This window comes from Xenopus laevis, chromosome 6S, assembly GCF_017654675.1.
Source record: "Xenopus laevis strain J_2021 chromosome 6S, Xenopus_laevis_v10.1, whole genome shotgun sequence".
In the NCBI taxonomy this organism is placed as follows: Eukaryota; Metazoa; Chordata; class Amphibia; order Anura; family Pipidae; genus Xenopus; species Xenopus laevis.
Genome location: NC_054382.1, coordinates 135598323 through 135742501, shown reverse-complemented (window position 1 = coordinate 135742501; position 144179 = coordinate 135598323). Strand labels below are relative to the sequence as shown.

Sequence of the window (144179 nt, the reverse complement as noted above, 5' to 3'; positions counted from 1 at the left end):
ATTGGGACAAGTTTATTAGAAAGGATCCAGTTGTTGCAGAGAGAGTTTCCTATAGAGACTTCCATTACCCCCTCCCCCAACAATAGCACCTGCCCTAATTATACCATTAACCCCAGCAGATTAACCCTTTCAATTCTAGACTTCCCCACCAGCTCAGTCGGACATTCTGAAAGTAAAATCACAGTGTAAGTAGGTACAGGGGATCCTTATTAAACTCAGTTGCATGAGATCCCCCCCCCCCCCCCCACTGGATATAAAGTGTTTTCCACTTAAATCCCAAGATAAGAAATGAACAGTTAAAGGAGAGGCTACACATTTAGTGGAGGATCATGGGTAGTGTAGTCCAACAGGCAAAGAGCTGCAGGTGGAGTGATCCAGTGTAGAACAAGGAATCACCTGAGTTGAACAGAACAGCAGGGGCCCAAATACAACTAGAGACATTTAAAGGTACAGAGTCACAATTATCCCCAGGCACAGACTTGCCATTACACACAATGTTAGGCCCTTTTGTTTAGAGGCAGTTAATAAAAGCGGACGAGTTCCACGGCAGCAAGGGGTAGTTTCCCTTTAATCACTTGGCATTAATCAGATCTGATTTTGTGCAACTGGGACCCCCCTATTAGTCAGTTCAGAGACCCCTCACTTCATTGACTCCTGTGCTTTACATTTGCCTACAGTGGCCCCATGGCTAGTACAGTGCAGAGTGGAAGGGTCAGTGACAGACATGAGCGGTTGCCTGGGGAAAGTTAACCCGGATACCGTACACATTGGGTATTTAGTAGAGCTGCACCCACGGGACAACAGAAACACCACAATTATTATTTCTGATCTGATTTGCCACAAGGATTATTGAATCCCAACACCTTCCCATCAGCCCCCGAACCAACCCAGAGATCAGTATTGAGTACCTTCCCATCCCCCAGCAAGAACACGAGAGAGACTTGTGCTCCTTCGATCAGTTCTGGGCTCCATAAATCAGCCCCCCACTAATCCCTGCACAGCCCCAAAGCCAAGAGCAGATCTCAGACTTTACTAACCACAAACACTACAGCCTTAATTCCGCCCTGGGCCTTTAATTCCGCCCTGGGCCTTTAATTGCACCGCATCAGTTACAGGACATAGTGCCCACGGCCCCATTTAAATCAATTCAACAGGTTTTTCCATTCAAACAGCCCCCCCCCTCCTACTTTGTTTCCAAAAAGTAAATTTCTCATTTCCACTTTCCCAACACATTTCTGTTCTCCCATCCCCCCACAGCTTTTATCCCCCGAAAAGCTTTTTCTTTTTTTCCCCCAACAGCAGAATTCTCTCCCCCGGTGCAACCTGCCCCCCATTACAAAGCTAAAGCTGCAGCCCCTGTGGGAGGGATTTTATAGGCAACGAGCCCAGAGCTGAGGGAAAGACTCCCCGTCCCACATCACTGCTCCCCCTAGTGCCCTGGAAGCCACACAAAAGCCTTGGACTCTGCAATGGAGAACTACAAGTCCCAGAATGCATCTTTGGGTGGACAAGCTGGATGGGATTTTGGGAGTTGTAGTTCTTGTGATTTATCAGTTTGTTTCTATAGAGAGACTGATGGGTCTTTATGTGGCACTAAAGCAGTTTCCTCTGAATGTGAAAGAAATAGAAATAAACGATTCACTGGAACCTCAGTCCATACCTCCCAACATTTTGGAAGTAAAAAGAGGGACAAAAAATTTTTTCCTGCACGTAGCGCAGCAATTTTTTTGACCACACCCCTTTCTATAGCCACACCCCCTAATTACCATGTTTGTTTTACAAAATCTGGCAGGTTATGAAAGTTTGAAAATATTTCTCCTTATCTAAACTGTTTTTTTTGTGTCTCAAAATTGTTACAAAGTATCTTAATTGCACCTGTTAGCTGTTCTGGGCTCTCTGCTAAAAGTAGAACAAAAGCTGGCTCTCGCACACCCAGTGTAAAATGCGAAGTCTGGTGCTCAGTGGTAGAGGTTCAATTGAATCAATAGAGAAGAAATCCACGGCACACAGGCTGCTGCAAGCAAGGAACCCCTTGCACGTTTAATGCGGAAGTGAGCAACGTTTCGGGGTCACGCCCCTTGACAAAACGTTGCTCACTTCCGCATTAAACGTGCAAGGGGTTCCTTGCTTGCAGCAGCCTGTGTGCCGTGGATTTCTTCTCTCTGCTAAAAGCCAATTAAGTGAGAAACTTTGTTTCTTTTTCTGGCTGTTCAGTGCAGAGAAAAGAGGGACTTTCCAGTACAAATGAGGGACTGCGGTTTGAGCTGTCAAAAGAGGGACTGTCCCTCCGAAAAAGGGACAGTTGGGAGGTATGTCAGTCTATTCTGTGACTTGGGGGGTCCCATTCCCTGTCCCTTGTGTGGGTCACATGACCAGACTGGTCTGTAATTGGCCTGGGTAATGGGAGGGGCAAGGCCTCAGTGTCTCTCTGTGATAGTGCAGCTGCACCTTGATGTTGGTAGTAGTAACTGACAGTGCAGGTACAGATTAAATGGATTTCCCCAATTGAGCGGCAGTTTTATATTTGTAATGTTTTAATCAACTCACACCCTGAGTGACACGGAGTATCTCCCTCCATCCCACACTCACAGCCGCACACTCATTAATAGTGAGTATAGTCTCACACTCACAGCCGCACACTCAGTAATAGTGAGTACAGTCCCACACTCACAGCCGCACACTCAGTAATAGTGAGTATAGTCCCACACTCACAGCCGCTCACTCAGTAATAGTGAGTATAGTCCCACACTCACAGCCGCACACTCAGTAATAGTGAGTATAGTCTCACACTCACAGCCGCACACTCAGTAATAGTGAGTATAGTCTCACACTCACAGCCGCACACTCAGTAATAGTGAGTATAGTCTCACACTCACAGCCGCTCACTCAGTAATAGTGAGTATAGTCCCACACTCACAGCCGCACACTCAGTAATAGTGAGTATAGTCTCACACTCACAGCCGCACACTCAGTAATAGTGAGTATAGTCTCACACTCACAGCCGCACACTCAGTAATAGTGAGTATAGTCCCACACTCACAGCCGCACACTCAGTAATAGTGAGTATAGTCTCACACCCACAGGCACAGATTGAAAAGGAACAGTTTTTTGGGTGCTGGGTGGCACTGGAGTAATGATCCAACTCCAAACATGTTTGTCTTATCATCTTTACAAAAAAAATACCTGTAAAAATAGATTCATTTTCTAAAAAACCATCCAATACCCTTTGAATAGAAAACATCAACATAAACTGGTCCACTCTGATTAACCATACACTAAATATACCCTTCCAATAAATCACTCATCCCCCTCTCTTGGTAAGAAATCCCATAACCTGACTGTCCTTACAGTAAAGAACCCCTTCCTATGCTGATGGTGAGATCTCCTTTCCTCCCCACCAATGAATCACTCATTCCCCCTCTCTTGGTAGGGAATCCCATAACCTGACTGCCCTTACAGTAAAGAACCCCTTCCTATACTGATGGTGAGATCTCCTTTCCTCCCCACCAATGAATCACTCATTCCCCCTCTCTTGGTAGGGAATCCCATAACCCGACTGCCCTTACAGTAAAGAACCCCTTCCTATACTGATGGTGAGATCTCCTTTCCTCCCCACCAATGAATCACTCATTCCCCCTCTCTTGGTAGAGAATCCCATAACCTGACTGCCCTTACAGTAAAGAACCCCTTCCTATACTGATGGTGAGATCTCCTTTCCTCTCCACCAATGAATCACTCATTCCCCCTCTCTTGGGAGGGAATCCCATAACCTGACTGTCCTTACAGTAAAGAACCCCTTCCTATGCTGATGGTCAGATCTCCTTTCCTCCCCACCAATGAATCACTCATTCCCCCTCTCTTGGGAGGGAATCCCATAACCTGACTGTCCTTACAGTAAAGAACCCCTTCCTATGCTGATGGTCAGATCTCCTTTCCTCCCCACCAATGAATCACTCATTCCCCCTCTCTTGGGAGGGAATCCCATAACCTGACTGTCCTTACAGTAAAGAACCCCTTCCTATACTGATGGTGAAATCTCCTTTCCTCCCCACCAATGAATCACTCATTCCCCCTCTCTTGGGAGGGAATCCCATAACCTGACTGTCCTTACAGTAAAGAACCCCTTCCTATGCTGATGGTCAGATCTCCTTTCCTCCCCACCAATGAATCACTCATTCCCCCTCTCTTGGGAGGGAATCCCATAACCTGACTGTCCTTACAGTAAAGAACCCCTTCCTATACTGATGGTGAAATCTCCTTTCCTCCCCACCAATGAATCACTCATTCCCCCTCTCTTGGGAGGGAATCCCATAACCTGACTGTCCTTACAGTAAAGAACCCCTTCCTATGCTGATGGTGAGATCTCCTTTCCTCCCCACCAATGAATCACTCATTCCCCTCTCTTGGTAGGGAATCCCATAACCTGACTGTCCTTACAGTAAAGAACCCCCTTTCTATGCTGATGATGAGATCTCCTTTCCTCCCCACCAATGAATCACTCATTCCCCTCTCTTGGTAGGGAATCCCATAACCTGACTGTCCTTACAGTAAAGAACCCCTTCCTATGCTGATGGTGAGATCTCCTTTCCTCCCCACCAATGAATCACTCATTCCCCTCTCTTGGTAGGGAATCCCATAACCTGACTGTCCTTACAGTAAAGAACCCCTTCCTATGCTGATGGTGAGATCTCCTTTCCTCCCCACCAATGAATCACTCATTCCCCTCTCTTGGTAGGGAATCCCATAACCTGACTGTCCTTACAGTAAAGAACCCCTTCCTATGCTGATGGTGAGATCTCCTTTCCTCCCCACCAATGAATCACTCATTCCCCCTCTCTTGGGAGGGAATCCCATAACCTGACTGTCCTTTCAAGTTTAGCTCATAGTTTCTGTGAAAATCATACATTTGACAGTAAATAGTTGTATCTTTTGAAAACAAAGGTCACAGACAGAGATCTCTTCATTCATCCTCATTCTGTTGCTTTGTGTTCTGAAGACAATATAAAGCTTTGTACACAAACAAAACTAAAGGTATGGACAGCAGCCAGTCTTCCAATAAAAACAATATCTTTTTTTGCTCAGCTTTAAAACACCAGGTGCCGCCACCCTTAATTGTCATGTCATTTTAAGACACAGGACACCTAAAGGTTCACTTTTTGTTCAAAGAGGCTGTAGGTTGTGTAAATAATGTTCATATTTGTAGGATTAAGCCATTGCCAAGCAAATGTGTCTGAATGTTCTTCCCCACCACTTCTTCCCCAATAGATCATAAAGGAAAGAATAAAAAGGGCAATGAAAAAGAAAAATGTAGAGTCAAGAAAAGGGCAAAAAAAGGGAAAACGTTAAAAGGAAGGAAAGAAAAAAGATGGGGAGATAAGAAAAAAGTGAACCCCCCAAAAAAACCCAACTAAGTATACTTAATAATAACAATATAACAAAAATCTTTGTTCAGTCCTACATTTAGGGACAGATTTATTAAGGTTCAAATGATTCATTTACATTTTCTAATGTTTTTTGGTCAAAACTTACAAATTAGAATTTTAATTCACCAACTTGAATTTAAACTTGAATTTGATATTTATTACAGCTTGACCTTGGAAACAGTTCTAATTAGAATATTCACCACCTAAAACCTGCCAAGTTCATGTACGAGTCAATGGCAGAGGTTAACGGCTTTCCTGACATTCATGGTTTTTTTCGGAGGAAAACTCGATTCAAATTCAATTTGAATTTGATTAGAATTTTCGGGTCGTTCTTAATCAATCGAATATGTTCGATTTTTTTCATGAATAACCTCCCATTAAAGTTTTGTGTACATTCAAATTTATTAGAGTTAAAACAAACGCCTTTACCTTCAAAATTTGACTTTTAATAAATCTGCCCTTAAGTTGTTTTTTGTTGTTGTTGATTTTGTTGTTTTAATTTTTTCAGTTTTGTTTTGTCAGGCTCCTGCTTACTAATTACTGGGTCTTCAGTGTGATTTTAGGGAAAAACCTAGTCTCATATCGTTTCAATAGTTTGGTCTGTTAAGGAAAATATTTTAAGAAACATCCAGAATAGATATATTTTTACATTTTACCAAGTGTGCCCATGGAAAATAATTTCTTTACTCTAACTCAGAATGGGAAACAAATATAAAAATTATGAACAACAAAATCAAGGGTAAAAAACATCCAGAGAGTCGGGTTGCTCATCCATCCAATATACAAAAAATTCCTGCTTTAACGTCAGCCTCGGATGATGAATATTCATTAGTAGCTTTAGTAGATACATTTGCAGAACATATGACGTATGCAGAGTTCATAACAAGAAAATACAGGATTTGGAGTCATCCATGACTATAGTGAGTTATGATTCTATCTCTAGGATTGATGTTCTAGAGCAGGGGTCCCCAACCTTCTTTACCCACGAGCAACATTTAGATGTAAAAAGAGTTGAGGAGCAACATAAGCGTGAAAATTTTACTGGGGGTGCCAAATAAGGGTTGTGATTGGCCATTTGGTAGCCCATATATCGACGATCAACCCACAGGTGGCTCAGTACACTTTTTGCAACCAAAAAAAGCCTCTGAGGAATTCAAAAATAAGCACCTTTGAATCCACTGGGAGCAACATCCAAAGGGGTTAGTGAGCAGCAAGTTGCTCCCGAGCCACTGGTTGGAGATCACTGTTAATGCTTTAAAAAATCTATATATATATATATATATGGGTATATCTAGTTTATGTGAGTGTATGGAGGGGTCAGTGTATGTGTGGGTGCTGGGTTTCATTTGGGGTTTAACTTGATTTCAAAGCAACGTAACTATGTAACTACAAGTCAAAAATTGATGATCTGGAAAAACATATCTAGAAGGAAAAACTTTATTGGGGATTTTAAACATGACTCTCTTTAAACATGAATCAAATTTTTCGAGATTTATTAAACTCTGATGGTGTTAAAAGTCCGAATAAAAAAGTACTCCAACGCAGACCTGTCGAGTTCATTTAGATTCCAAGCTATACAAAGGGAAGAAGCACATCAATTCACACGGGCTTAAGCCTTCATCTTGTTTATTGCAGACATTGTGGCACAAGCTTTCAGGGACCAACCCCTTCCTCGGATGAAGAAAAAAAAAGGTTGTTCTTTAATGTGTGAATCATACTGAGTAATCAACAACTTATGACAAAGTGTAGGACCTGAAACATTGTTAATTGGATTGCTCAGTTTCATGAAAATGGTCAATACACACTGGGGTTGAAAGTCACATCATTTTCCCACACTACTTAATTTATTGATTGTATCAACTTCTTAATGGTTTATTAGCAATAAAACTAATGGTGGGTATAGGAATAATTGCTTTTTGAGCTGTTTGCTCTCAGGAAACAAAACCAAATTACGGCTACAAAGTCAGGAAATTGAAGCAGTGCTTTTTTAGGTTCATTTTTAACATCTTTCATTTACTCTTTAGTTTCAGGGCTATTGAGATGTTGAAACAACATTTCCAAAAAAGTTGCAGGACCAATGAATATACTGAATTCCATTTTGAGATCAACTGGTAAAGGTCCAAAAAATGGAATCAATGAAAAATGAGGGAAAGTGATGAGCAAAATTTTATTCCAAGTTTCTCTGCAAAAATGATGCCCATAGACTCTAATGGGTGGAAAATTGCGTTGCGCATCAAAAATTTGTTGCGCAATTTGCTGTGCATCAAAAAAAAATTGGTGCCCATCCACTTTAATGAATTTCAGTGAATTTTTCACCGTTTTGCTAATTTTCCGTGAAGCCGACGACTAATGAAGATCAGCAAGTTGAACTAATGTTCCCAGACAGAGAACACTGACCAAAGGTTTTCAGAAGATAATGGAACCCATGGAAGAGCCAGTGGTTCCTAAACTTGTGAGTTTTTCTATGTCTGAATGTTTGAGCTCGAGGCTCTGTATTGTTGTTTATATATTGGTACACAAATAGAGAATAGTTAGGTTTGATTGTTTAAATCAATGAATATGTTTTACATAACTTGGATCTTGTGGGTGGAACTCAATATGGGTTAAATATTATCCATCCCAGTAGAGACCATAAATCTTGGGCTCTCCGCTAGCCTCTATGCCTTTGAGTCAGATATATGGTAAATATTCCTGGGACAGTGCCTGTTTTATTTAAATGAATAAATGTAGCCAATTAAGATGTGAGATGATAGAACACAAGAATAATACTTTTAATAATAATTAGGGATGAGCGAAATTTATTTGCCAGGTTTCGGCGTGAAAAAGACTCCAATAGACTCCAATTGTTGCTCACCAATAAAAATTTGTCATCCATAGACTTCAATGCATTTGGCAAATTTTATCGCCTTTTCGCAAATTTTTCAGGGAAGTGAAAATAATAATAATTTCATAATAATTTCATTTCAGGAATCAATGATTTAAAGAGCCAAGAAAGCCTTGGCCAAGTGCTTTTACTGTAATGCCTGAAGTGCCTCAAGAACGTGCTAAGTGGGTTTGCTAATCTGAAACGAAGCTTTTGGCCTTTAATTAACTGTACATTATAAACAAAAAGCAACAGACCCCAAACTTCTTCTGAATTCAAAAGTATCATCAAATATTATGAGCTTATTAATAATGGAGTCATCACAGTTCTCTTTCATCTCTCAAGCAAGTTTAATTTAATTTAGACATAATTTAAACAAAATCTAAGACTATTATACTTAAATAATCTAGGGCTTCAAGTGGTGACATTTTAAGTAACTTTCCTGCATTTTCCGACTGATTGTGAACATATGTAATGTGTAAATGTGCTTCGACACATCTAGGGAATGCTATAGGCTCTTCTTAGCAAAAGATGAAGTTCCATGAAGGGCCAGCAATGCTCATGAAACCCAACAAATCTTGAATTTCTATATCATTATAATTATAACTGTTGGACATTTTATATAGTGAAAGGAAGATTTATATTGGAAGTAGTGAATAATATCTCTACATGTATTGCCTGAACATATCAATGAGTGAGTCACTTGTATTTGTCAAACATAACTTTCGTACAATTGCTGTCACGGCCAGAACATCGTCTTGTTCTTTTACTACATTATTTCATCTGGATGGTTAATGGCAGGTCAGAAGACTGGGACGTCCAATCGTTCGTTGGATACAAAGCAAGAATCTGCACTGCTATGGCCAGTTTTACTGGTGTTAAAGGGGACCTATCACCCAGACATAAAAACCCATGTAACAAAAGTCCTTCAAATTAAACAAAAAACCCAAAAATGTTTTTAAAATAATATCCATACCTGTTATAAAGGTATTTAAAAATCTTAGCTGTCAATCATATATTGCCTGCCTCACCTCCATGCCTGAGTCATAGAGGCGGGGCAGAAAATTACTTTCACTTTCTATTCTGGATTTCCTAGATGTCACTGTCCTCCTTACATTCCCATTCCCTCCTCACTGTCTAATTGTGTAGCCACTGACAGGGCATGTGAATCAGGTCTCCCATTCTGGCGCATAAACAAGATTCTGGCATAACGCATAGCTCGCCTTTTTTTGTCCACAAAATGGCTGCTGCCTGCTTGGTGTGATTTTAAGACTAAAGGAAACAAGATTTAAATAATTGACAGTAAGGTTTATTTTGCTTGACTAATCTAATAAAAAAGAATTTGGAATCATGTCTTAGACCAGTGATCCCCAACCAGTAGCTCGTGAGTAACATGTTGCTCCCCAACCCCTTGGATGTTGCGCTCAGTGTCCTCAAAGCAGGTGATTATTTTTGAATTCCAGGCTTGGAAGCACATTTTAATTGCATAAAAACTAAGTATAGTGCAAAGTAGAGCCTCTTGTACGCTACTAGTCCACATAGGGGCTACCATACAGCCAATCACAGCCCTTATTTGGCACCCTAACGGACATGCTTGTGTTGCTTCCCAACACTTTTACATTTGAATGTGGCTCACAAGTAAAAAAAGGTTGGGGACCCCTGTCTTAGAATGACAGGTCCCCTTTAAGAATGGGATAAATGGTATCCATGCAAGTCTGATGGGAACCTGTAAGGACCCCTCCACTTCAAATCCAAAATGATGTCGCCCATGGCCACCGTATGAAGTAAAACTCCATTGCAGCCCAGAGATCCATTTGGGCAACATGAGCATGGCATCAACTTAATTATTTTTTTTTAAATAGTGGAAAAACAAAATCTCAAATAGTAAAAGAAGATCTTCTGCCCCATAGTATTTGGTAGTAAGTTGTTGGCCAAAGTTATCACAGCTACTCTGTACAGTTCCTCTTTAGAGACTGAGGTTTAAAAGCCCAAGTAGAATAAACCTGTACCTGTTGGAATCACTGCACTTGGGCAATACACATCTTGTTCCATTTACCTATGGGGTAGAGTCAGCAGCTTGTTGAACTTCTTCATTGCCAGAAGGAGTCACTAACAGGGCATTCATTTTTGTGATCATAGATTTCAAGATTTCTGCTGGCATCCAAAGTGTGCCAGGGAATTTCTCAGTCACAAGATTAAGTTTTGGAAATATACAAGTATAATTTTCATCTTATGTCTAAGGATGACGATATCTCGCTAGAGCAAGATACAAAACCTTTTCTTCTCGTAGACGTAATTGCCGGGTGGAAAGTAAGTATCTAGGAAAATTAAGCTGAACCAAGATAAATGGTCTCCAAATTCAGATCCAATGGTGGCAACCTGGGTTTGATTTATGACTTACCAGTTACAGGAATATGGCCACCAATGGTCAGTGAGCCCCAGTCATAGCTTTCCCGTCAAAGTCTGAGATTTAAATGACTTTTGCAGGAACTCTAATATAGTTGCTTCTCATGGAGAAGAAACATATTTGTTGCATCTTTGAACCACAAATAATCATCCCCAGATTTTGTATTTTGTTGTGGTGGAATGCCTTTTATCCATTCTCTCTCAGTTCCACTCTGTTACGTTCATACACACAACCACTTTGAAATCTGAACATGGTGAGAACTCAAGATATTACATTTGTGATTCTTCTGGGTGAAGTGGACATACTAAAAGGAAGGGCTGTGTAATGGATATGGTGATATACCGTAACACTGAACTCAAGAATATCCAATGACCAGTGAAGATGGATACATGCAGATAGGCAACTGTAGGAAATATTTTTTGTACTTTACTAAATTAAACTGCAGGGTTTCTGCATGAAGTGCATTATGGGTTAGTACCAAGATGATATTGGCACCTTCAGTACTACCAGAACATATAAAGAACAAGGATGCCCACCTTGCTTAACATGCTTTCTGACTGTGTTGGTTGATCGGCGTAAGACCAGTGCCAGCCCATAGTATTATGGGACAGAATACAGAGATTTGTGGGAAAACATTAAGGCAAAAGTAGGAAGGAAACAAAAACCACTGTTCATTGGGGGGACAGTGATATGAGAGTCAGATCATGTAGACACCAAGCACACAGACATTTGGATAATACTTTGCTACTGTTTATTGAGTTCCACCTATTAAATTTATTCTGATTGCGAAATGTCGATATAGAATTCTGATTTAATTCTGAAAATATTTTATTCTTTAACACACAATCAGAGAGAGTTTTATTTTCCATGGTTTCATCACCTTTCTATCAAGTATTGACCTTGTTTGACCGAGAATACATTGCTTTTAAATTGTGGAATTCTTATTTCTAGACAGAAGGATTGTAATTATACATCTATGACTACCTATCCATTGGTTTTTTTTACGGCCCATGGTTTTTCATTAGGTTGGACACTTCTCTTCACCCAAGGCATACACTTCCCTTATTATGTCACTCAATGCTCCATCAACAATATCATTGATCTTCTGTACAATTACAGACAAAAGTTGATCATTGAAACAGAGAGAATGTTCTTGTAATGGCTGACATGGTTCTGCAACATCTTGGGCATTTTGTTGTTGCTGGTTCAAGAATGGTTCACTTGTGCTTGTGTTAACTAGAAGGGAGGAATTTACCTCCGCACTCATATTACTGACTGGTGTAAACTCTAGGATTGACTTCTCTGCTTCTGTGAAGCTTTCATTTGCAAATACTATATTCACCTCTTCAGTGATGGGCAATGTAGGACTTGTAATTTCTTCTACTCTACTTTCTTCGATTGGTGGAATTATGGAGGATGGTGTGTTAGAAGTTATGGTGGTAGCTGGAGTCTGGTTTTTACGATGTTTACGATTTGGATTTTTGGGGTGCAATAGTTTATTAATTACAAAATGTTCTTCACTACTCGACTTCTTTCCAGCAGAAAAGCGCCTCCTAAAAGCTGCCTTCTCCTTGCCTAAAGGTTCTGCATTCAACCACACATTATTTCCCTCACGGACTATATTTGCATCCTTGTTTTCTTCACTGGACTTGCGTCTGTTTCCTTTTCCTCGTTCTCCTGTTCTCAGCATGTCTTCCAGTTTCTTTAAACCATAAGGTGAGTCAATGTTTTTGACTTCTGGTTCTGGAGTAGCAGCTGCGGAAGGGAACCGTGAAGTGACTCCCAGCGCCTCCTTTATAACATCAACTCCAAACACTTTCTCTAACAATTTTTGGCAATATGGTACCTGCTCAGCTAAGTCATGGTTCTGTGTAGTGAAAGGGTCCGGCTGCTCATTTATTCCCAGAGCTGTAGGATTGATAGTGGCAGACTCTGTACAAAAATATATAGATGATATATAATATATAGATTATTAATAATATATACATGATACATAGATATATGTTAGATGAGTAAATGTTGATACCCAAACTGTTTGTCGCACGCTAAGGATCTGGTTTCATGGAATACAATATAGTTGAGGCAAAGGAGACACTCAATCTGCAGTTTTCTGCTTTTATATCAATGATTTACCAAATTGTATGTTTCAGACCCACATTTGAGGTACAATATTTGATTGCAATAAATAAAAAATTTGGTGAAGACTGCGCTGTTAACACGAAGTTCCTATGGGGAGAGCAGCACCAAAAGTAGTGGATCCACACTTCCACTTTCAGTAAAAATGATCAGCAGAAAGGTGCGCTAATATTCTTATTGCGCCTTATACATACACCTGAAAGGAAAAAAAAACTATATATGGAGTAGTACGTTCAGCACTTGTTAGAAATATCTCAGATGTTAGAACTACTCACAATATAGATCATCAAGCAGAAGCGTGTAAAGTGCTTTCTTGTAGCAGGATATATACGATGTAAAGCTGTGCGGTAGTTCTAGAAGGAAGAAAGGCTACAGATAGTGAAGAATCGTCGGGAATCCAACACAGACCCTGCGGGTCCTAAAAACTTTGCCAAACGGCAGCAGAGTGAAGCGTTGAAAGGACCGCAAAGGAGCCGCTCGATGTTAGCGTGTTCTCTTAGGCGCTGTTGAACGCCGGTCTTTAAGTGAAGGGCCATGTATATTACTGAAATAAAAGTTTGATATAGAATTACTCTCCCCTTGAATTACTTATCTAAACTTTATACTGCACCGGAGGCGACCTGACTAACTGTGAGAGAAAGAAAGGGATACGGTACCGATCGAGGACGTGGATCAGATCAGCGAGGCTGCCTTCACTTAAAGACCGGCGTTCAACAGCGCCTAAGAGAACACGCTAACATCGAGCGGCTCCTTTGCGGTCCTTTCAACGCTTCACTCTGCTGCCGTTTGGTAAGTTTTTAGGACCCGCAGGGTCTGTGTTGGATTCCCGACGATTCTTCACTATCTGTAGCCTTTCTTCCTTCTAGAACTACTGCACAGCTTTACATCGTATATATCCTGCTACAAGAAAGCACTTTACACGCTTCTGCTTGATGATCTATATTGTGAGTAGTTCTAACATCTGAGATATTTCTAACAAGTGCTGAACGTACTACTCCATATATAGTTTTTTTTTCCTTTCAGGTGTATGTATAAGGCGCAATAAGAATATTAGCGCACCTTTCTGCTGATCAATATTTGATTGCAATCTCTTTTTTTATAATTGGGTTAAAGCTATGGTATAAACCATTCGACCATAGTTCCAATAATTAACGAGTGATACTCAGAGTTCCCTGTATAACTCAGCCTGCAGCCTTGTGCCTTTATATGGTCACAGAACAACCCCTCAGTGACTTATAATATCCTTATCATTTACAGTAGGGGGTACATTATCCCTTATAATACATGAGTGATACTCAGAGTTCCCTGTATAACTCAGCCTGCAGCCTTGTGTCTTTATATGGTCACAGAACAACCCCTCAGTGACTTCTAATATCCTTATCATTTACAGTAGGGGGTACATTATCCCTTATAATACATGAGTGATACTCAGAGTTCCCTGTATAACTCAGCCTGCAGCCTTGTGCCTTTATATGGTCACAGAACAACCCCTCAGTGACTTCTAATATCCTTATCATTTATAGTAGGGGGTACATTATCCCTTATAATACATGAGTGATACTCAGAGTTCCCTGTATAACTCAGCCTGCAGCCTTGTGCCTTTATATGGTCACAGAACAACCCCTCAGTGACTTCTAATATCCTTATCATTTACAGTAGGGGGTACATTATCCCTTATACAAGAGTGATACTCAGAGTTCCCTGTATAACTCAGCCTGCAGCCTTGTGCCTTTATATGGTCACAGAACAACCCCTCAGTGATATATAGTGATCATATCCCCTTATATATTTATATATAGTGATCATGTCCCCCTTATATATTTATATATAGTGATGATATCCCCCTTATGTATTTATATATAGTGATCATATCCCCTTATATATTTATATATAGTGATCATATCCCCCTTATATATATTTATATATAGTGATCATATCCCCTTATATATTTATATATAGTGATCACATCCCCTTATATATTTATATAAAGTGATCATATCCCCCTTATATATTTATATATAGTGATCATATCCCCCTTATATATTTATATATAGTGATCATATCCCCCTTATATATTTATATATAGTGATCATATCCCCCTTATATATTTATATATAGTGATCATATCCCCCCTATATATTTATATATAGTGATCATATCCCCCTTATATATTTATATATATAGTGATCATATCCCCTTATATATTTATATATAGTGATCATGTCCCCCTTATATATTTATATATAGTGATCATGTCCCCCTTATGTATTTATATATAGTGATCATATCCCCCTTATATATTTATATATATAGTGATCATATCCCCCTTATGTATTTATATATAGTGATCATATCCCCCTTATATATTTATATATATAGTGATCATATCCCCTTATATATTTATATATAGTGATCATGTCCCCCTTATATATTTATATATAGTGATCATATCCCCTTATATATTTATATATAGTGATCATATCCCCCTTATATATATTTATATATAGTGATCATATCCCCTTATATATTTATATATAGTGATCACATCCCCTTATATATTTATATAAAGTGATCATATCCCCCTTATATATTTATATATAGTGATCATATCCCCCTTATATATTTATATATAGTGATCATATCCCCCTTATATATTTATATATAGTGATCATATCCCCCTTATATATTTATATATAGTGATCATATCCCCCTTATATATTTATATATAGTGATCATATCCCCCTTATATATTTATATATAGTGATCATATCCCCTTATATATTTATATATAGTGATCATATCCCCTTATATATTTATATATAGTGATCACATCCCCTTAAATATTTATATAAAGTGATCATATCCCCCTTATATATTTATATATAGTGATCATATCCCCCTTATATATTATATATAGTGATCATATCCCCTTATATATTTATATATAGTGATCATATCCCCCTTATATATTTATATATAGTGATCATATCCCCTTATATTTTTATATATAGTGATCATATCCCCTTATATATTTATATATAGTGATTATATCCCCTTATATATTTATATATAGTGATCATATCCCCTTATATATTTATATATAGTGATCATATCCCCTTAACTGTCTCTTCTCCAGTGTAACCAATCACAACTTGCCTTTGCCCATAACTGATCCCTAACTATTTGAGAGAAAGGAATGAGAGAGACGTGGGAAACAGGAGAAATCACCTTCTACCAAAGAGTAAAATGGACTTTAGCTGTTTCAGAATAGAATTGATTTGATGCTATTTGTTCTTTAAAAGCAACTTACCCATTGGAGAGAATATGAAGAGCAGGAAGAATGGGAGACCCAGGGATTGTAGAACTGGACCCATTATAAGGAAGAGAGAAGCCAAAGCTGCTGTTTGTATATTGGCCCCTTGGCTGTGACTGAGCGTTGCTGCTCAATGACAATGGGAGGCAGTTCTTTAGCTTCATATTGTTTCTCCTTCTCCTCCTCTTTCACCTGTTCTGCGCTGTTATGTCTCTGGCAATGAAATTATGTATTTTTATAGCAAAACTTTGATTAATATTCATTTTTATGATTTATGATTTATTGTTTATAGAGTTGCAAAGGAGGTTTCTGCTTTCCTTGTGCTCAATGATTTGCACAATCTTTTATTTTCCATTAGTGCAGAAATTACAAATAATTCCCTGAATATTGATTAATCTCAGGAACAATTTAAAAGATTGTTCTTTCTAACTCCATGCAAAGAAATCCTTGGAGAGACTGCTTATTTGTACCCTGGGTACCCCTGGAACTATAGCAGGGTGACTGTTACCCCAATGTTTCTATATATCTGTAACCTTGTTATGAGCTAAGGGGGCCCAGTCTGAAGGTCAGTTAGGGGGAGATTTGGGGTGAGTGTTTATTTGTGTCCTGGGTACCCCTGAAACTATAGCAGGGTGACACCCCAATGTTTCTATATATCTGTAACCTTGTTATGAGCTAAGGGGGCCCAGTCTGAAGGTCAGTTAGGGGGAGATTTGGGGTGAGTGCTTATTTGTACCCTGGGTACCCCTGGAACTATAGCAGGGTGACACCCCAATGTTTCTATATATCTGTAACCTTGTTATGAGCTAAGGGGGCCCAGTCTGAAGGTCAGTTAGGGGGAGATTTGGGGTGAGTGTTTATTTGTGTCCTGGGTACCCCTGAAACTATAGCAGGGTGACACCCCAATGTTTCTATATATCTGTAACCTTGTTATGAGCTAAGGGGGCCCAGTCTGAAGGTCAGTTAGGGGGAGATTTGGGGTGAGTGCTTATTTGTACCCTGGGTACCCCTGGAACTATAGCAGGGTGACACCCCAATGTTTCTATATATCTGTAACCTTGTTATGAGCTAAGGGGGCCCAGTCTGAAGGTCAGTTAGGGGGAGATTTGGGGTGAGTGCTTATTTGTACCCTGGGTACCCCTGGAACTATAGCAGGGTGACACCCCAATGTTTCTATATATCTGTAACCTTGTTATGAGCTAAGGGGGCCCAGTCTGAAGGTCAGTTAGGGGGAGATTTGGGGTGAGTGCTTATTTGTACCCTGGGTACCCCTGGAACTATAGCAGGGTGACACCCCAATGTTTCTATATATCTGTAACCTTGTTATGAGCTAAGGGGGCCCAGTCTGAAGGTCAGTTAGGGGGAGATTTGGGGTGAGTGATTATTTGTACCCTGGGTACCCCTGAAACTATAGCAGGGTGACACCCCAATGTTTCTATATATCTGTAACCTTGTTATGAGCTAAGGGGGCCCAGTCTGAAGGTCAGTTAGGGGGAGATTTGGGGTGAGTGTTTATTTGTGTCCTGGGTACCCCTGAAACTATAGCAGGGTGACACCCCAATGTTTCTATATATCTGTAACCTTGTTATGAGCTAAGGGGGCCCAGTCTGAAGGTCAGTTAGGGGGAGATTTGGGGTGAGTGCTTATTTGTACCCTGGGTACCCCTGGAACTATAGCAGGGTGACACCCCAATGTTTCTATATATCTGTAACCTTGTTATGAGCTAAGGGGGCCCAGTCTGAAGGTCAGTTAGGGGGAGATTTGGGGTGAGTGCTTATTTGTACCCTGGGTACCCCTGGAACTATAGCAGGGTGACACCCAATGTTTCTATATATCTGTAACCTTGTTATGAGCTAAGGGGGCCCAGTCTGGAGGTCAGTTAGGGGGAGATTTGGGGTGAGTGTTTATTTGTGTCCTGGGTACCCCTGAAACTATAGCAGGGTGACACCCCAATGTTTCTATATATCTGTAACCTTGTTATGAGCTAAGGGAGCCCAGTCTGAAGGTCAGTTAGGGGGAGATTTGGGGTGAGTGTTTATTTGTGTCCTGGGTACCCCTGAAACTATAGCAGGGTGACACCCCAATGTTTCTATATATCTGTAACCTTGTTATGAGCTAAGGGGGCCCAGTCTGAAGGTCAGTTAGGGGGAGATTTGGGGTGAGTGATTATTTGTACCCTGGGTACCCCTGAAACTATAACAGGGTGACTGTTACCCCAATGTTTCTATATATCTGTAACCTTGTTATGAGCTAAGGGGGGCCCAGTCTGTCCACCATGCAAATGTTCTGCCATAGCAACAAGCCTGGACTGCCATCCTAAAAGTCCCATTCAAATTATGATTGAACTCTGATCAATGACACATCAATGAGCTGTGACATATATTGTGACATATATACCTATACATTGACAATAAGGAGTTTTCCCATTGCCAATGGAAAAGGAGGTTGAGTTTTTAAGAGTAAATGAAGCCTAAGATGCAAAGCAAATCTGATATCTGGAATTCTTGGGACTGGGGGTTTTCATACTCTGTGTAGCACCATATCCTAAAACTAATACAAACCAATTAAACTTTAAAAAAGACAACAAGATTGTTTTGTTACCAACATGGATTTATATTTATATTTATATTTATATTTAGCTATCACAGGGTAGTTGTTTATTACTAGAAGAAGATGCTAATCATTAAAACATTTAAAATTGTTTGCTAAGACTCCATCTGTGCAACTGCAACACATTGCGATTATTTCTCCTTTTATTTATATTTGTATAACACAAAAGCCTTGAATATCCTGGAAATGATATCCTTATAAATGACTCCTAATAATGTTATCAGTTATATTTTTGTCACATGACTCACTAAAACTTGTGTATTATAATAAATAAAAATAACAAATAAAAAAAACAAACAAATACAAAAAGTAGTGTAGAAGTGATACCTGTATTGGCTAACAATAAAAAAAATAGATTGCAAGCTTTCGGAGCACCAAGGCAAAATACAAATAAAAGGTAGAAAGGCACAGCATATATTCTGTTAGATCAGTGACAGGTATTCATGGGTAATAAATCAGGAAGTTGCAGATAGATATGATATATAGACAATGAATTAGGGTGGGTGTAAATAGTCCAGGAGTCTGGATTTAGTCAGGTCACATAGTGAAACCTGACCCTAAATTAAGGCCCTGTCTTATTGTGTCAAATGACTCCAGACATTTGAATTCATAAATATTCCTTTCCCATTCAGTTTTAAAGTTCCCTTTTAGAATTAAGAGCTGCCTGAAGACTGGGATTTTGACTGCAGAAATGTTGCCCCACTGGTGTTTCACATGATTTGCTGTTGATTTCATGTCTGTGATGGTTCATCCTTGTGCCCAATTGTAGTCCTGTTTCACCAATGTATCTGCCTCCTGTAGAGCCCCCAGTACATGTAATCATATAGACCACATTGGATGAAGCACACGAATAGTGGTCCAGAATGTGTAGACTTTTTGTGTACTCAGAATTGCTACTTGATTAGGTTAGATTAGGTGGTTGTCTATACGACAAGAGAGGTAGTTCTGGGAATATTTCTTTTAGTCGGGTATCTGTATGGAGCATGGGTTGCAGGTCTCTGGCTATTTTTTTAATAATGTTCAGTTGTGGGTTGTACGTAAGTACAATAGGTGCCCTGTTGTTTTCTGTCTTTTCTTTGTAATCCAAGAGTGTGTCTCTGTGTATTTGAGTTGTTCTGTGGATTTGATCATCAATAACCTGCTGTGGATGGGATCCCAAAAGTTTTCTGTAAGGGATGGAGATGTTTATGTCTGTCATCAAGGTTTGAGCAAATCCGGTTGTATCTCAGAGCCTGGCTAAACACAATTGATTTTTTTATGGGATGAGGATGAAAACTGTCCCACATAGGCCTTGGTTCTCCGAAAGCTTGCAATCTATTTTTATTGTTAGCCAATATAGGTATCACTTCTACTATACTTTTTGTATTTGTTTGTTTTTTTATTGGTTATTTTTGCTAATGGCTAACATAGTACCACAGTTTTTGTTTTGTGCATAATAAATAAAATAACATCAAGGCCAAAAGAAGGACGGAACTCGGATCAAACAAAGAGCAGGTTTATTGCATTCACCTGCAGGGATCTTACGCCTTATGCATTTCAGGATTCATGTGGTGCCTATGACTAAGGGATTGAATCCCGAAACGCGTAAGATCCCTGCAGGCGAATGCAATAAACCTGCTCTTTGTTTGATCCGAGTGCCGTCCTTCTTTTGGCCTTGATGTTATTTTATTTATTATGCACAAAACAAAAACTGTGGTACCTTCCTTTTTTTGGCCTTGATGTGTGTTTGAGCAGTGGGGAGTTGGGGACGCTGCAGACTGAGCACCCGGGAAGAAGTAAAGGAACAGTTAATGGGAAGGTGAGCTTGGAGCCGTCCCTTCGGTTTGGTTAATAAATAAAGTAACCCTTGTTGGAAAATATGCGGATTCACAAAGCCAGTCACGGAACTCCTCGATAACTTATAGTATCCTTATATTTTACAATAGGGGGCACTTTATTCACTATATAATTATAATACATACAATCCATGAACAATTCGTTGATGATATCAATATACATTGTGCCTACTTAGAACCGCTCGCGTCATTTACGTCACATGACTTTTTGAATCAGGTTCTCGTTAAGGTTGCCGTACAAGTTTTTGAAATTTTGCCCTAATTCAAAATGTTTTTGTTCGAATTGTATTTTCAAAAACTCAAATGTTTGGTGTTTATAAAGCAAAAAAATTTAAATGTAAAATGTGCGTGTTCATGTTGAAGTCAATGAGAGTTGTCCTTGGCAGAAATTGAAGCCATTTTTTTTAAATTTGAAATTTTCAAGTTTTTCAAGTTTGTAAACTCACAAATTCAAGATATTTGAGTTTTTGCCACAATTGTATTCAATCGAGTGTTTATATATTCCGATTTTTTAATAAATGAGTTGTTTTTTTTCTGTGCAATTTGATTTTATTAAGTATCCTTTCACAGCAATAGTTTAAAGGGATCCTGTCATCGGAAAACATGTTTTTTTCAAAACACATCAGTTAATAGTGCTGCTCCAGCAGAATTCTGCACTGAAATCCATTTCTCAAAAGAGCAAACAGATTTTTTTATATTCAATTTTGAAATCTGACATGGGGCTAAACATATTGTCAGTTTCCCAGCTGCCCCTGGTCATGTGACTTGTGCCTGTACTTTAGGAGAGAAATGCTTTCTGGCAGGCTGCTGTTTTGCCTTCTCAATGTAACTGAATGTGTCTCAGTGGGACCTGGATTTTACTATTGAGTGTTGTTCTTAGATCTACCAGGCAGCTGTTATCTTGTGTTAGGGAGCTACTATCTGGTTACCTTCCCATTGTTCTGTTGTTTGGCTGCTGGGGGGAAAAGGGAGGGGCGTGATATCAGTCCAACTTGCAGTACAGCAGTAAAGAGTGACTGAAGTTTATCAGAGCAAAAGTCACATGACTGGGGGCAGCTGGGAAATTGACAATATGTCTAGCCCCATGTTAGATTTCAAAATTGAATATAAAAAAATCTGTTTGCTCTTTTGAGAAATGGATTTCAGTGCAGAATTCTGCTGGAGCAGCACTATTAACTGATTCATTTTGGAAAAAAAATGTTTTCCTATGACAGTATCCCTTTAACATTTTGACTTTTATATCATGTAGCACCCTAAAGGTCTCCTACGCAGAGGGGAGCACTTAACATATAGTCATGAATGCTGTATATATATGTATATGTAAATAATACAATCTGTAAATAATAACTGTACTAACAAATAAAATTGAACAATAAAGATTACATAATAAACCTTAATGGCCTTCTCCTCCGTGTCTTGATTTCTGATGGTTTTGTATCATCTCCTTAAATCAAAGTTTGTTTATTTTTTTAAATAGTGAGTTTATTCAAAGTAGAAAAAGCCTCTAAAACTCAATTTGTGATAAATAAGCCCATAAGTGTACATGTTCCCTGATACATGTTGATATAAGGAATGAAATATTCAAAACCAGGTTCACTGAACATCAATGACATATCAGGACTACCATTGAGAGACACAATGAAGGAAAACTCTTGCATTACATTGTTTCCTTCAGATAATAGTTAGTGGTGAAACACTTGTGTTACAATTGGAGGGCTCTTGGATAAATCCCTTGTAACTGATGTAATTTGGCTTTGAGAAAGGTACACAACGTTCATTTCCCAAAAGCTTCATTCCCTTCCATGAATTGTATTCTTTTACTGCAGTGTAACCAGTACTTCAGATTTGCTGTTTAGTGTTACCTGCTTAAAGGAGAAGGAAAGGTTAAAACTAAGTAAGCTTTATCAGAAAGGTCCATCTAAATATACCAGTAAACCCTCAAAGTAATGCTGCTCTGAGTCCCCTGTCAAAAGAAACACTGCATTTCTTTCCTTCTATTGTGTACTCATGGGCTTCTGTATCAGACTAACTGTTTTCAGCTTAAACCTCATTGCCCTGGGCAAGAGCATGCTCAGTTTGTTCCTCTTCCCCCGCCCTCCCTTCTCTACTGTAATCTGAGCCCAGAACAGGGAGAGACTCAGGCAGGAAGTGATGTCACACCAAGCTAATATGGCAGCTGCTATCCTAAACAAACAGAGAGTTTCTAGAGCTTTTTACTCAGGTATGGTAAAACATTCTACAGAATAAATATAGCATTCTAGCTTGCACTATTGTAGCTAATCTATTGGCAATAAAATGCTTCCGTAGCTTTCCTTCTCCTTTAAGTTTACCCCTTTGCCCCTCTAAGTTTTACCCCTTTACCCCCCAATAACTTTTTCATGTTATTTTGATTATTTTATTTAATTTCTAGCAATTTCATCACATATTTAGATCTTCATTACCATCAATTGCTTTTTTTTTTGGCCAATAAAATTATATATTATTTTGGATTGGATTTTTGTTACTTTTGCTACATTTTGCATTGTTCTGTATTACTTGATTTTGTCCATAGAGGCTTTGTGTGTGCTGTTTTAATTTTGGGGTCTGTATATGCAACATGGTTGTGTGATCCTATGCATATTGGGCACCAAACTGTTCACAAGACTTCTGGCGTTCATGTTTATGATGTGTTATGTTTGTGCCTATGGATGTTTCGGGGATAAGATGCTATAAAGTTCAAGCTTTGCAGTAATATTCAAAAATTTGATAAAAACCAATAGCAAAGATTTGTAGTTTGGTAGTATGGAGCAAAAAGACATATGTGCCCATTTTATATTTGCCAGAATGTGCACTTTCCAAAAATATGGTTTTCTGGGGTCAATATACTGTTAGGGGCATGTTGGCTTTGCATTCTACAGCTGCAGCAATGCCTTGAGAATTTGATATTGTATTGCTGGGGAGGGGGTTATCTGTTATGGTCAGAAATCTCCATAAATGTTACATCTTTGTTATTGGCGCACTCAGGAGACACAGGGCTTTTGAAATGTGTTGTATTTTCATGCGTGCAATAAATATGTTTCTACTTTATGTCGAAATATTATGAGAAATGTGTTCTTATTTAGAGTCATTTTTCTTGTTGAAAAAATGACTCTAATGGAGCAGAAAATAGTGCTTGGAAGAAATATGAAAACAAATCTGTGATTCTATTTTCATTTTAATGATAGACTTGTTCTTACTCAGATACTGTACATGAAGTTCCTTCTACTTTCTCCAGATTGAGATATTCTTGGATAAAGATCTGGCACAATATAAAAGTGCAGCTGGGGCAGAACCCATGATTTTCTTTTGTTTTCCCTTCGGTTTATGTTTCTGAAGATTGATGGGCCCCTGTTGGACTAAGAGAAATGTGAACAAACACTTGGCCATTGTTTTATATTGGGAGGCACCCAAGCTACTGTGAGTGAATATTTACATCCAAGCCATTTGTTTTAAGCATTGACATTACAGGGAATGGGTGCTAAGCACATACAATGCCATAATAATTAGATCATACATCAATTTGTAGGGACTGGATACATTGCAAATATTATTTTTTATTGTAATTAAAATTAATTTATAAGAATTTCATGCAACCAGACTATGCGGCATTTTGTGATTTGATGGGATTTAATAGGAAACTTTTTGAAACATAATTTCTGCAGATTTACACAGGCCGCCATATTTAATATCCTTGTTATAATCACAAGGAAATAGTAACACTCTGCATGTTACCTGAATCTGTAAACTAAACTGATATAGAAAACAAAAAGGCTTTTGAGCCTGTACATTAAATGTCCATCTAGTGTTACCAATCCCTATTTCTGTAGGGAAATGAGAGAGAGCAGACAGTAACCCTTCCAACACTTTCCTCTTGTCTCTATATATTAGGTACCTATCTAGTGTTACCAATCCCTATTTCTGTAGGGAAATGAGAGAGAGCAGACAGTAACCCTTCCAACACTTTCCTTTTGTCTCTATATATTAGGTACCTATCTAGTGTTACCAATCCCTATTTCTGTAGGGAAATGAGAGAGAGCAGACAGTAACCCTTCCAACACTTTCCTCTTGTCTCTATATATTAGGTACCTATCTAGTGCTACCAATCCCTATTTCTGTAGGGAAATGAGAGAGAGCAGACAGTAACCCTTCCAACACTTTCCTCTTGTCTCTATATATTAGGTACCTATCTAGTGTTACCAATCCCTATTTCTGTAGGGAAATGAGAGAGAGCAGACAGTAACCCTTCCAACACTTTCCTCTTGTCTCTATATATTAGGTACCTATCTAGTGCTACCAATCCCTATTTCTGTAGGGAAATGAGAGAGAGCAGACAGTAACCCTTCCAACACTTTCCTCTTGTCTCTATATATTAGGTACCTATCTAGTGTTACCAATCCCTATTTCTGTAGGGAAATGAGAGAGAGCAGACAGTAACCCTTCCAACACTTTCCTCTTGTCTCTCTATATATTAGGTACCTATCTAGTGCTACCAATCCCTATTTCTATAGGGAAATGAAAGAGAGCAGACAGTAACCCTTCCAACACTTTCCTCTTGTCTCTATATATTAGGTACCTATCTAGTGCTACCAATCCCTATTTCTGTAGGGAAATGAGAGAGAGCAGACAGTAACCCTTCCAACACTTTCCTCTTGTCTCTATATATTAGGTACCTATCTAGTGCTACCAATCCCTATTTCTGTAGGGAAATGAGAGAGAGCAGACAGTAACCCTTCCAACATGTTCCTCTTGTCTCTATATATTTGTCAAGCCTGGGTTAGCGAGTCCAGATGTGAGGAGGCAAGGAATGGCCAAAACAGTCCCAGATGAAGCCAGAAGCGGGGTACCAAGGAGTAAGCAGAAGAATCGTCGGAGCAGGCCAAGGTCGGGGCAGGCAGAGTTCGTGCGTAACCAAAAACAAGCCGGGTCGGGGGCAGGCAGATAGCAAGCGAAGTCCAGTAACAGGCAAGGGGTCAAGCAGGTAGAAGTCAATCAGAAGTCCGAGGAAACAAGCCGAAGGTCAAACCGAAATCAGGAATCAAGTCACATCCAAGAGCTAGGATTATAACCAAGCAAGGATCCTTTTCCAGAGCGTCCTTTTAAAGGCAGTGTCTTGGCGCCAAACGTAAAGACGCCAGCGTCATCAGCGTCATCACGCCGCACGCCGTTGCGTCAGCGGACGTTTCGTCGCCCGCGTCCACTTCGGCGCGCGACAGTTTCCGACGCGCTCGCGTCCGCGTCCATGTTGACGCTCGTGCGCGAATAGACCTTACATTGCCCCCCCCTGAGGGGTGGCCTCCGGACACCTCTGGATGGTTTCTCAGGATGACTCTTGTGGAAAGCTTTGATGAGCCTCGGAGCATGGATGTTTCCTACCGGTTCCCAGGAATTCTCTTCAACAGAAAACCCCTTCCACTTGACCAAATACTGCAACTTCCCCCAACGAAGCCGAGAATCCAAAATTTGTTCCACTTCGAACTCAATCCCTTCTTGACAAACGACAGGGGGAACAGGAACAGGATGCTGGCAGGAGAAAGGACTAGAATAACATTTCTTCAATAAGGAAGCATGGAAAACTGGATGGATCTTCATGGACCCCGGAAGTTCTAATTCAAAGGTAACTGAATTAATACACCTTTTAATTGAAAAAGGCCCAACAAATCTCGGGGCAAACTTCTTTGACGGATGAGGAAGGCGAAGATTGGTAGAAGCTAACCAGACCTTGTCTCCGACTTGAAAGTTTGGGTCTGCTCCTCGTCTTCGATCCGCAAAAACTTTAAATTGGAGTTGAGCCTTGCGAATCATGTGTTGGAGCATCTCAACATTCTCCCTCAGAAATGTAAGTCTATCCTGGACCGAAGGAAGAGAAACTTCTGGAAAAAGGCCAGGAAACATGGTAGGGTGAAATGCAAAATTAGAAAAGAAAGGCGTCTGTTTCGTGGATGAATGAATGGTGTTGTTGTAAGAAAATTCAGCCAGAGGAAGAATTGAAACCCAATTATCCTGCAAATAGGAAGAGAAAGATCGAATGTATTGTTCTAAAGTCTGATTCGTTCTTTCTGTTTGTCCATTAGTCTGAGGATGGTATGCAGAGGATTTAATTAACACTATTCCCAGAGCTTTACAGAGAGCAGACCAGAATTTGGATGTAAATTGCGTGCCTCGATCCGAAATGATTTCTCGAGGCAATCCATGAAGCCGAACAATCTCTTTGATGAAAACATCCGCAGTCTCAGAAGCCGAAGGAAGATGAGGGAGAGGAATGAAATGAGCCATCTTTGTGAGACGATCCACCACCACAAAAATGGTATTATGTTTATTGGAAAGAGGAAGTTCCACAATAAAATCCATGGAAATGGAACTCCAAGGTGCCTCTGGAGGTGGTAGTGGTTTCAAAAGACCCATTGGTTTAGAGTGAGAAATCTTAGACCTGGCACAACTCTCACATGAACGAACGTAAGAAATACAGTCTTTCACTACAGATGGCCACCAGAAGAACCGCCTCACCAAATCTAACGTCTTCCTTATTCCAGAATGACCTGCTAAAGGATGATCGTGCATAAAACTCAATGCTCCCGCTCGAAGTGAAGGAGGAACCACGATTCGTTGGTTAAACAAAAGGACACCATCCTTTACATGTAATGACTTAGAATCAGGATAATCTTCAACAGATTGCTGGGTCTCCTCCACCTTCTTGAGAAAAGAAGTTTGAAGTAGCAGAAAGTTCTTTGAATGAAGAATGGTAGCTGGAGGAGTCGTTGATTCAACTTCAGAAAATTGACGGGACAGCGCGTCAGCCTTCACATTCTTGGAACTTGGTTTATAAGTAATGTGAAATTGAAACCTCGAGAAAAACAGGGCCCACGCCTGGGGTTGTCCTTGTAGAAGGGTGATCATGGTTCCCACACGAGCCTGCTGAGTAGCATATGTTCTAGGCTTCAAAGAGAACAAGAGTTTGCACCCATTAATAAAAGTCCTGTATGTGCTTCTATCCCCCGAAAACTTGTCAGGTAGAGCCACTTTGGGTTCAGAGAAGGATCCAGAGCCGGCCCCAGAATCCTCAGGAGACAAGAAGGAAGGACCCGAAGCAGAACGCGGATGAGTCACTGGTTCTTGCAGAGCCTGTAGCTGATCTTGCATAACTTGATAGCCGCCTTGTAACTCATGGACAGCTTGAGCTAGACCAGCGATCTGCTGAGAAATAATCTTCAAAACCGACCTCTCCTCTTTGGACTCCATTGGCTTGGTTATACTGTCAAGCCTGGGTTAGCGAGTCCAGATGTGAGGAGGAAGGAATGGCCAAAACAGTCCCAGATGAAGCCAGAAGCGGGGTACCAAGGAGTAAGCAGAAGAATCGTCGGAGCAGGCCAAGGTCGGGGCAGGCAGAGTTCGTGCGTAACCAAAAACAAGCCGGGTCGGGGGCAGGCAGATAGCAAGCGAAGTCCAGTAACAGGCAAGGGGTCAAGCAGGTAGAAGTCAATCAGAAGTCCGAGGAAACAAGCCGAAGGTCAAACCGAAATCAGGAATCAAGTCACATCCAAGAGCTAGGATTATAACCAAGCAAGGATCCTTTTCCAGAGCGTCCTTTTAAAGGCAGTGTCTTGGCGCCAAACGTAAAGACGCCAGCGTCATCAGCGTCATCACGCCGCACGCCGTTGCGTCAGCGGACGTTTCGTCGCCCGCGTCCACTTCGGCGCGCGACAGTTTCCGACGCGCTCGCGTCCGCGTCCATGTTGACGCTCGTGCGCGAATAGACCTTACAATATTAGGTACCTATCTAGTGTTACCAATCCCTATTTCTGTAGGGAAATGAGAGAGAGCAGACAGTAACCCTTCCAACACTTTCCTCTTGTTTCTATATATTAGGTACCTATCTAGTGTTACCAATCCCTATTTCTGTAGGGAAATGAGAGAGAGCAGACAGTAACCCTTCCAACACTTTCCTCTTGTCTCTATATATTAGGTACCTATCTAGTGCTACCAATCCCTATTTCTGTAGGGAAATGAGAGAGAGCAAACAGTAACCCTTCCAACACTTTCCTCTTGTCTCTATATATTAGGTACCTATCTAGTGCTACCAATCCCTATTTCTGTAGGGAAATGAGAGAGAGCAGACAGTAACCCTTCCAACATGTTCCTCTTGTCTCTATATATTAGGTACCTATCTAGTGTTACCAATCCCTATTTCTGTAGGGAAATGAGAGAGAGCAGACAGTAACCCTTCCAACACGTTCCTCTTGTCTCTATATATTAGGTACCTATCTAGTGTTACCAATCCCTATTTCTGTAGGGAAATGAGAGAGAGCAGACAGTAACCCTTCCAACACTTTCCTCTTGTCTCTATATATTAGGTACCTATCTAGTGTTACCAATCCCTATTTCTGTAGGGAAATGAGAGAGAGCAGACAGTAACCCTTCCAACACTTTCCTCTTGTCTCTATATATTAGGTACCTATCTAGTGCTACCAATCCCTATTTCTGTAGGAAATGAGAGAGAGCAGACAGTAACCCTTCCAACACTTTCCTCTTGTCTCTCTATATATTAGGTACCTATCTAGTGCTACCAATCCCTATTTCTGTAGGAAATGAGAGAGAGCAGACAGTAACCCTTCCAACACTTTCCTCTTGTCTCTATATATTAGGTACCTATCTAGTGTTACCAATCCCTATTTCTGTAGGGAAATGAGAGAGAGAGCAGACAGTAACCCTTCCAACACTTTCCTCTTGTCTCTCTATATATTAGGTACCTATCTAGTGCTACCAATCCCTATTTCTGTAGGGAAATGAGAGAGAGCAGACAGTAACCCTTCCATCACTTTCCTCTTGTCTCTATATATTAGGTACCTATCTAGTGTTACCAATCCCTATTTCTGTAGGGAAATGAGAGAGAGCAGACAGTAACCCTTCCAACATGTTCCTCTTGTCTCTATATATTAGGTACCTATCTAGTGTTACCAATCCCTATTTCTGTAGGGAAATGAGAGAGAGCAGACAGTAACCAACATTTGATTGGTTCTGTATGAGTATAATGTTATTGTAATGTTAGTCTAAATCATGTTCATATTCTGTTGTAAAGTTTTCAATGAAAAAACATAAAAACCCTATATATTAGGCACATATCTTGACTCCCATAAGAACGGTCTTTTTTTAAATTCATAAACAGTGGTGGAAAATTGACTTTTTGGATACCCCTCAACTGTTTCCATCAGTGGTTCTCAAGCTGCATGGCTGGTTTTCTTACTGGGGCTTCACGCAAGAGGGACATAGACTAAGACCTTTTGGGCTGAGTGATTATTTGTTCTTCTGGATGAGGGTTTGAAAGGATGGGGAATGGGACGGGGGGGTCAATTTGAATCTAAAAAAGATATGGTTTCAGCTCTCAATGTTTCATATCCTGTAAGTGTCTATAAGAATCACTCAGAGAACAGTTACCGGGTTACAAATAAATGATTCCTCTCTGGGTTGGAAACCCTCCAAGACTGAGGAAGAGATAGATCAGGTCAGACTTCTCCAATGCAAATACTGTTCTGTCTCCAGTGGCTGCTCAGAGACAATACATGATATCTCATTGTTACTTGTGATTTCTGACCCAAAGCACAGAGCACTGGAGAGACGGCACCAACAATGTTCTTCCAATTAATGTCCACGAGGATAGAGTTTGTTTCTACAGGAGACACGTGAACTGCTGTTTGATGTTCTTTATCATAAAACAATAGTAGGAACATATATTAACACAAGGCATATTGATTCAGCTTATGTTGGACGTAGGGATTGTTTCCTTCTAAACACAAACTTTACATTCATGTATCAGGAACAAACATTATTCCAACTTGTTTCCAAACAGACTAGTAAATGATGGTGCCATCATCGACCCCATTGAGGAACCTTAGCTTTGACAAAGGCATTGCTCCCCTAATGTTACTCTGATAAGAAATACATTAGCCTTAGGGAGTGTCTGTCTCTAGCAGAATATTCTCTATACATCCAATTACCTCTGTTTGTGGGATGGAGTATCCAGACTCTGAATGTCTATGCCGCATAGGTGGCACTTCATTAAGCCCACTACTACATAATAGTTCTGTTGTGTCCTTTAAACAAGAGGTTATTTGTTGTTCCAGTGGTTGGAGGAACAAATCCGCAAACAGAGGTTCCAGTACTGAACCAAAACCCAACACAACTGGACAGCCTGGATGGTCCTGCAATCTCTTATGGATGAACTCTGTTATCAAAACCATAACCATATAATCAATCTATTTTTATTTGAAAATTAAGCCTTTTCCTATATTTTGATAATAATCGTATAAGGAGAGCTGCCTTTCTTTTCCTTAGTTAAGCTTGTCCATAACTACAATCGCCACACTTTTGTCAGCTTTTGTAGAACAATATCAATGTTGTGTTATACGGTTTGTAATGCTGAGCTTTCTTTATAGGTGGGGTTATTCTTAGTAGGGCCAACGAAATCCTTCGCTACAATTCTTTAATTAAGACAAGTCAGTCAGTTAAGACAATATTATCAAAGGCAACATTATCCATATCCAGTCTATGGCTGGTGGGTAAATATCTCCTGCTTGAGGTCTTATCTTAAAAGCACATTTTGTGTTTATTTGATGTTCCTAATGAAGTTAAGAAAGTGAATTTTCTAAGGAACCCAGTTGCTGACAAAGCCCAGCCAGTTTCGGGACCACGACTTCTGCTGGAGTTATTCCATAAGATGATAACTAAATAATGTCCCCTTTGCTTCCAGCTTTTGTAAGGATACTGCTCCTTATGAAGGGATGCTCTTGGGTTTTTCTTTTTGGTGGTTCTGCTTCTTGTAGTTTGTGATTGAGACTTCGCTGGTGTAACTTGTTTGAAGTGCTTTCACTTGGCTGATTTCCAGTACCACTGCAGAAAGAGCTCTAGGGACTTCTTTGGGAGTCACACAGAGGAACTTGCAGTAGAACCACTTTGCTTCCTCAGCTTTGGGGAAAATAGTACTGTGCTTGCTCCTCCTTCCATATGTAAACATGATTCAGTTGATAATCCTGCTCATTTCTCTCAAAATGTGTTGGTTTCCTGGCTTAGATCTTCTTGTAATACTTCCTCAGCATCTCCTCTTGTCCATCCAAGATGGACACATCTCTTCCTTGCTCATTCTATTGTAAGGACCGGGCTACAAGTGGCTTCCCAGTGTTGTATCCTTGAAGGATCCCTGCTCAGAAGTTAGGTCTAATGTTAAAGGGGTTGTTCACCTTTGTAACAAATTCACAAATCTAACAGTTCACATGAATAGAACAAACTTTTCCATAGAAATAGTTAACAGAAAACAGTTCAAGAGATATTCACCTCAGAAGTGTCCCTGTACTAATCCTTCAGTTCCACACAGACCCTGTGCTGGGAGGGGGTCACTGACCCCCAAAAACACTACAGTGTTCACTTCCTCTTCCTTATATGACATCACACATTGTACTGGCAGCTAACTTAACTCCTATTGGCTATGTCTGCTGTCAATCTGCCACTGCTTCCTGTGCTGGGCTGTGCTGGGGAATTTGAGCAGCATTCAGGTACTGAAGAGAAACTGTTACAAGTTTGTGAGAGGGAGGGGGAGTGTGGGCTTGTGCTGCAGAGACTTCAACTGTGCAGATGGGGGGATCGAGGTGCTTGGGACCTGGAGTTTTACGGATAATGGGTCTTTCCATAATTTGGATCTTCATACCTTAAGTCTACTAGAAAATCATATAAACATGAAATAAAGCCAATAGGCTGGTTTTGCTTCCAATAAGGATTCATTATATCTTAGTTGGGATCAAGTACAAGGTACAGGTATGGCATCTGTTATACAGAATGCTTGCGACCTGGGGTCTTCCGGATAGCAGATCTTTCTGTAATTTGGATCTTAATACTAGAAAATGGTGTAAACACTAAATAAACCCAATAGGCTGGTTTTGCTTCCAATAAGGATTAATTATATCTTAGTTGGGATCAAGTACAAGCGACTGTTTTATTATTACACAGGAAAAATAAATCATTTTTAAAAATTTGAATTATTGGATTATAATGGCTACTATGGGAGATGACACTTGTACTTTCCAGAAATATATTATTATTTTTTTTTTGGGGGGGGTCCATGTATTATTTTGTGTATTTACCTCATAAAAAAGGTAAAATATTTTTCTGGTAGAGATCCCTATATCATGAAAAATATAACTTTTTAATTTTTTGGTATTTAGAGCTCTAAATCTTGTTCCAGAAGTGGTGGAACACTTAAAAAAGGTATTGTTTTCCTAGGTAAATTACCACCCCCCCTGGGAGAGCGCACAAAATGTTCAAAAAATGTACCTGCCCTCATCACTGCTCTGCCTGTCACTTAGGGCTGCCACCTCACCCTTTAAAACCAAACACATATGAAATCTACAGCCTGCATGGCTAATTAGCAATTCATTTAGATGCATGATACATGGCTGCACAGAAATCAGTTCAGTCTGCAGCATCTAAATGAGTTGATAATTAGCCATGCAGCCTGTGGATTTCATATGTGTTTGGTTTTAAAAGGATGAGGTGGCAGCCCTACTGTCCCTGCTAGATGTGTAAGTTACATACGTTTCTCAGCAAGTCAGTGCTGGTTTTGTTGCAATTTTGTAAATAACTGACATTATGCTTAATGCAAAGGTTGCCAAACAATGTTGCTCCTTCCTTTTCTGCAGTATTTGTCTGCACAGCTGTGTGATTGTTTGTTGCAAGGCAGGTTTGTTTATATGCTGCGTCTGTTAACTTCTGCCATTACAATTGAGTAATCAACCAATGACCATTCAAATTATGTGACTGGTTACAGTTCACAAGCACCCAATAAATTACTAGGAGGAGGGCAGTATCAACATCCAATAGGAAACAAGTAAGGGCAAAGCCTGGGCATGATGATGTCATCATATAGGAAGTTCTTGGTGTGTCAGGTTCAAAATAGGCCACTCCCATCACTTCAGAAAACTGGTCAGAGAGACAGGAGAAGGACTGAGTTAATAGGTAAAAAATTAGCTTTTACATTGGCATTTTTACTTTTTGTTATGGAAAATGGTTTTTCTAACACATTGAGAGCATTGTTAGTGGTTTCATAAGATTTGTACATTGAAGGTGAACAACCCCTTTAAGTCTTTGACTTTGCTGAAGGTTTAATAGTTCCAGATGCTGCTCATCTGATTTACTCAGGAAGTTTAGAATTCCTAATTGGCCCACCCACGGCCCACCTCCTAACTGCCCCAAAGTCCTCTCCCTGCTCCCCTAAACCCTGCCTACTCACCTAATCCTAGGCGCAGCAGTCCTTTCTTGCCCAAGCCAGCCCCCGGAACATCAGGACTCTGCCCCCCCATTTTATATACACAGAAATGGTTCAACTTGGTGGATGTGTTATTTTCTCAGCGAAACACGAATCTAATGTGTTTGTAAAGTTCATAGCACCATTGGGGAAAAGTTATTATAAACAAGATATTTTTTATAAACGAGATTTTTTTCTCCTCAAGTAGTTTATTCACTCTGTTTGTAGCCACCTGCACCTGGTTTTAACTATTTATTCAACATGCTCTGTGTCTGTTATTCATTTGTCCAAAGGAAATGATCTAACCCTTGTCAGCCATAAAGCAGCCACTGGGACACTGCAGAAAGCAGGGCAGCCCCTATCTCTGATTTTCTCCGATTCACTTTCATCTGGTATGGTGCCTATGGATTGGAGAAAAACTGATGTTATTCCAGTATTTAAAAAGGGATTATGATCTCAGCCTGGCAATTATAGGCCAGTAAGTCTGACATCTGTGGTGGGCAAATTATTTGAAGGCTTGTTAAGGGATCACATTCAAAATTGTATCCTAGTGAATGTCATTAAAAGCAGCAATCAGCATGGCTTTATGAAGGATAGGTCATGTCAGACTAATCTGATTGCTTTTTATGATGAGGTAAGTAAGATGCTGGACAGTGGGGGGGGGCAGTAGATCTATTTGGATTTTGCCAAAGCGTTTGATACTGTGCCCCACAAACGACTGCTTTCTAAACTAAGGTCTGTTGGGCTTAATGAAGTCGTTTGCACATGGATAGGAAACTGGCTACAGGATCGGGTACAGAGGGGGGTTGTTAATGGGACATTCTCTACTTGGAGTAAGGTTCTTAGTGGGGTCCCTCAGGGCTCAGTATTGGGGCCACTTTTATTTAACTTGTTCATTAATGACTTAGGGGAGGGTGTTGTAAGTAATGTATCAGTGTTTGCAGATGACACAAAACTATCAGCCCAATTAATTCCATCCAGGATGTGGCACTTGCAACAGGATCTTGACTAACTGGCAATCTGGGCAGCTAAGTGGCAAATGAGATTCAATGTTGATAAATGTAAAGTCCTGCACCTGGGATGTAACAATATCCACTTATACCCTTAATGGGACTGCACTAGGCAAATCCATAATGGAGACGGAGCTTGGAGTCCTTGTAGATAATAAACTTGTCTGTAGCAAGTAATGCCAGTCAGCAGCATCAAGGGCAAATAAGGTCTTGACTTGTATTAAATGGGGCAGAGAGTCACGGGAGGAGGGGGTCCCACTGTATAGAGCACTGGTAAGGCCCCATCTAGAATATGCCCTACAGTTTTGGTCTCCATCACTCAAACAGGACATTATTGTATTAGAGAGGGGACAGAGAAGGGCAACTAAGCTGGTAAAGGGAAAATCTTAGCTATGAGGAAAGACTGGCCAAATTGGGGATGTTCACTCTGGAGAAGAGGCGCTTAAGGGGTGATATGATAACTATGTATAAATATATAAGGGGATCATATAATAATCTCTCTAATGATTTATTTACCAGTAGGTCTTTCCAGCTGACACAAGGTCACCCATTCCGATTAGAAGAAAAGAGGTTCCAGCTAAATATTGGGAAGGGGTTTGTTACAGTGAGAGCTGTGAAGATGTGGAATTGTCTCCCTGAATCAGTTGTACAGGCTGATACATTAGATAGGTACAAGGAAGGGTCGGATGCTTTATTCACCAGTAGCTCCTCCCAGCAGACAGGAGGGAGCCAATGAGATTAGAGGAGGGAAAGGGGTGTTACAGGGAGAGCTGGGAAGTGAATCAGGGGTACAGACTGATACATTAGATAGGTATAAGGAAGGGTTGGATGCTTTATTCACCAGTAGCTCCTCCCAGCAGACAGGAGGGAGCCAATGAGATTAGAGGAGGGAAAGGGGTGTTACAGGGAGAGCTGGGAAGTGAATCAGGGGTACAGGCTGATACATTAGATAGGTACAAGGAAGGGTCGGATGCTTTATTCACCAGTAGCTCCTCCCAGCAGACAGGAGGGAGCCAATGAGATTAGAGGAGGGAAAAGGGTGTTACAGGGAGAGCTGGGAAGTGAATCAGGGGTACAGGCTGATACATTAGATAGGTATAAGAAGGGGTTGGATGGTGTTTAGCAAGTGAGGGAATACAGGGATATGGGAGAGAGCTCATAGTACAAGTTGATCCAGGGACTGGTCCCATTGCCATTTTGGAGTCAGAAAGGAATTTTTCCCCCTCTGAGGCAAATTGGAGAGGCTTAAGATGGGTATTGCATTAAAGGATTCAACTTGATGGACATGTGTCTTTTTTTAAACCTAATTACTATGTTACTATGAGACACAACATGTGCCAGTGCCCTGCTGGATGGACAGGACCAGGCTGCCAGGCAGGTAATATGCCCCTATGTTTCCATCAGTCCGTGTATATATATATAGTGAATAAAGTACCCCCTTTTGTAAAATATAAGGATATTATAAGTTACTGAGGAGTTTCATGACCATATAAAAATACGAGGCCGAAGGCCGAGTTATACAGGTCATGGAACTCCGAGGTAACTTCTAATATCCTCATATTTTGCAACTGGGGGTACTTTATTTATTATAATACACAAGTTTGAGTGAGTCATGTAACAGAAATGACATCAGAACTCACCGTTTATAACTGATGACATCAGAACTCACCGTTTATAAGGATATAATTTACAAGATATTCATGGCTTTTGTGTATTATATATATATATGCGAGTGTGTGTCTGGAACCCCCTGCTGTGACCCCTTTTCACTGCTCCTAATGGCACCTCTGGTTTCTGCTCCTCTATGATCTTACGGGTAACGTCCAACAGGGATATTTTTTGTTTGTAATGCATGACTTCGGTCAACAAATTTCCCCAAAACTGCTTCCCCACTGTCAATAATTGAAATTGCCGTAGGTAAAATCAATGTGTTGCTTCATTGCCTTGTGAGGAAACTTCGGCTGACTATGGGACACGTACGTTTTAGGTCCTAGAGTTGATTCATAATCACCATCAACTTCTATGACATACAATCCTCACTTTGTGCTTGAAGATTTCCCCGACCCCGAAGCTTAGCTTCTCAGCAGCCCACTGAGCATGTGCAGTGCCACCGACACACAAAAGATGCCTAACATGATCCAAGATGGGGAACTGCTGGGGGAACCTTGAAGGCCTGAGTCATTAATGTTATAGAGATGTTGAACCTTTAGGCTGGTGCAGTAAGTTCTGTATATCCAGCACATTATCTCCAGCCATTTTTATATTAGGATTTAGTTCTCCTATACACTGGGCCACAAACCTTTCATTTTTAGCAATGCATTTTATTTGTGGGGAGGCGTATTATATGCAGTATATGTAGCAAGGAATAATAAGCATTCTAGTATCTATTATTCTATCAACGTGTGCGGGTATTTCTAAAGCACCAACATATTCCGCAGAGCTCTACAATGGGGTTTCAAACCAATTACTGTATCTTTCATTTAATGTAAATTTATATATTTAATGTATATTTATGGGTGAAGTTGGTTAAAAACATAGGGGCAGGGGGGCGTGGCTAACCACGATGGAGAGTGCACGCTAAATCCAGGAGCTCCGTGAGGAAAATTAGCAAATCCCCCAGAATTTCAGCTATCAGGAGCATATAATTCTCCCTGGGTGGTAATCGTTTGCGGAACGTCTCTGGAAGCCTAGGATGGGTAAAAAGAAGCTCAAGGATCAGCGTGCAACCATGTCGCCATACCTGCGCAAGACGGCTACTGCCTGTGGCGCGAGAGACCAAGATGGCGGACCGCTGCCGGAAGACTCTGCGGATCCGAACGTATCTGCATCTTCGCCTGACTCTGTCCGGAGTGGGCAGTAGGCCCTGTCGCAATCGCAATCAGATAAATTGGCCCCCATTGCGTCTACATCCACTGTCCCAGACTTGTCGGATAAGGCTCCGGTGACGCTGCAAACATTGACGTCGCAACTGGCGCAGTTACAACAAGACCTCACCAGAACTTTGTCTAAAACTGTCTCTGACGCAGTTGCTGCTGCGATTAGAGAGGTGACACTGAACTGCGAGAGTTTGGGGACCGTACTGACAAACTGGAGTATATAACTGATGACCTGACACAGAGGTTTGTTAACTACGAGGAGGAGGTAGGCCTGGATCTTTGGAAATTTGACCGAGCTCATCGCTCTCTAGGCCCCAAACGCCCATTGCACAAGCCCCCCAGAGACATTATCGTTTGTTTTCATCATTTTGCACAGAGGGAGGCCATTCTGACCCACACCCGGTCGCTACCTACTCTGGACTATCGGAATCATAAAATTCAGATATTCGCTGATCTTTCTCCTATTACTTTGGCCAAGCGACGGGAATTGCGACCAACTACTCAGGCACTTCGGGCTCACAAACTGCCCTATCGCTGGGGATACCCCTTCAAGCTTGTGGTCCAACATAAGGGTCAAACTTTTATTCTTCACAATTTGGATAAGCAGCAAGAGTTCCTGAGAGCTCTGGGGATACAATCTACTGACCAACAAACCCCATCGCGGGCATCACCACCAAGATCCCCCCTGCAACCACAATGGCAACAAGCACGGGGCTCCTCTTCAGGACAGCGACTTGCCTTGACCTCGTCATCGGCTTCAGGATCCCCTGCTTGAGTTTGAACCACCGATTTGGGACTCACTTCTTGCCCTCTATTTGTATTTGAATATGGTTTAGAGGCTACCTGATGTTCTACAAACAACTGAGAACTCCTCCGACTCCGTCTTTCCTGGATGTTCAAGTTCTACTACCTGTTGAAACTACATCTTGTGACAGGTATTAGGTTTTCCTTCCCCCCACTGGAAGCTAGGTGAGCTTCCGCTTAGTTTGGTTACTGACTCACTGAACTTGACTTTGATTTCTCCTATACTAATTGGGTGCAATTAACCTGATTTTTCATACCTATAGGCATATATTGTCTTTTCTCTGTTCTTCGCTTTGATAGTTTATGTTTTTTCTACTCACTATGTTGTTGTTGAAAACATTTTTGATGGTTAGACTCACTTTATTGCTGAATGAGGTTAGGACTATGACATGTATTGCTGCTACTGTTTATCTCTCACGTGGAGGACATCTCAGTGTGAGAGGGATTGCTACATATGCTGGGCTAAATTTAGATCTAACATGGTACTTTTTAGTAAGGGCTTAAATTCCATTAAAAAGCGTTTCTTGGCTTTAAAAGAAATGAAGACCCAGAATGCTGATATAGCGATGCTGCAGGAGACCCATTTCTCTAGACTTAAACCTCATAAACTCTACTCTAAGTTTTATCCCACTGCATATTATGCTTCCTCTACTACTAAGAAAGCAGGAGTAGCAATTCTTATTCACAAGAACTGTCCGCTACAAGTTTTACGAACTGTCAGTGATCCTCATGGGCGCTATTTAATCTTAGAGGGTACACTGGGAGTAAACTCCTTGTTGCTTGTGAACATATATGCCCCCAATAAGGGACAGGTTAAATTTTTTCGGAAAATCTGTAATAAACTTGCCTCTTTTCAGACTAGTTATATAGTGATTGGGGGAGACTTTAATGTTCCTTTAATACAGACGGAGGATAGGTCGTATCCCTCCCCTGATGTCCAGGCTCGTTCACTCTCTAAGGAACTCAAAAAGGTAGTTAATCAACTCCCACTATATGATATTTGGCGGATAGAACATCCTGCTGCTGTCTCAGTCCTGTTTGAGGATTCCGTATAAATCGGATATCCTTCCGATAACCTGGTCAGACCACGCACCCATTCAACTTACTTTAGATTTCACAGCAGCCCCTAAGAGAGAACCTCATTGGCGGCTTAATGAGACTTTGCTTCATGATAAAACATCCTTTGAAGCTATACATGAGGCTTTGCATGAGTTTTTTCGGTTTAATACGGGATCGGTCCAAAATCATTCTACACTATGGGAAGCTCATAAAGCCTCCATAAGGGGTTGTATTATTGCTATAACTGCAGCTAAGAAAAAAGCTTCTAGGCAACATCTTCAAACACTTCTGGCCAGGTTGCAGCTTTATGAAAGGGAATATAATCAGACCAATTCTACTTCTATGTTAGATAATATTCTCTTGGTGAGAAAAGATCTCTGTGAGCTGAAACACAAAGAGGCAGAAAAGGCACTAATATGGACCAGACAGTTATTTTACGAGAAGGGCAATAAGCAACATACCTTGCTGGCTAGACGGTTAAAAGAGCAAAAGGCACAAATGACGATCAAAGCCATTAGAAATAGATTGGACCAACTTGTTTATAGCCCAGATGAAATTGCGGAGCAGTTCCACTCATACTATACTAATTTGTATAATATAGGGCGGGACGCGTCATCTTCTCCTCTGCCATTTGACGCCTTTTTTCAGAAAGCACACTTGCCGAAGTTTCAGGAGGATGACCTCCAATTCTTGAATGCTGACATCACCTTAGCTGAAGTTCTTAGCACGCTTAAAAATCTTCCAAATGGTAAGGCTCCAGGCCCTGATGGCTACCCTTATCAGTATTATAAATTGTATTCTGGTATTTTGGCCCCTCATTTAGTTGATCTTATTAATCGGTTTATGCGAGGTTTACCCATACCCTCTTCTATGTTAACCTCTTATCTCTCCCTGATTCCAAAAGAGGGTAAGGATCCTACATTTTGCTCGAATTATAGGCCTATAGCATTGCTGAATTCGGACCTTAAATTATATTCTAAAATTTTAGCGAATTGGCTAGCTCCGATTTTACCTGGGCTCATTGATAAGGATCAGGTGGGCTTTATTCAGGGTCGACAAGCCGGTGATAATACGCGGAGACTTATCAATATTATTGATTTAATGGGTAAAAAGGGTCAAGGGATGCTGGTACTGAGCTTAGATGCAGAGAAAGCTTTTGACCGTCTAGACTGGTCTTATTTATTTGCCTTGCTCTCGCACCTTAATCTTTCTGGTCCATATTTAGCGGCTTTGAAAGCACTTTACACTACTCCCAGTACTTGTTTGAAGTTGCCCGCACAGATGCGATCCCCGATAAAGATTCGGAATGGGACGAGACAGGGCTGCCCTCTTTCTCCCCTGCTCTATGCCTTAAGCATAGAACCCTTAGCTGCAAATATTAGATCCGATCCGCATATACATGGAGTTTCTGTAGGAACCACACAATTTAAGGTAGCACTCTATGCTGATGATGTGATATTGACCCTAACGTCCCCTCAGACTTCTCTTCCAGCATTACAGGAGCTGCTAGAGCTTTATGGGAGGTTGTCGGGCTACAAACTAAACGTCTCCAAAACAGAGGCTCTTCCAATAGGACTTCCTACTCGTTTACTACCGGGTATGCGCTCACGCTATAACTATAATTGGAAAACGGATTATATCTCCTATTTGGGGACTAAAATTACCCCTACTTATGACGGTTTATTTCGGCAAAATTTTGTTCAACTAGCACAAAAAGTAAAGTCCACTTTGCTTAAATGGAATACTTACTGGCTAGGTAAAATTGCTTCTGTTATATATCAGTTTGAATACTTTCAGCTTCGTCACTTTCTCTATCCATACCTAACTGCTGCAAAGTCAAGTGTTTGTACAGCCTTTGAAACCCTTGCTAAATTGGGACTTCTGCGAAAAGGGCTTATTTCTCAGATATATAAGCTTCTCACTGAACCTTTGGAAGTAGGCTTATCACAGCATGCCTATATGCGTAAATGGAATAATGTAACCCACGATAGTCTATCTGCGACTGACTGGTCGGCAATTGGGAAGAACGCCCGGCGAATGGTTACATGTGTGAGACAGAAGGAAAACATTTATAGAATATTGATGTTTTGGTATTATACCCCTGATAGATTACATAAATTATTTCCTGACCATTCGCCCCTTTGCTGGAGACATTGTGGGGAACTAGGCACGCTTCCTCACATTTTCTGGGATTGCCCAATTATTCGACCAGTGTGGCGAGAGGTCAAGAAAATATTGGATCAGGTGCTAATAACCCCAGTCCCCTTGGAAATTTCTACCTTTCTCATGGGCAGACCATTTATTGGTATACCTACTGCTGGCCAGAAGTTGGCCAATCATATTCTGACGGCGGCACGGGTGGCAGTAGCGGCTAAATGGAAGACTCTTACTTGTCCAAGCACTCAGGAAATAGTCAATAGAGTAAATGCTAACAGAGCCTTTGAAGCAAATATTGCCTATCTGCAAAATACCACCCTCCAACATTTAAATATTTGGTCTATCTGGGAGCTACGGGGCTTTGTTTCGCATAATGTCTCCAGCACTGATGGTAGGGCTTTGCAACCCCAAATTATGCCTCAGACCGGAACTTTGACTATATAGGCGTACCGCTTAGTATATCTGTCTGTGTGATGGAAGTTCTTTTTATGTCTTTGTTTGACCGGAGGCAAGCCATGTGTTAATTGATGCATACGAATATGCTATGAACCTGGTCAGTGGTGTTGGCCTGAAACATATTGAATATGTACTCTACGTATCCCTTTTGTTCTTAGGGCATGTGGGAATTCCCTATTTTCTTTCTTTCTGCTCAGTGACCGATCTTTTTTTTTTTTTTTTTTTCTTTTCTTTTACTTCTTTTCCTTCTTTATAATTTATTATTTGTTTTCTTTTTGCTGTATATGTTGTATTTTTATTTTTTTTGCAATAACTTTCAATAAAAATATAAGTTACAAAAAAAAATTGCTTCTGTTAAAATGAATATCCTGCCCAAATTTTTATATTTATTTGAAACGTTACCGATTCCTATACCACAGAAATTTTTTAAAGAACTGCAAATGACAATCCATACTTTTATTTGGGGTAGGAAGAAACATAGAATTAATAAACAGACATTAAATACATCAGTTGCTCAAGGTGGGCTAGGGGTTCCTCTATTGCACCAGTATTATGAGGCAGCCCAACTTCGGCAGTTGTTAGCTTGGTCTACGCGGGTCCCTGGTTCCCATTGGACGCATATTGAGAACTCACGGTTTTACCCTTATCATCCTAATGCATGGTTTTGGCCTACGGCAGGAATTACGCTACCTAAGGTTTCGATGCTAAATTCTACTGTTTTGACGTTGGGTCTGTGGAAAAGATTGAAAGTTAAATATAAATTGTTTTCAACCTACTCCTCAGTAACTGCAATAGCGGGTAATCCCTCGTTTCTACCGGGTGTCACATTTTGGAGTGGTCAATTGTCGGAGTCTAACATGCTATTTAAAATTTCCGATTGGGTAAATGCCTCTTTAATGACCACTCTCACTCTGGATCAATTGCAGGCCAAAGTCCCAGACATTGTTATACCCTGGTACTTATATTTCCAGGTCAGGCATTACTTGGATCCGTTTCTTAGATCTTTCAAGGAGGGGGCCCCCACTCAGTTTGAAATTGTGGCATTGCGAGGCTTACCTCAAAAGGGCCTGATATCTAAGATTTACAAATTAATAAATGATCCCACGACTGTGCAGGGCTTTAAACACAACTAAATGAGGAAATGGGAGGCTATGCTTGGGTATGACATCTCTTCAGATGATTGGTCGGCAATCTGGCGTAATGCTAAAGGTAGTGTTACTTGTGTCAAACAAAAGGAAAATATTTATAAAATATTAATGTGTTGGTACCTAACTCCCTGTAGATTGCACAAAATTTTTCCCGCAGTTTCACCATTATGCTGGAGAGGTTGCCAGCTTACCGGCACACATTACCACATTTTTTGGGATTGCCCCTATATTCAACCATTCTGGAGGGAGGTTAAGAAATTGTTGGACTGTTTGACACGTGATAATATACCTTTGGATATTACGACCTTCTTACTGGGGAAGCCCTTTGAGACGCTATCTAAGCCAATTCAAAAGTTACTCAACCATGTACTAACGGTTGTACGCATATCCATAGCTTCTAAATGGAAATCTCATGTTCTTCCCTCCTGGTCCAAAATAGATCAAAGGATTGAAAGTAATAGAAGGTTTGAACACAATATTGCATTATTGCAAAATAGAATTCCTCAGTTTTTGAAGATATGGGCGCCTTGGGACCTTCACCTACTTTAACTCCAGAAAGTGGGATTGTAGTTAACACTAGTGGTGATGTGGGGGACATCAGTATCAGTCTTAGTACTTACACCTTATATTTTACTCTGCTATCCATCAATACATGTCATTACAAAGGGTCTAACCTTAGTTTAAATGATTTTTGTTTTTCTTTTTTTGTCTTTTATTATTATTTTCTGTGTTATGAAGCTATTCTCTCTATTTGTGTCTATGCATTTACTGATATCTGTGATTGCAGAATACTCTATGTTAAGACATTATGTGAGATATGTCGGTAAGATGTTTGAATGTGGAGCTTTACTGCTGTTTTTGATGTAACCTTTGCACTTCATCTTGCTTGTAAATGCAACTTTAATTTTATTTTCTGAAAATAAAAATCTAAGTTACTAAAAAAACATAGGGGCAGATTCAATTCAATGAGAAAAAGTTAGAAACAATTAGAAACCTTTCTCACATCTTTCCTAAGCAGAAGAACATCAGCCTCTTTCTTTCTCCTGACAACTTCCTTGACTACTTGCTGGTCAGACTGGTGGGAAACTGACCAGCAGGTGGCGCTGTTGTAACAAAATTCATTCATATTAACAGTACATGTATCCCTTAATATCTCGGAATAAAAACAAAATAAACAATGAAAGTACATTACAAAAGTGCTTAGAATAGCCCCCTCATCCATTTTACATTTACTTATTTTAAAGGTTTACTTATCCTTTAAATATGCAGCACAGGCTCAGAATAAGTCATTATTAGTAAAAGCAAGTCTATATTATTTGCAGGGAAAAAAATGACACACAAATATATCTAAAAAAGATCCAAGCAGTTGAATGAGAGGGGTGAAACAGATATATTTTAGTATCTTTTCAAAGGTTTCTCCTCTGTACATATTGCACCGATTGCTTTGATCTGTTATGTCTGTGACATTAGTCTCAAAGGTCTCACAAATGATAATGTGGTCCTTTTATCATGGATTCTGGTCCAACATGTAGACTCAGGTTTGATTTGGACTGTGGCCAGCCTGTGTCATCGGTAGCACTCACCACGGTCATAGTTCTAGAGAATTTTAGATATGAATAAACCCAACAATATACCTGGACAGTAAAGGTTCCACAGGCCAGGGGGTCCAAACCTGCTGCCTACTTACTTGCTCCTTTCTTCCTGTCAGGGACTCTATACCTTCTTACAGACTTTCAGCAGAGGGATAAGCCTTGCATAGGAAACACTAGATCCTGTGTTCCCTAGTCTCTCTTCCACTGCATCCCTAACTGGCGAGGTACCGCCAAGACATTCTGCAAAAGGGCGAGCCTTGCTTTCCAAGCACTAAGTCCTGTCTCCCTTAGTTTTCTTCCTAACTGGGCAAGGTACCACCAGGACACTGGTCCCTCTCTCTCCTAATTGGAGCCTAAACTGCTTGACTACCTAGCCTGTCACTCATCACGTGGTGGAGAACTCCAACAAATCTATCCCACTACTTCCTTCCCTATTGAATTTTGCTGGATACTTCTACGAGGTGGCCTACTTTAGTTTCTCTGCCGTCATGCACTATACCCTTCTCATGAGCCAAAGAAAGAGTAGTACCCAGACTCCCCCTTATATAACCTCCACTGCTTTATGGTGCCACCTGGTGACCACATTAATAAATAACAATTTTGAAGCAACAACATTTATCATGTATCTTACACTTGAATGTAACCAATATTTTTCTGCCCATTGATGCTCCTTTTTCATTTACTGGAGACTCCGTGGCACAGAAAACTGTCTTGTTCTCTCCTTGCCTGGCTCGTCCAGCAAGCCCATAAAATGTGTTAAGGCAGAGGAACCAAAGAATCAATCATGTGAATCACAAATAATCGTTTGATGATATAGTTCAGCGAAGGAAAGATATTCAATTAAAATGCCAAGTGAGCAGGTAAATGTATTTCTATTTGCAGGAAATAATTCCAGGGTGTGAGATACTATGAGTGTTCCTTCAAATAAACCATTAATTTGCGCTTTATAAACTGCAGGTTTATATCTGTGGCCAGTGATGCCCCCAGAGCAAGAGTGACACCCAATTGGGACATCATTGCAACAAAATTGGGATCAACACAGTCATGTAATTGCCTTTGTTCAGCAAAACTGGCCAAAGAGCTTTGTAACCCAAAATAAGGGACACAATCTGCTGCCTCCCTCACACCCTCACCACATAATTAATAATAATAATAATAATGAAGAACAATAAGTCAGAATAATAATAATGAAAATACATTTGCAGGCTGTTATGTCTCATTTTGGCATCATCACGGCACCAACATTAACAAAGAAAACTTTGGTGGCCTCAGTGTTATTAACAGAAGGTGCAGGCAAATGTTTGGATTGGATTTGGACAATAAAACGGCTCAATTTTCTGGAATTGCACCCCTTGACTGTAAGCTGAGCACGTGTCTCTCCTATGTGCCCTGAGTTCCAACAGAGCTCCTGCCCATCTAAGCAGATTTCATTCAGTTCTTCCCCTCTACTCACTGTGATGTGTCAGCCCAACCCTTCTACACAGTCTTGTTTGGGCTGTATATGATCACTGTTTCTTTAACATGTGCTTTCCATGTATTCTTTTTGCTTTCCTTGTTTATAAGAACCTGAATAAGGTTTTCAGTAGGTTCTATTAACTCTTCTTCCCTCTCCCACTACTTAGTTCCAAACTATCAATGTTACTCATGGGCCAGTGTCTTGGAGCACAGAATGTAGAGGAAGAAAGTCCTTCTACCAAATCCCTGCCATTGTACAGATGAAGCAAAATATAGAGCTGGAGCCGAGATGGGACCTTGCAGAACATCTCTGATGCTCACTTGGAATATGCCCAGTTTAGTTTCTGTAATGCATCAATATGGTGCCAGAGAAGGGGCTTTGCTTGAGTAAAATTCCTGCATGGGATATCTAATAATTCCACAAGTAACTACCTTTATAATAGAAAGTCTCTTTCTTTGTTGGTGCTTAAATCCCCTTCCCTCCACTGAAATGGGATGGGCCAGTGCTCTGTGCATCTTTAGATGAATAAAGTGAGATAACCATACTGACCTTATTACACAGCAGTCATTAATCTTCTGCAAGGTCCTTAAGGTTCCATGTTTAACAAGTGCCTCAATAAATGGTTTTGTGTTAAAGGGTAACTGGGAGTTTTCCTGGTATCCCAGTGGCCCAGTCCAACACTGCAGGTCCCGTACCTGTATTTATTAGTCAGATTTTAATCAATAAAAAAAATGAAGTTTTGGTCCAAGTTTAAAATGACTTAGTCCCTTTAAAGAATCAGTCAGGTTTATGTTCAGGATTATGTGGTCGGCTACAAAACTGAGTGTCCCAGCAAACACAGGCAGTAAAGAAAAGCTGAAGCATCTTTCAACATGTTCTCCAAGAAACAAACAGTGAATCTGTTGAACAACTTCCTTTGGTTCTAATATAAACACAGGCCTTAACAACACTCATACAATGTCTGGGGCCCCTGGGGCCCTGGGAATCATTTATATCAGTTCCTTCATATTTGCACCTATTTACAATGATTTCTCAATAAACCAACCTGTAAATAATGTATCTTTGCTAAAGATGGGATTGGAATGAGGGTTTTACAGAGGTTGGTATCTTGATTCCTACAGAATTACCCCAATATTACAGAATTGCTTCGTTCCCTGGTGCCATCCGTATGTGGAAACAGTTCTCATTGCTGGCAGAAACTGGTACTTAGTATAGCGTGGTGCCCCCTCCTCACTAGTGTCTTAAACGAGAACTTAACCCCCGTTAATCAAAAAAAAACATCCCATTCCCTCCATGGTCCCCTTTCCTCCATTGGTCCCATTCAGTCCATTGGTCCCCTTCCCTCCATTGGTCCCCTTCCCTCCATTGGTCCCTTCACTCCATTGCTCCCCTTCTCTCCATTGGCTCCTTCCCTCCATTGGTCCCCTTCCCTCCATTGGTCCCCTTCCCTCAATTAGCCAAATTCTCTACATTGGTTCCCTTGCCTCCATAGACCCCCTTCCCTCCATTGGTCCCTTTCTGTCCATTGGTCCCCTTCCCTCCATTGGCCCCTTCCCTCCATTGGTCCCTTCCCTCCATTGGTCCCTTCCCTCTATTGGCCCCCTTCCCTCAATTGGCCCCCTTCCCTCCATTGGTCTCCTTCCCTCCATTGGCCCCCTTCCCTCCATTGGTCTCCTTCCCTCCATTGGCCTCCTTTCCCCATTGGCCCCCTTCCCTCCATTGGTCCCTTTCTCTCCATTAGTCCCCTTCCCTCCATTGGCCCTTTCTCGTCATTCGTCCCCTTCCCTGCTTTCTCCCTCCATAGTACCCTACTTGAGAAAGTGTCCCTGGCATTAACGTTGGCATACTCATGCAGAGTAGCACAGTGGAGCTCTTGGGTGCCATCTTCAGTATCTTCAGATCCTTTTCTTTTCCTTCTGCAATATTCAGAGCTTTCTGGCACATGTACAGTAGGCAAGACTACCAGACTGGCCCCAACTGTACATGTGCGAAAAACTCGGTGTTGGCGCTCACTTCCACGAGGAATCCGAAAATATTAAATATGGTTCCCAAGAGTTCTGCTGTGCTACTCTGCAACATTAATGCCAGGGACACTTTTTCAGGTAAGTTACTATGGAGGGAGAAAGCAGGAAGGGAGGGCAGGGGATGGGGATTTTTGATTAATGGGGGGTTAGTTCTCCTTTAAAGGCAATATCCCTCTACAGTATATAGCCCAGTGTTTCTTTTTTTTTCTTATGTTTTTATTTAGTTTTCATAACAATGTAAAATAAAAGATAGACATAAAAATGTACATTCCATACTTACTTTCTTAGCGGTTACTAGAAATAATCCAAACCACAATTTCAGATTGATTATCACATGAGAGGACTACTTTGCAGGACAATAATTATCCATAGTTTATGAATACTTAATACCAATTGATTTGGTGACTCCTGGGGGTTGGTCGTGAATTCTGCTCCTGTGGACGACTTAAGTTTTGAATATATTCATCTGTTTCTTGTAATTTGTTGTTGTTGAGTAATAATTCCGTGTCATACCATGTTGTGTGTCTGGATGTGTAAATTGTGAGATATCTAGTAAATGTAGGGCGTGACGCTATATAACTTTTCTGTATTTAGTTCTTTACTTGTGAGTTTTTGTTTAACTAATGATAGTGGAGGGGAAGATACAGAGAGCCAGTGGTGTAAAATAGTTTTCCTGGACACTAATCTGCCCATTAATCTTTCTGCTGATTGTCTCTCAGAGCGTGTTAGAGTTTGGGGTGGGGCTGGGATTCCAAAAATTGTCCATGTTAAAGTAAAGGAATTTTGTGTTGTGTTTTTGACAGTGTATGAGGTCGGCCTGAGGTTGATGACATCTCAAACACTTGTTTGAACTAATAGTACCCATATGATGTGTCCTTATTGGTGTAAGATAGGAGTTATGTATAGTGTTGGGTGAATAAATTCGCCTGTCACGAATTTGTGGCGAATTCCCACATTTCGCAGCCAGCAAATACATTTGCGAATCTCCCCAGCGAAAATTCAAAGGTTTTCACGAAAAAATCTTGAAAATCTGACATTTTCACGAAAAAATCTTGAAAATCGTAAATTGACGCAGGCGAATGTTCACCGCCATCAATTTCATGACTTTTTAGTGAAAACCTTTAAATTTCACAATGTTTGAGTGAAATCCTTCACATTTCACGATTTTTTTGTGAAAACCTTCACATTTCAAATTTTTTGAGTGAAAACATTTGAATTTCACGATTTTTTCTGGAACTTTCCGATTTCATGATTTTTCCCGAATTTTTTGCCGTTTCGTGAATTTTGCGTGAAATTCACAAATTTTTCTGTGAAGCGAAATGGGGCAAATTCGCCCATCACTAGTTATATAGGATTTGTTACGACATCTCTTGGTATTTGCTGGCAGTTAAATTTTCATAGTTTTCGCATGATATTGAAGTATTTTAGAAGCATCAATCGATGGGAGGGGCTGCTCTATGGTTCCATAGAAAGTTACCATATAGTGGGCTGGTAGGGGGCTGTTTGGGCTTCTGTGTACTTGGAATGGCAGAGCCTATTTTGACTCCCAGTCCAGGCCTGCTGATAAACTTCAGTCACTCTTTACTGCTGTACTGCAAATTGGAGTGATATCACCCCCCTCCCTCCCCCCCAGCAGCCAAACAACAGAACAATGGGAAGGTAACCAGATAGCAGCTCCCTAACACAAGATAACAGCTGCCTGGTAGATCTAAGAACAGCACTCAATAGTAAAATCCAGGTCCCACTGAGACACATTCAGTTCCATTGAGTAGGAGAAACAACAGGCTGCCAGAAAGCATTTCCCTCCTAAAGTGCAGGCACAAGTCACATGACTGGGGGCAGCTGGGAAATTGACAAAATGTCTAGCCCCATGTCAGATTTCAAAATTGAATATAAAAAAATCTGTTTGCTCTTTTGAGAAATGGATTTCAGTGCAGAATTCTGCTGGAGCAGCACTATTAACTGATGTGTTTTGAAAAAAACATGTTTTCCGATGACTGGATCCCTTTAAGGATTCGGATTCGGTCCAGCCAGGCACAAGGATTCGGCCAAATCTGAATCCTGCTGAAAATGGCCGAATCCTGGCCGAACCGAATCCTGGATTCGGTGCATCCCTATTATTAACTGCACAGCCCATTTAATTTCATCCCCTACCAGAGAAGAGATGAGCAAACTGCTGGGAATTTGTTTCTCCAGAACATTCCGTTAAAAAATGATATAATGCAAACTTTGCTGAGAGTTTTTAAACTTTCAAAGCCCCTATTTTCCAGTGTTTTCCAAGTAAATGGAAAATGGAAATAAATGAATCAAGTGGAAATGGAAGTTGATATAAATTAAATAAGAATCTACAATAGAAACAAGTTGGAATTTGAACTGAGCAATAACAATACATGTGTAGCCTTACAGAGAATTTGTTTTTTAGATGGGGTCAGTGACCCCCATTTGAAAGCAGTGACCCCCATCAGAAGAAAAAGGCAAATAATTCAAAAAGTTGTTTAAAATTCTATAACATATTAAAAGCTAACTTAAAGGTGAGCCACCCCTTTAATTCAAAGCTAGTTAACCTGGGGATATTTCAGACAGTTCAGAAGATAGAAATGGAGTAACAGATGCCCAGTTTGCTCTGGTTCTAGTATCCCATAGCAACCAGTCAGCAGGTCATTTGTTAATTAAGGGGACTATAAGTCCGAATGCAAAAAGCTCGAAAAATTTTAGGTCACTACAAAATACAAATTTTTAGTGGAAAAAAACCTTGAATTTTTTTCAAGATTTATTATACCCTGAGGATGGAAAAAGTCCAAATCAGAAAATCCTCCATCTCAGACCTGCCGAGGTTTATATAAGTCAGTGAGAGAGGTCCCTATCCTATTTTGAAGTTTGTGTGGTCTGTGCTGGAATTAGCCCGAAAATCCAACAATTTTGCAAAAATTCTGACTTTTCAGGTTTTCGCTAGATTTTATTGAGTTTTTACCAGATCTGATTAAATCATGATGTTTTAATAATAAATAAGGTCTAATCATGGATTCTAGTTTGGCCGGGCTTTTTTTATTTAAATACTCAGAATAATTTGGATTTTGATAAATAAGCCCCCCCATTATATGAAAACACTGTAGATACTGAATAAAAGTTTACCATTTTTTGGCCTTACAGATTTCATTGAGATTGATCTAGACGTGAGATCATTTTATTTTTTTGCAACCCTTCTCAAAAACATCTCAAATTCATTGAGGCAATTAAAGGCTTCTATTATAAATATAATCTTCAAATATAAAGAAGAATTAGACCTAGGTGTTCTATTACTTGGTAGAAGAAGGAGCAGATATTGAACAGTAGTGATGGGCAAATCTATTCCATTTCGCTTTGCTAAAAAATTAGCGAAACTGCAAAAGACTCGCAAAACGCATTGAATTCAGAATTATTTTGACACACGCCAATTTTTACACAAACGACAATTTTTATACGCGCAACTATGTTGTCCTAATGCATTAAAGTCAATGGGCGTCCAAATAATTTTGAAGTTTGACAAATTTTATGCTCTCGACAATTTTGACCCGCGAGAATTTTTTTTTTTTGTTGCAACAATTTTTTTGCCAGCTGCAGTTTCACAAAAACATTTGCAGGCGGCGAGAAGCAAATATTCGCCACAAATACATGCCTGCAGAATAAATTCGACCCATCACTAATGAACAGCTTATTTCCATCAAAAAAGAATCAAGATGGCGTTCTGGAGATGCCGATGTGGTTCCCAAGATCCAGTGGGCATAAAAGCTTCTATATCATCTTCTTTATAAATAAATAATAAAATACTTTCCAAATTGCTTTGGTATAGAAGTTCTGTATAAAGGTCTTCTTCTCTTCTTCAAGGGGTCACGTTCAGCACTTGGTTGGTTGAGTAATTATTCATTGAGTTTCAATATTCATATCACAGAAACACAGAGGCCGGGGTACAAGAAACACAGTGACTGGAATGAAGCAAACAAACCCCCAAATATATGAAAAGTAAAAGAAGGAGAAGGAACAGTTGGCCCATGGTTACTGTAAGGAACTTATCCTGGTGGTCTAGCGGCAGCGGGGTCCACACATGGACGCCCGTCGCGCTGCTTCCTTCTCCTGTGCCGGCTTCCTCTAGGGCGCGCGCCGCACACATGTTCGTTATTTAAAGGCGCAGTCGCGCTGGTGTGATGGTGCGAAATTCAAAGGTATATTAAACCCATTCAGATTACAGGACCTTGCCCGTTGTTAGGTTCAATTAGCTTGTTCCTAGGTGTTTATTGTGATTCCTGTCTTGATCTACTCTGTTTGACCCTTGCCTGCCTGCTTACTACTCTGACCTCTCCAATCCTGACCTTGCCTGGCTGAAACTACGTTGTTCTCTCCAATCCTGAAACCTTGCCTGTTCTCCAACTATTCTCCGATCTCTAATCCTGATACTGTCTGACTATTCTAACTGCTTGTGCTGGCCCGGCCTGCCTGTTCCTGGTGGCTTCCTATCTTCCAACATCCTTGTAAACAGTCGTGCCCCATTGCCTGCCAGAATTACGCCTTGCACCTCTCATTAAGTCCAGGTGGCATCTGAGTTAAGCCGAGGGCTCCTCCCGAGGCCAAAGATGGTCACTTAACTGGTGAAGTATGAGCCGAGACCAGGGTGCTTGGCTTCTGTTCTGGTGTAGGGTGCCGACCGTGACAGTTACACATGTATGAAGAACAGTTTTACTTTGTGACTTTCTGTCTAGAAACATCTCAGGAGGTCTGTGGATTCAGCTCAGGTATCTAATGGATTCTTGTTTTGTTCTGTAAATCAAGGTGCCCATTAAGTATAAGTGAGATTATAGTGGAGTATTTGTATAAACAAGTCACTTATTTTCCTGGCACAAACATTGGAATCAAACAGATATAACTGGTTCCCGTGAGTATTTAACTTGTTGCCTAACAGGTCTGCCATCCCATTAAACTGTATCCCAACTGCCATAAAGTTATATTTTCTGCCAATTAATTCAGCAGGCTGCCAAGCAACTCACTAATTATTGTTTCAGATATAGTCCTTGGAGGAAAAGTATGTGAAATTAAATAATCCCAGGGTGTAACATATGCGTTGGTTAAATAGCACACGTCTGTAGTAAATCAATGGCAGCTTCTATCATTAGGAAACCTCCTTCTATACAGACCATCATCAGATGAATTATTTGTGCCATATATATATATATATATATAATACACAAAAGCCATGAATCTCTTGTAAATTCTATCCTTATAAACGGTGAGTTCTGATGTCATCAGTTATAAACGGTGAGTAGTGATGTCATTTTTGTCATATGACTCACTGAAACTGTGTATTATAAGTAAATATAATAAAAATTGAAGCACTCAGGGACTTACAAGTTATTATTATATTATTATATATTATAAGACATTATTTATTGGTGGTTATATAAATACTGTACACACTGTAATGGTACAACTTCAGATCCTAAGGCAGAGACTAGTGACATCACAAATACATTAAATACAGTGAGAGGACGAGGGAATTTTTGCCTCAAATACATTAATTACAGTCAGAGGAAATGGTTTCTAAAATCACAGACCCCCTTACCCCTCTGAAAAGCAGGTTACGTGAAGCTTGGAGAAGGTTTCAACATTGAGTTCTAAAAGAAATTAGAAATAGTTTATGGAAGATATAAGAATAGCACCCAAGTATAAATTAAGGTATCTCAAAACCCAGAACTAACACCAAGGTCCCGGTCACGGCTCACGCTTCCGCCTTTCGCTTTGGAGGAGCCCTCCGTTACTCAGATGCCTCCAGGTCTTATAGTGGGAGGACTAAGGGGAGGGTTCTGGGCAGACAAGGGAATAAAACGTGTACTAGACGGACAGGGAACAGGAAGTGCAGTCGAGGGACAGGCCAGGGTCGATACCAATCTAGGCGTGCAGTACATTATATTGTATATTAGAGAGGTAGTCGGGGTCACAAGCCAAAGTCAAACCGTTACAGTAACGAGACCCAATAGAATGTTCAAAGAACAGGCAGAGGTTGGTACAGGCAGGAGAACAGCAAGGGTCAGGGACAGGCAGTGGTCAATTAACAGGATCAGACAAGATAAACACACCCAGGAACTATGGAACATAGAGGTATGTTGGGCAAAGAATGTTTGGACGAGGCCAATTTAAAGATTTGAGATTCACACCAAGCACTAGGACTTTATCTAGACAACAAATAATTTTGGGGAGCAATACTGTCTCTCTGAAGCATCAACATGAGAGTGATCTGCAAAACCAACTCAAATAGCTTTGGTTCCCCTTTGTATGGATTGAACTAAGCAGTTGGCTTGTTACTACTACATGAGATATTAATATTACAGTTAAGTACTAAGGGTTTGGAAGCGCACTGAAGGACAAGTTACAGGGCTTGGTTACTAATAAAGAAAAGTATTCTGGTTATTCCAGTGCTGTCAGTAGACTTCATTTAGTTAGAAATGAGCTTCATATTGTCATTAAACCTTCTATTTCCATACTTGTGAAACTTGAATTTATCATGGGAAAAAAAATCTCCTGTGCCATTTACTTTAGGGTAGAGCTTGCCTTAGCTTAGAAAATTAAAGGGATTGTGTCATGATTTTTATGGTGTATTTCCAAATGAAAGTCTTTTCACTACAAATAATTCACTCTACCGTATTCAAGTTTGTTCCTGAAGCAACAGATGAAGGTAATATTGTTGTGTAGGAGCCATCTCATGTCATTGTGCCTGATCCTGTGCTTTCAGCCAGTCTGATGAAAATAATAACTCACCCTGGTGGTCTAGTGGTGCGGGGACGCCCGCCGCTCTTCTCCCTGCACCATTGCTGCTCCTTAGGGCGCGCGCCCACGTCTCGTCTTCTTCATAAACGCAGACGCGCTGGAGTGATGATGTCAGCGGGCAGAGGCGCGCAATGGTGCGAAATTCAAACGGTATAAAAGGGAATTTTAGGTTGCAGTTCATTGCCTGTTATAGGAGTTTGTTCCTGGTGCTTCTGAGCTTTGCTAATCTGTTTTGAACCTGTTTGATTCCTGTTGTGACCCCTGCCTGGCTTCTGACTATTCTGACCTCTGGATCCTGACCCGTGCCTGTATACCGACTACCTCTTCTGCTTAACCCCTCTGATTGACTTCCTGGTTTGACCCTTGCCTGCCTGACTACGTTTATTCTCTGCCTGCCCCGACCCGGCCAGATCTGACTTTCGGCCTAAAGACTCTCGCTAACAGTCGTGTCCCTCTGCCTATCCAGGACCTCTAGCTTTGCACTTCTCGTTTAAGTCCAGGTGGCATCCAAGTAGCTGAGGGCTCCTCCCGAGGCCGAGGCCTTCACACTACAGGTGAAGCACGAGCCAAGACCAGGGTGCTTGGCATTTGTTCTGGTGTTGGGTGCCGACCGTGATATTATAATGGGCCATGGAAGATGAAGGTCACACCACTGCTGCCGCTCCTCCATCTACTACAGAAGCGCTTCTAACCACCTTACTTCAGCGCTTGGAGGATCACGAGCAAAAGCAAGATTATCTCATGCAGGGCTTCCATAATCTGACCCACCGACTGGATACTTCTCTACAGTCTCCAGCTCCAGTAGTCACCCCTCCTATGGCTGTTCCAGTGGGTTCTTCTGCCATGATGGGTAACGTATTAAAAACCCATGAACCTAAAATTGTCTTTCCCGAAAAATATAATCGGGATAGATCAAAATATTTCGTGTTCCGGGAGGCATGCAAATTATACCTCAGCTTCTTTCCTCAGTCTTTCGCTACTGGCGAGGAAAAAGTGAGGTTTGTAATGACCCTATTACAGGGTGATCCCCAAAATTCGGCCCTCCCACTGATTCTGCCCGCTTTTCCCTAGAAACCTTCTCTCACATTATGGTGATACTTTATGATGACTCGGATTGCGCATCATCTGCCAATTCTGCGATTTGTAAATTACGCCAGGGAAAACAGGACGCGGAGGTGTATTGCACTGAATTCCGCCGATGGGCAGTAGAAACTGGGTGGAACGACATGGCTCTCCGTAGCCAGTTCTGGATAAGGCTCTCAGATTCCGTCAAAGGCAGCCTAGTTTATTATCCATTATCTTCTAACTTGGATGACCTCATGCCATCCAAGTAGGTAGAAGACAGAGGGACAGAAGGGGTGAGAAAGGTACTTCCTTTCATTCTGGGGTTACCAAAGTTAAGTCTTTCTTTCCAAATATGGTTACCAATGTCAAACCTCTTAATCCCTCTGTGCCTTTACCTCAGGAAGAACCCATGCAACTGGGCATATCCCATCTAACTCCTGAGGAAATCGCTCGCAGGTGATCTTTGGGTCTTTGCATTTATTGTGGGGAAAAAGGTAATTTTTTAAATCAATGTCCTAAGAGGCCGGGAAACTTCCAAGCCTAAATGGAGAAGGGGAGCTCCGTTTGGGTAAAGAAGTTTCCTCTCCCTTTAACCTCTCTAAATCCTCCTATGAGAATCTTAGCGGTTGACAAAAAACCCTTGGGGTTAGGTTTGGTAACCAAGAAGACTGCGGTCTTATCTATATGTTCGAACAACTTGCACTGTGAGGAATTAATGTACAAAACAGGTATCTGAGGAGAAATAGCAGAGCTCACCCACTCGGCGTCTAGGAAGAACGTTTCCCCTCCAGAGGCTTCCCGCGAGAACTCCACGGGCGCAATCAATCCCAATTCACACAGAACAAGATGAGTTCAGTCAGTGCGGGCGATCAGCCGGAGAAAATAGGGAACGTATAATCTTCATCAAATATGGCTTTATTCCAGCAAACAATGTGACATACAGTGGCAATCAATAGTGCAGTACAGCCTACGCGTTTCGTGCCCAGAACAAACACCACTTCATCAGAGCTCTGAGCTTCTGATGAAGTGCCATTTGGTCTGGGCACGAAATGCGAAGGCTGAACTGCACTATTGATTGCCACTGTATGTCACATTGTTTGCTGGAATAAAGCCATATTTGATGAAGATTATACGTTCCCTATTTTCTCCGGCTGATCGCCCGCACTGACTGAACTCATCTTGTTCACTGTCAGGAATTAGCTTTTTTTATTATTGAGGGTGCTTCCTCTCCTCTGATATTGGGGTTACCTTGGCTACAAACACATAACCCACTGGGTAACTGGGAAGGTTTTACAATGGGGTTTAAAATGTGAGGGTTCTTGCATTCCTCAGGTAATGGTGGTTGCATCCCTTGAAGGTTTACCTGCGGCATATGCCAATTTACTGATGTTTTTTCTAAGAAAGCTGCAGAGACCTTACCCCCACATAGGCAGTGTGACTGCACAATTGACCTCATCCCTGGGTCTTCTCCCCCTCGAGGGAGAACTTATCCTCTCTCATTGCCTGAAGCCCAGGCATTGTCACGATCGCCGCCCGGAGCAGGTCCAGGAGCTCCGGGCGGCGCGTCCTTCCCGGCCAGCGTCGCTCCCAAAATGGCGGCGCCCAAGCCTTACCAAGACGCCAGAATGGCGCCCAAGTATAGGATTCGTTCCTGTGTGTTTCCTGGGTTTTCCTGTCTGCTATTTTGAAGACTTATCCTGTTCCTGTTTGTTGCTGACCCCTTGCCTGGACTTTTGGACTTTGCTGATATTCTGCCTGCCTTTGAACCCTTGCCTGGACTTTGGTTATTCTCCTGATTTACCCCTTGTTGGACACCGCGACCTTGACTCCCTTGTGGGCTTCCTCCTTGATCCTGACAACCTCCCTGGTGGGAGCATCCCGGCTCCCTGACAGGCATTGAGAGAATATATCAATGAAAACCTTGAAAGAGGTTTTATTAGATCCTCTAGTTCCCCTGGATTCTTTTTTGTCGGCAAGAAAGATGGTGGTCTTCGCCCTTGTATAGACTACAGGGGTCTTAACAAGATCATCATACCCCCTTCCTCTGATTTCCGAATTATTTGACCAAGTTAAAAATGCCAAAATTTATTCCAAGCTTGATCTTAGAGGTGCTTATAACCTCATCCGTATCAGGGAAGGGGATGAGTGGAAGACGGCCTTTAACACCAGGGCCAATACGAATATTTAGTAATGCCGTTTGGTCTTTGTAACGTTTCAGGAATTTGTCAATGACGTCTTCCGGGACCTGCTGGGGTTATTCGTAGTGGTCTATCTAGATGATATCCTGATCTTTTCTTCTAATTTGAGTGATCACCGTAAACACGTTCAGGAAGTGGTACTCAGGTTGAGGAAAAATAACCTCTACACCAAACTAGAGAAATGCACCTTTGAGGTTTCGTCTGTACAATTTTTGGGGTTTAACATCGCTAGTAAGGGTCTGGAAATGGGCCCTGGGAAAGTTAAAGCGGTACTAGATTGTGCCCAGCCTCTTTCTTTGCGGGCAACCCAAAGGTTTTTAGGGTTCACCAACTATTACCTCCAATTTATTAAAAAATTTTCCTTGATAGTGGCCCTATCACTGATTTAATAAAAAAAGGTGCAGATTCGAGTATGTGGCTTCCCAATGCTATTCAAGCCTTCAAAATCCTCAAAGAGGAGTTTGCGTCTGCCCCCATTCTTCGTCACCCTGACACCACACTTCCATTCATTGTTGAGGTTGATGCCTCAGAGGTTGGGGTGGGGGCAGTCCTTTCTCAAAGGCATCCAACAACCAACAAGGTACACCCTTGTGCCTTTTTCTCTAAAAAATGTTCGCCTGTCGAGGCTAATTATGATATTGGGAATAGAGAATTGTTGGCTGTTAAGTGGGCCTTTGAGAAATGGTGACATATGTTGGAGGGGGCGAAGCATTTGATAACGGTCTTCACTGACCATAAGAATTTGTTGTATATCTAGTCTGCCAATCGGCTGAATCTTAGGCAGGCCAGATGGGCTTTATTTTTCACCCGGTTTAATTTTTCCCTTACCTACAGGCCTGGCTCCAAAAACACCAAGGCAGATGCACTCTCTAGAAGTTTCGAATCCATCTCATCTGATTCTAGTGAGTGCATTCCTATCATTCCTGGTGAGTTAATTGTGGCAGCTCTGGGCTCAGATCTTACCACCCTATTAGCCTCAGTCCAGTCTTCTGCCCCTGTAGAAACTCCCCCTGGGAGATTATTTGTTCCAGAGAATTTGAGGGTACAAGTGTTGGGCGAAGCCCATAATTCCAAAATGGCAGGACATCGTGGCATCACTAAAACGGTGTCCCTCTTGTCTCGCAATGTATGGTGGCCTTCCTTTAAGCAGGATGTCAAAAGATTTGTTGATTCTTGCCCTGTTTGCCAAAGATCAAAATCCGTCTGCATAGTACCATCAGCTGCTGCTACTACACCAATGCCCCCTTCAGCCTCTGATGGAGACGGTGGTGGAGGTGCTGGAGGACTCGCAGCAAGCGCAGCAGGTTCTGCGCCTCCTTCTCTCTGCCTCCTGCTGCCTCGGCCCCTCCTTCAGCTGGATCTTCTTGGATCTTCTTGGATCCACTCCGCTGGTAATCAAAGAACTTGAGTTTGAGTAATACAGCACTTGCATTTGTATTGTACAAATTATACAGGCTGAGGTGTTGTGTAACTACAAGAAAACCATCATCGATAAGGATGGCAAGTATGGGGATGGCAAAGCCATTAAGAGAGTTTTTTGCAGCAGACAATCCTATTCTCTATTTGACAGCTCATTTACTTGTTATCTAACTTGTCTGCAATTATATGACAGTCAGTCAAAGTCAACTGTTCCAATCCTAATTAAAGTATTCACTTAAATACATTTTTGCTGTAAAATAGCAAATCATTATAAAACAATTTGTGACTTTATTGTAATAAACAAGAGAATTCTATGTTTTCTCTACGTTCCACCTCCACACGCAGCTCATCCACCAAAACAGTGTTCCTCCTCTTCAAGTCACTTCAGATTCTCTGGAGGTTAAGCAGATGCAGGACGACCCCATAGTGCCGGCGTAGCCTGCGCCTCAGCCGCTCCATAATGCTCCGGCGGAGTGCCTGGATGCCAATTGTCCTGGGAGGGTTATTGTCATATCCCTCCCGAAGCAGGTACATGATGAAGTACCTCGACTCCTCCTCCCGTGTCATCCCAGGTTCTACTAAGGCCATGGCTTGCAAGTTTTGGAATGCTACAAGTGGAAGGGCAGGGCTTTTATATTGGTGATGCCCATTTTTGACGCAAAGGCACCGAAATTGATGAATTGAAATTTTAATATTAAGTCACACTATATTTGCTAACTAGGCACTATTAGAAGTAACATTATTAGAATTAAAATTAGACTTTGAAGAAGAAGTAGACCCCCAATCATAAATAATTAACCTGAAAATGCGGCATTATTAGAAGCCACATCATTTATAGGAGCCTTGGCAGACCCAATCCAGAAGAAATTAGACAAGCATGCGGCAAATAATGAATCTGCTATTGAATTGAGTGTCCCTTATGTTATGTGACTTGTGCCTGCACTTTAGGAGAGAAATGCTTTCTGGCAGGCTGCTGTTTTTCCTTCTCAATGTAACTGAATGTGTCTCAGTGGGACCTGGATTTTACTATTGAGTGTTGTTCTTAGATCTACCAGGCAGCTGTTATCTTGTGTTAGGGAACTGCTATCTGGTTACCTTCCCATTGTTCTGTTGTTTGGCTGCTGGGGGGGGGGGAAGAGAGGGGGGGTGATCTCAGTCCAACTTGCAGTACAACAGTAAAGAGTGATTGTAGATTATCAGAGCACACGTCACAAAAAAACGTTTTTCCCATGACAGTATCCCTTTAAGTTAATATAGGCATTGATTTGGCAGAAGAAGACTGTGTGTCTGTGACTGACTGTCACTCTGCAGCATCAGACCGCGTGTGCCAGAGCGCGCCTCGCTCAACTCTATGAAGCCGCAGGTCAGTGACATCACTGGTGTGCACCAATTCTCAGAGAGATTGATTGGATGCACACGCAGAGGAGTGAGAGCGACGACGGCGCATACTGCCTGCCTTAAGTCAGTGCCTTCTGCCCTTCCTTGCCTGAATTTTTTTTTTTAAATAAAACAAAATTTCAGTACAAACCCCATGGGCCCCTATCACTAACAGGCCCCTAGGCTATAGCCTAGGCTAGCCTAGTGGTTAATCCGCCCCTGGGCAAGGCAGCACCTCCAGAGTGTACTGTGCCAGTTCTGGCCACTGGTCGAGCCTTGATACCCAATAATGCGTGGGGTCATCATCAGGGTGAATGGCATCCTGCACCCGTACGCCCATAGGCTTTGGACTGAGGTGCAGTGCTGCCCTGTTGCCTGCCCCCCCCAGCAGTGGTCGGTGGAGCCGGCTCTTCATCCTCATACTCATCAACAACAAACAGTTCCCCCCCTGAACTGCTGCTGCTGTTATCTTCGTGAGCCGCAGCACCAATTCTACTTACAGCGCTGCCTGAGGCGGCTCCTTCAATGCCGCCCCTCCCTCGCCGGCAGGAACACTAATGCGAAGAGCGCAATTGCGCTCTCTTGCAATAGTAAAGCGGAATTTCCGGTTTAAAAAACGGAAATTCGGCTCTTAAAGGTACCAGGAGCGGCTTTTTGCCGCCCCTGGAAACCTCTCCTGCGTTGCCGCCTGAGGAGAGTTTCTCAACTCGCCTCATTGGCGGCACGCCCCTGCTGAGCCGGCTCCCAGGGTCTGTCCCTGTCATCGTCCTCCCCCAGACCAGACCCTGCCTCATACATGGAATCAATACCCACATCCAGCAGCTGGTGTCTGACCCCACACCAGCAACCTGCTGCCCTGCCATAAGGGGACCCTGCCCAATATCCCCTACTGATGTGGGCTGTGACATGACCTCCTCCTCTTCATCAAACATGAATGCCCCCCCCCATTCCTGCCTGATCATCAAAAAGATCCACCTCAGGATCAAATAAGAGGGATGGGGTGTCATCCCACACTGAGCTAGCAGGTGATGCCACTCACTGGTGCCCGCTGCAGATGAGGTAACCTGGGTCAGCCAGTCTACCACTGCCTCTGCCTGCTGCGAGCGTTTGCGTCAGACTGGGCATGGCACGTGGCCTGGGCTGTTGTGGGGTTGGATGCCCACGACCAGCACCACGGCCTCTTCCTCAGACGCCCCTCCCTATCCCATCCTTCTTCCCACCACCACCACCCCTCCCCCCTCTCCCACGGCCCGTCATAGTGGGCACAACTAAACTAAAAAAAATAAATAAGGGGGGTTTTGGATATTTGGAAGGAAATAGAAAAACGAGCCGCAAGGCGAATTTTTGCTGCAGTTTCACAAAAATTCACCGCGACAAAACGTGGAAATTCACTGCAAATTTAACCATGGCGAATTTATTCACCCATCACTACCTGCCACACTAGGCCCAGCCCTTTGTGGCCTTCCCACAAATCCGGTCCTGCAAGCACTTCTAGAAATTCTGTTCATGAGTAAAGGTGGCCACACACGGGCCGATAAAAGCTGCCGACAGACCGAGTCGGCAGCTTATTGGCCCGTGTATGGGGGCCCCCGACAGGCTTCCCCGATCGAGATCTGGCCGAAAGTCGGCCAGATCTTAATCGGATGGGACTAAAAATCCCGTCAGATCACGGCCGCATCTGTTCGTTGATGCGGTCCCGCGATCCGACCGCACATTCACATTCGCTAGTATCCGATCGTTGGGCCCTAGGGCCCACGATCGGATCAGCCCGATATTGTCCACCTCAGGATCTCTCCATGTATGGCCACCTTAAATGTTGTAATAATTGTACTGTGTCATATGTGTCTATTCTCCTGGAGGTTGTTCTACCATTAGGTCCATATATCTTTGGACAGACAACTTTCTTCTCTAATTTTGGTTCTGTACATGACCACAATGAAGTTTAAATGAAACAACTCAGATGCAGTTGAACTGCAGACTTTCAGCTTTAATTCAGTGGGTTGAACAAAAAGATTGTATAAAAATGTGACGAACTAAAGCCTTTTTTTTAACACAATCTCTTCATTTCAGGGGCTCACAAGTAATTGGACAAATTAAAAAAGTGAAAATAAAATGTTCATGTCTAATAGTTGGTGGAAAATCCTTTGCTGCAATGACAGGCTGAAGTGTTGGACTCATGGACATCAGCAGATTGTGGGTTTGCTCCTGTTTAATGCTCTGCCAGGTCTTTACTGCAGCCGCTTCTTTCACTTGCTCTTTGTTTGTGGCCTTTCTGTCCCAAGTTTAGTCTTCAACAAGTGAAATGCAGCTCAATTGGCTTCACATCAGGTGAATATTCCACTTCTTTGCTTTAATAAACTCCTGGGTTGCTTTGGCTCTATGTTTTGGCTCATTATGAGACGCCTCCCAATCAATGTGAGTGCATTTAGCTCACATGCACCCCAAGCCATCACACTGCCCCCCAAATGTTTTATACACAACTGTGCTATGCTTTGGATCATCAGCTCTTCCCAAGCCTTCTCCACACTTGTTTACTCTTGCCATCATTCTGTTAGAGCAGGGATCCCCAACCTTTGGAACCCGTGAGCAACATTCAGAAGTAAAAGGAGTTGAGGAGCAACACTGGCATGAAAAATGTTCCTGGGGTGCCAAATGAGTGCTGTGATTGGCCATTTGGTAGCCCCTATGAGGATTTTAAACCTACATTGAGGTTCTGTTTGGCAGTATACCTGGTTTTTATACAACCAAAACTTGTCTCTAAGTCTGGAATTCAAAAATAATCACCTGCTTTGAGGCCACTTGGAGCAACATCCAAGGGGTTGGAGAGCAACATGTTACTCACGAGCTACTGGTTGGGGATCACTGTGCTAGAGCTTCATCTTGGTTTCATCTGTCCAAAGAATGTTTTTCCACAACTGTGCGGCTTTTTTAGATTTTATTTTTAGCAAAGTCCAATGTAGCCTTTGTATTGTTGGTGCTTATGAGTGGCTTGTACCTTGCAGTGTCCCCTCTGTATTTACTTTCATACAGTCTTCTCTTTATGGTAGACTTGGATATGGAGACTCTACCTCCTGGAGACTGTTCTTCACTTGGTTGTCTCTTGTGAAGGGCTTTCTCTTCCCCATGGAAATGATTCTGAGATCAACCACCACTGTTGTCTTCCGTGGACGTCCAGGTCTTTTTGTGTTGCTGAGTTCACCAGTGATTTCTTTCTTTCTCACCATGTACCAAACTGGAGATTTTGCCTCTCCTAATATTGGAGCAATTTCTCGGATGGTTTTTTCTGTTTTTGCAGCTTAAGGAGGACTTGTTTCACCTGCATGGAGATCTCCTTTGTCCCCATGTTGTCTGTTCCACATACACCCCCCCCCCTCAAATCAACTCCAGGGCTTTTATCTGCTTCATTGATAATGACATAACCAAGGAATTGCCCCACCTGCCCATGAAATAGCCTTTGACTCAATTGTACAATTACTTTTGAGCCCCTGAAATGAAGAGATTGTGTTAAAAAAAGGCTTTAGTTTGTCACATTTTTATACAATCTTTTTGTTCAACCCACTGAATTAAAGCTGAAAGTCTGTAGTTCAACTGCATCTGAGTTGTTTCATTTAAACTTCATTGTGGTCATGTACAGAACCAAAATTATTTGTCTCTTTCCAAATATTGATGGACCTAACAGTCCTGTAAATAAAGAGTTATCATTTTCTTTAGGAACCACTGGAGCCCAACTGATTGAATGAATCTAAGAGTGGTAGTTCTGCAACACCCTTTCTCCACTAAGTCCATGAGTGCCCCACACAGATATCAAATGACTTATGTTTATTTCTATGATTAACAGATACTTCATGGAATACAGCATTTCCATTTTACTATTGGGTTACACATGCTTTTCTCTAACATAACTCTCAGCTATAAAATCCCCAGAAACATAATTATATAATTATAGTAGTTTTGTGCCACCGAATCATTCTGTGCATTATATTATATCTCATGTATTTGTAAGAACTTCCAGTTAAGAGCCAGTTCCAACAGACCAATGATTGCTTTTTATTGGTTTATACTGTAGGCATGGTTGCTTCTGATTGGTCCAGTCATTTGGCAGAACATATTCACAGAATTGATACTGAGAACATGAAACATTAGTTTTGTGGAACTGTGAAATCTCTCAACAGAATGGATTCTGTGCCTTTCTTCTTGTCTTCTCCAGGCATCTAGTTTGTCATTGAAATCCAGCAAATGATATAGAAATGAGTTTTGTTGCTTCACATTTGCCAAGTTTCTTTCTACATAATTAATTCATTGTGTGAGTAACATTGGACATCAGTGTTTCCATAACATGGTCACAAAATGGAGATTGTGGTATTAGAATATACTTTTGTGCACAAATTTGATGTTGTTTTCATTCTTCACTATATATATATTTTACTTTTTTACCAGTGTATATGGCTACAATTACACACACACACACATATATATATATATATATATATATAGCTTGAGATCAATTAATTGTGTGCACTATTTTTGAATATAAAAGGCAGAGGATGCTGTTATGATTTTAGTGTCACTTTAATGAGAAATGGCTTTGCATTTAATTACTGTATCCTGGTATCACTGACTAATCTGTGAACAGTAATTACTCATAAACAGGCAAACCTGTATGACAAGTTACAGTGCAGAACTGGAGTCCCAATGCCTCCTACCCTGATGGCTACAATGAGACGGATTTCTCCTGTCTGGCTCCTCTGTCTTCTGTTCTTTGCTTGGGTAAGTGACCTGTCGTTGGTGTATGGAACCTGAAATGCACAATTTATAATGCAGGGGACTCTGAGTATCACTCATTTGATTTAAGAGATAATGTACCCCCTACTGTAAATGATAAGGATATTAGAAGTCACTGAGGGGTTGTTCTGTGACCATATAAAGGCACAAGGCTGCAGGCTGAGTTATACAGGGAACTCTGAGTATCACTCATGTATTATAAGGGATAATGTGCCCCCTACTGTAAATGATAAGGATATTAGAAGTCACTGAGGGGTTGTTCTGTGACCATATAAAGACACAAGGCTGCAGGCTGAGTTATACAGGGAACTCTGAGTATCACTCATGTATTATAAGGGATAATGTACCCCCTACTGTAAATGATAAGGATATTAGAAGTCACTGAGGGGTTGTTCTGTGACCATATAAAGGCACAAGGCTGCAGGCTGAGTTATACAGGGAACTCTGAGTATCACTCATGTATTATAAGGGATAATGTACCCCCTACTGTAAATGATAAGGATATTAGAAGTCACTGAGGGGTTGTTCTGTGACCATATAAAGGCACAAGGCTGCAGGCTGAGTTATACAGGGAACTCTGAGTATCACTCATGTATTATAAGGGATAATGTACCCCCTACTGTAAATGATAAGGATATTAGAAGTCACTGAGGGGTTCTGTGACCATATAAAGCATCCTAATGATATCAGACCATGCCGAGATCTGTTTGGGCCCACCTACTTCCCAGTAAGCCCCACCCATTGGAAGTATGGTCTTTATGTGTCAATAAAGACTTGATGTGAGTTAATAATAGAATTAATGAATAACAGTAATCATAATAAAATAGGATGAAGAACCATATAAAAAAACACTGATTCAGTACCAGTTTCATGTCTTCAGAATATAATGTGGCTTTAATCATGTGCTGGTTTTGCTTTAATCACATCAATAATTGTGAATGAAATGTAGGAGGGGCCAGATTATCTGAAAAATAATTCTGTTTTTTGTGAATATTGTTAATTTCATGGGTTGATTCTTGGTCATGAATCATGATATACACAACAGGGCACAAAAGAATATATTGGGGAAATCCTTGCTAGAACATAACCATTGTACTATTTAGTTGGGCAATGATTTCCATAACATAATGGGGGAGTAAAGGCCAAGCTCACTATGGAGGTCCTCTGTGAGTGTTGGCGGAATCAGCTATCCAAAATATCTTGACAGTAGAGACAAATATCTACAATATAAAGGAACTGGTCAAAGAAAGTACTAAGTTCCTTGTCCATTGGGAATATAAATGTCGAGCAACAGATAATGTCACTATGAATCTTATGTGACATTAGCTGTTTTCAAAGGAGGAACAAAAAAAAAGATTTCAATTGCATTCAAACAAAGCCATGAGGAGCAGCAGATAATAAAACAAGGGCAGCAGGTATAGAAGGGAAGTCTCAATGAGCAACAGACTCAAATAGAAATGGACTCCATGAAAGGAGGGTGTGTGTAGGATTGACAAACTGCACTTAAGGGCTATTGCCTTTAAATACAGATGTAAAATTGAAGAAAGAAATGTTCAAGTCAGAGAGACTTTATCTCTGAGTATAATTTTATTTTACTTTTGAGGGAATAATCAATAGATTGTCCAAGTCTAATGAATTTACTCTTCCCAAGTTTGCTTACAGGTCTCAGTGGATGAAGCTTCATCATGTCTCCAGGTGGTTTTATTTGTTGCATACAATCCCACATAATAATTCTTCCCCTGCTTCCATGGATCAAGAACTTCAGACCCTGATGAAGGTGATTGAGTGGCCTGAGCCTCCAGGTCCCACAGATTATGAATTCTCCACCAGTCCATTTACTACAGAGTTCCACATGCTGTTCCCACATGCCACGTATTATGTTGGAGAATATGTAGAAGTTCTCATCATAGCGCGGGACCACAAAGGCCGACCAAAAGCCTATGGAGGGGATTATTTTCAGGCCAAACTGCACTCCCCAATGCTGAAAGCAGGAGTCACCGGCTCAGTCACAGACCATAGAAACGGCACCTACACGGCCTCCTTCCTACTGCTCTGGCCGGGGCAAGTGGAGATCTCCATAACACTTGTCCATTCCACTGAGGCCATAGCCATCCTCAAAGACAAGAGGGAGACTCGTCCTGACAAGGTGAGAAGCTTCTAATGGTAATTATACAGGCATTGCAGTATACTATACTAGCTTCTGTTACAGGGGAAACCAATTGCAAACAGAGCATTTTCATTGCCTGGTGTCAGAGGGTTTGTAAAGAAAAGGAATGTCGGGAAATGCAAAGCAAACAAGCCAGAAAACTATATTTCTTTGTACATTTGTCTCCATATATATATATATAACTGCGGGATGAGATCTCTTAACATTTTAAGCCACCATAAAATGAAGCCATCAAATTTAGAATCTGGCTTTTAACAGTTAAACAACCACTAAAGCCTCTCTTATCACAAGGAGTAGGAGTTGTTGAATATTGGAATATATCAAGAAGAAGCAAGTGAAGGTCCATCCTTTGGCCATGTTTTCTCTTGAAGGTCCAACTGTGGGTCAGGGCCCCTTTTAAACACATGAAATTATAACAGATATAACAAAATATTGTTTCAGTATTTTAGTTTTCAGGATATCTAATACATATTCATCCCAAATCTTACCTAAGCCGATCTTCAAGTTGGGCTCTCAGGTGTGGCAATTGAGAGAATGCTTTAGAGAATCTTGAAATGTAAAAATGTTATGCAGGTCAAGTTTGACTTGCCTGGCTGGAAAAAAAGCCATTGGATACTTGGTGGGGTGTTTGAATAATTTGGCAGTGTACAGCCTGTGAGGCCCAAAATTATGACTCCCCTGGTTAGATCATGGGGGTCACAGTTTGCCAAAAGATGCGTGGAAAGGCCAGATGTCCAATAGTTTATCTGTATGTCTAGAGAAGGAGACTTAAATAATTTGAAGAGGGTGGACTGAGTGCATTTCCATGGATACAGTGAGGGTAGACCAGTAGTCCAATAGCTACTATGCTTAGCAGAAGATACTTGAATGACTATGAAACCATTTTGGGGAATGTTTGGTAGGAGATACAAAGGGGATGATTCACTCTTTGCTGATCTGTAGAGAGAAAAACTAGCATTCCTGTCTTGTGGGTTTCCTACAGATACTCCCACACTTACTATATAGACAGCCTTATTGGCTCCTGATAAACGAGTCATTGTGTGTGTGAAATGTGATTGGGACCTTAGACTGAAAGCTCCTCTGAGACGGGAACTCATGTGAATAAGGTATAATCTGTGTAAACTGCTGTGTAAATATAGTGCCAATATATAAATAAAGGATAAAATAAATGTAACCCAGATCTAATGCTAATTGGCCTTCCCATTACCCCATTACCCCATTCCCAGAATAATCACTTTAAAGGACCAGTAACATCAAAATGTTTTTTTACAAAATTCGTTAGTATACAAGAAAAAATAAACACCAAGACATTGACTGTATTGACAGCATGTGAAGCGGCTGATGCATCAGGGAGCGTGGTTTCCATGTGTGCGGATTGCTGGCTCATCGGCGCGTCTGTAGAGTCCCTGCGGCGGTGGAGCTGTTCAGAGTGGAGCTGGTCCTCATCGTGGATGTTTGCAGTTGCAAGCAGCAGGCCGATCGGAGTTCCCAGTCACTGGCACGTAGCCACTCTTGCCATGCGCTGCTTTCCGTGCTAGAGAGCGCTTGTCACCAACCCGAATTCCCCCAGCACCACCTACAGTATCTTAGCTACTCGCAGCGGCGCAAGTCTTCTCCAGCTGCCGACCCAGCCAAAGCCCCGGGGTCACATCCCAGAGTTACAGCAGCTGCAGGAGCGGCGCTGTCAGGTTGAGCGCTAAGGAGAGAGCACAAAGTCAGAAAGAAGTGAGTGGGGAAAGGCGAGCTACTGTCCAGCCTGGGAGGATCACTTTCTCTGATCGGCCTGCAACTGCAAACATCCACGATGAGGCCCAGCTCCACCGCCGCAGGGACTCTACAGACGCACCGATGAGCCAGCAATCCGCACACATGGAAACCACGCTCCCTGATGCATCAGCCGCTTCACATGCTGTCAATACAACACGAGACAGAGCCAAGGAGGAGAAATCCAGCGCCGCACAATGGATGGTCGCCGTGTCGCCTATTCTGTAGCGGACTGGAAGTGCAGTTTCGGTAAGTTATTTCTTAATAAAGGCTTTGCTATTTTAAAGTTTTATTTGACTTGGTGTTTATTTTTTCATGTATACTAACGAATTTTTAAAAAAAAATCTTTGATGTTACTGGTCCTTTAAGCTCCCGTTGATGTCAGCAAGGACCAATGAGGAAGCTGGCACACTATCAGATAAGCCAAAAGTGAGGTATCCAAAGGGTTGAATAAGTCTGTAAATAGTTAGTTCTCCATAGATAAAATAGTAACTGTATCACAGATCTCATGTTTATTGGCCTACAGGCTCACCCCATTCCCTCAATCCGTGCTTAAAGCTCCCACAGGGGTCAGTAACAACCAATGAGGAGGCTTGCAGTGGGGAACAGGCTGATAAGGCAGAAGCAAATGGTGAGGTATTCAAGTCTGTAGTCTAAGTTCAGGGTCAGGGCAGGCACTAATTAGAATAGTCAAAAACAGAGCAAGAAGCAATAAAGCAAATAGTCAAGAATTAGAGGGCACCAAGGAACCTCAGTAAAACCTACAATCTAGCATTAAACCTGGGTTGGACTGAGAATAAATAATAACATACCATTCCAGTAAATCCATCCCACCACAGTGGATGTGACCTCACAATAAATATTTCACTCCTTAAAGCTTGAACCTTTGGGGCTCAGATTTATTGTACTTCTTAAAAAATACTACAAACAGGAACCCATATTATTTCATTGAACAGGTCTTCTTCTATGGATACTTTGATGGAACCAATGAAACGATGGAATGTAATGTAGAACTGGCAGGACCTGATATCTGTGAATATCATGACCCAAAAACCGGAGAGTCATGGTTCTGCAAGAAGCCAAAACAGATTCCGTGCAATGCATATAAGGGCCATTCATCATCATCATCAGTACACCTCCGAGATATTCTCACTCCAGAAGAAGCACTATTCCTAGATAAGTACGTTTCCATTAAGATCCCCATGGACAACTCTGCTTTTTCTGTCACTGCTATGATCTTGAACCTAGAAAAGGAGAAAAATCCATAAAATACATATACTCCTGGATAGACAATGTATTGTTGGGTACCAGTAGCCTTGTATTTTCTCACCCATAAAAGCATGGGACCCTTCCTTGAAATTATTTATTTAGTCTGCCAGTGTAACCAGTCCCAGGAGAGAATTGTTTGTTCAATTATTTTGCTGGTTCTGAACATTAATTATGGAAGCTGGGAAGATAATAAGGGTCAGCTCTAGAGGGGAATGAGTTGATGATGATGATGATGATGATGATGATGATGATGAAAAATAGTTCCAGTAGACTTGTATTTATATACAGAATATTTAATGTGATATAGACTAGAAGGAAGGGGCCTTGCTGTACACCAGAGATTAATGATTTTAAGTCCTCCCTTGTTTTTCTGGTTTTATGGGTATTTCTAGTTTTCATACAGACAAATAAAGGGAATATTTCCCTCTTATTACCTACAATTTCCCCTACTTATCAAGAAGAGATTACACAGACATTAGCCATCACATTGAGTCTTCTCTTAGTTACAACTGACTGTCACCAGATCATTAATACACAACCTTGGCAGTTCGGTAGAGAGATGTGTTTATAATGTTTATGTTCAGGGACAATGGATGTGATATTGTGCTGGGCTTGGTCCAGTAGCTGGAAGAGGAAACACTGACTTTAGCAACAGCCAGAACCATCATCTACATTAAAACATTTGTGGTAATGTAATGCTTTACAGACAATAAGTACACACAGTAATGTAGATCTGTTAGAAAATGTTTGTTTCCCACATTTATTGTGTTACATGACACCAAGCAAAGAATCACAATCAACTCTTCCTTCAAAGTCTCTTTGCTTTTCTAGGTCTGTAAAGGAGAAGCTGATTTCATCCAAAGTTGGAGCATTTATGGTGTTGCCCCCAAAAAACAACACAGGTACAAGATGTATTATTTCTTGGGTTTGGTGGTGTGTAGAGAGTGGCCCCAACATATTTCACCATGTTTCACTGCCAAAAAAAATGCCCATAAACTCTAATGTATAGTTTAAAAAAATGTTGCGTGGTTTTAAAGACGTCAGGCTACTTGAAGATTCTCCAACGAATGAAATGCCCAATGACTTAAACGCATTTGGCTAATATTTTAAAATTTCTGCATTTGGCCCCACCCTCCTGATTCAATTTCTGTATTTGCTTGGTATCCATAATCAGGCTATATTATTTCTCTTCTAATCAGTCATTCACTGTCTCTTATTCTAATGAAATCTCATCTCCAGTTCCACTTAATGTGGGGGTGCTACAATGCTCTGTACTTGGCTTGTTGTTGTTCTCCCTGTACACTCTGTCTCTGGGAGATCTCATCCGCTCATTTGTATTTGACTATCATCTGTATGCTGATGAACCCACATATAGTTTTCATTAACACCTCAACCTGCCTCCTATCAATTTCCAACTGGTTGAACCAATTCCACCTCAAACCAATATAACAAAAACTGAACTTATCATCTTTCCACCTAAGCCTGGTCCTACTGCCTCATTTACTATCTCTATTGATGGCTCATTAACCCTGTCAACACGGCATGTTGTCCGGGTCATGTTGTCTTGACTCTTGAATTCGTGAAACAACAACAGCTTTGCCAAATGCATCGAAGTCTATGGGCAACTCATTTTTTTTTGACATACAACAATTTTTTTCACCCACTGCAGTCTTTTTCATAGAGAAACCTGGCAACAAATTTTGCTTATCACTACGTATGCATGTTCTCATCCAATCCCATCTAGACTACTGCAACTTTCTACTAATTGGCCTCCATATCTCCCATCTCTTCCCCTACAGATTGTATTAAATACTGCGGCCAGAATTCTCCTACTCTCATCCAAGACAGTACATGCCCCTCTGCTGCTAAAGGTCTTATCGTATAAATAAACATAAAAAAGGGACAAGCATCCATCGTGTAAAATAAAATAAAATAAAATTATACTGCACTTATAGCAGAGAAAAATTGCCCATCAGAAAAGTCAATTCAATGGAAAAGGAAAGTCAAAATGAAAAAAAGACATCTCCATTGGATGGATGTGATGTCAGTCAAGCAGGCACCAGAGGAAGTGACATCATAAAAGGAAACATCAGATGCCCAGATTATTTTACCCAGAAGAACCAAAAATGTAACGAGGGCCAACATGTATTACAAAGTATAAAAAGACCTCCCCTAAATAACAAATTGAAAATGTCAAACACAACCTCCCTATGAAAGCTAAAGGAAATCATACCATGACGTAAATTAATACCAAAACATAAATTGAAATTAAAATTCAACATAAAATCACTGTCATATAAAATGTAATTCATTAATTATCTTAAATAATTCTAATTATTATAAATAATAATATTATTAATAATTATATAATATGATAATAATTATATAAAAAAGAGGGGAACAATTGATACTAGAACCAAACCAGTATCCTATTTTTTCAAACACCAACATAACATATAAAATTCCAATCAATTTTCTCCATTATCCAAAGTAGATGAAATATCCTCTACACCCACATCTTTTTTATCCCTGAGAGCCCCACAGAGAATATATATTTTATAAACTAAGAGTTAGACCAAAAGAGGTTAAAACTACATCCGTCTCTTTTTTAGAACCTGGAAAGAGAAAAATCCCTTGTACAATAAATCATTTTTGCCCTTCTAGGTCTAAAGGAAAGGGGACGAATAGGAAATTTAGATGGGGTCATGAAGGGGGGTGATCCGCCAACTCCAAAAAATCAATAGATAGGAGACTATTGGAAAAGAAATATTATTATTAATATAAATTAGTATTATAACTATTAATACCATTAAATTACTAGCCAGTGGATTCAACTATGCACCAGTGAGTTGAATAAATGGTTTTAAAGGAGAAGGAAAGGTTAAAACTAAGTAAGCTTTATCAGAAAGGTCCATCTACATATACCAGTAAACCCCCAAAGTAATGCTGCTCTGAGTCCACTGTCAAAAGAAACAAAGCATTTCTTTCCTTCTATTGTGTACACATGGGCTTCTGTATCAGACTTCCTGCCTTCAGCTTAAACCTCATTGCCCTGGGCAAGAGCATGCTCAGTTTGCTCCTCTTCCCCACCCCCCTCCCTTCTCTACTGTAATCTGAGCCCAGAGCAGGGAGAGACTCAGGCAGGAAGTGATGTCACACCACATTAATACTGCAGCTCCTATCCTAAACAAACAGATCGTTTCTAGAGCTTTTTACTCAGGTATGGTAAAACATTCTACAGAATAAATATTGCATTCTAGCTTGCACTATTGCAACTAATCTATTGGCAATAAAATGGCTCCGTAGCTTTCCTTCTCCTTTAAACTGATACTTTCAAAACACATCAGTTAATAGTGCTGCTCCAGCAGAATTCTGCACTGAAATCCATTTCTCAAAAGAGCAAATAGATTTTTTTATATTCAATTTTGAAATCCGACATGTGGCTAAACTTATTGTCAGTTTCCCAGATGCCCCCAATTACGTGACTCTGATAATCTTCAGTCACTCTTTACTGCTGTACTGCAAGTTGGAGTGATATCACTCCCTCCCCCCAGCAGCCTAACAACAGAACAATGGGAAGGTAACCAGATAGCAGCTCCCTAACACAAGATAACAGCTGCCTGATAGATGTAAGAACAGCACTCAATAGTAAAATCCAGGTCCCACTGAGACACATTCAGTTACATTGAGTAGGAGAAACAACAGCCTGCCAGAAAGCAGTTCCATCCTAAAGTGCTGGCTCTTTCTGAAATCACATGACCAGGCAAAATGACCTGAGATGCACCTACAGACCAATATTACAACTAAATACACTTGCTGCTTCAGGAATGACATTTTATATTGTAGAGTCAATTATTTGCAGTTTAAACAGTGTCATTTAGAAATAAAAACTACACCATAAAAATCATGACAGAATCCCTTTAACATTAGACAATTAATATTAATTTAACAAGTAACAAGTACATTAGACATTGACTGTAAATAGATCAAGTCTAATTAAACAATGTAACAATGTACACACTGTTCTTAATAATCATAAAGATACATAAAATGTTGGATTTGTTAAACACCCATAAGCTTCAACACAAAAAGAGGTGGATACAGATTGGGCCATTAATTATCTCTATGAGAACAGTATTCATAGTGACCTAAGGGGATTTCGGCTTCATACTTCTAAAAGAGATAGGGGCGAATAAAGATTTTGTGTTACACACGTTATATTCTTCCTTAGACTGGTCTTGCAGTGAGAATTTTAATTGCGCACTTTCAAATATATCTGGAAGATGTCATAACCTTTTGGAGCAAAAAAAGGGGTCGCTAGACAGTTTCCAGGGTTCCCAAAAGCTATTTTAAAGGACAAGTACGGATGGGGGCGGGGGCCCGACTGCACGTCTCGCACCAGGGCCCACCCCCCTCCAGTTACATTACTGCCCCCAGATCATTCTCATTTAAGGAAACTCCCAGCACACTGCCATTTAGTGTATAACTTGCATTTATATCATTTCTGCCAAAGTGCATAACTTTGTATTTATCAACATTGAACCTCATTTTCCAGTTTGCTGCCCAGTTTTCCAATTTAGTCAAATCACTCTACAAAGTGGCAGCATCCTGCATGGAACTTATAATATTGTGTCATCAAAAAAATGACCCACCTCCAGGTCATTAATAAACAAGTTGAAAAGCAAAAGACCAAGTACCGATCCCTGCAGTACTCCACTAACAACACTTTTACCACCACAAAGTCTACATCACATCCACTGCCATCCCAAGTCAAGGTTCCTGCTCACCTTCTCATAAAAGGCAATTAAATTAATGTGGCTAAATCTATTACACATAAAACCATGCTGTCACAAACTAATAGTATTATGATTTGCAATGAAGTGTCTTATGCCTTAATACCCCTTTGAAAAGCTTTCCTGACACTGTCGTCAGACTAACCAGACTATAGTTTGAGGCTGAGAACAGGTTCCCTTTTTGATTAGTGGCTTTTACCCAATCTCCCTGCACCATGCCAGACTAATTCTGAAATATGAAGGAAAGAGGTTTGGAAATCACAGAGCTAAGCTCATTAAGTACCCTGTTATGAATACCATCCGGCCCCGGACCTTTGTTTATCTTTTCATGTTCTAGTCTTTTTTGAATTTCCTTTGTTGCCACACTGGTGCATCACATGCTTTGGTCATGGTGAAGGTTCATCCTTGTGTTTAGTTTTTTCTCTGTTTCTCTAGTGTATCTGCCTCGTGTAGTGCACTTACTACATATAATCATGAACAGCACATTGGTGGAAGCACATGAATAGTCGTCCTTGTAGGAGTCCTTGACCACTTGCCTACTGATCATCAGTATGTATTCTAGTCTTGCATGTAAGCAGTTACAGAAAATAATGTTATATATATATATATATGTATACTCTTAGCCTTGCATGAAAGCAGTTATAGAAAATCATATCCCTTCAGTCCCAAATGGAGTCGATTTGTTGTGTATTTGGTATAGTAACTTGGTCTTTGCACAGGATGTATTTGCAAGTTTCATATCTGTTGCAGGGAAATGACACTGCTTTCGTTGTTTAAGGAACTTCTAACAATCATTTTCCTCAGACTTTGGGATTCTCTATAAGACAGGAGAGGTAGTTCAGGGAATATTTCCTTTGGTCTGGTATCCAGGAAGTTGATGTGTAAATAAGAATGGTTAAGGGTAAAGCTGAGGGATAACATTGCTTAAATCTTTGGTTGAATCCGAATAGCACCTGTTCTGATGCTGTCCATATGATATGTCATCTATATAATGTACATAGGTCAAAAGGCCTAGACTTGCAAGAAACTAGGAAATTTTCTTCTAACTGGGCCATAGGCAGATTGTCATAGTGAGGTGCCATTTTGCTTTTTATAGCACCTCCCATGAGCTGGGGGTATACGGCATCTCCTAATGAGAATTGGTTGTCTTTCCAATGGATTTTTATTGTTAGCCAATATAGCTATCACTTCTACTATGCTTTTGTATTAGGAGATGGCAATCTCTTCAACTGCAGTTTACACTGTAATCAACAGTTGCTTTTAATGGTATGATTTCCTTTTTCTGTGATAAGGAGGCTCTGTTTGACATTTTTATTATCATATTTTATTGCTATTTCTTTTTATCCTTTTGCAGTATATGATGGCCATTTTTGGAAATTCTGGATAAAGTAGGCTGGACATCTGACGTTTCCTTTTATGATTTCACTTCCTCTGGAGCCTGAATGACTGACATCAGAGCTGACTATTTAGCACTGATTTAAGGGTTGTCAGGAAACTGGACACTTCCCCCCCCCCAGGAATATAAGGGGGTGTGGCCTAACATGGACTACTAGACCAAGAATATAATTACCATAACTCCTTATGGGCACATAGTAGAGAAATGATACTATATTCATTGGTCATATTTTCCCACTGGTTCCATACACACTAAACATTAATAATGTGTGGCCTGCCCCTTCCCAAATATTCCCATCTGATAAACCGAGTGCCAAACGTAGTTTTGTTTTGCCGAATGCCAAACTGAATCAACTGAATCCTGGACAATACATAAAAGCATGAAGGAAATATTGTATCTCATGCCCTATTTGCTATCTACGTTTAGTCATTAAACCCCTAGTGCTTCAGTCAACTCAGGGCAAATGTTAGTGAATCTCACCAGTGTTGGACCTGATCCTTTTCATGGAAGAAAACTTTAGATTCCAAAAGATAATATAGGAGAGGGGTTTGATCCAATATAAGAACATATAAGTGCTGTCTATGAACCCTATTGCCATGTCCAATGTTATATTGGGACTTTTTTCAGATTATAGAAGAATTTGTTCCTCGGGGCTTCCAATCCCAAACCCTTCTGGGTTTTATTACCAGGACGTCTGGCAATCCCGCGTCTGCAGAAACAGAGCTTTTCTTACTCCTTCTCACATTACCGAATGTCTATCTGGGAAGGTCATTTATATGTTTGGGGACTCAACAACTCAACAGTGGTGGAATTTTCTGTTGCAATTTATACCATGTAAGTATTTTGTCTCCTTCGTGTCCTTCTGTTCTTTCAGTCTGATAGTTAGCTTCTTCTACATTTTGGATATGTTGTAAAATGGGGGTTTAGCCAAGTCTGGGAGATGTTTTGTGAAAGAGTTCTATGTATTACTTGCAGTACTCTCTAGGTTCTGCCAAAGCTCAGTTTTGCTATAGGACAGCAATAGAACAGTGTCATACTCTAATTTGTGCTGACAAAAATATACTTATATTTCAGTAAAATCATTAGATTGTGACGTTTATTAATGTAAATCACTACTTTTTGAAATTGGAATTTCAACCTGGTTCAGTAGCCTGAGAACTATTGTTAGAGGAAGATAACTTAAGGCAAATGTGTAAAAGCCATTATGTAGACCCATGGGGAGAGGAATACATGAACTGACCGATGCAGCCCTCATGGGATTCTTAACCTGCCTGATACATATCTGGATAATTTTTTCACCAGATTAGTTAGACAGCAGTTTGTCTCCATTCACAGACCTATAAGTTACCAACCTGTGCATAGACATCTTTAGCCTCTAGGCCTAGTTCTAAAACATGATACAGTTTATTATTAGTAAATTATTGTAGTCTCACAAATATAACCTTTTGGTGGAAATTTGTTCTAAATCTCTGCCAACAAAATATTACCTAAATCTTAGTGTGTTTTTGCTTGTGGCTTGGTGGGAATTCTCTTCAGTGACCTGAGCTTTAGAGGTTGGAGGGGACGATCTATTCAAATAGGTCAATAGAGTTGCTCTTTACTAGTTTAATCACACTGTTACTAGTCCTTTAAAGTATAAAGTAGTGGCAATGTGATTAATGCAATAAAAGATAATTGATCAATATCCTGTGGCTCAAAAATTATATAAAGGGAATACAAAATAAGACAATTGTGTAATAGAGATACAATAATTACTCCTGATATTTGGCTTACTCCTTCTCTCTTTATTTGTTGTATCCATAAAGTCAGTCCTTTTCCCATCTTTCTGTTCTCTACAGCTCTACAGAGACAAGAGCTCCATATGAAGCCTCCAGCCCCACAGTTGGCGATGGACCCAACACATACATTTGCAGTGCAATGGCAGGCCCACCAGAAACCACTGACCATGAATTATTCTGATAAGGAGGAATTGTATTACATTGCCAATGAACTGGACAGGATAGGTGGATCCAAAGAAGGTCTAGTGATTGTTATAAATTGCTTGGCACATTTCGTCTCATTCCCACTTAGATTTTACGTCAGGAGACTTCATACCATTCGGGAATCTGTGCTACGGCTAATGAAACGAAGCCCATTAGCCAAAGTTTTCATCAAGTCTGGTAACACTGGATACATGTATACCCATGGCAGTGACTGGTTGTCCCTTCAGCTGGACATGGTAATGAGAGCCATGTTCTCTGGACTGCCTGTTGTTATACTGGATGTTTGGCAGATGACTTCCTGCCATTATGAACCCCATTACCTGCACCCAGGACCAATCATTGTAAAAAATCAGATAGATTTAATGCTGTCATTCATTTGTCCCAAATGAAACTCATTAGTGTCCAATGATATTTCTTTTCAAAGCACAATGTTCTCTGTAGGCAATGTAACACACCCGTATGTTGTCAGGACACCAGCCACTCATTGTCTTCAACTGTTCTTTGTAATGAGCCAAACATTGGGCATTGATTTCACAAAATCACTTGGGTTGTAGTTTGCAGACGGTTCAAGCTTCCTTGCAAGTTTCTCCAAACCTTTTAAATCACCTATCGCCTGTTTTTGCTCAACAGAACCAAGGCAGCAACTTGGAGTTTTTAGACCAGTGAAACCCCATGGTATATTTTATAATAGTTGATTTTTCAAAATGCCAACCATGGTAGTCATGTTACTGAGATTCCCTGTTTTTTGAATAAAGCTCATGTGCTTTCCATAATTATTGCACTTGCACAACCATATTATTGTAGCTGCACAATAGATAATGTTTAACACCTCTTAGATCACTTACTTACAAGTAACTCCCTGGTTACTGGACTTCAAGCTAGAACCTGCCCCAACACCACAACAGAAACAAACTTTACTTTGGGTTAAAACAGTTCATAGTTACATAGTTACAAAGTTATATCGGGTTGAAAAAAGACAAAGTCCATCAAGTTCAACCCCTCCAAATGAAAACCCAGCATCCATACACACACCCCTCCCTACTGTCATAGATGACATAGATTCTATAAACCCATACCTATACTAACTAATAAATCTCTTCCTAGCACCTGGGAGCGGGCCTTCAAAATTATCTTGGGTGTATTACCATCTGCTTAAGATTTTATAGTTTAGCTCTTAGATCTTGCAACATCTAGAGATGTAGATTAAACAGGGAATCCATTTCTGGAGAAGGTCTTCTGAGACGTCTAGTTTTTTAATTAAAAGAATAGACAGAATAAGCCCTATGTATTTTGTTATTTTGCTATGTCGTTTGTTATCTAGTGTTGGGGTGCTATAAATGCCTACTTCGAGGAAGTGTATCCTATGCCCTATTAGTGGTAACTTTTCCTATTATCCATGAGGTAGAGGTAGTGATTGTAGCTCCGATACCCTAGAACAGTGATCCCCAACCAGTAGCTCATGAGCAATGTGTTGCTCTCCAACCCCTTGGATGTTGCTCCCAGTGGTCTAAAAGCAGGTGCTTATTTTTGAATTCCTGACAAACATAGCCTCCTATAGGCTAGCAATCGATATAGAAGCTACAAAATAGCCGATCACATCCCTTATTTGGCACCCCAGCCCCCAGCTTGTGTTGCTCCCCAACTCTTTGTGGCTCAAAGGTAAAAAAGGTTGGGGACCCCTGCCCTAGAATATATAATGGGTGGAGCAAATGGTTCTGTCTCTTTGGACTCATGGAGGATGTCAGTGTTGATGGAGAGCTTGAGGAAGTAGGGCTCATTAAAAAGTCTAAGTAACCATAGTAAAGAGGATGATAAGGGGTCCTGTGAAGGTAGGGGCAAGCAGCCCTTGTAAAACACTGGACACTATTAGGAAGACAGGGATACCGAGTAAGAGCAGCATAGTGCAGGATAGGAACTACATTTTACTGAATTTTGCCCCAGTGGAAAAAGTGGGGTGCCGATGTCAGTCCTGCTCTGCCTCATTATTTCATCAAATGAAAACCTTGTCAGCTGAACAGCCAACAGCAACATTCTGAAATTGTCTTTTGGATTCAGGCCAGGCATCTGAATGGATTCTCCCATTCCTACTAAGCTGTTTTGTTCCATAAATCAAGGTGCCCATTAAGTATAACTGAGGTTCTAGTGAGAAATTAATACATCTGATTTATGTACTGGATACAAATGAGTCACTTTTGTCCTGGCGCAAATGTGGGAATCTAACAATTTAACTGACACTCAAAGCTGCCGGCCCAATAAACTGTATCCCAACTGCCATAAAGTTATATTTTCTGCCAAATGAACCTGTCACTCAACCAAACAATTCCCAAATATTGCTTCAAAAATAGTTCCACTGAGGAAAGGTATGTGAGCAACTACAGGAATTTTTACTTCAACCAAATAATCCCAGTGCATAACATACATGTTGCTTATTTTGCACATGTTTGTAATCTATTAACCTATTGTCACGGTCGGCACCCTAAACTAGAACTAATGCCAAGCTCCCTGGTCTCGGCTCGGCTTCACCAGTAGTGTGACCGCCTTTGGCTTCGGGAGGAGCCCTCAGCGTACTCAGATGCCACCTGGAGGAGCAAAGCGAGGAGTTCTGGCAAGCAAAGGGGCACGACTGTTGTAAAAGTCAGTTAGGCCGAAGGTCACAGTACAAATGGAGCAGGCAAAGAGAATCGTCAGACAGGCAGGATCGAGGCAGGCAGATATCGAGAATCGTCAGGCAGGCTAGGGTCAAACCGGGTTGTCAATCAAGGGATTTAGCAGGAAGAGTTGTTGAAGGCAGGCAAGGGTCAGGTTCCAGAGATCAGAATAGTCAAACAGGCAGGCAGGGGTCAAAACAGATAATCAGAATCAGATTCAAACGGAATAGCAATAGCTAACAGCACCAGGAACAAATCCTATCACGGGCAATGACAAACAGTGGAAATGCCCCTTTAATACTTTTCAAATTTGGCGCCATTGCGCGCTGACGTCACCACGTCAGCGCGCATGCGCCTTTAAACCCGGAAGTGCGCGTGCGCATGCGCACTAGGAAACCGGCACGAGAGGACCAGCAGCGCGGTGAGGCAGGCGTCCCCGCCGAAGGGGCGGCAGGCGTCCCTGCCGTCCCCCCACTAGACTACCAGGGTAAGATTTCCTTACATTACCCCCCTCACTGGACCCCCAGGCTTACCAGGAAACTTAGCATGGAACTTTTTCCTGAGGCGGTCAGCCTTGATGTCATCAACTGAGACCCAAGAGTTCTCCTCAGGACCGAAGCCCTTCCACCCAGTAAGATATTGAAGCTTACCACGCACAAGACGGGAATCGAGGAACTCTTGAATCTCATACTCAGGCTGACCTTCAACCAACACTGGGGGAGGAACAGACAGATGACGAGAATTATTGGCAGGTTTCAAAAGAGAGACATGGAAGGAATTAGAAATTTAGAAATTAGGAGGTTACTGAAGAAGGACAGAAGATGGATTAATTACTGCAATGATGGGGTATGGACCAATGAATCTAGGACCCAGTTTAGGAGAGGGAACCTTCAACTTGATATTCTTTGTCGACAACCATACTAAATCTCCCACCTTGTACTGGGGTGCTTCCCTACGGGATTTGTCAGCAGCTCTTTTCTGAGCTAGGGAAGCTGCGGATAAAGAATTATGAACTTGAGACCAAATTTCGGAAAATTTCAGGACAGAAGAATTGGCAGAGGGAACAGGGGAATTAGAGTCAGAAAAAGAAAATGCTTTGGGGTGCAAACCATAGACAACAAAGAAAGGAGACTCTCCTGAGGAGGAATGGGTAGCATTATTGTATGCAAATTCTGCCCAGGGTAGCAGTTCGGACCATGTGGACTGGTTATCGGACACATAGCATCTGAGATACTGCTCAAGGGACTGGTTCACCCTTTCGGTTTGACTGTTAGTTTGGGGGTGATAGGCAGAGGAAAAAGACAATTCAGTACCCACCAAGGAACAGAAAGCACGCCAAAATCTTGAAACAAACTGAACCCCCCTGTCAGAAACAATATTTTCAGGAAAATGAAACTTAAAAATATGAGTAATGAATAAGTCAGCCAGGGTTTTAGCAGAAGGGAGATGTGGAAGAGGAATAAAATGAGCCATTTTACTGAACCTATCGACCACCACCCAAATCAGTGTCTTACCCTGAGAAGGAGGCAACTCCACAATAAAATCCATGGAAATGTGAGACCACGGTTTCTCTGGAACGGGTAAGGGGTTTAATAGACCCTGGGACAGATGATGAGATGACTTAGACCTTTGGCAGACTGGACAGGAATTGACAAATGTTTTAGTATCCTGTTTGAAGGAAGACCACCAGACATGACGGGATAAAAGAGAAATGGTTTTTGCAATACCTGGATGACCTGCCACTTTAGAATCATGAACCTCTCTTAACACTTGTTCCCTAAGCTCCTCAGGAATGAACCATCTACCAGATGGGGTTTCAGCAGGAGCAGATGACTGTAAAGGGGACAACAAGGAAGAGAGGTCAGATTCCAAGGTTGCAACAATTTTTTCCCTGGGAATGATGGGAGTGCACTCACTAGAGTCAGAGGAAATGGATTCAAAACTCCTAGAGAGTGCATCCGCCTTGGTATTTTTGGAACCAGGCCGAAAAGTTAACGAAAAATTGAATCTAGAGAAGAATAAAGCCCACCGGGCTTGCCTTGGATTTAGGCGTTTAGCTGATTCAATATACAGTAAATTTTTATGGTCGGTATAGACCGTCACCAAATGTTTAGCACCTTCAAGAAGATGGCGCCATTCCTCTAAGGCCAGTTTGACAGCCAACAACTCCCTGTTCCCTATGTCGTAATTTACCTCTGCAGGTAAAAACTTCTTAGAAAAAAAGGCACAAGGATGTATTTTGTTGGTTATCGGGTGCCTTTGAGAAAGGACTGCCCCAGCTCCTACCTCAGAGGCATCTACCTCTACAATGAAAGGGAGTGCGGAATCGGGGTGTTGGAGGATAGGGGCAGAACTGAACTCTTTTTTGAGGGTTTCAAAAGCTTGTAATGCTTCAGGAGACCACATGCTGGGATCAGCGCCCTTCTTCGTTAAATTTGTGATGGGGGCAACAATAAGAGAAAAATTCTTGATGAATTGATGATAATAATTGGCGAAACCAAGAAACCTTTGAACTGCTCGCAACGAAAGGGGTTGGGCCCAATCCAGGACAGCTCTCACCTTGCCCGGATCCATTTCTAGACCCTTGCTGGAAATAATAAACCCCAAAAACTGGACAGAAGAGACTTCAAAGGTACATTTCTCTAGTTTCGCATACAGATTATTTTCCCTTAGCCTTTTAAAGACTTCACAAACATGATTACGATGTTCACTTAGATTAGAAGAGAAAATAAGAATATCGTCAAGGTAGACCACTACGAATACCCCCAGCAGGTCTCGAAAGATGTCATTGACAAATTCTTGAAAGACTGCGGGGGCGTTACAGAGCCCAAAGGGCATTACTAAATATTCGTAGTGGCCATCCCTGGTGTTAAAAGCAGTTTTCCACTCATCCCCCTCTTTGATACGAATGAGATTGTAGGCACCTGTAAGATCAAGCTTGGTATAGACCTTGGCACCTTTGACCTGGTCAAATAACTCAGAAATTAAAGGAAGGGGGTAGCGGTTCTTGATCGTGATCTTATTTAAACCCCTGTAGTCTATACAGGGACGAAGACCACCGTCTTTCTTACCAACAAAGAAAAACCCAGCGCCTGCAGGAGAGTTAGAGGGATGGATAAAACCTCTTTCAAGGTTTTCCTGGATATATTCCCTCATAGACTGAGCTTCGGGTAAAGAAAGAGGATAAGTACGACCACGAGGGGGAGAGGAACCTGGGACAAGATCAATAGGACAGTCATACTGTCTGTGTGGGGGTAAAGTTTCTGCAGCCTTTTTGAAAAGACATCGGCATATGCCGAATAGGCTGCAGGCAAACCCTCTAGCGAGGCAGTTGCTATTACTAGAGGAATACAGACGCCCCCACACCTTGTACCCCACTGAGAAACCTCCCCAGTAACCCAATTAATCTGGGGGTTATGAGCCTGGAGCCAGGGCAACCCCAAAATAAGAGGAGAGGAGGCACCTTCGATTAGGAATAGGGCTATCTCCTCACTATGAAAATTGTTAATACACAAAGATAAGAAGACAGTCTTCTTACTCACCACACCTGACCCTAGGGGTCTCTTGTCCACCGCTAAAATTTTCATGGGGACACCCAGAGGGACCACAGGAATGCTATGATTGGCTGCAAATGTAGCATCTAAAAAATTACCCTCTGCCCCAGAATCCACAAAAGCGGACAAATTAACAGAGCCCGTAGGCCAGGTCAGTTTAACTGGTAGCAGAACCTTGGAGGCAAATTGGGGAGAGGAAACGCCTGCCCCCAAATGGAGCTCCCCTTCTCCGTTTAGGCTTGGGCGTTTCCCGGCCTCTTGGTGCATTGTTTGAGAAAATGACCCTTATCCCCACAATAAATACACAGCCCAAGGGTACGCCTGCGTGTCTTTTCCTCAGGAGAGAGATGGAATAGGCCTAATAGCATAGGCTCCTCCTGAGGTGGAGACACAGAGGAAACAGAAGACTTAACATTGGTTACTAAGTCAGGTTTTACACAAGTAACCCCTAAGAAATTAGAATTACCCCTTTCACCCCTTCTCTCCCTTTGCCTCCTATCGATCTGAATGGCAAGAGACATGAGATCATTCAGATTGAGGGATAAGGGATAATTCACTAGACTATCTTTAATAGTATCAGCCCAATACGGAACTGACTGCGCAGGGCAGTGTCGTTCCACCCAGTTTCTACTGCCCACCGGCGGAACTCGGTGCAATACACCTCCGCATCCCGTCTCCCTTGGCGCAACTTACGAATCGCCGAATCGGCAGAAGATGCGCGATCCGGGTCATCGTAAAGCATTGCCATGGTGTGAAAGAATAGATCTAGGGAGAAACAGGCAGGATCAGAGGGGGGCAGTCTGAGAGCCCAAATTTGGGGATCACCCAGAAGCAGGGTCATAACAAATTTTACTTTTTCCTCACCAGTTGGGAAGGAGTGTGGGAAAAAGCCTAGGTATAACTGACATGCCTCTTTAAAGACAAAAAACTTGGTTCTGTCTCCACAGAATTTCTCCGGAAAGGCAATTTTGGGTTCTTGGGGTCTAGCGGTGTTACCCCACATGGCAGAGGAACCCACAGGAGGAGATGGAACAGAACCAGATGGCTGCTGTGGAGTCTGTGGATTCTCCAGTTGGCGGGTTAGGTTATGAAAACCCTGCAGGAGATAGTTCTGCTTTTGCTCCTGATCCTCCAAGCGCAGTAGCAGAGCAGATAGAAGCGCTTCTGTAGTAGTTGGAGTGGGAGGAGCGGCAGCAGCAGCAGCGGAGTCGTCGTGACCGTTGTCCTCTATGGCCCGTGATAATGTCACGGTCGGCACCCTAAACCAGAACTAATGCCAAGCTCCGTGGTCTCGGCTCGGCTTCACCAGTAGTGTGACCACCTTTGGCTTCGGGAGGAGCCCTCAGCGTACTCAGATGCCACCTGGCAAAAATTCTAATCGTACTATTTCTTCAGAGGTTTTTCCCGAATAGCTCAATTTTTCTGGGCTTTTTCCCGAAAAGCCTGAATTTTTGCCCAAATTAGTCAGATTTTTGGGTTAATTCCAAGACAGACCACAGAAACTTCCAAATAGGATAGGACCTCTCCCACTGACTTATATACAACTTCGGCAGGTCTGAGATGCCGGATTTACAGATTCAGACTTTTTCCATCCTCGGGGTTTACTAAATCTCAAATAATTTGCCATTACAACTTTAATAAATAACCTCCTAGAAGTCATTTTGGTGTTCCATGACCTGTATAAAAATTACAGGTATGGGATCTGTTATCCAGAAACCGCTTATCCAGAAAGTTCAGAATTACAAAAAGGCCATCTCCGATAGACTCAAAATTTTTAAAACTGATTTCCTTTTTCTGTGTAATAATAAAACAGTAACTTGTACTTGATCCCAACTAAGATATAATTAATCCTTATTGGAAGCAAAACCAGCCTATTGGGTTTATTTCATGTTTATATGATTTTCTAGTAGACTTAAGGTAAGATATTATGGAAAGAGAGAGAGAGAGAGAAGATAAAAACTGGATCAGAACAAAAGATGCCAAGTGTTACAAGACAGCGGCCCATGCAGCTTGCAATTGTGAGGCAATAAATGAACGTAGTGCTATTGTGCTGTATTGTGTAGCAACTCCCAGCAAACCTGCATATGACTCTTAGGGGCCGATTCACTAACTTCGAGTGAAGGATTCGAAGTAAAAAAACATAGAATTTCGAAGTGTTTTTTGGGCTACTTCGACCATCGAATGGGCTACTACGACCTTCGACTACGACTACGACTTCAAATCGAACTATTCGAACTAAAAATCGTTCGACTGTTCGACCATTCGATAGTCGAAGTACTGTCTCTTTAAGAAAAAACTTCGACCCCCTAGTTCGCCATCTAAAAGCTACCGAACTCAATGTTAGCCTATGGGGAAGGTCCCCATAGACTTGGCTAACTTTTTTTGATCGAAGGATATTCCTTCGATCGTTGGATTAAAATCCTTCGAATCGTTCGATCGCACTATTTGCACTAAAATCCTTTGACTTCGATATTCGAAGTCGAAGGATTTTAATTCCCAGTCGAATATCGAGGGTTAATTAACCCTCGATATTCGACCCTTTGTGAATCGGCCCCTTAATCTGCGGGTGTGGGCCCTCACATATAGTGGAAGAAGGGTATCACAGAACTACAACCCTCGGGTTGATCAAATAAATTGGACAAAACGGTTTACTCTATATTAACATAAATATAAAAGAGAATATCTTTGCAACCATGTCAACCCCCCCCCCTATTTTTGTTTTAGAAATGACCCTATCTTGGCGCCCCTCCACAAGTCTCCCCTCATTCTTCTGCATTCTCTCAATTTCTAAGCATTCTCCCCAGTTTATTGAAATGTTTGTGTATATTGTGGGTGTGTATGTGCAGTGAGCTTCAGTCACATCATATGGAGTGTGTTCACTTGTGCAGGTGCCATTCAGTGACTTCAGGAGAGCAAATCCGCATGCACATGACATCACTTCCAGGGGTGTGTGACATCACTTCCGGGTACTGCAGAATATTTTTAGCGGTGCGCTGCAGACACCATGCTCATTCCCACGGTTGGCGTTTTCTAAAAGTTGTCAGCTCTGAAGTTTTCTTTCTAGGCCTAACTTGGCTTGTGCTCAATCTTCTCCATCCACTTTCCAAGAAATTTGGAATCCAAGAAAAAGACAGAGCATGTTGGCTCCCCTTTTATACAACAGAACAGCGACACCTCATGGGCAGTTACGAAACTGCCAGGAGAATAACTAAACACAGGAAACCTTTCTAACTACATTTAAGGACCGATTTAGCTGTCTGAATACAGGCTACTTAAACCCTTCCCCTACACAATCTAATACAATTATGCAATAATTATGAAACTGTCAGGGACCTATCGGTTCCTGGTGGAGAAGTCTGGACCAAGGAGGAAGCTTCGGGGTAAAGTTCACGGTAACCAGAAAGGGATCAGAAGTGGTTGTCGTCAATTCACAGGCAATAGTTGAAAGGCAGAATAGAATCAAGGCTCAGGTTTAGGCAAGGTCAGAAAATCCAGGAATACAGATAATACAAATTTAAGGACACCCAGGAAAGCTTTAAGAAATCCTATAATCGGGCATTAAACCCATGACCTGGAAGCCCTTTCATTTTCAATTTTCATGACACCATGTGGTTCATTGGCGCCACCATCTTGGATATTGCGCCGCCGGAGACTGGAGCGCCATCAGGAGGAACAAGAGTTTTACTTGTATAACAGTTTTTTTTTTTTGAATGCAAAAGTTTAGGGAAAATAATGTCGATTACATGAGTAATGGCAGTGCCTTCCCCATAGAGGACACAGAGCCCTGACTGCGGGTGCCCAGGTGAACAGGGAGAAGCAAGAGGAGGCGAGGGGTCGGATCATGATATTGCATCACACACTATTTTGTTTGGGGGCTGAACATTTTATTCTCAGTGGGTTTATGTCCGGCTTTGACCTGGAAGGGCTGTCCTGGTCAAAACTGACCAATCAGTGATCGACATGTCATAGCCCCGCCCCTGATGTCACGACTTTGCCTCAGCGAGTCACAACCCTGCCCCTTCTTGGAGTTAGATGGGCCAAAAGTTGGAAACCCAGGGGGGTGATGCCTCTGTGTATATGTAATTGGAAGCCGTGTCTGTTACTGTTTTCTGCTTCTGTTTCGGTTCTGAGAACATAAAGGGGAATAGCAGAAGCTGAGTTAAAGGACAAGGAAAATGGAAATGGAAATTTGTTAGAACCTTTTAGTCGTATCATCTTCTAAACAATGGGCTTCTGGTTTCCTGCATTGAGTTTTAGAAAATGGATTAAAAATATAAGGTTGTGGCATCACAGGCTCAAGGTTGACAGAAGGATCATTAGGAAAACACATGGAAAACTTTGCTCTCCTACATTATCCAGAAGGCTATATATTAATAAATTGAGAAATGCTGTGTTTTATATACACAGAAGTCGGCAGCTAGAAATTATTCTACTTTTTATTAAGCTTTATTCATCTTTTAATCATTGCAATTGATTGGGAGGAGGACAGGATTAAATATCATTTCAAACCCAACGTGAAACAGCCCAACTGAGTCAGGGAAAAAGAAGATTAACGTTGATTTGTGTCCTCTTTCCTACCAAGTGTCATCTCTCAGAGTCAACTGCCGTCATGGGCACAATGAGACGGTCCCAGATTTCTTCTCTTTGTCTCCTCTGTCTGCTCTTCATTGCTGGGGTAAGTGAACTCTGAGTATCACTCATGTATTATAAGGGATAATGTACCCCCTACTGTAAATGATAAGGATATTAGAAGTCACTGAGGGGTTGTTCTGTGACCATATAAAGGCACAAGGCTGCAGGCTGAGTTATACAGGGAACTCTGAGTATCACTCATGTATTATAAGGGATAATGTACCCCCTACTGTAAATGATAAGGATATTAGTTATAAGTTTTTTGGTCGAGAAGTAATGTCCTCTTTTTAACCAGCTTCCCTTTATTTTTGTGGAGGGATAACTTCAATCTTAAATCTTTTCACACAATCACTCCAGGGGTATCAATACAATACTGAAGAAATTAATAGGGTGCAGCCGCATAGTATCTATACCTGACTATTGTGCAAAATATTGTACTACTCCCAGTTGTACTCTGTGTGTGTGTGACATAAAAACGTAGCATTACACTTTACAAGTACATTAGAGGACATTATAGACAAATAGCAGGGGACCTTTTTACCCATAAAGAGAATCACGTACCAGAGGCCTCCCCTTCAGACTAGAGGAAAAGAAGTTTCATTTAAAGGAACAGAGTAGGGGGTTCATCACAGTGAGGACAGTGAGGTTGGGGAATGCACTGCCGGGTGATGATTCAGTTAATGACTATAAGAGGGACTTGGATGATTTCTTGGACAGACATAATACAAAGGCTATTGTGATACTAAACTCTATAGTTAGTATAGATATGGGTGTAACACCTATTTGGGCTGCATAGCACACAAATAGTTAAACTGTCCAGCTAGCAGTAGAAGCATGGGTTACACTGCGACTTCACACAACAGGGTCAGGGCCTTGGCCAGGTGGAAGTGTTGCCTCTATGGTGTAGTGCAACTACATCCCCCAGGCTACTGTGCAGACAACAAAAGATGGGCGCCAGGAGGTTCTTGCAGTAAAACAGAAGCGGTTTATGTAACTATGCACGAGGCAAGTGACCAGAGGTTTAGTAGTCACACAGGAGCTGAGGCAATAGCACATTTCTCACACAGAGCTGCAGCCATTAGGCATTTCTCACAGAGGAAAGGTCTCCATTAGGCATTTGCAGTATCACACACATTCCCTCCTGGAAGTTGTCAGGAAGCAGCTTGTACCCTACAGTCCCTCTTCACTGAGGTCCCTGACTGGAGGCAACACACAGAGCCTCTGGGAAGCTCCTCCCTTACTGCAAATCCTTGTTGGAGCTTCAGCTGCTCTTTCTCTCTCACCTCTCTGCCTTTCTCTCCTAGAGAGACTATGACAAGTCTGCCCTAGTGTATCTGTTCCTCATTCACGGGGTTACCTGCTCCCCGACTTGGTCACATGACTTCTTCTGGCCTATTGCACTCAGTCCCCCTGAGCTCACCCAGCTGGATCAGCATCCACAGGCCAAAGAGGAAGTGGCCACTCCCTACACTCACTATATAGCAGTGTAACAGGGGCGTGTCATTCTCTCCTGGCAGATCACTCGAAGAAAAAGCTGGGGGCCTTAAAGCTGCAGGGCAGATTACCCAGTAGGGGTCCCTACATGTGTATATATCATTTATGTGACAGTAGGGAGGGGTGTGTGTATGGGGCTGGGTTTTCATTTGGAGGGGTTGGACTTGATGGACTTTGTCTTTTTTCAACCCAATTTAACTATGTAACTATGTAACTGTGTAACTATGTAACTATGTAACTATGTAACTATGTAACTATGTAACTATGTAACTATGTAACTATGTAACTATGTAACTATGTAGCAGGCAACAGACAAGTGTAATATAAAGGTGAGAAAGTTGCAGAAACCAGAAAGGTCCTGAGAATCTAGAATCTAATGCCCAAATTCTTATGAATAAACATTTCCCTAGTTTGCCTACAGATCTCTGTGGATGAAGCTTCCTTCTGGTCCCAAGTGGTATGTTTGGATGCAGTCACCTCCCTGTAATAATACTTGCACTACTTCACTGGAACAAGAACTCCAGAAAGAATCTCAGACTCTAATGGACATTAAAAGCAATGAATCTTCTCTAGCACTGGCGAAAAAACTTCATAGTCTAGAAATGACCCAAACCAATGAATCTTCATCTTCTACAGCACTGGAACAAGAACTCCAGACCCTGATGAAGGTGATTGAGTGGCCTGAGCCTCCAGGTCCCACAGATTATGAATTCTCCACCAGTCCAAATACCACAGAGTTCCACATGCTGTTCCCACGTGCCACATATTATGTTGGAGAATATGTACAAGTTCTCATCATAGCGCGGGACCACCGAGGCCGACCAAAAGCCTATGGAGGGGATTATTTTCAGGCCAAACTGCACTCCCCAATGCTGAAAGCAGGAGTCACCGGCTCAGTCACAGACCATAGAAACGGCACCTACACGGCCTCCTTCATACTGCTCTGGCCGGGGCAAGTGGAGATCTCCATAACACTTGTCCATTCCACTGAGGCCATAGCCATCCTCAAAGACAAGAGGGAGACTCGTCCTGACAAGGTGAATCATTGCTAAAGGATCTACAGCGAGTTAAGCTTATCACATAATATTAAATGGGTTCTTTGTTTAGGACATGTTGCTAAATGGGGATTCTAATGGCTTCAATATATTTTGTATTATTTATGTATTGCAAAGAAACATTTGTAAGAAAAAGGCCACCAAGCACAATTCTTGTCTATGGCTTCAGGTGCATTTCAATACACTTTGGCAGCTTAGAAGGTACTTTTGCCCTTTGTTTCATTAAAAAAAACAGGTGCTCTGACCAACTTTTTGGAAATCTCCAATATGAGTCTCTGGCAGAGCATATATTTCATTTAGCCTGAGATATAAATACACACCACATGTAAACTTTGTGGAATATACAGTGTCATAGATTTCAGGCTATTAATGTCATAAAAGAAACTTTTGTTGTAGAGATATAATGTTGGGGAATGATCAGTGAGAATGATCCATATGGTCCACTGATTAGATTAAAGGAGTGTTTCACCTTTAAGTTAACTTTTAGTATGTTATAATTCAAAGCTACTTTTCTGTTTGTCTTCATTTTTTCTTTTCTATAGTCTTTTGATTATTTGCCTTCTTCTTCTGACTCTTTCCAGCTTTCCAATGGGGGGGGTCGCTGAAACTTCCAGTGCAGCAGTAAAGAGTGACTGAAGTTTATCAGAGCACAAGTCACATGACTGCGAGCATCTGGGAAATTGACAGTATGTCTATCCCCATGTCAGATTTCACTAGCAAGGCCTTGGATTGGGTTGCAAGAGACTTTACATTCATATTACTATGTTAGCAACCTGAGGTGCCACAGGGCTACCGTTGGCCAATAAGAATCCTTGTTCCCATTAGTCATGCAAACCCTGCCCCTCAGTATTGGAATCAATGGCTAAGGAAGAGGATTATAATGATGTATCTGAGTTCTGACAGTACTTTCTTTTGGAACAGGTCTCCTTTTTTGGATACTTTCATGGAACCAATGAGAAGACAGATTGTAATGTGGAGCTCTTGGGACCTGATGTCTGTGAATATAATGACCCAAACACAGGGGAGTTGTGGTTCTGCAAACGCCCAAAACAAATTCCCTGCAGTGCATATAAAGGGCACTCATTGGGCGGCAACCGTAACATTCTCACTCCCAAAGAAGCACAGTTCCTAAATCAGTAAGTAAAGGAATCTCTCTTTGCAACTCGGTTTCAGATCTGTGAGAGATACAGGTAGGTTGGACCCAAGGTCTATGGCACAGGGCATGGTCACTTGGCCAGACTGTTGAAATAAATTCATTTGGGGAGTCTGACGGTGAGACTTTAGGGCTCATTAACATCCACATCTCAGTGAGCAAAGTGCAATTTTCAGCACAATCACTTTATTTTGTTCCCACATTGCAGAATCTTTTCCCAGAATTTCAGCATCATTGCAGTCACAAGGAGGTGATGCACCAATGCATCTGTGCATGCATGTCATAGCAAATGGGATACAACTGCAGAGAAGTCCATCTGAATTTGGCTCTGGATACATTAAGCACAAGTCTATTGTGTCCATTGATGAAAGCTGTAAAAGGAACCCAGGAGCTCAGGAGTTGGCAGTAGCTCTAGTCAACAGGTGCAACAGGCACTCTCAAGCTTCTCCGTTAATATTGTCAGACCAGAGAAGAAGTCATGCAGCTTTTTGCATTGCAGATAATTCTGTATATGCAGGGGTGGAGATCCAAGCATCATTTCTCTGCTGATCAAGTACAGTATCTTGGATGGCCTCCACCTCAAGTTGCTGAGATAAAACATCCACCTTCTCCTCATTGGCACTGCATTTTTCATTCTTCTCAGTCATCCCTCCTCATTGGCTCCCAGAGTCCTCTGCCTGATTAGTTCCTTCTCAGCAACTAATTATATTGCCTCCATGTTAGTGGTGTCACCACCAGTTTGAAATGTGGTGAAGTCAGATCAATCAGAATAAATGGTAGGCTACTTTAACTTCATCCGGTAGGTTTAGTTGTGTTTAGTCAGACTGAATCATTTGGCAGGATTAGAGTTTAGCCAATAAATATGGTTATTGTCATGAAATATGTTCACCATATCTGCCACAAACATTGTATTCTTACTATTTCTTTAAATGTACCAAAACCTCAGCCTGACTCTCTCGTTTATTGTATAATCTTAGTTTATGCAGTGGTTTCATCCAAGGAAGTCTGACATTTGATATATCCCCATGGCAACATGTAGTGCATCTGTCATTTTTCAAACTTACATTATATTTAAATAACCAAAAAATATATGGATGGACTGGAAGATGGACTGTTATTGGAGGTGGATATATCTAGAGTGACATGGAATTGATTACTGCCACCAAACTCTCTTCTACCAATATAACAATTAATCCAACACAATTAAGATCCTTCACCAGGTCTGGTTCTGCATTAAGAAGGTGAAGTTTTTAGAACAAAATGAGAGTAATTTGCATGAAATATTTTATCTCTGCTTTGATTTGGTTTCCCAGGTCTGTAAAGGAAAAACTGATTTCATCCAAAGTAGGAGCATTCATTGTCTCACACCCAAAAAACAACACAGGTGAGTCTGCAGAAAGAATGAGCAGGTGCAAGAGAATTGGGTTTCTATACGATGGGGCCGGATGTGTTGGTTCTATTAACTGTTGTGCCCAAAACTGTGGCAACTTAGTCCCTTAGCAGACGTATAAGGACTTGTGATTTCTGTAGCTCACCCCACGGCCACAAAGCATCCCACTGACACCCTTGCAGAATTATTAGTGGTAGTAAGACTAGTAAGAGTATTGTAGCTAAGTTGGGAAAGCCAAGATAAACCATGAATGAAAAGTAAGTCAGATCTGGGGTGGGGGGGGGGGACGTGTTGGTTAAAGAAAAAGTGACTTTGTATTATGGAGAATTTCTCTGCAGCCCCTGAGCCAAAGTGTGAAACCCAAAACAAGGCTACAACATGACTTGTATTGGCTCTGCCCTGTATAGAAGGAGCTCCAATAACTATGACAACAATTCCCCTTAAAGGGGTGGTTCACCTTTAAGTGAACTTTTAGTATGTTAGAGAATGTCCAATTCCAAGCAACTTTTAAATTGGCCTTCGTTATTTATGTTTTATAGTTTTTGAATTATTTGCCTTCTTCTTCTGACTCTTTCCAGCTTTTAAATGGGGGTCAGTGACCCCATCTAAAAAACAAATGCTCTGTAAGGCTACAAATGTATTGTTATTGACTTTTTATTCCTCATCTTTCTATTCAGGCCTTTCCTATTCATATTCCAGTCTCTTATTCAAATCAGTGCATGGTTGCTAGGGTAAATTGTTCCCTAGCAACAAAATGGCTGACATAGCAAACTGGAGAGCTGCTGAATAAAAAGCTAAATAACTCAAAAACCACAAATAATAAATAATGAAATCCAATTGCAAATTGTCTCCGAATATCACTCTCTACATCATACTGAAATTGAGTTTAAAAGTGAACAACCCCTTTAAAGAAGAAGTAGCTCCAATTCTCCAGGGTTTTCAGACATAGTGTATGTTAAAAGCTTTAAAAAACACCATTGATAGGATGGTCCAAAGTGGTTTCCCATATTGAGAATTGCTGACAAATAAGAACATTCCTGTCAAAAAGTCAGAGATTAAACCACGATTAAAATGAAAGATACACAAAATGATGCCATGGAAACAAGATGCACCAAATCTCAGCAATTTCAAGATTCAACTTCTGTGAAATCTTCAGTTTCAGCGGAATCAAATTTGAACCCTAAAGGTCATGTGACCTCAATGCTCTACACAGCTCAAGGTGATGCTTCGGCCATTCTGCTCAGTAATGTATATGCAAATCAGGCTTTAGATCCAATCAGGACTTGGGTAAGTCTTATGTGGAAGATTCAGTATAGACAAACAGCAACATGATGGATTCCACCAATTCCTAGGCCTTTTCACTACATCTTTTATAGATATATTTATAATTCACAGACCATTATTTGAGCATTTCAGGAGCCTACACAAACCTCATGGCCGTGCCCAGTGCTGGAAATGGAAAGAATTTAGTGGTAGTGATAGGTGAATAAATTCACAGGCACAAATTCACAGTGAATTTCCACGTTTTGCCGCCAGCGAATAAATTTGCAAAACTCCAGCGAAAATTCACCGGCCTCAAAAAATTTGGACATGTCAAAACCGTCAAGCGTCAACACTATTTGGACGCCCATTGACTTTAACGCCAGCATGAAAACTGACGCTGGCTGCAATTTTCGAGTTTTGTTAATTTTTCGGCGAATAGAAAACAGGAGAAATTCGCCCATGACAATTTAGTGGCTTTATAAGATCACTTTTTATGTTCCCTTTCAGATAACAGAGATATTTGCTCTCCTGGCGTTCCAGTCCCAGATCCTTCTGGGTTCTATTTCCAGGACTTCTGGGAGTCCCGTGCCTGTAGGAACAAAGCTTTCCCTAAACCCTCTGATGTTACCAAGTGTCTATCCGGGAAGGTCATTTATATGTTTGGTGGATGACTTTCCTGTTGAGCTTTATACCATGTAAGCACCTGAGCTACTCGTTATTGTTGTCTAACTGTGTATTGTCACTTCACTTCTCGTAATAAGTTCTTCAGCCTGTTGCATTAGCTAAGTAGAAGAACATCTAGTAGTGTGTGGAGAAGCATAGAAACAAAAGCAGATCTTGGGTTAGGGCCAGACAAAATCAGCCTACTGAATCCTTTTGTCGGCTCCAGCGCCACTCAGCGGATTTTGGGAAGACTTTGTAAGAGTGTGTTCTCACCAGAGCCGACTTAAGGTTCAAGGACCTGAACAGAATAAGAGGATAGTGCTAGCGATAAAGGAAATATATTCAACCTGCAGATTTTGGCAAGCTGATTTTGAGCCTGTCTAGCCCTAGCCTTGGAGAAACTGCATTTATGGATCTCAATGTTTGCACTGGGTTTAGTAACACACAACAACACACAACAACCAGCCATCTCCATGCCTAACATCTAATTAATGGTCCAATGAATTAGATTTCATGTCAACTGTGTTAACTTACTATCAAGCTTCAATCCAGAACAAGGGCCTGAGTTGAAAAACAGAGGTCCATTAGCAATGTAAAAACCTGGAACCCCATTTAAGTAGGGAGGTTATATTAATCAAAGTAACATTTAGAGGGTTATTTATTAAAGTCTGAATGGAAAAAACTCCAAAAATGTGACTTTTTTTTACTATAAAATCCACATTTTTGGTGAAAAAAAACCTTGAGTTTTTCATAATGTATTAAACCCCGAGGGTGTTTAAAATCCAAATAAAAAAGTGTTCCGACTCAGACCTGTTGACCTGTTCATGTAAAAGTCAATGGGAGAAGTCCCAAAGATATCCTGATCTGAGCTGGGTTTTGTGCAATAATCCGAAGATTTCATGGTTTTCGGGCAACAATCCAAAAGAATCTGAGTTTTCAGGCGTCAAATATGAAAACATGAAACATTTTTTTAGTTTTTTTTTCCTGCAGAGGAATTTGTTTGAAAAATGTATTGATAAGGTGGGGGCCATACGGATTTGGTCGGAGTAGCTTTCAGAAAATAATGAGATATTTTCGAATTATGATAAATAACCCCCTAAGGGTTTGACACCCCCAGGGGCCCATTCACTAAGTTTGAGTGAAGGAATAGAGGTAAAATAGTTTGAATTTCGAATGGTCGAATATGGCTACTTCGACCATCGAATGGGCTACTTCGACCTTCGACTACGACCTTCAACTTCGAATCGAACGATTCGAACTAAAAATCGTTCGACTATTCGATAATCGAAGTACTGTCTCTTTAAAATTTTCTTCGTCCCCATAGGCTTGCTAACAATTTTTTGATTGAAGGATAATCCTTCGATTGATGGATTAAAATCCTTCGAATCGTTCGATTTGAAGGATTTAATCGTTCGATCGAACGATTATTCCTTCGATCGTTCGATCGAACGAATTGCGCAAAATCCTTTGACTTCGATATTCGAAGTCGAAGGATTTTAATTCAGCAGTCGAATATCGAGGGTTAATTAACCCTCGATATTCGACCCTTAAAACATCTGCCCCTTAATGTATATACTGAAGTCTCAAGGCCCATTCTTAAAGCAGCTTTGCTCAGCACTAGGTTGTTTATTTTGGTTTCTACTCTTGTCTCCGGGGCAATTGTCTATTCCATTGCTTACTTATATGGGTTGAATATGGTTTGTGTAGAGTGAAAATAAATGCTGTTGGTTGGGCACTTACAGGACCTGAAAATGACTATTGTGGCTACGAAATGTAATTTCCTCTGTTCTTCTCCTGTGCCTCCAGCTCTGCAGAGACAAGACATCTTTATGAAATCTCCATTCCCCAGTTGGCAGTAGATACAACACATAAGTTTGTAGTGCGATGGCAGGTGCATGAGAAACCAGTGACCATGTCGTATATTGATAAGGAGGAGGAGTTGCATTACATCGCCAATGAACTGGATCGGGTGCAGCAAAGAAGGGCTGGTGGTTGTTGTAAACTGCATGGCCCATTTCGTCTCATTCTCAATCAGATTTTATGTGCAACGGCTCAGTACCATTCGGGACGCTGTGCTTCGACTAATGAAGCGCAATCCACTAGTCAAGGTCTTCATCAAGTCTGGTAACACTGGATACTTGTATAGCCATGGAAGTGATTGGCTGTCGCTCCAGTTGGACCTGGTAATGAGGACCATGTTCTCTAGACTGCCTGTAACTATACTGGATGCTTGGCAGATGACCAACTGCCATTATGAACCACAGCACTTGCACCCTGGACCAATCATTGTCAAGAATCAGATTGACTTAATGTTGTCTTTTATTTGTCCACCAGAGGAAATTACTTTATAATATGTTTCTGCTTATACCGCAATCAGTTGTAGTCATTGTACAGGTAGAAGATCAAACTCGTATGCTGCCAGATGCTTTCTTCTCCAAAATTCCATTCTTTGGTCAAACGAGATGAGTGTCCTGCTTGGGATTAGTTTCTCCAGAACGTTTGGTTGGACAGCCAAGAAACACAAACTTTGCAGAAATTTCTTGTTTTTCAAAACACCCAACTAACCCCGCTAGGTAGTTGTACTTTATAATTTACAGCTGCAGTTACACCGACATAAACATATTCTAGTATGGAAGGAATACTATTAATCAATATGCCTTCTACTTATCTTCAATGGTGGGATTAAGTTCCAGAGAGGCCTGTGCTTAGATGATATGATGATGCCACATGATTGGAGAAAAGAAAGAGTATTGTGCTTTAATGCCACATCAACCTTACTATTAATACTTACCAAGCTTTTTGGGCTATTTCTCCTTCTCTCTTTTAGCTTTTCCGAGTCATTATTTTCTTTTTCTTTAAAAGTTCCAAGAGTTTCTCAATAAAACACGGCAGGGTCGGACTGGGAGTTTTGGAAATCAGGAAAAAACCTGGTGGGCCCCGGCCCTCATGGACCTCCGCAAACCCAGACCTGCTCCCCGGCTGCCCCACAAAGACCACATTCTGCGTTGTGGCGGCATTCGCACATTCGTACAGCTCGTGCCTTTGTGTGCGCTGGGGCGGGAGGTCAGAGGGGGCCCTGGGGACCGACAGGAGGGCCCTTCCTTTTGCAGTCCCGGTGGGCCCCCAAGGCTCCAGTCCAACCCTGAAACACACCCTCATCTTAAAACAAATACCATAGAGCAGATTAATGAACAAAAGTGAAAGTTACATATGGCTATAGACAGAGTGAATAAAGTGTAGTGTTATCAGATCATTACTAGAAATGTACAGATACAGTAGACATGACTGCAGTAAAAGAAACAATAGCAAAATATAACATTGCTCGGCAAATGTAAGTATCGAGAATAATCTGCAATCATGCAACGAGAAAGAAAAATGAATTCAATGAACAATTGGGTTCAACCATTACATATTAAAGGAGAAGGAAAGGTTAAAACTAAGTACGCCTTATCAGAAATGTCCATCTAAATATACCAGTAAACCCCCAAAGTCCCCCTGTCAAAAGAAACAGCACATTTCTTTCCTTCTATTGTGTACTCATGGGCTTCTGTATCAGACTAACTGTTTTCAGCTTAAACCTCCAGGGCTAGGGCTTGAGCATGCTCAGTTTGTTCCTCTTCCCCCCCCCCTCCCTTCTCTGCTGTAATCTAAGCCCAGAGCAGGGAGAGACTCAGGCAGGAAGTGATGTCACACCACGTTAATACTGCAGCTCCTATCCTAAACAAACAGAGAGTTTCTAGAGCTTTTTACTCAGGTATGGTAAAACATTCTACAGAATAAATACAGCATTCTAGCTTGCACTATTGTAGCTAATCTATTGGCAATAAAATGCCTCCGTAGCTTTCCTTCTCCTTTAAATTATATATATGTAATAAACCAAGGATTTGGGAATTGTATCTAGAGTCAACTTGATCCCAAAACAGAGGCCAAGGGGCAATTTTACTAACAGAAAACAGAAACACTAACAGGCGACATTTCGTGCAACTTCGTCAGACATTAATTCACGTCGCATACGCTTATTTATCAAAATGCAAAGTTACGTCTCGGCAGACAAATGCTGGCAAAGTTTCGCCATCGAAAATTGGTCAGCGTGGGCATTTCGAAGAGAACTTTTGCTAATATTACGTTCTTCCTAGTGAAATTTTGTTAACATACTTACTCTTCCATCAATTTAAAGATGGCGGGTACATATAGGTCATATATATACGTCTTTATTATTGCCACTTTATTATTGTGGCCACTTATTATTACACATGTCCAATGAATCAAAACAAATACAAAAGATCCTCTAATGTCCTAGACATGAGCCCACCCTCAACCAAATGAGGAATGAGCTTCAAATGGTTTAAAAAAATTACAAAAAAATGTAATAGTTACAACTTAAAATATGAAAAAACGCCAGTGTTTTGACTTTTTTGGCAAACAGGATATGATGTCACTGACATAAGATGTAGCTTCATCCTACCAGTTCACCAGGCATTACCTGGCAAAGCAGACTCTGGCGAAAAGGGTAACGTAGTGAAAACACTTTGATGAATTTACTGAGCGATAATTCGCCTGGTGAAAGGGTGTGAAACTTTATTAGCACTGAGCTCCTTCACTAGCGAATTGTCCTCTATGCCTTTGAGTAAACTGGCGATTTCCCTGCGAATTGTCGTTTTTAGAAAATTTTCGCAAGTGACGGCCACCCTTTAGTTAATCTGCCACCAAGTGTGTATAAGAACCTTTCTCACAAGCAGAAGAACATCAGCCTCTTTCTTTCTCCTGACAACTTCCTTGACTACTTGCTGGTCAGACTGGTGGGAAACTGACCAGCAGGTGGCGCTGTTGGAACAAAATTCATTCACAGTAACAGTACATGTATCCCTTAATATCTTGAAATTAAAACAAAATAAATAATTAATGCATTTTGTAAATTTCTTAGAATAGCCCCCTCATCCATTTTACACTTATGTTTTTGTCAGAGGGCTGACACTGGGTCTCTAATAAAATGGCGGCATTCCTGGTCTCGGAATTTAAATGGTCTTAAAGGGATCCTGTCATTGGAAAATATGTTTTTTTCAAAACACATCAGTTAATAGTGCTACTCCAGCAGAATTCTGCACTGAAATCCATTTCTCAAAAGAGCAAACAGTTTTTTTTTATATTCAATTTTGAAATCTGACATGGGGCTAGACATATTGTCAATTTCCCAGCTGCCCCCAGTCATGTGACTTGTGCCTGCACTTTAGGAGAGAAATGCTTTCTGGCAGGCTGCTGTTTCTCCTTCTCAATGTAACTGAATGTGTCTCAGTGGGACCTGGATTTTACTGTTGAGTGCTGTTCTTAGATCTACCAGGCAGCTGTTATCTTGTGTTAGGGAGCTGCTATCTGGTTACCTTCCCATTGTTCTCTTGTTAGGCTGCTGGGGGGAAAGGGAGGGGGTAATATCACTCCAACTTGCAGTACAGCAGTAAAGAGTGACTGAAGTTTATCAGAGCACAAGTCACATGACTTGGGGCAGCTGGGAAATTGACAATATGTCTAGCCCCATGTCAGATTTCAAAATTAAATATAAAAAAATCTGTTTGCTCTTTTGAGAAATGGATTTCAGTGCAGAATTCTGCTGGAGCAGCACTATTAACTGATTCATTTTGAAAAAAAAAATTTCCCCATGACAGTATCCCTTTAACCTTTAAATACTATCCCCCAGCGCAAATTTAAGAATGTTCCCTTGGGTGTGATATTTTATTAGAAGTTAAATACATTATAGTCATTTTATGAGCCTGATTGGAGAGGTAAATACACCCCGTTTTCTTTTATAAAAGGAATCTATCTTCCAATATTCCATTATGGACATTACAAAGGGGCACATTTATCAAGGGTCGAATTTCAAAGTAAAAAATACTTCGAAATTCTACCATCTAATTTAAATACTTCGAATTCGAATATCGAATTCGAACTTTTTTCATCGAATTTGGGAATTCTGCAGTCGAAGTACAATCGCTCGATCGAACGATTAAATCCTTTGAATCGTACGATTCAAACGATTTTATTGTACAATCGTACGATTTTATTTCGACTTCAAATAACTTAGAAAAATGCTGTAGAAGGTCCCTTATAGGCTAACCTAGCACTTCAGCAGGTTTAATTTGGCGAAGTATTGAAGTCAACGTTTTTTTTAAAGAGACAGTACTTTGATTATCGAATGCTCGAATATTGAAACTATTTTACTTCTAATCAAATTCGAAGTCGAAGTTGTAGTATCCTATTCGATGGTCAAGGTATCCAAAGAATTTCGAATTTTTTTACTTCGAAACTTCTCAAATTCACTTCGACCCTTGATAAATCTGCCCCTAAATGTGTCAGCTGGAAAGGTCTAAATTTTTCTGATGGAGGAAGCTTATGTAATTGCATTATAGGGCCCCAGACTGTGAAGAAATTGTTTACTCTGGAGAACCCTTTATTCAGATCTGTCCTTCTGACAATGATGAGACCATAGACATTTTTGATCTCTCAAGTTGCTGGACTTGAAGGATAAGTAAACATTTAAAATAAGTGAATGTGAAACGGATGAGGGGGCTATTCTAAGAAATGTTGCAATGTACATTCATTATTTATTTTGTTTTTATTCCAAGATATTAAGGGAAGTACTGTTAATATGATTGAATTGTGTTACAACAGCGCCACCTGCTGGTCAGTTTCCCACCAGTCTGACCAGCAAGTAGTCAAGGAAGTTGTCAGGAGAAAGAAAGAGGCTGATGTTCTTCTGCTTAGGAATAAAATTAGAAACCTTTCTCACATCTTTCCTAAGCAGAAGAACATCAGCCTCTTTCTTTCTCCTGATCTCCTGACAACTTCCTTGACTATTTGGTGGTCAGACTGGTTCCAACTCCTGACCCTGGTGGTTCTTTGTCTTTGGCTGTTGATCCTGTTAACTTATCTATTGACTTGCCTCTGTCAGACTTGAATTCAGCCATTTGTTTATTAAAACATTATGCTATGATTCTTGTATCACCTGGCGGGTTATTTTGAAGAGGGGAGTAGTGTCTCCCTCTTGTTCACATTCCCTCTACATTGGCCATGATCCAGCTGCAGGCAGTAGTCCATTCAAGGGAAGCCTTACTCTTCCAAGACTCTAGTATCTTGACCTAAGTTTCTGTATGTCAGTTCTTTGTCCTGCCTTTGTCTCCTAAGTCTCTAAATCTCTATTTTCCACCTTATAATCTGAATTCCCTAGTTGGTTGAAAACCCTTTGCTGGCAATGGCAGCCTAAAGTCTTGAACTCATGGACATCACCAGATTCTGTGCCTTTACTGCAGCCGCTTTCACTTGCTGTTTGTTTGTGGGCCTTTCTGTCCCAAGTTTAGTCTTCAACAAGTGAAATGCAGCTCAATTGCCTTCAGATCAGATGACTGACTTGGCCATTCAACAATATTCCACTAAACACTAGTGTCCCAGTGCCACTGGCAGCCATGCACCCCAAGCCATCACACTGCCTCCCAAATGTTTTATACACAACTGTGCTATGCTTTGGATCATCAGCTCTTCCACACCTTCTCCAGACTTTTTACTCTTGCCATCATTCTGCTAGAGCTTCATCTTGGTTTCATCTGTCCAAACAATGTTTTTTCAGAACTGTGCTGCCTTTTTTACATGTTTGTTTAGCAAAGTCCAATGTAGCCTTTATATTGTTGATGCTTATGAGTGGCTTGTACCTTGCAGTGCAGCCTCTGTATTTACTTTCATACAGTCTTCTCTTTATGGTAGACTTGGATATGGAGACTCTACCTCCTGGAGACTGTTCTTCACTTGTTTGGCTCTTGTGAAGGGCTTTCTCTTCACCATGGAAATGATTCTGAGATCATCCACCACTGTTGTCTTCCATGGACGTCCAGGTCTTTTTGTGTTGCTGAGTTCACCAGTGATTTCTTTCTTTCTCACCATGTACCAAACTGGAGATTTTACCTCTCCTAATATTGAAGCAATTTCTCACATGGGTTTTTTTCTGTTTTTGCAGCTTAAAGAGGACTTGTTTCACCTGCACCTGTTTCACTTGACTTGTTTCACCTTGTTTTAGCTCCTTTGTCCTCATGTTGTCTGTTCCACATACAAGCCCCCCTCGAATCAACTCCAGGGCTTTTATCATTGATAGTGACATAACCAAGGAATTGTCCCACCTGCCCATGAAATAGACTTTGACTCAATTGTCCAATTACTTTTGAGCCCCTGAAATGAAGTGATTGTGTTAAAAAAAAAAAGGCTTTAGTTCCTCACATTTTTATACAATCTTTTTGTTCAACCAACTGAATTAAAGCTGAAAGTCTGCAGTTCAACTGCATCTGAGTTGTTTCATTTAAACTTCATTGTGGTCATGTACAGAACCAAAATTAGAAAAAAGTTGTCTCTGTCCAAATATCGATGGACCTTAACTGTAGTTTGACATATTATTTACAACTGTCTAATTCTGTCGTATGTTATAACCAACATGTATCTAATCTTGTAAGAGATAAAACAACAGAAATAAGGTGAACTATTGTACCTTCCAAATAATAGCAGCCTACTGGAAGGAAGTGTGTGTGTATATTTTGGAAGTCCTAGAGGTGCCTAATGTGTATAGCCCTGAAAGCTGCTTGTTAGGGATAGTAAAGGATCTACTGACAGCTGCCCATGTTAGACTAACTGTGAGGACATTACTATTCTATGCAAAAAAAATGCTGGTGATGCACTGGATCTCCCCAGACCCTCCGGTTAAGAGAGAGTGGATACAATATGTTAATAACATGCTTCCGTTAATAAAACTCACTTATGAAGTTATTGTACCTTCTTTTCTTTGACTTTCCCTTCCCTCCTTTTTGCTTTCTGTATCCCTAATTTTTTGAAAAACAATAAAAAGGAAACCTGTTAAAAAAAAAAATGAACTTCCAAATATGAGAAAGAAGATGAAAAACGGACCCGTGGTTATAATTATCTTGAACACACAAAGCGTAACTGTATATAAGGAAGAGGAAACCTTCTGTGAATGTTTTTGTGGATTTGGGTCAGATGTTTGTTCTATCATTCAAGGTGCCCATAAAATGTAAGTTGGGTTATAGAGGGTGTTTTTATACAGATTAGCTGTGTACTGGATACAAATCCCGCATACAAGGGAAGCAAAAAATAGATTTAATGCACATTGTCAGTAGCTTCTTGCCTAACAGGTCTGCTGACCCAGTAAACTGAATGTCAGATCACATAAATCCATATTTTCTGCAAATGAACCAGTTACACCAGAGATTCTTAATCGATGAGTCAGGACCATAAAGTGGGTGTCCATGTTTAAATTCAGATTCCAGAATCCCCCTAAACTATGTCACATCTTTTCTTGTACTTAAAAACAATTGTTAAAGCAAGGCAAATAAGTGGTTGGAAACCAAGTTTTGGGTTGCAGAGCTGATTCAGCAACATAAATTAGGCGATCCAAGAAAAAAGAGCCACAATGGGGAAATGGAGGGAGTCACAATTATGAATGACAATATTTGCTTCAACGATAGTTTCATGGAGGGAAGGGAGCAACTATGGATCCCAATATTTCATGCTTCTAGAGCTCCTAAATCTAGGATCCTCCTTCCATCTGACCAATCTTCATGTATAGGGTCCCCCTGACCTGGTTTGTGCTCCCACTGAAGCCTCCTTGCCAAGGATAGACTTTACTGGGTATACTCCAACCCCGGGTTCTGGAATCATCTAATTTTGTTTTATCTTCCAGGTTTCCAAGTACATTCTCTATCTCTAACCCATGCATGTTCTGGCAGGTAGGTTCCGTCTTAAAGCAGGTGGCATGTATACATAAAGGGATGTTCCCTATCTCCCAACAGACAATGACAACATGAATGTATCACCAATTAAGGAGCAAGCAGGAATGAAAAAATAATTATACTGCAAATTAGTCATTAATCATAACAGACAATGAATTAATTGGGCAGAGGGTGGACTCCGAAGATAGATATTATAATTATTCACCTAACAAGTTACGAGGCAGGAGGAGGCATCAAAGAGCAATCTGCTAAAAAAGAGCCACAATGGGGAAATGGAGGGAGTCACAATTATGAATGACAATATTTGCTTCAACGATAGTTTCATGGAGGGAAGGGAGCAACTATGGATCCCAATATTTCATGCTTCTAGAGCTCCTAAATCTAGGATCCTCCTTCCATCTGACCAATCTTCATGTATAGGGTCCCCCTGACCTGGTTTCCAAGTACATTCTCTATCTCTACCCCATGCATGTTCTGGCAGGTAGGTTCCGTCTTAAAGCAGGTGGCATGTATACATAAAGGGATGTTCCCTATCTCCCAACAGACAATGACAACATGAATGTATCACCAATTAAGGAGCAAGCAGGAATGAAAAAAGAATTATACTGCAAATTAGTCATTAATCATCACAGACAATGAATTAATTGGGCAGAGGGTGGACTCCAAAGATAGATATTATAATTATTCACCTAACAAGTTACGAGGCAGGAGGAGGCATCAAAGAGCAATCTGCTAAGGGAAGAATATTGGAGTTCACCTTGTTCAGACTCCAGGTGAGTGTTTGGGGTTCTCTATCCATGGGCAACAGTAACAATAATACATTTAGTAATCCTGATGCTCTTGTAAAGTGTAACTATTTGTATCTAGTGTGATGTTTCAGAAATGTGCTTCATACTACATGTTTGAAGCCATCATTAATAATGCCATGGAATTGGATCCCAAACCATTGGGAAGCTCCCCATCCCTAACAGACCATTAATGTTCCATCTGTGTGTAACTCAGATTGTAACCTACTACTGGGTTCTGCAATTCTTTGGTCACTGGCCCATTTCTTAACTGCTTGAGATTAGACCATTAATGTTCCTTCTTACTTCGTGCTCAGGGGAAGCCTATGTCCATCCTTTAGTTTATTTCCCTACTGTCTAGAGTAAAATGATGGACATATATTCTCTGTGGTGTCAGGTGCCTTCCTAACTCTGTATATGTTTATGTATAGGGGCTCCTCCAACCTTATTCTCTCTTTCTCCTTTATAATGTACATTGTAAAGAGACAGAGAGAGTATAAAAGCTCTCTGAGATGTTCCATAATCCCTGGGTAGTTTTCATGTGAATGTTTCCTAATTCTTTGGATATAAATAAAGCAAGGCTATGGGGCAAATTCACTAAGATTCGTAGTTGCGCCAGGCGTAACTTCGCCGCACTTCGCCAGGTGTAGTTTCCCTAGCGCTCTGCAAATTCACTAAAATCCGAAGTTGCGCTCAGGGGTAGCGTAAGGTTACGAAGTTGCGCTAGCGTTGATTCACTAAGCGAAGCGAAGTTACACTAGCGATGGATAATTTGCATACGGCGCCAAATTGAAGTTACAATGGAGGAATATGTAGCAGCACTACACAAGCCTGGGAAACCTTCAAAACATCAAATAAAATGTTTATTTTGCCCTACACATGTGCCCACTGTATAGTTAAGGTGCCATGAGTTAGGAAATGTAGGGGGGAAGGAGGGGAGCCCCAAAAAAATTTTCGATCTTTTTCAGCCTATCACCCATAATATAGAAAAAACGCCAGGGTTTTTTTGGGACTTAGAAAAAATGTGAACTTTTTTTGAAGCAATCCCTATCTACTCTATTGCGCTTCGCCTGGTCTGAGGTGGCGAAGGAAGTCTAGCGTAAAAGGTAGTGTTCAGTACAATGCGCGCGTTAGTGAATTTGCGTAGTTACGTCCGTTGCGCAAATTTGCCAGGCGTAAGGGTGCGAAGTTACACTAGTGAAGTTACGCCAGTGTCCGTTAGTGAATTTGCGAAGTAACGAAAATGGCCAACTCTTTCGAATTGACGCTAGCGTTAGGCGCTTCGGCGCTTAGTGAATTTGCCCCTATATGTTTTAACAACAACTCCCGGTACCCTTATTTCTTATAGAAAATCGAACCTTTTCTCCAGCCCTGTGAGATCCTGCGCCCTGGGGGTAGAAATTGAGCGCATTGCTGTGAGATTCCCTCTTAAAAGTGCATTTAATGTGTTGTCAGGAACACTCTGGGGCAGCCAGTTCTGTATGAGAAGAGCCACTGGAGCTTTATACCCAGGTTGGAGGCCATGTTTAGAGCAGGAGGAAGACCACCTATTACTTATATATTTACCTGCTGTTTATTCTTTGTAGCTGGGGTAAGTATAATTGTAATATTTTCATCTTTAAGAAAAACCAGCTTTCCTACTAGATATATAGAGGGAAATGCAAATGCAACGCTTTCTTGGGCTATTCTGCCAATTAGGAGTTAAGAGTGTCCAGCTAGTGTATGAGCATGGGTTACACTGTGAAGCTACACTCAGGGCGGAGCCTTCGCTAAATGGAAGCTTCCCCTTTAAGATGGTGTAAAACTCCCCCCTTTTGTTCGCGTTAGCGATAGAACCACTGGCCATTCGGATTCGCAGAGATCCGGGCATAGTTGGTCTTAGATTAGGTCAGCTGGAGGAGAAGGTGTCCTTGTATGCCGACGATATGCTGGTATACCTGGCAGACCCGGGGGCCTCGCTAACTAGGCTCCTGCAAGTGGTTAACCAGTTCAGTGTTCACTCTGGGCTTAGGGTAAATTGGGAGAAATCTACAATATTTCCAATAGATCAGATACCTCCCCTGGCTCGAACTCCTTCCCCACTGCAATGGACTTGCTCCTTTAAGTACCTAGGTGTGATTATTCATAGAGACCCCAAAGAATACATATCCAACAACTCAGACCCTGTCTTACAAGAATACCGCAGGAAAACCGCCACCTGGGCCAACCTTCCTCTTTCCCTAGTGGGAAGGGTGAACCTTGTCAAGATGGTATTCCTGCCTTAATTCTTATATAAGCTTCATAATGCCCCAGCATATATACCCCAAAGCTGGTTTAAACAACTGGACAAAATCACCAGCTCCTTTCTCTGGGAGAATCGAGCCCCCCGCATCAGTTTGACAGCCCTCCAGGCCCCTGCATCAGGGGGAGGCCTGGCGTTGCCAAATTTTTTACTCTATTACCACGCCTCACAACTGGTTTATGCTCACTGGTGGCTGACGCTTGATATGAATAATCGTGCCCTTTTGGCGGAAGCGGCATGTGCCACCTCACTTGAGGCTCTGGCAAATCATTTGTACAGAGGAGGGAACTCCGTTTTTCCTCAGACTTCATCTATGACCCCAGTGATAACAAATTTGAATCTATATATTGAGCGCATGTACCCCCGCCAAGACACCTGGTCGCCTGGCACCCCCTTATGGGAAAATCCCAAACTCCAGCACTTTAGGGGGCTTCCCGATTCTGGGCTTTGGGCGTCTGTGGGAATCAAATACTTAACCCATATTGTAGAGAGAGGGCAGCTTAAACCCTTCCAGACCTTGAGAACAGAGCACCAGCTCCCTACTAATATGATATTTCACTATCTGCAATTGAGTCATGCCTTCCAGGCCCAGTTTCGGGTTCGTCCTTTAAACTTAAACCAATGCTCGCTTGAACGATACCTCAGGCAGCCAGGGCTGCAAAAAGCCATATACATAGTAACATAGTAACATAGTAAGTAAGGTTGAAAAAAGACACATGTCCATCGAGTTCAACCTTTTTTTTTTTTTTTTTTTTTTTTTTTTATTAACTACCTATCTGCCAGTTGATCCAGAGGAAGGCAAAAACCCCATCTGAAGCCTCTCCAATTTGCCTTAGAGGGGGAAAAATTCCTTCCTGACTCCAAAATGGCAATCGGACTAGTCCCTGGATCAACTTGGACTATGAGCTATTTCCCATAACCCTGTATTCCCTTACTTTCTAAAAAGCCATCCAACCCCTTCTTAAAGCTATCTAATGTATCAGCCTGTACCACTGATTCACTTCCCAGCTCTCCCTGTAACACCCCTTTCCCTCCTCTAATCTCATTGGCTCCCTCCTGTCTGCTGGGAGGAGCTACCGGTGAATAAAGCATCCGACCCTTCCTTGTACCTATCTAATGTATCAGCCTGTACCACTGATTCACTTCCCAGCTCTCCCTGTAACACCCCTTTCCCTCCTCTAATCTCATTGGCTCCCTCCTGTCTGCTGGGAGGAGCTACTGGTGAATAAAGCATCTGACCCTTCCTTGTACCTATCTAATGTATCAGCCTGTACAACTGATTCAGGGAGAGAATTCCACATCTTCACAGCTCTCACTGTAACAAACCCCTTCCCAATATTTAGCTGGAACCTCTTTTCTTCTAATCGGAATGGGTGACCTCGTGTCAGCTGGAAAGACCTACTGGTAAATAAATCATTAGAGAGATTATTATATGATCCCCTTATATATTTATACATAGTTATCATATCACCCCTTAAGCGCCTCTTCTCCAGAGTGAACATCCCCAATTTGGCCAGTCTTTCCTCATAGCTAAGATTTTCCCTTTACCAGCTTAGTTGCCCTTCTCTGTCCCCTCTCTAATACAATAATGTCCTGTTTGAGTGATGGAGACCAAAACTGTAGGGCATATTCTAGATGGGGCCTTACCAGTGCTCTATACAGTGGGACCCCCTCCTCCCGTGACTCTCTGCCCCATTTAATACAAGTCAAGACCTTATTTGCCCTTGATGCTGCTGACTGGCATTGCTTGCTACAGACAAGTTTATTATCTACAAGGACTCCAAGCTCCGTCTCCATTATGGATTTGCCTAGTGCAGTCCCATTAAGGGTATAAGTGGATATTGTTACATCCCAGGTGCAGGACTTTACATTTATCAACATTGAATCTCATTTGCCACTTAGCTGCCCAGATTGCCAGTTAGTCAAGATCCTGTTGCAAGTGCCACATCCTGGATGGAATTAATTGGGCTGATAGTTTTGTCTCATCTGCAAACACTGATACATTACTTACAATCCCCTCCCCTAAGTCATTAATGAACAAGTTAAATAAAAGTGGCCCCAATACTGAGCCCTGAGGGACCCCACTAAGAACCTTACTCCAAGTAGAGAATGTCCCATTAACAACCACCCTCTGTACCCGATCCTGTAGCCAGTTTCCTATCCATGTGCAAACGACTTCATTAAGCCCAACAGACCTTAGTTTAGAAAGCAGTCGTTTGTGGGGCACAGTATCAAACGCTTTGGCAAAATCCAAATAGATCACATCTACTGCCCCCCCACTATCCAGAATCTTACTTACCACATCATAAAATGCAATCAAATTCGTCTGACATGACCTATCCTTCATAAAGCCATATCTTGGATTTATGCTATTTTACTGAAATCCTCGGGCTCACATATGGAACGTTTACGCCTAAAATGGGAAGTGGATCTCCCAGTTCTGGATGAGGAGGCTTGGACGGGTGTCATAGAGCAGATTCCAGAACTTTTCATGTCTAATAGGGATAGACTGATACAGATAAAAATTTTCAACAGGGTGTATCTTACTCCCCAACGGCTTGCCAAGAACCCGGGAACGCCAGACACCTGCTACAAATGTGGGGTAGAGGTTGGTACTCTCCTCCATGTGTTTTGGGAATGCCCTAGTATTCAAGGTTACTGGGGGAGAGTACTAGATTTTATTCAATCTAGTTTTGACTTACCGAATATTCGCTCCCCGGAGCTATGTCTAATGGGTCACACTGAACCACTTACTTTCCCCCAGTGCCAGAGATTGTTTTATTTGCAATTACTTTATTATGCTAAGAAAGCCATTTTGTTGACTTGGAAGGATACTTCCCCTCCCTCTTTAAGTCGATGGAAACGACTGGTAAACAAAATTCTCCCCCTGCAGAAGGCAGTGTATTTAGCTAGAGGGTGTCCGGAAAAATTCCTTAAGATATGGGGTCCTTGACTTGAGTTGCCTGACACTGCTACTCACTCATTTCAAGCATTGACTTAGGCATGGTGGTATTGCTCCTCATGAAGCTAATGCATGTATATTGCTTTGTAGTACCTAATATGTAACCTTTGAATACCCTAGGTAGACAATTGTAAGACTCTCTTTTCTTCTGTACTTTGTATGTCTTTTTGAAAAAAGTTAATAAAAACAAATTTAAAAAAAAAAAAAGATGGTGTAAAACTACAACCCACAGGCTAATTAGTGTTAAAGATAGATTAATTGGACGCCAGGAGGTTCTTAAATAGCATATGACAGAGGAGGAAGAATAGCATATGATGATGCAGCAGGTACAGATGTCACTCCTCAAGTCAAACAGTAGGAAGAATATCTCACTCTCAAAGACCAGTCACCAGTGTGAAACAGGATCAATCAAGTAGGGGTCAGTGCTCTGCTAAACTGAATTCCCTATCACTGAGTTCCCTACACTAAAGGCACCTTAAAAGCCTTTGGGAGGCTACTCCCTGCTATTCTCCTTGATGGAGCACACAACTGCTCATGCTACCTAAATCTGGCTATCTCTCTCTCCTAGAGAGACTATTACAGAATCTTCCCTAATGATAACTAATCCTTATTCACGGGAGAACCTGGTTTCCGACTTCAGCACCAAAGGTACAGGTCCCTTTGGGGTAAATGGCTTTACTGGGGCCTTGGTGATCCCAGGCTCAATGGGAAACCCCCAGCAGCACAGACACCAGGAGCCAAAGAGGAACAGGCCACTCCCTACACAGCACTATATATATATATAAGATACAACTCTATAGGAGCCTAATAGATCCTATAGGTCCCTACACATGCACAAAACGCAATTATCTACCCAATAAACTGCTGATAACTTGCTGTTTCTGCAGATAGAGAGTTCCTAGCCATGGAACTAACACTAAAAGTCAGTAGGGCTCTTGAGTGGACACTACCTTTTGAGACATGACCCTCACCCATATCAGCCGAATACCTGGCCAAATTGGTCTCCAGGCAACTCCCAGTAGGTCAAGGCCAAATAACCTGCCAGTGTTTTATTAAAGAACAAATGTAACTCTTTATTGGACAGATGATACACAATTTATCAGTGGGTGGCAATTCAGATGGTACAAATCAGTAAATACTTCAAAGACTTTTTCACATTAGTTGTTCATCATGCAATATTAGTGATAGTTCTCACAGCACCCAGAGGCAGCACTCACTGAGTTGGTGAAATAATATCCAGTGGTAGGTGAAGCTCACAGTGGTCTCATACTCTAAGGCTCCCTTTATTCTAGAACCTGACCTCTTCAGTTCCTATACTGGCAGCACTGGCTCCACAGGGTACTAATCCAACTGGCCTTCTTGTTGGAGCCTCTAACTGCTCTACTAACTACCCTGATCCTGCCTCTGGCTCCTAGAGTGAACTATTACAACTCTACCCTGGTCCTTACTTCTACTTACTCAGTTCCAGCACACAACATTCTCTAGTAAGTGGGGTCCAAAAGAGACAGAACATCTGGTGGCTTCCCCTATTATAGGATAGAGAAACCAAACACCCTCTGGCCAGGGACATGCTTTAACCCAGAAAACATATCCCAAATGCATAGAACCATCTCTTAGTTGTCCACAACTTTCTTGTGGGCCACACGAATAAAAGTTTGGCAAAACTTCCCCCCTACATATGATCAGATAAGGGCAAAGGAGGAAAAACAATGGGAAGGGACAGAGCCGGGTCAGTATTTACAGTGCAAGGATGGTATAGACATGGAGTAGGGCAAAAGTAACAGATACACGAGAATCGAGTTATCTAATAGTCATTGTTTGTGCTCCTTCTTTATTCTAGTGTATCTATAGGTCTCTGTGGACACACCCATTGGAGAAGTTTTCTCCTCCTGCCCCCAAAGGAAATATTTGGCATCAAAGCAATAAGGTTTCTTCTACAGCACTGGAACAAGAACTCCAGACCCTGATGAAGGTGATTGAGTGGCCTGAGCCTCCAGGTCCCACAGATTATGAATTCTCCACCAGTCCAAATACCACAGAGTTCCACATGCTGTTCCCACGTGCCACGTATTATGTTGGAGAATATGTAGAAGTTCTCATCATAGCGCGGGACCACAAAGGCCGACCAAAAGCCTATGGAGGGGATTATTTTCAGGCCAAACTGCACTCCCCAATGCTGAAAGCAGGAGTCACCGGCTCAGTCACAGACCATAGAAACGGCACCTACACGGCCTCCTTCCTACTGCTCTGGCCGGGGCAAGTGGAGATCTCCATAACACTTGTCCATTCCACTGAGGCCATAGCCATCCTCAAAGACAAGAGGGAGACTCGTCCTGACAAGGTGAAAGCATGATCACTTATTCTACTTACCAAAAAAATTGAAAATATATATTATATAAAAAATGATATATAAAATAATAAGAGCATACATAAACACGCCTTGTGACTGGTTTATTTTGTGCATTAAAGGAAATTGAAGCCCATGTAGGAAAATATATAGTTGCTCAGGGTGCTCTTCAAAGCACTTTTGCCATTTACATCATTTTTTTCCTAGTTTTCAAAATTTTAACAGTTTTAAATTGCTAATTTAATGAATTTGAAACAAAGGCACCACTTGCTGGTCATTTCAATTTAGACAGAAAAGGTGATGTTGCTCTGCTTAGAAAAACAAGTTAATGAACAGGGAACAGTCCTCCTACTTTCTTCCATCAGTTCTAACATCACAAGGCATTGCTTTTCTGACTAAATAAATTTTGAGCCAACTGCACTTTACATGTAGATCTGTTTTATATTTTTATGATTCTGCTCCAACCATCTGCCTTATGTGCTCTTAAAAATGGGATTTTTGTCACCATGTGTCACCAGAATGTCAAGTGTCAGAAGAAACTGCCTAAGCCAGAAGTCATTTGCCATCAATATCACGTTATCGGTTGTCATTGATCGTATTTTAGGTTCTATAATAAAACCACAGAATTCATTGGGTTTGAGGAACCTAAATGTTGTATTGGAACAGGTCTACTTCTATGGATACTTTCATGGAACCAGTGAAGTGATGGAGTGTAACGTGAAGCCCCCAGGAAAAGACGTCTGTGAATATCATGACCCATATACAGGAGAATCTTGGTTCTGCATGCGCCCAAAGCAAGGTGGCTGCAGTGCTTACAAGGGCCATGCCGCAGGAGGAAGCCGGGACATTCTCACTTCAGAAGAAGCTCGATTCCTAGATAAGTAAGTATCAATGGGAAACCGCATCAATGGCTCTGGTCCAAGTATAACTTACAGGCCACACCTAATGGCCATACACGGGCCAATAAAAGCTGCCAACAGACGGAGTCGGCAGCTTATTGGCCTGTGTATGGGGGCCCCCGACGGGCTTCCCCGATCGAGATCTGGCCGAAAGTCGGGCAGATCTCGATCGGATGGGATTAAAAATCCCGTCGGATCGCGGCCGCATCTGTTCGTTGATGCGGTCCCGCGATCCGACCGCCTGTTTGCGTTCACTAGGATCCGATCGTTGGACATCGCCAAACGAGCAGATCTCTCCATGTATGGGCACCTAAGACACACCTTCTGGCATAAGGTTCCCCATTCCAGGTGTAATAAATTTATGTGGGGGTCATTAAGGGTCAGTAACCTCTGTCCTGTGGGAGGTAGGTATTCCCACTGACCCAGAGTAAGTTAACCAGTTCATGGTTTCCCTCTCTATAAAAAGGGATTGAATAGGGTTTCACACTCTCTTTGGACTCGTTAGAGAGCCTGAGGTGGAGGTAGGCCTCCAAGTTCGGGCCCTACGGTAACCATCCCTTAGTTAATTTGGGGATACAGAGACCCCATGACTAGATCCTGTTATAGTACACCCCAGAGGGTGTAAGAGAGATGGAATGGGGCTCAGGCTATTACTTATCCCTCGGGAGAGGATCCTATTACAATGTTGTGGTCATCATATGTGAGACTGTACTTTCTATGTCTCTAAGCACAAAGCCTGAGGACTTACGAACATATTGTGTTGCTGGATGTATTTTCCTCACAGGTATTGTCCCGAGGACAATGTTTCCGTCTGGCTATTTTAGACCTTCCAGGTTATTCCCTGGAAACAGGTTGATCTCAACTATTCAGGTACAAATCAGTTATTGACTCACAACCCAGATCCTGAGTGAAACTGGCTGAATTTCTTAGAAAAGTTGGATTTAGTAATTCACAAAACAAGTAGCCAAACCCAAGTCTCACTTCTCTTTGCTTCCCTTTAGGTCTGTGAAGGAGAAACTGATTTCATCCAAAGTCGAATCATTTAATGTCTTTTCTCCAACAACCAATGTAGGTAGGTTATGAGTCTGAATCACTATACTTGGGAGTTTGCTGTGCGCCAAGAAACGAGATCTAGTCCTGGAAGTGCCAAATTGAAAAGAGGTCAAATAAAAAGGAGAAGCAGCAAGACAGAAATGAAGAATATAGTAAGGGGGACACAGGGGGTTATTTCAAATGATTCTTAACCCTCAGTTTATATAATATAAAGTTCCACCAATTTCGCATGTCCATATTTGGTTCTCAGGTTATAATGACAAAAGTATTTTCTAGTTGACTGCAATGGGTAACTGCAACAGTTCAGGAGAAAAGGTACAAAGTGGTGTTGCTCAGGGACCCATTCTAGGTCCTGTTCTCAAGTGTGAACCAAATTCAAAATAATGTATTGTATTTACAGGAAAGGAGGATTTGGAAATGGCTTGCACCTTGGCCACCAGTAGTACTTGGCCCATCTCTGGCAAAAAGAAGGGGTTATACTGTCCACGCTCACTATGAGTTGTACTAAATAACTAAAAGTCTCTGAAGCAAGTCTTCTCTACTCAGATTCTAGGGCTCATTGTTCTCCTGGCCTTCCCAATCCAGATCCCTCAGGGTTCTACTTCCAAGACATCTGGTATTCCCGTGTTTGCAAGAACAGGGCTTTCCCTCACCCGGCCAATGTCACTGAGTGTCTGAGAGGGAAGATAATATATATTTTTGGGGACTCAACAACTAAACAGTGGTGGGACTTTCTGTTGAGTTTTGTACCATGTAAGTATCACAAGTCCAATTAGTGAAACATTTGCTGGGTCTTACTAGTATACATATTAGAGGTCCCATCATTGAATGAGATGGATGGACCTATGCAAGCCACCATCATGGTGCAATTAGTGTGCTCATGTTTCCATCAGTTTTAGTACTTACTAGTCATACTTGCCCTTTGAAAGAAGTCCCACTGAGTATAATATATAAAATTGTTTAGCACATGTAGAGTGGTGGTGCCTCTGTACTTACCTCCACTTTCTCTTTTGTGTTATCTCCAGCTCTACAGAGACAGGACCTCCACGCACTATTCCCAGCCCCACAATTGGCAGTAGACACAAGCCACAAGTTTGCAATTCAGTGGCAGATGCACGAGAAGCCTCTGTACATAATGTATAGCGATAAACAAAATGTCCATTATGTTGCCAGTGAGCTGGAGAGGATCGGGGGCAACAAAGAAGGGCTGGTGGTTGTTATAAACTGCATGGCCCATTTTGTCACATACCCAGTGAAGGTTTATGCCCAAAGGCTCCTGGGTATCCGTGATTCTGTAGTGAAACTAATGAAACGCAGCCCACTAGCCAAGGTCTTCATCAAGTCTGGTAACACCGGATACGTGTACACCCATGGCAGTGATTGGCTGTCCCTTCAGCTGGACCTGGTAATGAGGACCATGTTCTCCGGACTGCCTGTTACTATACTGGACTGTTGGCAAATGACCTCCTGCCATTACCTACCTCCAGACATTCACCCTGCACCAGTCATTGTCAAGAACGAGATTGACTTACTCATGTCTTTCATCTGCCCCACGTGAGAGTCATTGTGATTGGTGGCAAAGTTACATAGAAAATCCACCAAATAAAACCTCTAACTTCTAGCCTGACATTCAGGCTCTTAACAATGAGAGCCCCCCCCTACATCTCAGCTCTCATCTCAATGTACCTGCTCCCTGCCCTCTGACCTCCCCTCTCTTCTCCTCCCTTCACTTCACCCCAATCCCAGGTATGAGACTTCTCCTGAACTACCTCCCCCAAGTGAATTTTCTGCCTGATCAGGGTCTCTGTTCCTTCCAAACCTTCAAACGTCCCTACAGAACCACCTTTTTGACTATTCAAACCTTGGATTTTCATAAACAATAGATTAATAGTCAATCACTCCCCATGTTTTAAGGTTGTTAGCTCTTCTGAGCAAGGCCTTCTCATTACTCAGTGTTTGTTCATGTTCTGTACAACCCATGTTTGTTATCATATTATTGTACACAGCTGTGTCACTTGTTGGAGCTATAACATATATGACAATGATGCAGAGGAAGGTAAAAAACAAAACAAGGTTACGGGACGTCACTAATAAACAATTTATATTGCAACAATAGATACAGTATTTGTTGGACAGATTTGTTGGGTCTCTTGGGTGTACCTGCTTCTGACTTTGGGATTGCCTTGGTTTAAAAAATACAGGAATGAGATGTTTGTTGAAAATTCAAAAACTTCAAAAAGTTTTTCTGATGTTGCAGCCACATATGAGATGACTATTTGTGGGGGGTCCTTTAACATCTATCCCAGAAAGTAGGAGGAGGTTCAGAAGTAGAGCAGGAGTTGTCCTACCAACATGATCATCCCCTTAACTTCAGAGAAATGTCCCATCAAAGTGCATTTGTGTATAAACCTATTAACATCTATTAAATAATTGGCACCATTACATGGGACATTTAAACCCAACTAAGCACCTCTGTAAGTTCAAGCTCCTTGTGCCTCAACAAACACATTTCTCTCTGTTGCCCTCCTTATATCTAGATCCTCTGTCTCTATTTCTCCTGGGCTTTTATTTTTTCCATGAGGACAAACAGAGACCTGATTTTTGACCATCTCACTTATTTATTTTCCACCTCACTCAGGTGTGTCACTTTCTGACCTTTAAAAAAGTATCAACCATCGAAAACTCCCTCTCAAATTCACTAAATCTGCGTATCTTGTCGGTAGTGATGTGCGGGTCAGGGTTTCTCTGACCCGCACCGGACCTTAACCCGCCCTGCTATGACCCGCGCCTGCCCGCACCCGCTTCCGGGGGTCCTTTTATAGACTCGCGCCGCCCCGCTGATGACGTCACAAAAGGGGCAGGGCGAGCAGACGTGAGACTATAAAACCGGAACCCAGAAGTCGGATGCCGGCATTTGAAGGTGCCCGCGAGGAGCAGTGCGAGATCGACCCGAACCCGCCCGACCCCCGGGTCCCACGCGTATAGGGTCGGCCCGCACATCACTACTTGTCAGCGCTATATAAATAAATGATGACGATGATGTTTCTTCTAAATGTTAACCCTTCCCTCTTCCTTGTTTTAACCCTTATATTTCCCCTCCTATTTCTCCTTGGCTCTATTAGGGAAGAAGCCATGTTTCAGTATCCACATATAAACTTTCCCCAAATTTTTGTCATTTTTATCCCTATGAAATTTCTCTTTCTTCAACGGGTGTTTCACCTTTAAGTTTTCTTTTATTATGTTATAGAATGGCCAATTCTGAGTTACGTTTCAATTGGTCTGTATTATTTATTTTTTTCTCCTTTTTTAATTATTTGCTCTCTTCTTCTGACTTTCCGGGTATCATATGGGGGTCACTGACCCCATCCATAAAACAAATGCTCTGTACGGCTACAAATGTATTGTTATTACTACTTTTTATTCCTCATCTTTCTATTCAGGCCTCTCCTATTTATATTCCAGTCTCTTATTCAAATCAGTGCATGGTTGCTAGGGGAATTTGGATCCTAGCAACCAGATGGGTGAAATTACAAACTGGAGAGCTGCTGAATAAAAAGCTAAATCACAAATAATAAAAAAATAAAACCAATTGCAAATTGTCTCAGAATATCCCTCTCTACATCACATTAACAGTTAATTTAAAGGTGAACAACCCCTTTAACATGCAGCCCAGTTGTATTACTGTGAAATGATTTTTACCTGGAAAATCTAACATTATGTTATTCACCTTAAACCTATTGGAATAAAACACAGTTTGGGCACCTGACAAGCAATTGCTAAGATTATTTGGCACCGTTCCTTGCAGTCTTATAAATCCTATTATTATTCTGTAGACAGTTTAAACCCTGGAGATTAATGAGATTTAATTGTGACAAATAGAGCTCAGGGTGACACCCGGCTTAACCAGTCCGCTGGGGCAATAAAATTTGTTGCAAAATCGAATACCTACAATTATTGCAACTCATAATAAACCGTGTAAGTGGTTAAGCAACAAGCTGGATCACAAATAATTGTCATTAAATATAAATATCATTTTAAAAGGTGACCTGCTGTGTTTATTTAATACATTGTGGCACCGCCTAGTGGTGAACTACCAACATTACATCACAAGTCAGTGTTCCTGGGACACAGCAGTGCAGGAAAGTGGGGACTGTTGGGACGTTGGGAAATATTTCTAATATAATGTGTTTATTAGGCTCCCAAAGACAAGGGAAAATAACCTACTTGCCAAATAAAAGAGACAATTATTATGAATGGAGAAGACTCTAGATCTTATATATCTGCTCTGTACCGGCCGCTACTCCTCCAGATTGAGCCACAAGTAGGGTTGCCACCTGGCTGGTATTTCACTGGTCATGCCAAGGCTGGGCTGGTATAACAAATTTACTGGCAATGTATTTACTGGTGAATTAGTGAATAAAACCCCTGACCTACCCCCCAATCCCTGCCCCCAGGTTGTCCCTGTCTACTCCTGCACCTCTTCTCACCCTTCACCTCTTCTCACCCTTCACCCAAACAAATTTCTGCTGCCTTGGCCCATTCAGTCTCTGCTAAATCCCTTATACATCATAATCTCACCTCTTTTTGAGTCATAACATTGACCCCTTGTTGTCCTGCTCCCCCCAGTATTGCCAGTATTTTATTTTAAGAAAGGGGTCAACCCTCTCCTCACAATCCCTAGGTCCCCCTCTTATTTTGACTCCATGGTTCTTGACCCCTGGCCTGTGATTTGGATTTTCTTATCTTTGCTGCTTGCCCTGACCTTGGGCCTGAACTTGTTCTTATTTGCCTGCTGCCTGCCCTGACCACTGCCTGGATTCCATCTCAACTGTCAGCTCCATCTACTTTTCTGCTGGGCTCCCAGTATGTCTGCCAGTAGTCCCACAGCCCAGAGCTCCTTCCAACCAGTTTAAACAGCAATTCTGACACACACAGGAGTTTCCAATTCAATACATCATAGGAATCCCAAGATATAATACAAAGGTTTTTGTGTTTTTTATTGAAAACTTCAAATGAAAATGGAATTAAAAAGAATCAGACGGACGACGTGCCGGTGACCAAATATAAATCTTCCAAACTTGACCCTGTGGTCTCTAAGGAATTGGGCAAGTGAACAGGTTTTGTGAACCCACAGTTTAACCTTCACCTTTAACAGTAAATTCCCACGTGTCAAGATCATCGTAAATTCAGTAAAAGGCAGAACCTGCGACACAAGGACATTTTAGCCAAAAAGAAAATATTTTGCGTGACAATATTTTCATGTTTAAACAGAATGGTCCATTGCTTCTATCAATCCCCAAGATAATGGGTGATTCTTACATTTTGGCCCAAATTGTTATCTTTTAAAAACTGTTCATAAATGGTAAGTATGTGTGTGAGTATTGGGGGGAGTATAGAATGACTACAGTAGGGTTAGTGCTAGAGACTTTCTTTTACCCATTAGCCACATTCAATTATAAAAGGAGTTGGGAGCAACATAAGCTTGAAAATGTTCCTGGGCTACCAAATAAGGGCTGTGATTGGCTATTGGCTATTGGTAGCCCCTATGTGGACCAGCAGCTACAGGAGACTGGGAGCAACAAAGGGCTGGGGGGCAAAATGTTACTCACGAGTCACTGGTTGAGGATCCCTGTGCTATAGGGGTAGTACGTCTGGGTCAGTTCTACAGGGTAAGTACAGTAGGGTTAGTGCTATAGGGTTAGTACAGTAGAAGTAGAGAACTATAGAACTAACCCTGCTTTAGTAAATCCATAGTACTAACCCCACTGGACTAACCCTATAGCGTTGGTGCTATAGGACTTGGGATATAGGGATAATTCAGTAGGTTATTGCTACAGGGTTAGTGCTGGAGAGTTAGTACATCGTCTTTACAGAGAGATCCCATAAAACTATGGCATATAGGTATTCCCTGTACTAAGCACAATTCAGCAGGAACAGTCCCCTAAGTTTGCTCATAGTCTGTACAGAGAGATCCATAAAACTATGGCAGAATAGGTATTCCCTGTACTAAGCACAATTCAGCAGGAACAGTCCCTAAGTTTGCTCATAGTCTGTACAGAGAGATCCCATAAAACTATGGTACATAGGTATTCCCTGTACTAAGCACAATTCAGCAGGAACAGTCCCCTAAGTTTGCTCATAGTCTGTACAGAGAAATCCCATAAAACTATGGTACATAGGTATTCCCTGTACTAAGCACAATTCAGCAGGACCGCCCACTGGTGATCACCTGATCGTGTTTGCTGCTGGGTGGAGAGAGCAGTTTGTGTGTGTGCTCGTTAACTCAATCATGAGCAATTGCAGCCCTGGAGGGAGTGGTTCTTCCAAGGAAGCTGATCCAGGAAAGTCCCAGGCCTCAACACCATCTAGGCCTCGGGGTGCTTCTGCAAAAGAAGGGGTTTCTGAGGGGCCCCAAGCGGAGTCTTCTGACCATGTTGCTGGATTCAACCCCAACATGCAGCCAACTGACCCTGGATTCCATGAGAACATGGCTAAAGGAATACAGAGGTACAGGGTGAAAAAGGCAGAGATTGCTGCTTTAAAGACTCAGATAAAGAACAAGAGACATGAGTGTACAAGGACTTACAGTCTGGCCCGGCCTAAAAAGCGGGTGGAAATTGCAGCCCTGTGTGACAAACTGCACAGTCTGGAGCAGGAGGTGGAAACTGTTGGCAATGGAATTGGTCCTGTAAAGGAGTCGTTTGATAATGCCGAGAGGTTCCGGGAGATGGAGCAGAGGCGCCAGGAGGAGAAATACAAAGCTTTGCTTAAAAGCAGGGCGATCAAGGAGGTACCCAGTGATGAGGAGCCTGACAGCTCTGGGGCCCTCCAGCCATACCAGCCAGCCCCAAGGAGCCCTGGCTCCCCCTCTGCTACACCCACTGGTACCCCAACTGTTTCACCTACAGGTACCCCCACTGGTACCCCCTCTGGAACACCGGTCTTCTGAGAGAGATCAGAGCGGCAGAATCTCTGAGACCACAAAAAATGGTCTTTTCCTCTGAGGAAATCGAGGACATTGACCCAAGGGAGAAGGTGAAGCAAAGGAGACAGAAACATCAGCCTGAAGTAAGTGACTTTATTTATGTGGCAAGTGATTTCCCTGCTCTGCCCCCGGCCCAGAATCAGCCCGTGTCTCTGGGAGTCTCCCAGGCAGCCCCACAATCTGGGGGTACAGCAGCAGTAGCTGAGAATGTCGGGGTGCAGTCGGCACCTGCTGTGTTGGCCGCATGGGCACAGAAACCTAATGCTAATGTGACTGCAGCAGAGAACTCTGGGAATGTGCCATCTGTAAGGAACGCAGAGCAGTCAGTCGAGAAAAATCCTGAAACTGAGGCACTTTGCCACACTGCTGCAAATAACAGCGCAGAGAAACAAGATGTCCCAAATGTTGTTAGGGAACTCTCACAGCAACCAGATGCTTCAGCCATTCACACTACATCACATCTGGAGCAGGACAGAGCTGGCAGTGATAATCACGTTAAAGAGAAGTCACAGCGCAAAGGTGCAGTTGCTGGGCAACAGGAGGATCAGACGGATCAGAAAAGAAAGCGGATGACCATGAAGAAGACCAAAAAGGCCACTAAAGCAGCCGTCCAGAAGAAAAAAAAAGACTCTAAAGTGGACTCTTGTAGTTCAGCAATTCTGGACGTTGCTGTTTCTGGAGGTGCGAGTGTGCGTGGGAGTGAGTGCAGTGAGTGCAGTGAGGAGATCAGTGAGCGGATGCCTGAGGTTTCGGCTGGTGAGTGCACTGAGAAAATAAAATCTGTTGGTGCATCTGAGAATGTGAGTGGGGCTAAAGTGTCGGGGGGTCAGGCTGTGCAAGTGTCACATGTGCAAGAGGTGGGTGTCAGTACAAGTACTTTGGGTGCAGGTGAAGCAAATGTTGCAGTGGTGGGTGTGAGTACAGTGAATGAAGGGGCGAGTGGCCAAAGTTTTGCAAATGTTGTGCGTGGCAGGGAGTCTGGGGGAGTGAATGGGGCGAGACAAAGAAATGTGCCTATGACTGGGGTGCGTGTGCGGCGCGGGGATCAACCCGCAGTGGCGCAATTTCCCCGGCGTGGGAGGATGTATCCCTCAGATTCTGGACGCCGTAAGATTGTGGTGCGATTACAGTGGGAGGGGGAGGGACCCTTGCCTGATGGAAACATCATTATTGACAAGATTTGTGATATGGGCTTCTCTGCTAATGACCTTAATTGTTTTGTACATAATAAGGTTTTCAAAGACTATTCCATCAGCTTCATGAGAGTCCAGGAGTTAGAAGAGTTTTGGAGCAAATTCAGGGAGTTTTCTGACTCAGGCATGTGGGAGGGTTTTAGAGCTGTTCCTATATCTAGACCTAGGGTCTGTAAGGTCACCATCCTTCTAGAGAATGAGTCCATCCCCCCTGCAGATCTCAAGGTTTGGCTCAAACGATATGGGGATGTGATAGGAGAGTTGGAGAAGGTTTTTGGGTACAGGGGGATATGGACGGGGAGCTGGCAAGCTAAAGTCCGCCTGCGCACTGTAGGCAATGTCCCCCAGCACATCCCCAGCTCTGCATACATTGGCCGGGATTTAGTCTGTTGCCTTTATCTCGGCCAACCCAAGGAATGTTGGAAGTGTGGCTCCACCAGGCATTTCAGTATCAGTTGCGATCTACTGAAATATGCCATGTGCCTTGGAGTAGGTCATGTTGCCAAACACTGTCCTAAAAGTATAAGGTGCAACTTGTGCGGAGTGCTTGGCCATGCGTACGGTTCCTGTCCTATGTCGTGGCAAAGCATAGATGAGGAGTTCAGGATGGAAGTGGTGGAGCCTGAGACCGAAGCCCCACTGGGTCAGGTTGTTGCGATGACTCCTCTTGTGCCAGATCCTGACCCAATCATCCCCCACAGTCTATCTCAGCCTCCCAAAACTCCATCGCCTCCCAAAACACCACAGCCTTCTGAAACCCCACAGCCTCCTACATCTTTTAGGCCCATGAGGGGAAGGGGAAGAGGGAGGGGGCAGTCTAGAGGTCAGGTACCAATCCCCCAAGGAGTAGTTCAGGAGACCCCCCCCCTTCTGAACTGCCAAGTGTGGCTCTTTCCATTGTTAAAAACACATTGGGGGATTGGGTTATGGCAGGTAAACCCCTTAAAGCTGCTGAGGCCAAAAAGAAGGCTTATAAGACTGTGAATGGGGGGAATCACAGAAAAAAAGGTAATGGGGAATGTGCAGAAAGTGCCCACTCATGTGTTCAGGAGGAGGGGGGTGGCCTAATTCCCCTATCTGCAAATAGATTTGCCCCATTATCTTGGGGGGAGAGGGTAGAGCATGAGGAGCAGGAGTTTGAAGAGGAGGAGCAGCGTGTGAGTAGGGAACTTGCAAGTTCTGACTCTTCCTCTTATTTTGAAAAAATTGATCCTGCTGAAGCAGAGAAACTCCCATTTGGTATCTCTGCAAAGAGGGAATGTTCTGATGATGATAGGAAGGCAAAAAGGAGGGCGGAAACCTCATCATCTTAATCACCCTGTAAATGGCTGTACCCCCTCCAATACGTGTCGTGACCATTAATGTCGCAAGCGTTAAGTCTGTAGGCGCAAGGGAGGCGGCCTTCTTTTTGCTCTCCCAAATTGAGGCAGAGATTTTATTTTTGCAAGAGACCAGATTATGCAATCTACAGGTGCTCCATAGAGCCAAAAAAGAATGGACACACGGTCCCTCCTACTGGTCTCTTGTGGCCGAGACCTACAGTGGAGTGGCGGTCCTTTTTAAGACCAATAAGGTAACAGTCAAACGGGTGATTGAGGTAGAGATGGGCAGATGTCTGGTCTTGGACGTCCTGCTGAACGGGCAGAATCTTCGCCTTATTAATGTGTATGGCCCTCACACACTGAAGGCGAGGAGGGAGCTGTTTAGCAGGATCAAGCCCTTTCTTTTTACAGCCCAGCCGATAGTGTTTGGCGGTGACTTTAACACCGTGACTAGGCCTATGGATAGGGGAGGTGCCGCAGGTCGGCTGGGCTATGATAGTATCTTCCTTAATAGCATAGTTAGTCAGGCCGGTCTAGAGGATGTGCACATTCGCCACTTCCCTAACCGCACGGGTTTCACCTTTTTTAGAGGAACGTGTAGGAGTAGGATAGACAGGTTTTTTGTTAATCAGGACTTCATAGTGTCTCCTCCTGTGGTGACAGCTGTGGAGTTCTCTGATCACTGTATGGTGGGTGTGTCCTTGAATGTCTCAGAGTCCCCTCCGAGGGGAAGGGGTCTTTGGCGCCTGAATTCGGCCCTCCTGTAAATCAGTCCTTCAGGGATTTTTTTCAGGCTCAAGAATCCTTGTTAGATTTCTGCAACACTAAGGCAGAGTGGTGGGAGATGGTCAAAAAGAGGGCAGCAGGAGTCTTTCGAGGCCTAGCTAATGAAATACAAATTGATAAAGAACGTGCCTTCCAAGCTCTCAGGAGAAAGTTAGACAGATTGGTGTCTGATAGTGGCCAAGGTGGGGAAGTTGCCAGGGTCCGTGCCCTCATGAAGGAGTATCAGTATGACAGGTACTCTTCCCTGGTTTTGGAGAGGGACTACGGGAAGCACCACTCGCCTGACCCTTTCCAAAACTGTAGGGAAGTGTTTTCCCGCAAGTCCATACATGGCTTGCAAAATGAGGCTGGGGTGCTAGAGACTTCGGTCCCTGGTATTCTCAGAGTTGTTAAGAACTACTATGCTGAACTTCTGAAGGGGCAGGGGCTCTCCCAGGCCAAGTATGTCTTCCTTTCTGGAAGAGATCCCTTTTCTGCAGGATGAGAACATTCCTTTTGATGAATTGGAGAGTGAGATTGGAGTTGAGGAGGTCAGGACAGCGATTGAAAAAATCTCCAGGGCCTGACGCCTAACGGCCGAATTTTATAAACAGTTTGTTGATATCCTGGCCCCTCGTCTCACAGAGGTATTCAATAGCACCCTGGAAGAGGGCCTACTCCCTCCATGAGACACTCAGCTCTTATTCTCCTGTCCAAGGGTTTGGACCAGTCTAAGGTTGAGAACTGGCGCCCCATCGCTCTTCTTAATACAGACAGGAAAATTCTGGCAAAAGTCATGTTTAAACACCTTTTACCTTTTGCAGAAAGGCTTCTTTCCCCCTCTCAGCACTGCACTGTGAAAGGCCGCAGCACCTTTTCCGCTGTCCTTGACATCCGGGAGGTCATAGAACGGTGCAAGATCTGCGAGTGGGGTAAGTATTTGCTGAGTTTGGATCAGTTAAAGGCTTTTGAAAGGGTAAACCACGAGTATCTCTGGTTACTCCTTGACAGGTACGGTCTTCCGGGCAAATTTATAAATTGGCTAAAAGTTTTGTATAAAGGGGCCGAGAGTTTCCCGCTTGTGAATGGTTGGTCCGGGGAGAGCATGGGGTGTCTTCTGGGGTCAGACAGGGCTGTCCTTTGAGCCCTCTGCTTTATGTATTTGCCATTGATCCCCTCATTAGGCGGATAGAGGGCGATGCATTAGCGGGGGTTCCTCTGTCTCCTGGGAGGGCCCTGAGGGTCTCCGCTTATGCAGACGATGTCACAGTAGTCGTGTCTAGTGGGGAGGAGGCAGAGACTGTGGCAAGTATTCTAAGGGACTACGAAAGGGCCTCCGGGTCCTTGATTAACCAGAATAAGTGTGAAACTTTCTGGATGGGGAAGGGAGATCCTGCCTTCAGTCTCCCGGGTGTCTTCCCAGTGGCCCAGCCCAAAATTAAAATTCTTGGCATTGAATTCGATCATGTTGATTACGCCAGACAAAACTGGAAGGGTAAAGTGGAAACCGCAACTGTTCTGGTGAACCGGTTGAAAGGGTTGGAATATACCCTCAGAGAAAGGGTGGCTCTCATCAAAACCTACCTGATTCCAATGTTTCTCTATCTCAGCCACGTGTGCCTTTTGCCAGAGGCTTTCTATGTTAAGATCAAAGGTCTCTTCTTCCAACTGTTATGGGGGAATAAGACAAACCTCATCAAAAGGAATGTTGCCTACCTACAAAGGAAGGAGGGGGGTCTCGGTATGGTGAACCCCGTTGAGTTCTTTGTGAACACCTTTATTAAATACAACTATAACAACCTACTTTTGGAGAAGCCTCCTTTGTGGGTGGAGATCTTCAGAGTTTGGGTCCTTCCTTATCTTGAGTGCTGGCAGAGAGGCGGCTTGGTAAAGAGCGTGCTTGCTCCTCGTGACGCTCTCCCACCTTATGTTGTAGTGAGTCTGAAAGTGATGAGGCGGTGGTGTGTGTCTGTTGGGGAGATCAGGGCTTCTCCCAGAAGGGAGATTGACGGGAGAGTCTTGGGTTCCTACTTTCATGCATCACTGGCCCTGAAGGACTGTCCAGACGAAGTGTTGAGATCAGGGCTCTCTTTAATCAACTCCCCAAGGGTCCCCCCGAAGTTTAGGGACGTCGTCTGGCGCTCCTTCCATGGGAAGCTCTATGTTAATGACAATCTGAAGTACAGACGCACCGATGACCGTGATTGCCCGCGGGAGGAATGTTCTGGTGGAGACAATGGACCACTTTTTACTTCAGTGCCCCTTTAACATAGATGTCCACAAACAAGTCTCTGCTGCCTTGGCCATTCCTTGCCTCTCTGGTTGTAGTTACCAGGAGTGGGCCTATGGGACATTCAAGCGACACAGGGGTTATGATTTGGGCACTCTTTTCTTAGTCAGCTCTGTTGTCCGCTTTTACACCTGGAGTGCACGGTGCAAGGTTTCTCTGAGGCGTGAAATCCTCCCCTGTCCAGTGGTGGTGAAAATGATACTGGGGGAGCTCGGGAAGAGACGTTCTTTGGAGAGACAAAGGATGGATGAAGCAAGGTTGAAGGGTCTATGGAGGGGCATTCAGTTTGACCCACCGTGAGTCATTTGCTCATCCTGATGTCTCTTTGGTGTTGGGCTAATTCTTTTTACCCCTGTAGATTTTGCCATTTTCTATTTTTCTGAAAGGGCTCATACAGTTTTAGGTGAGTAGCCCAATCTTTTGCCTTCCTGGAGTCATTATGTTTGTTTGTTATGATTAGAGTGTCAGTCAGACTATGCCACTTGTTTTGCTTTGAAGTTTGAACTTGAAATGTGACCATTTATATACAGAATATAACTGTATAATATAAATAGCTTTATTCTGTAAATGTTTTTATTGAAAATGTATATATGACATTTATTTGGAATACTATTTTATTAGTTGTTTTGTATCAGGATGCAAGACTTTAATAAAGAAAAATTCCCCCTGTACTAAGCACAATTCAGCAGGAACAGTCCCTAAGTTTGCTCATAGTCTGTACAGAGAGATCCCATAAAACTATGGTACATAGGTATTCCCTGTACTAAGCACAATTCAGCAGGAACAGTCCCTAAGTTTGCTCATAGTCTGTACAGAGAGATCCCATAAAACTATAGCAGCATAGGTATTCCCTGTACTAAGCACAATTCAGCAGGAACAGTCCCCTAAGTTTGCTCATAGTCTGTACAGAGAGATCCCATAAAACTATGGCAGCATAGGTATTCCCTGTACTAAGCACAATTCAGCAGGAACAGTCCCTAAGTTTGCTCATAGTCTGTACAGAGAGATCCCATAAAACTATGGTACATAGGTATTCCCTGTACTAAGCACAATTCAGCAGGAACAGTCCCTAAGTTTGCTCATAGTCTGTACAGAGAGATCCCATAAAACTATGGCAGCATAGGTATTCCCTGTACTAAGCACAATTCAGCAGGAATAGCCCCTAAGTTTGCTCATAGTCTGTACAGAGAGATCCCATAAAACTATGGTACATAGGTATTCCCTGTACTAAGCACAATTCAGCAGGAACAGTCCCTAAGTTTGCTCATAGTCTGTACAGAGAGATCCCATAAAACTATGGCAGCATAGGTATTCCCTGTACTAAGCACAATTCAGAAGCTTAGTGTCTGTATAACTAAATTTCATAAAACAATAATTAGTAAAGGGAAAAGCTTCAGGAGTAGTTACACAGCGTCATTTGCTCGGAGGGTGGGGTAACAAGTATCGGTGAAGCTGAAGGGAAGAGCAGGGAGAGAATCAGAGGAGACGTTGATGGAAGAAGCAGGAGACTATTAAGTCCCAGGGTGAGTGGACATTAAAGGGAAATAATATTTGATATTAGTCGATATTTACAGCAGAAAAATGATAAAACTCTTTGTACCTGCACCAGTGGAGTAATGACTGTACAGCAGACCAAGGGGACACAGGTGAGTTTATTGTATTATTTGCCTCTATCCTAGTTCTTTTCTCTTTGTCTTTAATTAGTGCCCCAATGTCATAAGCTCATGGGACAAGGACAGTAAACGAGTGGCTCTCTGCCTAATATGCCCCCCCCCCCACAGTAGGTTAATCCTGTGATTTGGACCAATGATGATATAAGAGACCAATGAAAATCCAGCAGCCGAGTCACGTGACTTGCACCTCCCGGGGCCCAGATGCACTGGTGCGACTATTACTTTAAAGGACCAGTAACTATTATAGTTCATATAAACAAGCTGCTGTGTAGACATGGGGGCAGCCATTCAAGCACAGGATACACAGTAGATAACAGATAAGTACTACTATAGTTTATATAAACAAGCTGCTGTGTAGCCATGGGGGCAGCCATTCAAGCACAGGATACACAGTAGATAACAGATAAGTACTACTATAGTTTATATAAACAAGCTGCTGTGTAGCCATGGGGGCAGCCATTCAAGCACAGGATACACAGTAGATAACAGATAAGTACTACTATAGTTTATATAAACAAGCTGCTGTGTAGTCATGGGGGCAGCCATTCAAGCACAGGATACACAGTAGATAACAGATAAGTACTACTATAGTTTATATAAACAAGCTGCTGTGTAGCCATGGGGGCAGCCATTCAAGCACAGGATACACAGTAGATAACAGATAAGTACTACTATAGTTTATATAAACAAGCTGCTGTGTAGACATGGGGGCAGCCATTCAAGCACAGGATACACAGTAGATAACAGATAAGTACTACTATAGTTTATATAAACAAGCTGCTGTGTAGCCATGGGGGCAGCCATTCAAGCACAGGATACACAGTAGATAACAGATAAGTACTACTATAGTTTATATAAACAAGCTGCTGTGTAGCCATGGGGGCAGCCATTCAAGCACAGGATACACCGTAGATTACAGATAAATATTAAGTTCTTGGGATATTTATACAGAGAGACTGGGATAGAACCTGATAATTACATTTAATATGGGAGCTGAGTTCATTACTCAATGTATAATGACTTTCCACATTTATATAGACAATAGAATTCTATGGAAATTTGCAATTGGTCCTATTTTCTTTATTGTGGGAGGGGCATTTTGAAATTCAAAATAAGTAAAAATGTACAAACGAAGACCAAAATCAGATTGTTTCTCCATCTTCATCATTGCTACAAGCAGCGGTGACATGTCCAGCTCCATCTGTTTCTTTCTTATCTCACTCTGAGGCTCCGAGTCATTGGATCAGCTCCATTTCTATCTTATCCTACTGACATGATTCCCTATGGTGGGGGAGGGGGTAACGGGACATTATGAGTATTAGGAAGAGATTAGGAAATGGCTCATATGATTATCTTGGTTTTCTTTCCATTTGTGTGACATGTCTCTGAAATAATAGATTTATATTATTTGTGGCAGGTCCCATAGGGTTTAGCTACTTTAAGTCCATAGAGCAACTGAATGAGCTCAGATATTTTCCCATTAACAGGGATATAGATAAAATATGTCACAAAAAATATTCTAATATATGTGTAAAAAGACAACCAATTTGGAAAGTGCCCCCCACCCCCGCACACCAGGGCCAATTATTAGGCATTGCACCGAATCCAGGATCAGGATTTGGCCAAGAATGTGACTTTTTCAGCAGGATTCATACAAATCCTTCTGCGCGGCTGAACCAAATCTGAATCCTAATTTCCATATGCAAATTAGAGGCAGGGAGGGAAATTGCGTGACTTTTTGTCACAAAACAAGGAAGTAAGAATGTTTTCTCCTTCCCACCCCTAATTTGCATATCCAAACTAGTGCATTGTGTGCATCCCTACCAGATATACATAGTTCCTTCTGAATGTACAATGATCTGCAGCAGAATATAAACCTTAAGGTGGCCATACACTGGAAGATTAAAGCTGCAGATATCTGTCCTTTCAGCAACTTATCTGTCCATGTATGGAGCTTCCAACAGGTCTCTATGATCAATCTCTGGCCAAAAATCAGACAGATATTGATCAACGAGGTTTGATTTTTCTATGTGATTGAGGAGCACATTGGCTAGTTGATGTGGTCCTCCTCCCGTCAGTGCCCATTTCCTTCATTATAATCCGATTGTTTGGCCCTAGGGCCCTGTCGTTGGTGGGCATATTGGGGAAAGATCCGCTCGTTTGGCGACCTCACCAAATGAGTGGATCTTATCGTGTATGGCCACCTTTAGTTTGCAGTGCAAAGGTTTGCCCCAAATAGTAAGTTGACCCCAGAAAATCATGGATTTTTACAAGGTACATATTTTGACAAACTCCAAAGTAAATCACCTTAAAGCTTGTATTTTAGCCAAAATCAAACCCAAAATCAATGTGATGCCACACAAGTTTACCACCAGGGCTGGAACTAGGGGTTAGCAGAAGAGGCACATACTAAGGATGCAACAAAGTGGGGGCACCAAGCACCTTCCTCTTCTTTTTCCTGCCCATGGTCCCCACCTGCCTACCAGGCACTTCTTGACATAGAGAACATCTGCCATCTCAGTTGACTGGTGGCACCTGTCTAGACCACCCTTTTCTCACAAAACACAGTGGGAGCCACTGGAAGAGCAGCATTTTCCCCATTAGGAGCCAAAGATGAGCACCAAAGACTATGTCCTCACCTACCTGCAGCCTTCATGCACTCGGCTTTAGTGTAATTAAGGGGTAAATGTGCCACTGACTCAAATACATCACTTTCCCAAACACTTACTGGCCACACAGTCCATGTATCCAGCTATGGGCCCCACACATTTATTTGTCTGAGCAATGATGGCTACTCTGTGTTGGACTAACTTGTTGAATATTTTCCAGGTGGATAACTCCTTTTGAGAAGGAATTGGTCATTGAGAAGGAATTGGTCGGTGAGAAGAATTTGGTCGGTGAGAAGGAATTGGTCATTGAGAAGGAATAGGTCGGTGAGAAGGAATTGGTCGGTGAGAAGAATTTGGTCGGTGAGAAGGAATTGGTCATTGAGAAGGAATAGGTCGGTGAGAAGGAATAGGTCAGTGAGAAGGAATTGGTCGGTGAGAAGAATTTGGACGGTGAGAAGGAATTGGTCATTGAGAAGGAATAGATCGGTGAGAAGGAATTGGTCGGTGAGAAGGAATTGGTCGGTGAGAAGGACAACAGCCATGCTGGGCAGGGAAAGAATTTCCACTATAATACTCTTCTGCCTGATTTTTATTTCTGGGGTAAGTGAATGAGTCATTACAGGATACTGTATTTATATCAAGGACACGAGGACCTCTGAGAATGAACCCTATATAAATACAATATGTTACTCCTTGGCGGCTTTTATTATCCTTATATTAAATAATAGGGGCTGTAGTGATCTCTAATACCCAGTGTTACATAACAATACAGTTATCTGGAAAACCATTATCCAGAAAGCTCCCAACTGTGAGAAGTCCATCTTCCATTGGGTTCATTTTAATCAAAATTTTAAAAGTATTTTCTTTTTCCTTGTAATCAAATCAAACAGTATCTTGTATGTACGTATATATCCCTAGTGGTTGCAAAACATTCCTATGGGATTATTTCGTGTTGAAATGATTTTTTAGCAGACTTAGTTCACACGATGAGATTTGTTCGGGGAGATTGTCGCCCACAAATAGAGGCGATTAGTCAAAACCCGAACAAAATCTCCCCGAATCTCCTTGTGTGAACTAACCCTTAAAGTATGGTGATCCAGATTACGGAAAGACTCCATATCTAGAAAAGCCCATTCTGGGTCCACTACCTGTACAAAGCTGCCTGTATGGGCCTTAGAATAGGTTCTGCAGTAAATAGCAAAGCTCAATATTACATTCACCTTCTAATTATTAGGCCTTCAGCCCAAGAACCCAAGTCCAGGACAACCTGTGCCTGGTATCTGATGCTTAGGTGCAAATCACAAAATTCTCCCCAGACACTAGTCCTATATATCTGATCCCTGTACAGTGAACAGACACAGTGAGGTCCATGCATCTACATCTACAATAATATGGGGTTGTATTCACGTCACCATAATTACACGAGAGGGATTTTATTTTTTGTATGTTTAAATCTTTCAATAAATCATGTGATTGAGAAATTATTTTCTCTAGGTTCTCTATAGGTTTCTGTGGATAGAACCATTTGGGAAAATTCCTCCCCCTGCCCCTAAGGGGTATCTTAGGCTGCATTTGACTCCACATGATCAATCTTCTTTATCACTGGAGAAAGAACCTCAAACCCCAAGCATCATCCAAAGCAACAAGTCATCTCCCACGGCACTGGAGAAACAATTTCAGACTCTAGTAGACACTCAAAGTAATGAATCTTCTCAAGCACTGGAGAAAAAACATCAGACTCTAGAAATGACCCAAAGCAATGAATCTTCATCTTCTACAGCACTGGAACAAGAACTTCAGACCGTGATGAAGGCGATTGAGTGGCCTGAACCTCCAGGTCCCACAGATTATGAGTTTTCCACCAGTCCAAATACCACAGAGTTCCACATGCTGTTCCCACGTGCCACATATTATGTTGGAGAGTATGTAGAAGTTCTCATCACAGCTCAGGACCACAAAGGCCGACCAAAAGCCTATGGAGGGGATTATTTTCAGGCCAAACTGCACTCCCCAATGCTGAAAGCAGGAGTCACCGGCTCAGTCACAGACCATAGAAACGGCACCTACACGGCCTCCTTCCTACTGCTCTGGCCGGGGCAAGTGGAGATCTCCATAACACTTGTCCATTCCACTGAGGCCATAGCTGTCTATAAAATCTTGAGGAACACTCATCTTGAAAAGGTTAATCCTAGAGTTCCAATATATCTTCAGTCTTTAAAATCAAACACATGATTATAGAAAACACAAATTTCAAATTATTTCACGTACAGTCAACATTCCCTTCATTCCCTTCTTCGTTCTCTTTCCAAACAATTGTCAACAAATCATCAGTGGCCACACCTTAAATTTTAAGATCTTTAATTAACTGCAACTTATCCTCGTGAAACCAAATTATTCCATTGGCCTACCCATAATTGCCATTTCTCATTCTACACGCTCCAGATGATTCCAGTTTATCCTTTGCATCTCACTCGCCTAAGCGATGTCCTTACCCAAATCTCTCACTAATGTGTATTGACTGCCCCTACACAGTGTCCTTTCTCTTGTCCAATCACCGTTCTTACATCCACCAACTCCATTCCTCCCCAGAACATTTCAAAGTTCTTCAGCATTCTCAATTCACTTCTTTATCTACATATTCTCTTACAAACCTCCTCTCTTTATTTGTGTTTTTATCGACTAGATTTATCTACAGATTGATGAACACAATTCATTTTCTTTATTTTGATATAAGAACATTTTTATGAAACAGGTCTTCTTCTTTGGGGCTATTGGTGGGACTACAGAAATAATGGAGTGTCACGTGTGGCCCTGGCCTGGACCCAATGTGTGTGAGTTTCGTGACCCAGACAGTGGAGAGACGTGGTACTGTGAGCATCAGACCCATAATCCCTGCAGCGAGTACAAAGGGCACTTAGAAGGAATCTATAACCATACCCTCAGGCCAGAGGAACCGAGACTCCTAGATAAGTATGTTTCCCCATTGCACTCATGTCTGGGCTGAGATTCAAAACAGCTTCTGTCATTTCAAGTACTCAGTGGCCTAAGCAGCCCCATACAGGCCCAATATTAAGTACAAGTAACAGCAGCTCCTGTGATCCTGGATTAGTTTGTGCCCCTGTGGTGCAGGTGCTGGTGTCTAACTCTTCCTCTTCTGTCCCTTTATGGAATTCCAGGCCTCTAAAGGAGAAACTCATCAAATCCAAAGTTGACCCATTCCATGTCCTGTCCTCCAACAACAATTCAGGTAAGTGGATGTTGTTTCTTCTAGATTGAACGATGCTGGTCTGTTGTCTCAGAACAGAAATGTTTTCTTTTACCTGAATCTTTATGGGATGAGAGGTTACAGGTAAAGGCGTTTATCAGATAAGGGGCTAGATCTACTGGAAGCCTACTGGAAAAGTTGAAAGTGAATTAGACGAATGTTGGTACCCTGATACTCGGATCAGATCTTGCTAACTGGAGAAGGATGGAGATCTTATCAATGATCCCATATACAGGCCATACAGAATGTGAATATAATATACTGCACCCCAAGTGATATTAGTCAGTTACTGGCCACCCTGGCTCAGCACTATGATAAGCACCACACCAATTAATTAATTATTCAATCCTGAGTAGCAGGAACCTCTTGTAGGTGGTGAAACAACAGCCTGCTCAACTACCTTGGCTGAGATTGACAGACATCAGATTCCCAGGCATTATCCACAATTATCACCTTTACATCAGTTAAAGAGGAAGTAGCCCACTGCCCCCCCCCTTATATAGCATCCCTAAGAAAATAAACTCCTGAATATCATTATTATTATTATTATTATGTATTTATATAGCGCCAACATATTGCGTAGCACTGTAAAGTAAATGTGATTATACAACTAAATCACATGAATTAAATACATAGAACATATGGTGTTACATACATCACAATCAATACTGGTACAAAAGGTGAGGAAGGCCCTATGCAAAAGAGCTTACACTCTAAAGGGAAGGGAGTAATACACAAGGTGTGGGAGTGGGCAAGATTGAATTAAGTGGGTGAGAAATGTGGTATTGTATGTGGTGTTGCGTTTGGTAGTTAAGCAGAGTGAGGGGAGGCTTCTCGAAAGAAGTGCGTTTTAAGAGATTTCTTGAAGGTAGAAAGGTTGGGAGAAAGTCGGACAGAGCGTGGGAGAGAGTTCCAGAGGAGGGGTGCAGCCCTTGCAAAGTCTTGAATGTGAGCATGTGAGGAGGTAATGAGAGAAGAGTTGAGTAGCAGGTCAGTAGAGGAGCGTAGTCAGCACCGATTCAGGAGAAAATGCCGCCTGAGGCGGCTCCTGCAATGCCGCCCCCCTCCCCGGTTTACCAGTCGGGAGGGGAGGCAGGAACTCTAATGCAGAGAGCGCAATTGCGCTTTCTCGCGTTAGTAAAGCCGAATTTCCAGTTTAAAAACCGGAAATTTGGCTCTTAAAGGTACCAGGAGCGGCTTTTTGCCGCCCCTGGAAACCTCTCCGGCGTGCCTCCTGAGGCGAGTTTCTCAACTCGCCTCGTTGGCGGCGCGCCCCTGAGCGTAGTAAGCGGTTGGGTGAGTATATAGAGATGAGTACCATCTCGGAGAACCTGCTCTAGAACCTCCTCAAGGGGATCCCCTACCTAACAGCACCACCCTAGTCACTGGAATAAAAATAATGAATACCCATATAAAATATATTTAAGGTATATCTACCCCTCAAGGCTGATAAATAGGATTTGGATATTCAGAAGTTCTCCAGGAGAGACATACAGAGCTGCAGCTGGAAATGTTTTGATTGGTTATAATATTCTTGTTCCCTTCAGATAACAGAGGTGTTTGTTCTCCTGGTCTTCCAACGCTAGACCCTTCTGGGTTCTATTACCAGGATTTCTGGCAGTCCCGTGTTTGCAGGAACAGAGCTTTCCCCAGTCCATCTGCAGTTACACAATGCCTGGCTGGCAAAGCCATCTACTTGTTTGGAGATTCAACATCTAGGCAGTGGTGGACATATCTGAAAGACTTCATACCATGTGAGTGTTATATATCACTCTCCTAGTCATGTGATTGTTTAAATAGTCATAGGAAATCAACTTCTCATTATTATTGCACTGGGTCTGGGCAGCTTCACATGTCCATACCATATACCCCACCCAGCTTTGTCTCCCTTTTATATCAAATAAATTGTGGTGGGTCAGCCAGTTTTAATTATGTAACTCTACTTGCAGCTCCCCCCCAAAATCACATTCATCAGTGGCCTCAGACATTACTTCTTTAGCCATCATCACACTCTTCTTCATGACCTCACTGGAAATTGATTTTGCTTATACAAGAGATAAGACCTTTGTTCAGGGAAGAAGAAGAGTGCAAAGCTATAGTTATTAGAAAGGGTTGATGCTAAAACTTTGGACTCCATCTTCTGGCCCAGGTGCATGTGTCTAGGGAGTATTGTGTCAACAAGGTCCAATAAAGAATTCTGCCCTAGAGGGACAACCCTTTAGTAAAAGTTATTGAACAGGGACCCCGTTAATGAGGAATAATCTGAATACAGGACTAGCTTTGTCAGGTGTATGTTCTATGAATGTTAGATAGTAAAGCAAGCTCATAAAGACTAGCCTTGCGCTCCACATAAAGATTGATAGATGGAGGTAGTACTGAAAATATATTGAGGTTTAGTCCAAAACTGCCTAAAGCGTTTCTACTGGAGGAGATCTGGACCACTATCTGGTAGCCTGGTCTTAGCTTACCAAGCCATCTCCAAAGTAATGTCACAGAACACTGCTCTACCTAAGACCATATCTGACTATACTTCCTCATTTCATGTGTCAATATTAAACCTGTGGTGTCCCCTTTTTCTCTCTACATAACAACAGAAAGGTGTATTTGCATATCCTCTCCCTTCCTCCTCCACTTAGGGCCCATCTGGGTAAGAGAGTCCAGTGTGACCCATGTCCTACTTTCCCTATTGTGGAAAGAAATAGTCTTACATTGTGGTTTTATTGACCATCAACCCCGTAAATTAATTTCCCCCTTTTTTATGTAATTTCAGCTCTTTTGGAAATAAATCTGTATGTGAAACTCCCAGGCACTCTACCGGGGCCCCTTCTGGCAGTAGACACAAAGCACAAGTTTGCAGTTCAATGGCAAGGGCATCAGACTGCACTAACCTTGGCAACTGGCGATGAACAAGACCTTCATTTTGTAGCAAATGAATTGGATCGGTTGGGTGGAGAAGGGCTGGTGATTGTCATAAACTGCATGGCCCATTTTATCTTATACCCTGTAAAAGTTTACGTGAACAGGCTCCATAATATCCGCGACTCTGTTCTCCGACTAATGAAACGCAGTCCATTGACCAAGGTCTTCATCAAGTCTGGTAACACCGGATACAAGTATGCCTACGGCAGTGATTGGCTGTCCCTTCAGTTGGACCTGGTAATGAGGACCATGTTCTCAGAGTTGCCTGTTACTGTACTGGACAACTGGCAAATGACCTCCTGCCATTACCTACCCCAGGACCTCCACCCTTCACCAGTCATTGTCAAGAATGAGATTGATCTACTGTTGTCATTCATCTGTCCAACATGAAACACAAGTCAGGCCACAATCTGGCCATCATCAAATTAGCCATAAATGCCATTAAAGACCATCCCATTCTTCTGTTAAAGTGACCAGTTTCCTTCAGCAAATGAGAACATCATCAACCAATAGGACAAGCTGGCAACTAAAATTTTGCAGAGCACAAAAAGCTCAGCCCAAAGCCAGAAAGGCTTGTATTGCTCTGTATATTCTAATTGGGTGGCATTCTTGTGGCACCAAGAGAAGTCTAATTGTTGTGCATGTTTATGTGCATATACTGTATTCTGGAGGAATAAAAATATGGCTGGTACTGAATTTATACTGCTATGTGCTCTGGGGCATTACATGTAACGTTGGCACCTCATATAGACAGCTCTACATTTGATTCGCAAACATTGGCCCCAAGGAGCCCCAATACAAGGACTTATAAGGTGTTACTATGAAACTATAAGTGGGTATTGTCAAGGGGGTAGTGGTTAAAAACTGTCCTTTTTGAAAATCTAGTTAACATAGTCAGTGGTGTAACACCGAGGGTGCAATCGTACCTGTGCCCACTGTGCTTATTGTGGGCAGAGAAAGTTTTCAGAGCACTTTTCGGTTCAAATAGTCTATATTTAGCACAATTCCCATTTACTCTAACACTGGAGCTGGTAGAGGGTATTTAGGGGTATTCGATGTCCCATTTTGGATGGGGAGTAAATGCTCCAGGTGAATCTCTCGCCCCATGTACTGTAGGACTAAACCTCAGACTATGTTCCATTCCTCCAAATCTAAATAGAAATGCAACACACAAACAAACTCAAACATCAGCCTCTTGAAGGAGAACATGGGGATTAATGATGTAAAATTAAAAATGAAGAGGATTGGGATGGGGGAATATACAAGAAACGTATTGGTGGCATTGTGCCCTGTGAATCAGCCCTTGCCCTTAGTTTGCCTGAAAGCTGGATTGGTCTGTTGTCCACTTATTTAGCATTGAAAGGTCTCCTCTTTCTTTACACCATTCTCCAGAAGAAGACTATTTGCCCATAGAAGATTATATATATATATATATATATATATATATATATATAATATCAAAACAGGGGGGTTGTGGGAGCACTCTAAAGGCTTTAAAGTATATATATAAGTATAATAAATGCTATTGCATATGTACCCAAAACAGGGGTTATTTTGTTACAAAGTTATGATCATAAAATTGATAAGCCACCATACCACGTCAAGGTAAACCCCGAATGGCGGTCCCTAACTCGTTCAACGGACATTGATTACAGGTAATGCTAAAATGCACATAAAATATAAAACAAGTTAGGGACCGCCATTCGGGGTTTACCTTGACGTGGTATGGTGGCTTATCAATTTTATGATCATAACTTTGTAACAAAATAACCCCTGTTTTGGGTACATATGCAATAGCATTTATTATACTTATATATATACTTTAAAGCCTTTAGAGTGCTCCCACAACCCCCCTGTTTTGATATTATATATATATATATATATATATATATATATATATATATATATATATATATATATATATATATACAGTATATATATATATATATATATATATACTCTCTTTTCTAGGGCATGGACACAGGTGGTGCTAGTAGGGTTCAATCTATCCAGTTTTGTAACATAGTAACATAGTAAGGTTGAAAAAAAGACACACGTCCATCAGGTTCAACCTTTTGACTCTTTTTTTAACCTGCCTAACTGCCAGTTGATCCAGAGGAAAGCAAAACCCCATCTGTAGCCTCTCCAATTTTGGAAAAATTCCTTTCTGACTCTAAGATGCAATGGGACCAGTCCCTGGATCAACTTGTACTATGAGCTATCTCCCATATCCCTGTATTCCCTCACTTGCTAAACACCATCCAACCCCTTCTTATACCTATCTAATGTATCAGCCTGTAGCCCTGATTCACTTCCCAGCTCTCCCTGTAACACCCCTTTCCTCTAATCTCATTGGCTCCCTCCTGTCTGCTGGGAGGAGCTACTGGTGAATAAAGCATCCGACCCTTCCTTGTACCTATCTAATGTATCAGCCTGTACCCCTGATTCACTTCCCAGCTCTCCCTGTAACACCCCTTTCCCTCCTCTAATCTCATTGGCTCCCTCCTGTCTGCTGGGAGGAGCTATTGGTGAATAAAGCATCCGACCCTTCCTTGTACCTATCTAATGTATCAGCCTGTACCAATGATTCAGGGAGAGAATTCCACATCTTCACAGCTCTCACTGTAACAAACCCCTTCCGAATATTTAGGCAGAACCTCTTTTCTTCTAATCGGAATGGGTGACCTCGTGTCAGCTGGAAGGACCTACTGGTAAATAAATCATTAGAGAGATTATTATATGATCCCCTTATATATTTATACATAGTCATCATATCTCCCCTTAAGCGCCTCTTCTCCAGTGTGAACATCCCCAATTTGGCCAGTCTTTCCTCATAGCTAAGATTTTCCCTTTACCAGCTTAGTTGCCCTTCTCTGTCCCCTCTCTAATACAATAATGTCCTGTTTGAGTGATGGAGACCAAAACTGTAGGGCATATTCTAGATGGGGCCTTACCAGTGCTCTATACAGTGGGACCCCCTCCTCCCGTGACTCTGCCCCATTTAATACAAGTCAAGACCTTATTTGCCCTTGATGCTGCTGACTGGCATTACTTGCTACAGACAAGTTTATTATCTACAAGGACTCCAAGCTCCATCTCCATTATGGATTTGCCTAGTGCAGTCCCATTAAGGGTATAAGTGGATATTGTTACATCCCAGGTGCAGGACTTTACATTTATCAACATTGAATCTCATTTGCCACTTAGCTGCCCAGATTGCCAGTTAGTCAAGATCCTGTTGCAAGTGCCACATCCTGGATGGAATTAATTGGGCTGATAGTTTTGTCTCATCTGCAAACACTGATACATTACTTACAATACCCTCCCCTAAGTCATTAATGAACAAGTTAAATAAAAGTGGCCCCAATACTGAGCCCTGAGGGACCCCACTAAGAACCTTACTCCAAGTAGAGAATGTCCCATTAACAACCACCCTCTGTACCCGATCCTGTAGCCAGTTTCCTATCCATGTGCAAACGACTTCATTAAGCCCAACAGACCTTAGTTTAGAAAGCAGACGTTTGTGGGGCACAGTATCAAACGCTTTGGCAAAATCCAAATAGATCTACTGCCCCCCCCCCCCACTGTCCAGCATCTTACTTACCTCATCATAAAAAGCAATCAAATTAGTCTGACATGACCTATCCTTCATAAAGCCATGCTGATTGCTGCTCATAATGACATTCACTAGGACAACATTTTGAATGTGATCCCTTAACAAGCCTTC

General features: G+C 41.9%; 3 protein-coding genes and 1 pseudogene across 4 annotated transcripts; all 4 read left to right on the top strand.

The window, feature by feature from the left end:
* Positions 1 to 33539: 33539 nt before the first annotated feature.
* On the top strand, positions 33540 to 80249 carry nxpe3l.1.S (neurexophilin and PC-esterase domain family member 3 like gene1 S homeolog). 2 transcript variants are annotated; one of them, XM_041568242.1, is made up of 7 exons: positions 33540 to 33601; positions 65974 to 66090; positions 67757 to 68251; positions 70993 to 71216; positions 72137 to 72207; positions 78122 to 78328; positions 79333 to 80249. In XM_041568242.1, the coding sequence occupies exons 2-7, from the start codon at positions 66016 to 66018 to the stop codon at positions 79863 to 79865; spliced, it is 1605 nt and encodes a 534-aa protein (XP_041424176.1). In that variant the 5' UTR covers positions 33540 to 33601; positions 65974 to 66015; the 3' UTR covers positions 79866 to 80249. The 2 variants fall into 2 exon arrangements, with proteins under 2 accessions (XP_041424176.1, XP_041424175.1); XM_041568241.1 differs by having other exon boundaries at positions 33562 to 33601; positions 65957 to 66090.
* Positions 80250 to 82505: 2256 nt separating this feature from the next.
* Positions 82506 to 99679, top strand: LOC108695400 (annotated as a pseudogene).
* A 9574-nt stretch (positions 99680 to 109253) lies between these two features.
* nxpe3l.3.S (neurexophilin and PC-esterase domain family member 3 like gene 3 S homeolog) lies at positions 109254 to 118989 on the top strand. The gene is made up of 6 exons (XM_041568266.1): positions 109254 to 109480; positions 114973 to 115473; positions 116146 to 116360; positions 117380 to 117450; positions 117978 to 118184; positions 118457 to 118989. The coding sequence occupies exons 1-6, from the start codon at positions 109412 to 109414 to the stop codon at positions 118987 to 118989; spliced, it is 1596 nt and encodes a 531-aa protein (XP_041424200.1). The 5' UTR covers positions 109254 to 109411.
* An 11192-nt stretch (positions 118990 to 130181) lies between these two features.
* Positions 130182 to 140842, top strand: nxpe3l.6.S (Neurexophilin and PC-esterase domain family member 3 like gene 6 S homeolog). Its single transcript, XM_041567712.1, has 8 exons — positions 130182 to 130282; positions 134511 to 134868; positions 135763 to 135895; positions 136013 to 136449; positions 137021 to 137238; positions 137445 to 137515; positions 139081 to 139287; positions 140304 to 140842. Exons 1-8 carry the CDS (start codon positions 130182 to 130184, stop codon positions 140840 to 140842), a joined length of 2064 nt encoding a protein of 687 aa, XP_041423646.1.
* The last annotated feature ends 3337 nt before the right edge of the window (positions 140843 to 144179 follow it).

Coding starts and splice junctions, on each gene's coding strand:
- nxpe3l.3.S (XM_041568266.1), top strand. CDS start 109,412: ATGTTTAGAGCAGGAGGAAGACCACCTATTACTTATATATTTACCTGC. Junction 109,481..114,972: donor GTTTATTCTTTGTAGCTGGG/GTAAGTATAATT, acceptor TCTTTATTCTAG/TGTATCTATAGGTCTCTGTG. Junction 116,361..117,379: donor GAAGCTCGATTCCTAGATAA/GTAAGTATCAAT, acceptor GCTTCCCTTTAG/GTCTGTGAAGGAGAAACTGA.
- nxpe3l.6.S (XM_041567712.1), top strand. CDS start 130,182: ATGATACTGGGGGAGCTCGGGAAGAGACGTTCTTTGGAGAGACAAAGG. Junction 136,450..137,020: donor GGAACACTCATCTTGAAAAG/GTTAATCCTAGA, acceptor TTTATGAAACAG/GTCTTCTTCTTTGGGGCTAT. Junction 139,288..140,303: donor TCTGAAAGACTTCATACCAT/GTGAGTGTTATA, acceptor ATGTAATTTCAG/CTCTTTTGGAAATAAATCTG.
- nxpe3l.1.S (XM_041568242.1), top strand. CDS start 66,016: ATGCCTCCTACCCTGATGGCTACAATGAGACGGATTTCTCCTGTCTGG. Junction 66,091..67,756: donor GTCTTCTGTTCTTTGCTTGG/GTAAGTGACCTG, acceptor ACTCTTCCCAAG/TTTGCTTACAGGTCTCAGTG. Junction 68,252..70,992: donor GGGAGACTCGTCCTGACAAG/GTGAGAAGCTTC, acceptor TTCATTGAACAG/GTCTTCTTCTATGGATACTT.